The sequence below is a fragment of the Dasypus novemcinctus genome, chromosome 29, assembly GCF_030445035.2.
Source record: "Dasypus novemcinctus isolate mDasNov1 chromosome 29, mDasNov1.1.hap2, whole genome shotgun sequence".
Taxonomy (NCBI): domain Eukaryota; kingdom Metazoa; phylum Chordata; class Mammalia; order Cingulata; family Dasypodidae; genus Dasypus; species Dasypus novemcinctus.
In genome coordinates this window covers 38,434,986-38,579,164 of record NC_080701.1, presented here as the reverse complement: position 1 = coordinate 38,579,164, position 144,179 = coordinate 38,434,986, and the positions used below count along the sequence as shown (strand labels likewise).

General features: G+C 38.3%; 1 long non-coding RNA gene and 1 other non-coding gene across 2 annotated transcripts; both read right to left on the bottom strand.

Annotated features, from left to right (window-relative positions):
- Positions 1-40,337: 40,337 nt before the first annotated feature.
- Positions 40,338-139,624, bottom strand: LOC131276571 (uncharacterized). Its single transcript, XR_011647768.1, has 4 exons — positions 139,530-139,624; positions 102,650-102,853; positions 48,300-48,374; positions 40,338-43,597 (listed from the first exon to the last, which is right to left on the bottom strand). It is a non-coding gene; the product is annotated as an uncharacterized lncRNA (long non-coding RNA).
- On the bottom strand, positions 108,371-108,534 carry LOC111762449 (U1 spliceosomal RNA). The gene has a single exon (XR_002795557.1). It is a non-coding gene; the product is annotated as a U1 spliceosomal RNA (small nuclear RNA).
- Positions 139,625-144,179: the final 4,555 nt, after the last annotated feature.

Here is a 144,179-nt window from a genome sequence, read left to right as displayed (position 1 = left end):
ATATTTTATTTTTATTTCATTTTTATCCTTTTACTCTAACCAATCATCTTCCTTTCTATACTCTGCTCCAATCCTCTATCTCTTGTTTCTTCCTTTCAACCTGCAGAAGTGCCTATAGTAGTTCTTCTCCCTTCCCCCTGAAATGACTCTCTCATCTGTTTGCTCATTGTTTTTGCTTGTTGTTCTTGATCATTGTCTGCTCACTGTCTGTTTTTTCTTTCAGAGGCACTGGGAACTGAACCCAGAACCTCCCATGTGGGAGGTAGGAGCTCAACCTCTTGAGCCACATCTGCTCCCCAACTTAAGTATTTCTTGACGGGCATGAGTCTTGGCAAATTCTCTCAAAAAGAGCAGGAGGAAAGACACAATGTAGAACAACTAATCAAGGATGTTCAAAGAACTATCGTTAATCAACTCAATAAAATGAAGGAAGAGATAAAGGATAACAAGAAGAGGCTTGGGGAACATACAGAAGAAATTGTAAACATATGTAAAAAGAAAACAGATCTCACAGTGATGAAAGACATAATGCATGAAATTAAAAATATACTAGAAGCCCATAACAGCAGATTTGAACAGACAAAGGAAAGAATCAGTAACATCAAAAATAGGACATCTGGAATTGTGTAGACAGAAAAGACAAAAAAAAAAAAGGAAAAAATTCATCAGGAACTCAGAGAATTGAAAGATAAAATGAAGCCACAAACATCTATTATAGGCAATCAAGGGGAGAAGAGAAAGGAAAGTGGGGCAGTAGAAGTGTTTGAGGAAATAATCATTGAAAATTATTCAGTAATTATATACTAATAACCACTGAAAATTATTAGGGATATGGATATACATGTCCAGAAAACAAAATATACTCCAAGCCCAATAAATCCTAGCAGACCTACTCTGAGACACTTACTTCTCAGACTGTCAAAAGCTCAAGACAAACAGAATCCTGAAAGCACATGAGAAAAGAGATCTACCATATATAAGGGTAGTTCCATAAGATTAAATGTTGATTTCTCATCTAAAATCATGATCAGATGATTTCTCATCTGGACCCATGGAGACAAGAAGGTAGTGGTACACAACTGATTTTGTAAAATACTTTCAAGTCTATTCAATTGAGAAAAAAAAAATAGATTCTTCAACATATAGAACTAGGAGAATTGGATATCCATGTGAAAAGAATGAAAGAGGACCCCATCTCATACCAAATAAAAAAGTAATACATAAATCACTAAATGTAAAAACCAGAACCATAAATCTCCTAGAAAAAAAATATACTGGAGCATCTTTGGGATCTTGCAATGAACAATGGTTTCTTGGACTTTGAAACCAAAGCTCAAGGAAGAAAAGAAAATTTAAAACTTTTGTGCATCAAAAGACTTTGTCATGAAATTGAAAAAACAAACTCAATGGGAGAGACTATTTGGAGGACCACTTATCCATTAAGGTTTTAATATCCAGAATATATAAATAAATCCAACAACTCAACAATAAAAAGACAAAAAAAAATGGGCATAGACTTGAATAGACATTTCTCTGAAGAGGATATATATTTCACTAGACCCATACAATGAGAGTGAAGGTATACCCGCATCCTGGGGAGAACTGATGTTCTCAAACAGAAGGAATTGTCTCTCTCAAGAAAATTGGTGGCTCCCAATGGGTTAGGGCAGTCGAGTATGTCAAGCCCTCAACATTGTTGCAAATATCTCTGAATACGGTCATTCAAGTAATGAAGATTGATTGTCACAGTGGGCTCTGAGGGGAGGGGGAAAGAGGTATTGAATAGATGGAATCAGTGTAACTGTAGAGCAATGGAAGTGTTCCACAGGATCATGCAATGATGGATATAGGACATGTTAAATTATACCAAAAATATATAAAAGTCTATAGGCTAAAAGGGAAATCATAATATAAAACATAAGATAACTAAAAATTTGGAAATTGTATAGTCTAAAATATAAACCATAACATAAACCCAAATGCAACCATGTTTGAAAGCTATTGTTTCAATATCTGTACATCAGCTGCAGCAAATATAATATGAACATGTAAAAAGATCATTGTTTGGGAAGGGCTAAAGGGTTTGATGTTGGATATGTAGGAGTACTATATATTGTATATGTGAATTACTGTGATCTAAAACTTATGCGAAGAAAAACTTAATAATTAGGGGAAAAAATAAAGGATGTAGACACTGATGAAGAAATGAAAGAAATTTTCTTACCACTGTACATACAGGGCAACACCTATAGCAGTGATGAAAGGCAAAATTTCAAAAACAAAGCTTTTTCATTTTTTCATTTTTTGATACCCCAATTTATTTTTCCTTTATTTAAGTTTTCTAAAGTAGTATGTATTCTATATCTAATCTTTAAACCCATCACTATATTCCATTTTACTATTAATGGAACCTGGCAATATATTAGGCTTCATTTTTAAGGAAGTTTTGGACTACAGAGAGCTTCAACTACAGCAGGGGAGGAAAACTGGTGTGGGGTGTTATTGATAGGGGCACATGTTTGGGAGGGAGTTCTCCAGGGCATGTTATACAGGGTACATAAAAATGTTTGGATATTTTCATAGTGGTTTCAGTTAAAAACAACTGAGGGAGTGCTGAGCTCCTAGTCAGGGGAGCTCTATCACATTCCCCAAATGGAAGAGCAACAATCCCCCAAGTGCAAGGGCAAAGACCAATAAAGACAGATGGTCCAACAATGAGCCCTTGATTCTGATGGCTATGATTATGAGCCTGTGTGCCTGAAATATGAACTAGGCCTAGAGCTGCAACATGCCTAAGAGTTACCTCCTGAGACCCTCCATGTTGCTCAAATGTGGTGACTTTGTAAGCCAAACTCAGCATGTAAATGCATTACCTTCATTTCCCCCCACCCAGCCTGGGACATGACTCCTGGGGATAAGCCTCTTTGGTGCTGAGGCATTACTACCAAGCACCAGCTGATGATGTAACTAGAAAAAGACCTAGAATAAAAGGGTCAACTCAAACCAGCAGAATATCTCAGCCTATATGTAATATCAGGTGTTAAAAACTGCTTTTTGACTTTGGATAAAGGGGGGAAATGGAAAGGACAAATGAGTTTATATGGCTGAGTCTCCAAAAAAAGAGTTGGGAAGTCATCAAAGGGGTAACACTTACACACACCTCAGCAGGGTACCAGAGACAGCCAAAGTAGATAGAAACCCAGGTATTGGTTCTCAGGAGGGCTATAGAGACCCACAGGTTCTACAGTCATGGGAGATGGCTCTGGAGTTCAGTGTTATGTCAGTTGGCCTTACTTTGGAGTTTGTGTTCCTGAGTGTGACAGAGTTTTATTCAGATATGACCTTTCTACACATGCCTCTCCTGTTACTTTTACTGGACCTGTGGTTGGCATTGGGTTGGTGAATCTCTGGACTGTCCATGTGACAGCCAGGCCCTGAACCTCAGTGGACTTGCAACTCCTACCCTCTGGTTTATTGAATTTATCCTGGTCAGCTAACAGGGAGGTGAAGAAGATCAACCACCATACCAGGGAGCCAAGAATGCCTACAACTGCAAGCAGGAGAATTGCATCCATTATCTATATGGAGTCTAAGTCCCCTCTTGATGTAGAGAGAGACTGGACATAACCATCCCAGGGTTCACAGGATGAAGGAATAGAGTTTGGATTAGAGTGGACTTACTAGTGTTCTGTTGTGGAACTATTGTGATTAGTAATGGAAGAAATTGTAGTACTGAGTTGGAGAAAGTGGCCACGGTAGCTCCTGAGGGTAGGGAGAGGGAAGAAGAGATATGATGTGGGTACATTTTCAGGATGGAGTTGTCCTGGGTGGTGCTGCAGGGACAGATGCTGGACATTGTGTGTCCCACCATGGCCCACTGGGTGGACTGGGGGAGAGTGTAGACTACAATGTAGACCACTGTCCATGTGGTGCAACAGTGCTCCAAAATGTATTCACCAGTGCAGTGAATGTGCCACAATGATGGAATAGATTGTTGATGTGGGAGGAATGGGGTGAAGGGGGTGGGTGGTATATGGAGACCTCATATTTTTTTAATGTAACATTTAAAAGAAATAAAGAAGAAAAAAATACATGTAAAAATGCACAACATCACTAGCTACTAGGGAAATGAAATAAAAACCCCAATGAGATATTATTTCATACCTACTAGAATGGCTGTTACTAAAATAAAAAGGAAAACTACAAGTTTTGGAGAAGTTGTAGAGAAATAGGAATATTCATTCATTGCTGGTGGCTATGTAAAATGGTGTGGCTGTTGTGGAACAGGGTTTGATAATTCCTCAGGATGGTTAATAGAGAATTACCATATGACCTGATAATCACACTACTAGGAATATACTCAGAAGAACTGAAATCAGGAACTCACACAGATATTTGCATACTAATGTTCATAGAGGCATTATTCACAATTGCAGAACTGCCAAGACTTGGAAGCAAACTCAGTGTCCATCAACAGATGAATGGATAAACAACATATGGTATATGTTTACACAAGGGATTAATATTCAGCCAAATCAAGGAATGAAGTCCTAATGCATGCTAAACTTGGATGAACCTTGAAAACATTACGCTTACTGAAATAAGCCAGAAAGAAAAGGACCAATATTGTATTATTCTCGATATAAAGAAATTATAATAAGCAAACACAAAGAGTTAGAATGTATTATGTAGGTTATAAGGGGATAGATTGTTGTTACAGAATGGGAAGTTGAGGCTTAATCTGTAAAAAATTTCTATTTAAGTTTATTATAAAGGTTTGCAAATGGATGGTGGTAATGGTAGCCTATTATCTTGAGTGTAATTAACAACACCAAATTATATAGGTGAATGTAGTTAAAAGGGAAAACTTTAGGTCATATGTTACTAGAATCATAATTTCAAGGTAAAGCATAAGACTGTAACACAATGCATCCTTTTGTAGAGATGAATTATAGTAAATTGCACAAGTATAAGACTGTTTTTCATGAATTATAACAAAGATGTTATGCTGATACAATATGTTAATAATAAGTGGAATGTGGAAAAATATTAATTGAATATAAACTATGGACCATAGCTAATAGTGCTATTTTAATAAGTTTTTATCAATTGCAACAGAGGTAACTACTGTTATAAAAGAGTATAATTACTAAAGAGTATTACCACCAATTCTAACAAATGTTCCACACCAATGCATACTGTTGGTGGTGGGCTGGTGTATGGGAATCCTGTATTTTATGTATGATTGGTTGATAAACTTACAACTTTCCTATTAAAAAACTATGAACTTCTTCCCAAATAATATATTTATGTATTGCCACTCGTGTATTACTTTCCCAACTTCCAAGGCAGTAATGGAGTTAACAGACATGTAGTCATAATTATGAAATAAGTTTAGTGTAGTCTCTGCTAAAAAAATCTTCTGGAAACTAATTTGATTCTGACTAAAATTTGCAAAATAATCACATAAACATCAGATTAAAGCATTCTAACTTTTAGTTTTATAACTTTAGTTGCTTTGCAATTTTCAAAATAAATTTGAGTCTGGTTGTTGACAATGCATGGATATATTAATAGTAATTTAAACAATTCTGCAAACAAATCTGTTACTACAGGCAAGAATGTAAATATCCATGGAAATGTAATTAGGAGGGGACAAAGTGGAGGAAAGTTAATTTCCCTAAGGATTCATTGTGAAAAACTTTCTGCTCATGTAATGACATTATAGTCTTCCCAAGTGTAATCAGATCGTCACCTTCTCACACTAACTCATGAAGTTAAGATTTTTAGAGGTTTAAACATTAGACTTGGACTTTTTTTTTTAATGATTATAACAAGTACCTTTAATATGTATCAATAAATTTGATTTGTTAACAAAAAGGAAACAGGTAAATGGGAAATCATCAAAATTTAAAATTCCTTTTGCTCAAAAGACTATCATAAATGATAAATGACAGCCTATACAATGAGAGAAAATATTTAGAAAGCACACATCTGATGAAGGATTAATATCCAGTATATATAATGAAATCTTTCAATTTAATAAAATGACAATCAGTCAAAAATTGGGTAAAAGACATGAAGATATATCTCTCCAAAGAAGATAGAGAATAGTGAGCAAACAAATGAAAAGATACTCAACATAATCTGCAATCAGGGTCAGGCAAAACAAAACCCTTTCATATTAAATTGAATGGGTATTCTTAATCTTTAAAAAAATGAATAAGGGTTTTGTTGTTGTTGTTGTTCTTGTTTTGGTTTATCCCCCCCTTGCAGCTTGCTTGCTGTCTGCTTTCTGTGTCCATCTGCTGCGTGCTCTTCTGTGTTTTTGCTGGTCTCCCTTTCTGTTGGGTCACCTTGCTGAGTTGGCATTCTGCAGTGCTTGCAGGCTGGGTGGAACTCCACGGCGCTTGTGGGCTGGCGGCATTCTGCAGTGCATGGCTCGTGGCTCTCTGTGGCATGTGGACATGCCTGCCTTTTTACAAGGAGGCCTTGGGACATGAACCCAGGTCCTCCCATATGGTAGACAGGTACCCAACAAATTGAGCTACAGTTGCTTCCTGACAATAAGTTTTTGAGAGGCTGTACATAGAGAAGAAGACTCACTCCTTGCTGGTGGCAATATAAAGTGACACAGGTCTTGTGGAAAACAGTTTGGAAGTTCCCCAGAAAGCTCAGTATAGAACTACCATATGACTAGACTTGGACTTCAAACACAGTTTGAGTCTCTGAGATGACTTAACTGGTTAAATAAACTAAATAAATTATAGGCTCACTATGTTGTTGCTCTTCAACTTAAAAAGAGAGCAGGCTTGTGTGCTCTGTTTGTGACTTTGTGCATGTGTTTCTATGTATTACTGTTGTTTGTGTGCAATTATGATTGGAAGAGATACTGACTTGATCATGAACTCTTCATTGTGGGCTCCAATCAAGTATAAATTTCATATATTGTTGAAAAACTGGAATCAAAATGAACATTTATATCTTTCAACATTGCAGACCAAATTATGAAGTAAGACTCTGAGCCTCAGAAGTAATGAAAATTCCTCACAACTCAATATTAATTAATTAGTTCTTTTCTTCCTGAATGTATTCTAAATTCCTTCTGTTTAATTCAAAAATATCTTTGCTACACTATTTCCTTCTACCTTCTTTGAGGAAATATATTTTCTTGAATGTTGTCTCCTATTCAATATGTTTCTCATTTTAAATCTTAGTGAATAAAAATGAAATATGACCTAAATGTATCACCATGTCCATCCCTAATTTGGGATACATCTAAAATGTATAAGCACTGTATCAGCAATAATTTCCAACCTTCCCTTGTTAAAATTTCTGCATATCATCAAAATATAAGAAAAAATGTTATATATGGTTGAACTGCTATATAGTTACCCTTTAATGCTTTATATAAATGTTGTAAGGTTCACAGTGCTTAATATTATCTCATGGGTATCCGTTAAAAAGGAAATTATGCAAGAATGGATTTTGTATATCATACCATCTGTTGGTAAACAATTAAACCTTACCCAAGAGAATCCTGAGTTTTGCCCTTGCTTCTGTGAGGTATTATCTAGGTCCTAGAAATGTTGTGGTAGATAGAAGTGTCCTTGTTGACCTGTGGACCTTGGTCAGAGAGATGATAACAATTTGATTTAGGTAGTATCTTGGGTTATGTAGTATTAGTCAGCCTCCAGGGAGGTTGGCAGATGTAGACTGAGATCAGTTCTGCTTACATGATGGGACCCCTGCTTACATGATGGGACCCTAAGGCTCACATGAACTTCCATTTGTTTGCAATATCTATTAGTGTTGTCACACTTAAATGCATGCAAAATAACACTTTATTGACTCCTTGGGGAGAGGATAATAGGAAGCTCCATATTTTTTTTTCCCCTGAACTCTGCCCTATGTGTCTCTTTGCTTGACTGACTTTAATCTATGTCCTATCCCAGTTAATAGACTATAACTCTGAATATAACAGCTTTAAGTGAGTTCTTGGAGTCCTTCTAGCAAGTCATGAGACATTGATGGTGGTTCTGGGGACTCTCAAACTTGCAACTTACATTAAAAACAGAGATATCATTTGTACTATTCCCACTATGCAGTTGACTCACTTCGTCACAGTCCATCCCCCTTCATATATAAGTTACACCAATAGAAGATATGACAAGTTAGAATTCGATTTCTGACTTCTAAGAAAATATTTTCCTCTATTAACTTCTTTGTTGAATCAATATTGTGAAAGTTACACTATTGAATCTTGAACCTCAATTTGACTCTATATCTAGTGAGTGATGAAAAACCAGTAATGCAATTTAATAAGAGAAATTAAGTAAAATGTATAATTTACAATACAGGCTTTATGTTTCATACTAATCTTAATTAAAATTTTGCAAAAGAAAGGCTGAAAAGGGGTACTGATGCTTAATATATGTAGAAGCTTTAATTAACTTGACTGTAAAAGTGTGGAAATGGATAAAGTTGATGGTAACACATTATAGTGAGTAGAACTAATGAAGCTGATTCATAAATGGGATTGTGGCTGAAAAGGGTATGTTGGAGATTTGGACCCAAAGGGTATTGGGAATGAAAGAAAGAGAAAAAGGAGAGTGAAAGAAAGAGAAGAAAGAAAGAGAGAGCTGGGATCAGGGGGTCTGTGAGTAGAGACTCATCAGATAACTTTATTGTTTACAAGGGGCTCTCTATATACGCCAGTCTATGTGGCAACAAGCAGGAACATGTAGCCTACGTGACATTAAGCAGCAACATGCAGTTAACTATCAGCATTACCCATAGTCTGAGGAATTTTAAAAAATCTTATCTCAAGGTACAAAGTCTAAGTGTTCTAAGTGTTCTATTCACTACAAAAGGTATGTGCTCATCTTTTCTTTCAGCCTTTAACAGCTTCATCCTATCTGCTGGGAACTCTTAATTATCACGTTAGATTGCAAGCATAGCCATGGAGACAGCACGTCTCTCCTTGTGAGGCCACTGTGCCTCAGTTTCCAACATCTCCCCCTTTTTGTTTTTGTCAAGGTGACCATGCCTGTCTTAGGTTGCCCTCCTCTGAGAGTCTTACCCATCTTTGACTACCAGCCAAGCTCTTCGACTTCGGTAAATTATTGAAGTGCTTTTGCTAGCACCAGATTATTCGCATGTCCCATGGCTGTTATGCTTTGCAATTTTCTTCGAAAGCACTGTCCAGCACAGGCAAGGATCATGAGCAACAGAACAAACATGATGAGCCCTATTCCTAAAGCTGTCAGGAAATGCTGTGATTTCCACCAATTAACTGGGTTAAATTTTGTAATATGTGAAATCATATCTGAGAAAATATCCTTATCATTGGCTACATGAATTTGATTTTGAAACATTTCTAATATTTTCCTTTGTAATTCAATTATTTCCAGAGAGATATTACTTTTATGGCCTAGTAAATGATTCTTAATTTTTTCCATTCTATATTGGATGAATTATAGGCAAGAGGAGTAATACAAAAGTTGCTTTCATTCCAATCACATTTCAATCCCCTTAACAAGTTTAAATTATACAATTATTTCCAATATGCAAAACAGCAGATTCTAACTCATTAATCCAATTATTTAACTGCTCATCAATGTGCTCTTGGCTATGCCACAAATCACTAGCATTTTTATGCCAATCATGTACATATTGTGTTTGTACTTTCATGGAAAGCTACCACAGCAGTAGCAGCAGCTGTAATGATTCCAATTAGTCCTAAAATGCTTATAATAAGCAGTCCAATAAAGCATTTAGTCCATTTCAAGAATTCTTATGTAGCAATAATTGACGTTCAGAAGATGACTGCCAAATCCATGTCATTCTCACCGGGATCCAGATGCCTTTTCTTCTTCTGGCCATGGCTCATCGATGTTCACCTTTACAGTGGAGCCACTTTTGCCTTTTCTCAGGTTTCAGTGGTAGGGCCCTGGATCTTCACAAAGGCATTTGCATCAACAGTCCTAAAAGGGATGTTATTGGAGTGGGCAGGGACATGACAGTCACCTGTTACTACTAGCAGGTATCTCAGATGTTTTTTCATAATCTGAGGGTGATTTACAACAGTCCATCATTTCTGTCTTGTTTTTAGTATTTGCAATCTACCGCTGGATAGGGATGGCAGTCTTTTTTTTTTAGATTTATTTATTTCTCTCCCCTTCCCCCCATCCCAGTTATCTGTTCTCTGTGTCTATTTGCTGCATCTTCTTCTTTGTCCACTTCTGTTGTTGTCAGATAGCACAGGAATCTGTGTTTCTTTTTGTTGGGTCATCTTGTTGTGTCAGCTCTCCATGTGGGCAGCACCATTCTTAGGCAGGCTGCACTTTCTTTCATGCTGGGCGGCTCTCCTTATGGGGTGCACTCCTTGTGCGTGGGGCTCCCCTACGTGGGGGACACCCCTGTGTGGCAGGGCACTCCTTGTGCACATGAGCACTGCGCATGGGCCAGCTCCACACGGGTCAAGGAGGCCCGGGGCTTGAACCGCGGGCCTCCCATGTGGTAGACAGATGCCCTAACCACTGGGCCAAAGTCCATTTCCCAACAATTAATGTTATAAGTCATGTAAACCTTAGCCAGTTTTGTGGTGATAATGTCTCAATGGATTTGTTTGCATTTCTCTGATGCCTGGGTATGTACAGCACACTTTCCTTTGCTTATTAGCCTCATGTACATCCTTTTGTGAATTATGTGTTCAAGCATTTGGATAATTTTATTTTGGGCACCTATCATGTTCTCATTTTTTGGTAGGAGATTTTATACATTCTTCCACATTCTGGATTGCCACTTTCCACCTTACTGATGTCTTATGAAGCAAAGGAATTCTTAATTTTGAAATAGTACCATTTATTAATTTTTGAACTGCAAACTGCGCTTATTTTTTAAAAGAATGAAATATACAAAAAAAAAAAAAAAAAAGGGGGGTCGCTGGGTGTAAAGTCAGCCAATTATTACACATTCTCCCCAAACCCTAATGCTTCAGTGCTGAAAACCAAACAAAGCAATACAAAAGAAATCATCAAGAACTCAGAGGGCTGGGCTCTAAGGATTAAAAAGGACAAGGAGACTTCCTTAGCTCATGCCTATGTGTTCTTGTGATTTGGGAATTTATTTTCTAGTCAAAGCAAGCTCTGAGACCTGCATATCATGCTCATATAATGACCAGGTCTGGTAGATAAATTGAGTGGAAATAATTGGGGGGATGCTGGGGGGATAGTTTTTAAAGAAGAACTCCAAATCCTGACAGCCAAATCTTAAACACGCCCTGTTAAGACAAACCTTGTGTGGCAAATTCAGTTGCCAGACTTCTGGGCTGACTTCAGTGGCTAACTGCTCTCTCAAATTGAGATGCACAACTTTACCTGATGGGAAGTTGTTCCCTACCCCAAAAACTCAAGTCCAGTGTTTGGAATGTGTATGCCAGGCACTCTTGTTTTGCTTGAGTTTTATGTTGTGAGCATGCTAAAAAGCACCGCAAAACAAATGGAGCACACTGAATCACACTGGCCAAGGTGTGTAGGCAAATACTAGGAAATAAAACAACTTGCTTAAAAATAACTTCTGACAATTGCCTTAAGAATAACACTGTAGGAAAAATACATAGTTTTGAGAATTCCAAATCCTTTCACATTTCACCTTTTTCCATTTACTCTGTTACTCAGAACAACAGCTTTAATGGAAAGTTTAAAAATAAGCAGCACAAGAACACATGCTGTAAATGAACTTAACTGGAGAGATTAACTAGATTAATTTGCAGTGGGTAATTATATAAGGAAATTAAAATAGTACTTAATGTAGTTTCAATTTTAACAGTGTTTGAGTTTTTTTAAAAATGAATTAATATTAATGCTACAGGATCATTTGAATACAAACATACTTAATTTAAGGAATAAAGCACCTGAATAATTTAAGTGTAGTTTTGTGAAGTAAAACAGTCCACAAATGAAGTAGCTATTTAACTTTTAGGGAAAGTTTGATTATTGAAATTTTGTGTGCTTACTTTGTTACATCAACGACACTCCTCAGTCTATTTTTGCTTAAGTGCTTTGTTTCCTTGATATTATTGGTTTTGGATTTTAGATGGATTTCCTCCAAATGGATAGTTTTTGTGATAAAAAGCACCTTTAATTCTTATTAATGACCTAGGAATAGTGCATAGAAATCACTCTAAAGCAGGTTATTTTTCATTAAATATTTAAGAATTTATGAATTCTGTTATTTTAATCCATAATTGTAAACGTTTTTCCCATTTAGTCAGCTTTTTTTTTAGTGAACTATAATGCTCACACAAAAGAGAGTGAAAAGTACACTAGCCCATGACAGTTTGATTTCAAAATCCTTTCGGAAACTAAAGTGATTACATTGGAATAAAAAGACTGGCATATTTCTCACGTTTGGAATTGCAATTTTTTTCTTAGCCAGTTGGAAAACAGCTCTCTCCCCTGCACGCATTTAAAACGTATCTCCTGAAGTGCAAGATCGGAGTTGAATGGTGATAATTTAAAGGATTTTGATTCAAAGTCACTGTGCATGCTTGGCACGGAGGCCTGGCTCCCAGGCAATTGCTTGGGCCTGAGAGGTCACACACAGCCAGTTAAAAGGGCAGTTTTTTATTTTTTGTTTTTTGTTTTTTCCAGTGGGCCACAATGGGAAGAGGGCTAATCTTTCAGATAGGAAACTTTGTACCCGACCCTTTATCTTGAGAATGCTAATCCTGGGCCTGAAGATCTGCCCCCGTGGCCTTGGCACCAAGATTTAGGGGAAGATGCCTAGTTTTAAATGCCATCCACAGTTTCACTTCCCGCTCGACTTCTCCACACCATACAGTGTTGGTGTCTGTGCGGACGTGGAGGAAGGGAAAAGGGCTTTGCCAGGTCCGTTTGCCAGCTGCGCTACCTCGGGGAACCCGCAGCGCCGGGAGCCACACATCCCCTACCGTGAAGACTCTCCCAAGTGGAACGCATTTCCAGATTCGCCTTATCTCCACCCCTACAGGAGAGACCGCCTTCACTCACCCCTACCGAGAGTGGGTGTCCGCGTCCCCCCGCTTGCCGGGAAGGTTTCCAGCGAGCCGAGGAGCGGGCTGCGCCGCAAGGGTCGAAAGCCGGGCCGAGGGGAGTGCGGGGCTCCGGGGGTGCCGAGAGCCGAGAGCGCGGCTGCCCCGCGGACTGCGAATCCAGCCGTCCAGGGCGGCGTCTTCTGCTCCTCTCCGGCGTCCCGCCCGGTCTCCCCCTCTTTGTCCCCCGCTCCCACTTTCACTCTCTCTACCCTTAGCTCCGACTCAGGTTGCGGCGTGACGTGACGTCACAGAGAGTCCCCCAAACGCCACTGCACGTGGCGGGCTTCCGCGGCCCAGCCAGGCTGAGCTGCGCGGGGAGGGGGGTGCGGGGGCAGAGCGCGGGGCGCCCGGGGACGCAGAGGAGGGGCAGGAGGGAGGCCCAGGCCGGCGGGCGAGGAGTCGGACCCCGAGAAAGAGGTCGGGAGAGCAAAGGAGAGGGAGCTGGGCAGGGCGCTGAGACCCCAGCCTTCCGCGCAGGAGGCGCAGGCACCCCCTGTGGAGGGGAGGGCGGCATGGAGAAAAAAAGCCCATTTACTAATTTTTAACAGTAAAGTTTAATTTGGCTTGTTTACAAAACTCTTACAATTCTAAATCACAAATTACAGTTTATATCTTTTTTCTAAAATCTGTATTTTTAATTAATTCCTCTATTTTTACCTATAACTTTTATACCTTCAATGTATGTGGAATTGATGTTGGTTTATTGTGTGCAACTGGAATCCTAATTTTTTTTTTTCATTTTGGGCAACCTCTTCACAAATTACCATTTATTAAAAAGGCCACATCATTTGACCCACTGCACCACACTGTCTGCTTTTTTTCTTATGTAAGATGCTTGCATAATTATGGGTATGCTTTCAAACTCCTTAGCCTGTTAGGCTAATTACTTCATTTACCCTTGTGCCACTAACATGCTCTCTAATAAGTAGATCCCATAAGAGTTCTTCACACTTGGTGACTTAAGTCTTCCCACTTGGTTCTTCTAATTTAAGTTGACTTTCACCCTTGGCGCGTTGCTTATGACCGTAGAATGTGTGAATTACTCACATTAATAACCCTACAATCTTAAGAGGAATTATATTTAATCTAATATATGGAAAAATTGGGAGTTAGTGGAATTTTAACAATTGTATTCTGTTTGATATGTGCCACCATTTAATAAGGTTTCTTTAACTTTTTTCAATAATGCTTTGTAGTTGCCAATGTAAGGGTTTTAAACATTTTATGACTGTTATTGGATAGTTTCATTGGCGTTGTAAACGGTACCTTCTTTCAATTTTATCCTTTGTTTCCAGAATATGGTGATACAAATGATTTATTATTGACCTTCCAGCCAATTTGTAATGTGTTATTAAATCTAATTATAGAATATTTTGCAATTTCTAGATATAAGGTTATGTTATTTGGAAATGACCATTTTATGTCTTCCTTTTTATATGCCATTTATTACTTGTCTTAATTTCTTGTACAATTGAGTCACAACAGTATAAATTAAATAGCAATGATGGTAGCAGGCATTCCTATATAGAATATCAGATGGAAAGTTTTCAAAAGCCCAACATTGCTTATAATGTTGGAAACAAGTTTTATTATAGGTATTCTTTGTGAGATTAAGAATAGTCTATTTCTAGGTTTTTAAAATGGTTTTTCATTTTTGGGCTAGATTTTATCAAGTACTTTTCCACATCTACTGAGATAACAAGGTTTTCTCTTTTATTTCTCTTAATGTAGTGAACTACGTTGAATGCTTTTATAGAAGTTAAACATCATATACATGATTGATTCTCCTTTTTATGAAGTATAATCCACTTAATATTTCTCTAGGTTCCATTCACATTTTGTTGTGGATTTTGCTTCCGTGTCCATTACAAAGAATGTTCCCTTAGTTTCCTTTCAGGGAGTTAGCTTCCTAGTTTACTATTCTATAGAGAATTCTGTCCAACATTGATAGTGAGTACTCATGAAGCTAGAGTTCTAGGACTATAAACATGTTATAGACATGTAGATCATTCTCTTGGAGTTTATAGATACAATGGATTTTTGATTATATTGAAATTTGTAGGTGATTTCTTTAACCTGCAGCAAAAGTATACTTTCCATAAATCTTCCACATGATTTTGAAATAGTAACAATTATAACATTATTAGGTGCAGTGTTATATTTATGCCAATTAGATAAAATGTATTATGTATACCTTTCACATCTTCCAGATATTCATTTAATTTTTGTTTGTGTGTTCCAAAAGCTATGAATAAAAGTAGGTTTAAAGTTTCTTGTTAGTATTGTGTATTTCTTATGTCTCCTTTTAGTTTTGACTTGATTTATCTTTGTATATTTTGAAGCTATGATGCTGGCTAAGAATGTATATGCCAGTAAAAAATACATCCTGAAAGGGCCTAAAAGGATTGGCATTCCAATTGCAACAATACTCCTAAACCTAAATCTTGGTTTCTAAGGAAATTTCCCCACAAAAATGATATGGGATTCTTTAGAGAATCAGCTGATTCAGGGCTGGAGTAGGGAAAATAAAAGATAACCATGGAAATAAACTATACTTTATACTTTATTCCATGAACTTTACATTTTCAAATTCAGGAAGGTAGATTTTAAAAAAAAATCTATAAATTTTATTTCAAAAAAGATGCAATTTCATTTTTATATACAGCAGAGAAACTATAGCAGTGGACAGGTAATTAAAATTAAGAAAATACTGTTTACATTTTGAAAATATAAAGTTTTTAAAGTTGAGATTTTCATAAGCTGGACCCCACTGGGAGCCTGCAGCTGCCCAGTGTGCAGGGTCACCCATGGGCCGCTCCTGGAGTGGGGGCTACAGGGACGTAACCAGGGTGGCCTCACTCCTGCAGCCAGGCCTGTGGGCTGGTTGAGCCCCTGGGGTGGCAGCCTTGGGGCAGGATGAGGAGACTTCAGAACAGGAGAGAAGGAGCTGATTACCACCGAGGGTCCAGAAAAAAACAAAACAAACCAAGAAATCTACAAGACAATAGCTGAGGAATACTTTTTTAAAAACTGCAAAGGTACATCTTTACAGAAATATAATGCCACGTATACTTAGCTTGAAATGAATGTGTCTTAAATATATTTAAACGCTATCAGACAAATATCATAGGTACATAAATTAATGAGTTCCATACTTGTAAATTTGATTATTTATGAATATTCATATGCATAGGAAAATAGAAAAGACTGGGGAATTTTAATTTTGAGGTCTGGGTTTATATTTTCATGATGACCACAATGATATTGTCCAAATATACCCACAGCATTGATTTGATAAAACACTATAATCAATATTAATAAGCATCTTAAAATATAAAATTAATGAAAGCTAGATTTTCCTTACATTTAAACTGTTTTGGGATCAAAGGAAATATTTTTAAAAGGGCAAAATATAAAATCCAGGAATAAGATACATGAAAGATAATTAACAATGTGAAATAAAATCACATTTCTCTTATCAAATATTTTAATTCAAAATTTTATAGCAGTATTTAACATTTAAACTTGATAAAAATCTATTATAATGATTATGGTCACTGTTATATGATCAATAATTTAGTCATAATTTGATTTTTCCTCTGACCTTCTGTAGTTATACTTACCAACACATTTTGAAAAGCAAGAAGATTTTATTTAAAAACTCTAATTTCAGGAATATATCATAATGGTTGCTTCACATATCTTCAATGCATAACTAAGTTGGAATCCATGAGCACCAGAATTTGTCTACATGACATAAAAATATTTCAAAATAATGAGGCGGAATTTTGCAGTCATTAAAAGACAGCTCTGATATCAGCATATCTGTGTTCAAGAGTTACATTTACTCCACACTTGGTGATCTTAGACAGTTGTGAGAAAATTATAAGTGATAATAAATATAAAATCCTTAATTCAGTCCCAGTTTATACAAATTTATTAGTAATAATAACAATATGTGATAATTGTAAAATGTTTATATTATTACTCATTGTTCCTATTGTACAGTTAGTAAAATCATACATTATGTGAAAAGATATTAAAGAAATCTCCCAGAAAAAAGATGAGCTAATATTTCAGAAACAGTGTTGTTTAGGGTATAATGCTTATGAAAAAGGAAGGTGTGAGACCACATATGGTAGTGCTTGGTAAATGTACTCAAAATAGGGAAGAAGGCAAATTCTATCCCTGCCATCATGACCTATTTTTGCTTCATGATACCGCTGAGCAAGCACTGGGATATACCTAATCATACACAAAATAGTGAATCAGATTCTGAAGGATTACTGAGAGTGATCCTTGGAGCTAATGTCTTTTGTTGAGCATTTATGTGTAACATACATATTGCCTTAAGGAAGTGGATGTGATGTGGTCTATGGGTGGGAGGCTCTTTGTCTCTTCAGAGATAACCTAAGCTGTCTGACTTGTGGGTGTGAGACAGTAAGAGGCTGCAGTCCTGTCCTTGGTGACCATGGCAAGGACTCCAGTCCCAGGAAACAGTTTAACAATGCAAGGTCTATAAACTTTAAGTATTCAGGGGAAATGCAAACAAAATATGCTAAAAGCTTATCTAGAATGTATGAAGTCCATGCTAAAAGCTTACCTAAGATGTGGAAGATATATATGCTAATTCAAGCCTATTGAGAACTGAAACAAAGGGACCATTTAACCTTTCCTCTCTGTATAAAAGGAACTCAAAAGTCTTGTTTAGGGCTTGGGGTTGAAACAGAAAGCTGCTGAGTCTGGCTGGCCATCAATAAATCATTTTTCCTTCTCAAAATCATTCCTGAGTCCTGGCCTCTCTATATGCAAATAATTGAACCTCTCTCAAATTCTACAACAGATGAAGGTTTAATCATTTCATAAAGAGTTCCAAAATGATACTAAAAGTAAAGATGATTGTAATTGTAGGACTATGAATATTTTATTGTTAAAATCAAGATAAGAAAATGGTGGATATTATTGTTAAAAGAAAAAAAGATCATGCAATTTAAGATTTCATTGAAACTTGATCAAAACACTCCTATCACTACCAATGATTTCCTGTCAGGTGGTTGAGTAAGTTTAGTCAGTTGTTTTGTTCCACTTTTTCTTTTTGTGTTTTATGTTTGTTTCCTTTCTGGGTTGCAGTGAGGTTCATTGGCTGGAAGTTACATCACACTTAAGACCTTAGAATAGCTGAGTAGTTTATGGGTATGATCCTCTCTCGAAGTTAGATTGTTCATTATTTTTATTTTTTTATTTTTAGTCTTGGTCCACTGGAGGGAGTCCCACTTCCATCTCATTTTCATTTTTATAAACTATCTTAAGACATCTGTCTTAAGGATGACAAAGAAATTGAAAAAAATTAGGAAACAGTTTATACAATAAGAAATAAACTGAAGTAGAATAATAATCACAACTAAAAGCATAAATCCAAATCAAACTAGTTGTCTTCATAGTCCATCAAACCAAGAACCTAGTTCAGGAAGTTCTGGCCATTGAAATGATTGAGCCTGACTGACATCATAAAACAACTTAACTTGGTTCTTCAAAATATTTAGGATATTTACATATGTTGTCAGAATTATTAATGTAAATGCAACATTGTTCATGGACAGCCAGGGAATCTGGAGCCTGTCTGTGTAGCAGGGCCACTGGTGCTAGGCCGTTAATCTCAGCCTGAGGAGCCCAAAGCACTTTGACAATGGTGTTAAAGCTGTTTCATAATTTTAGGTATATTTATAACTGTTCACTCCAGGTCATGTGTTCTTAGGGAAGGTGTGATGGTGCACATGGAAGAGTGGGACTCTGTAGTAAAGTAGGTCAAAGGATTGGGGCTATTATGCTCCTTTGTCTGTTGGAGACCTGATACACAGAAGATCCTGTTAGCTTTTGACAGGCATTTAGGGCAGAACAAGATATGTAAGATCACAGGACCCAGGCCATTTTACCGGTAGGTAACAATGCATGCAGTTATCTGAAGTTTACAAAGGGGATATAAAAGAGCTCAGACAATAAACAGGAACAGAATCTGATAACCCATAGGAGTGTGCTATAATTTTCTATTGAAATCCAAAATTTTTCTATATAGTCTCCCTCCTTCTGATAAAAGATAACCACAAAAAGAATATTCTTCACCATAAAATAAATCTGGTTTCATTAGATTTGGCCTAAGTATTTCCATATGTGCAACAAGAATGGTGATTTACCATATATGCCTTTTTAAGTCTGATCTCCTGGAAGTTTTCACAAGAAACCTCCACTTGGACTTTGAAAAGTTACTTGAAACTAGGAAGCCAAGACAAAAGTTCAGCACCAGAGTGCACCTGCAGTTTGCCAATGCATTTGGGTGAATTCCTCTTTCTTAAAATCAGTGAAAATAAGGAAATGTTTGCCAGAAAGTAACCTTCTTTAATGACCTATAAGGTTGGGAACCCAAGAGCAAGGTACCAGACCAGATTTTCCAAGAGAGTTTTGTAAGCATTGGCTCAAAAAAATCAACCTTAGTTCCTTAAAAGTTTCTGGTCAAGTGTGATAAACTGAGCATCATTCTCAAACATGACATTCCTTTCAAAGCCTTGGTAACATAACAAATGTCTTCAATTATGTCCTGTTAATAAAGAGTACAGATTCTGTAAACCTATGCAAATAATTATAGTGCTGTAAAAATAAAATTATTTAATAAGAGTTTCCAAATTCTAGAGAAGTCAGGCAGTGAAAAAAGAGAAATGTTTTATGAATTAGATAGTTTAAGATAAGGAAATAAGAGATTCTTTGTATCTAGAAGAAAGAGCATTAACATCAGCAATAATCTAAACAAAACTATAATCATTCTTTATCATTTAATTCAGTCCCTAACAATCTTCCTTCTACTGAATTTTGTGTTACCATCTCATGAACACATCAATTCCTTCACTAGAGTTCTGGAAGCCTGCCCCAGTTCAGTGTTTTGTTCTCAAAGTTATTTATCAATATGATTAGTAACCTGTGCCCCAAAGCACTTGGCAAAGTCTTTTCCATGGGTTACTAAGACTGTTTTCTGTTGAATATGAAGTCTTCTAGCCTGTAGCTGACAGCAAATGAGTTCAGAGAAACATCAGAGTAAAAACTAATTGCATATGACAGAACATTAAAATGGTTAAATTGTTGTTACTTTACAGAAATAAATTTTATGCTGAGTGTTCATTAAACAATATTTTAAGAATAACAAATTATGTCAAGTAATTTTACTGCTGACATCAGACAGATCACTGCTAGGACAACTCATGGTATGTAAAGATTGATAAATATTTAAAACTTTATAAAATTTCTGAAGTGTTTATATTAATAGCATTTCACCTATACAGACTTAACCAAGAGAAGGTTAGAAAATCCTTTCAAATTTAGACAACACTTCCCATGCATTTCATAAAATATGAAGGAAACATAGCATTTTTATTACCTCTTTTTTGTAAAATGAAAGAAATCCTTTGTAATTTTCCAAAGGCCCCTTGAAATTCCCGAAACATTTTGAGATCAAGAAGATATTATGTAGGGTATGATATTGGAAAGGCAAAATTTCAAAATGGTCAGGTTTGAACAATTTGTTAAAGAGGATCATGGGTCACTGTGAAGTGCTATTTGGTTACTGTAGCAGTTTGATATTTATGAATTGAAAAAAAGATACTGGTCATGTTTATAAACTGGTCTGCTTCTCTGGGAATGATACCCTTTGATTGATTTAAATTCAAAGGCTTTACATTTACTTGATTAAATCAAGATTAGGGCTTTGATTCAAACATATCATTTGGGCATGCAGGGTTGAGTCCTGGCCCCTTGAGGGGCCAATAGAACAGACTGTCACACAGAAGTAGATACACAGGAGAAGACACACAGAGGAAGAGAGACACCTCCATAGACACTGCAGAGACCCCAGGAAGACAGATGAACCATTTGCCTGAGGGTTCATGGCTGACCTTGTGAAGCAAACAGAGCAGCTGAGACTGGAAAGAAATGAGCCCTGGGAAGAGAGATGATTCCTATGCCAGCCTACAGTTGAGATCAGAAGAAGTTGGGCCCACAGAGCCTTAAGAGGGAAGAGAAAGGCTAAACTGTCACAAGATGGCAAGCCTGCCATCTTGCTTCAACATGTGGCATCAGAGTTTGGTAAGGAAGGAACCTTCAGTTGGACTCTTTAGGGCCTTGTGACTGTAATTTTTACCCCAAATAAATACCCTTTATAAAAACCAGCAGATTTCTGATACTATCCATGAGCACCTTATTGACTGAATAATATAGTTCTCTATACAAACAAAGTGACAATCAGATTTCAGAATTAAATAGAGAAGTTAACATTATTATAAGAAAAATACTCCATTCTTAAAATATTTTTCATAAACTTTTAAAAATGTTATAATAAAAAAATAAAAATAAAAATGTTATAATAAACTTTATTTTTAGAGAAGTTTTAGATTACAGGAAAAATACATCAAATTATAAGGAATTTTCATATAACACCCATCAACCACATATATATTTTCTCCTATTATTAGCATTTTATATTAGTGTGAGACATCTGTTACAATTGATGAAGCGATATTGAAGCATTGCTACTAACCAAGGCCTGTAGATTACTTTATGGTTTACATTTTATACTGTACAGTTTTATAGGCATTCACAAATGTATTGTGTCATGTATTTGTCATTGCAGTATCATACAGAAAAATTCCAATGTCCTAGAAATGTCCTGTGTTCCAACTATCCATCCATTCCCCTTCCCTCATAAATCTGATAATCACTATTCATATCAAGTTAAAATTTCTTTCATTACCACATGATAGTAAAACAATAATAATAAATCTTCATTCTGTGGTTACACTCCCCCTTTGTGTTTTTTCATTCCTCAATATTGAAGAATTTGGGATTCTGACTGCTTCTGACTGAAAGGGTTTTAGTTATTATGGGGCAGATGGTAAGAATTGTTTCACTTGCAGTTGTAGATATTCTTTGTTTTTTGGAATGGGAGTTGACCATTATCATTCTCTTAGTTACTCTGGGCAAGTCCAGGGAACTGGAGAGTAGGTGTTGGCTAAAACTGCTTTAAAAACACATGAACAGACTGAAGATTTAATCCCTGAGACAGATCTTTAATAGGGATAGTGATAAATATAGGTTCAGATAAAAGGGGTAGAGGAATCATGAGTAAGGAAATTATAAATGATTCTAACTTTGTTACATTGTGAAAATAGATTATCATATATCCCAAAATAGGACCTATGAAAGGTTGTTGATTTCATGAGGCTGTATGCCTTGCCCATAGTACCTGGACTCACTACCATTCCCACAATGTGAGACAGGACTCCCAAGGATGAGCCTCCTTGGCACCAAGGGATTACCAGGAGCCATCAGTGATGTATTTGGAAAAAGACCTTGACCCAAATTAGAAAACATTAAATCCAGAGAGTTTTATAGCTTAGAGATTTCAAAGTGCATTTCAAATGTCATTGCAGAGGCTATGCTTATGCAGATCTCAGGCAGATCTCCCTAACTGCCACAGTAAACAAAGGTTCAAAGACTTAGTTTTTTTTAAAAGTGAGAAGGTATGTTGTGGGCAGCTGCGGACCTCCGGGAGGGTCGACGTGGATGGCCGGGTGAGCTCTCTGGACGGGGGCTGCCCCATGGTCAAAAGAGAGGAGGGGGGTCAGCACGAAGCCGTTGGGCCCTCGCTCTGCTCTCTCCGCTCAGGCACGGGGGACGCGCGGTGCAAGCAAAAACACCACGGAGATGAGGTCTGGGCACAAGTCTGCTTTATTGTAGAAGGGGACATGGTTTTATAGGGTCTAGGGATACGTAAAGGGACTTGATTGGTGCCGGCGGGTGCTGTTGCTTGCGTAGACGGTTACTGGACAGTAGGAGGTTACTGGACAGTAGGCGGTTACTGGACAGTAAGCTGGCTAAGGGGTTAGGAGTAAGGGAGGGGAAGGGGAAAGTGTGGGCTGTCTAGATAATGGCTAGGCGGAAGACGGAGAAGGAGAGAAGGAGGGGCAGCACTGGCTGCCAATACTGGGCGGGAAGGAGACGGGGACAGTATGTTTTGTAAAACAATTAACCATTATATGGACAATATAAAGCCCAGAGCATTATCTGTTTAGATTCACAATATTTGCCTTCTAGCTGGATTACTCAGAAGGTTAAAGTAACCATTTTAAACCTCTTAGCAGGCTAACAAGCCAAGAAAACTGTTATTTTAACAAAGATAAAAACAAATTCTAATTTTGTATTAGGGTATTGTCTGATAAGAACTCTTAAAAATCTCATTAACCAATCAAATTTTAATCAACCTTGACCATGACAAATTAAATTCCTTTTCCACAAACCTTCTACAGGTTTCTTTACCTATACAGATTTTGTCCTACACATTGCTCGTTCTCACTCTGCAACAACCAGTCATTTTACTTTAGGACAAAACTTTTCTTTTCCCTTAACAAAACACATCCTGCATACCTTATATATATATATATATATTTTTTAATTTTTTTATTTTTTATTGACTTTGTAATAATATTACATTAAAAATATATATGTGAGGTCCCATTCAACCCCATCCCCCCACCCCCCCCTCTCCCCCCCACACACAACACTCGTTCCCATCATCATGACACATCCATTGGATTTTGTAAGTATATCTTTGGGCACCTCTGCACCTCATATACATTGGTTCACATCATAGCCCATACTCTCCTCCATTCCATCCAGTGGGCCCTGTGAGGATTTACAATGTCCGGTGATTGCCTCTGAAGTACCATCCAGGGCAGCTCCATGTCCCAAAGACGCCTCCACCTCTCATCTCTTCCTGCCTTTCCCCATACCCTTCGTCCACTATGTCCACTTTTCCCATTCCAATGCCACCTCTTCTATGTGGACATTGGATTGGTTGTGTCCATTGCACCTCTATGTCAAGAGGAGGGTCAGATTCCACCTGGATGCTGGATGCATTCCTCCCATTTTCAGTTGTAATCACTCTAGGCTCCATGGTGTGGTGGTTGTCCTTCTTCAACTCCATCTTGGCTGAGTGTGGTAAGTCCAATAAATCAGATTGTAGGTGCTGGAGTCTGTTGAGGCTCAGGATCTGGCTATCACATTGTCAGTCTGGAGATTCAAATCCCCTAAATATATCTTAAACCCCAACATTAACTGCACCTCCAGCACATTGGCATGAAAGTCTTATGAAGGGAGATCCCATCTGAGTCCAGATTCATCACACATAAACACCATTTCCAAAGAGGGGCCATCTGCCCTGGTAGTTAACCCCATCGGCCATGACCATAACTCCCGTGGGTCTCTTTAGCCCTCAAAGGAACTAATATCTGGGGGTTGTATCTGCTTTATCTGTCTCTCTGACTCTGCTCAGTTGTGCATGAGGGCAAACCTTCTGCCAGCCTCCAGACTCTTTTTTAGAAACTCGTAGCCATATAAACTCATTTCTCCTTTCCATTTCCCTCTTACTTTAGGTCAAACAGCATTTTAAAGTCATGGTATTTTATGTAGACATGGATATTCTGCTGATCCGCATTGAACCTTCTGTATAAGGTCATTTTCCAGTTGCATCATCAGTTGGTAGTTGATAGTGGTCCCTCGTTGCCAGGGAGGCTCATCCCCGGGTGTCATGTCCCACGCTGGGGAGAAGGCATTGCATTTACATGCTGAGTTTGGCTTCGAGACTGGCCACATTTGAGTAACATGAAGGCTGACAGGAGGAAATTCCCAGGCACAAAGTTGCTCTAGGCCTTGTTCTTATTTTGGGTTTATCAGCTCACAAGCATAGTCATTAGCATCAGGGGCTCACTGTTGAACCCTCACTCCCTCCCGGTCCCCGCCACTGTACCTGGGAGACTGTCGCTGCTCCCCTAGGGACCACGACAGAGCACCACTGGCCAGGAACCCAGTACCCCCCCTACTGTGGTTTTTAATTGTTGCCACTATGATTATATATTTAAATTACTGAAAATATCTTGGAAACTGTCTTCAGACAATTACTCAAAGAAAAGTTTGTCGGCCTAATAACTCAATTTGTGTGAACATGGATTTACATTTTTCATCTTAAAGAGTTCATTGATATAATGTTAGCTTCTCTGATCAGTAAGCCTACATAAATTTAAGAACATGCCCAAGTTAGAAAAAAATTTATCCTTATATTGTACATACCATTACAGAAGACATAGCTAATTTTATTTACTGAGCTAATTAATCCCATTTGTGTAAGGTTTTTCTGAATTATGTTGATTTGATTTGTTTTTAAATTTTGGTATAGTTTTACACACTTTTTTCCTTTGGAAATATTAGAAGCTTAGGTTCCTTAATTTCTAAGACTATATGATTATTTTATATATCAGCATTTATTTGTCTTCTGGCAAATTAGAATAAAGGTCTTAAAGGGGTTTTATAAGTTAATTTGGGGAAACGGACTTTGGCCCAGTGGTTAGGGCGTCCGTCTACCATATGGGAGGTCCGCGGTTCAAACCCCGGGCCTCCTTGACCCGTGTGGAGCTGGCTATGAGCAGTGCTGATACACGCAAGGAGTGCCACGCCACGCAAGGGTGTCCCCCGCGTGGGGGAGCCCCACGCGCAAGGAGTGCGCCCATGAGGAAAGCCGCCCAGCGTGAAAAGAAAGAGCAGCCTGCCCAGGAATGGCACCGCCCACACTTCCCATGCCACTGACGACAACAGAAGTGGACAAGGAAACAAGACGCAGCAAATAGACACCAAGAACAGACAACCAGGGGAGGGGGGGAAATTAAATAAATAAATAAATCTTAAAAAAAAAAAAAGTTAATTTGATATTACCATCCAGAGGAACAAAAATGTCATTTCTCAAACATACAGACAGATGCAAATCGAGAGTTTAGAGCTTCAGTTTAAAATTTTCCAGCCATGAGCCAGAAATAAGAACACGGAAACATAGAAAACATAGAAATCTCTTGAGCTTTTAATTTCTCATTTACCATTTGTTAGGAATTTTTTATTTTAATATGCCAAGACTGCCAATACAAAGACACCAAAAGTCCATTGGCATTTATAATGGGGATTTACTAGAGTAAAAGCTTACAGTTCCAAAGCTGCTAAAATGTCCACATCAAGGCATCATCAGAAATGCTTTCTTGTCAATCGTCCTTCTGCTGGTCAGATCCTGGGTTCCTGCCACATGGCAAAGCAAGACTGTAGCTCCTCCTCACTTCAGGCCTGCTCCACTGATTCCAGCCTCTGGCATTTATCTCAGCCTCCAGGGATTTTGATTGGCCTCTCTTTCAGCTAAAGCTGGTCATGGAATTCTCTTTCACATGAGAGTGCAAAAATGGCATTCTCATATTTTTCTGTGTTTCTGTTTGCAGTTCTCTATTTTTGTAAGGCTGCAGCAAAAGGGTGGAGACCCAACCTGGGTCACACCTCACTGGGGTAGTTGAAGCAAAGGCCATTGCCATGCTCACACCCTTGAACCCCTGTCACACTGCATTACTGCAGGTTTCAACATGAACAGGACAGTCCAGACCAGGGATGGAACCAGACAGACTCTGAGTGCCAGGTGTGGGGACCAGGAGTGGAGACAGAATTTCCATCTCAGCCTCTGACAACAATGAATAGACAGACCCTTGGCCCAGCCTCCTTTTACTCATCTGCAAGAAGGCCATGGCACCCCCAACTTCCAGGGAGACTGTGCGGTTTCAGGATACCCTATGTGTCCACTGGTGAGAGCTCAGGGAGTGGCCTCTTCTCCCAAACCTCGGGGTCCCTTTCCCACCCTGCCCCTGCCCCCAGGCTCACTTACTTCCAGATACTCCTGCATGGCATAGACCATCATCAAAATCTGAGAAATGTCCCCAGGCATGAGACAATGCCCTGGATGACACCCTGTCTCACTGGTAGGGTAGGGATAAGCATAGGTTCTCAGGTGCCCCCATGACCATGCCATGAAAACTCCTCAGTCTCAGACTTCTAAGACCACACAGCCTTCCCTGGACTATGCTAGACACTTAGCTTTCACCCCCTAAGTTCTTCCAGACTCCAACGACCCCAAACTCCATTGTAGTCACCAAGTTTACCCCCCTCCCTCACTCAATCAACCCAGAGTCAACTATTCCAGACTCTTACTCTTACTGTTGCAACTAGCCCCCAGGATTCCCATAGTTCATGGTCCTAAAGGTTTCAGGGGATAAATGGATAGGAGGCTTTCCAGGCTTAGTGGTCCAGAGGGATGGGCCTGAGGAGGGCCCCATGCTGACTTTGAGGCCACCCCTCCCCAACCACCCAGGCTCATGCACACTCACCCTCTCCTGCTGCTGCTCCTTCTTCTGGGTTCTATTCAGGTTCATCTCCAGGGTGGCAAACTTGGAGTTCTCCTCCTGCCAGGGTTGAGGACTAGGTCAGTGAGGCCCTCCATCCCTCAACTACTGTCCCTGGGGTCTTGGACACCTGGTGGAGATCTGTTGCCATCTCATGCCTGAGGTTCCCTGCCTGACCTTGTGCAAGTGGACCAGCCTCCCTGAGCCTGTTTATCTCTGATGTGAGGACAGAGATCTGAACCCCCTCATTGGGAGTCCAGAGGCCTCAATGTTGCACACTAGCAGTGAGGATGCTCTGGTCATCGTGCTCTACTCCTCAGAGTCAAGAGAATGCTCAGCCATGTTGCTTTTCTCCCTTGAACCTTACCACTTCACTGTGATTGTGGCACCACTGGATGGTCCAGCTTCCATTCCACATGAGGACACAGAGCCCCAAGAGGCTGTTGACTAGGACTGAATCACTCAGGGCCTCAGAGAACAGGCTGCTCCCTTAAGACAGTGGCCACATCTGAACTGATGTCACACCACCACTGACCACCACTAACTGGTGTCTGTTTCTCCTGGCCTCTGGGTGTGGATTAGGGCCTCGTGTCATCCCAGGCATGGAGCTTGAGGATGGGGTGTTTCTGGAGGCCGAGTTGAGCAGCTCCTGCCTGTCCCAGCCAACAGGAGTGGAGGCCCCAAAGTCTGCCTGAAGCCATACCAAAGGCATCCCCTCTCCTGGAGTCCACTCAGGATATTCTTCCTACAGACAAGTCCTGGTATCCACTCAGAAATGGCTCTCCATGGTGCCAGCTCTGATTGTCCAGGTAGGTTATCAGCTGCCAGGAGTGCTGAGCATTGAAGTTTTGGCTTCCTCTTTTATGTGGAATCTTCTAGATTTGGTCAGGAAGGACTGCCATGGTTTCCTGTCTCCCAAATATTTCTCATAGCTCTCTGGCACACATGTCACTAGTTATGAGGCACAGTTATGAGACCCTCCCACTCAGATGGAGACTTCTCATCCTGCCAGTTCATCTTCTCCTCCTGGAACATCCCAGCCAACTCCACAAAACCCAAAAGCCACAGCCTACTGCCCTACAACTGTCCCCCACTGACCACAAACCAAACATTTCACTCTACATCTTCAACCAGAGTAAGCCAGACTGGATGTTTTCAAAGAAACTTTCAGTCAAAAACTAAAATCCCCATCACCTGAGCCCTGACTCTCCAGCCTCCTCTTTACCTTGATGATCAGCTCACTGTTCTGTAAGTAGTTGTTCTCATTTGAGACAATCTAAGAGAACATCTGAAAGAGGTGGAAGATATCTCTTGGGGAGGGCAAGAAAGAAGGAGAATGATGGGAGTGGGTAGAAAGGTATAAAGGCTAATCCATTTTATTTTAGTCTCTTGGGACTCAGTCTGCCTTGTTGCATGGTGCTGAAACTGTATAGTTCTGAGCATTGCAAGACATCATGGGACTTGGGAGCTGAGCTATGAGGTGGGCTTAATGGGGACCCTCCTTCCCATTTCATGAGCAGCTGGTTCTGACATATGTAGACTTCAATGGACAAAGTGTGTTGCTGAGAAGCAAACACTTAACATGCTCCCATTTGGTTCAACTCTGTAACTGAGAGTGGAGGAAAGTGGAGGGAACCAGTGCTGAGACAGAACAGCTGATCTCAGGTGCCCCCCAACACACACACACAGCCCTTGCCCAGGAGCCACTGCCTCCCAAGCTCCCTAAAGGACAATGTCCAGTCAAGGTCCATGGTTCAACCTGGTGTCCCTGGAGAAGTCTGCCCACTTGAAAACTTTCTTCCATGTCTTCTTCTTTTTTTTTAAAGATTTATTTATTTCTTTTTTTAATTCCCCCCCTCCCCAGTTGTCTGTTCTCTGTGTCTATTTGCTGCATCCCATTTCTTTTGTCCGCTTCTGTTGTCGTCAGCGGCACGGGAAGTGTGGGCGGCACCATTCCTGGGCAGGCTGCACTTTCTTTCGCACTGGGTGGCTCTCCTTATGGGTGCACTCCTTGTGCGTGGGGCTCCCCTATGTGGGGGACACCCCTGCATGGCACGGCACTCCTTGCGTGCATCAGCACCACGCATGGGCCAGCTCCACACGGGCCAAGGAGGCCTGGGGTTTGAACCGCGGACCTCCCGTGTGGTAGATGGATGCCCTAACCATTGGGCCAAGTCCGTTTCCCTCTTCCATGTCTTCTTGAGATGGTGAATAGAATGGCTTTCAAAGGCAGAGAGGATGACAGAGTGAGGGAAAGTTCTTGAGGATTTGGCACTCCTGGAAAGGGAGAATGTGCAGTGAGATGTGGTCTGAGTGCCCCCCTGCTCCAGCTTCAGCATCCTCTGCTGATTTCTCTCCTCTAGGATGAGACAGACACCCAGTGAGACCCTGAGGGCACGCCATTTACCCAGAGAGGGACACCCACACTCAATCTGAGGGAGTAGCCTGGGTGGGAAGTGAGGATAGTGTAGAGCTGTGCTACAGGCCAGGGAAGGCCTGGAGGCCTGAAAGCCAATAAGAGTACAAAGGGGCTCCAGGATTCCAGAGAGGGTCCCCTGAGCATACCTGGCCACCTTGATCCAGAGCGCCACCACCCTGGCCCTGTCCCTCTGAGCCTTCATGCTCTGGTCCCCAAGGCAGGCTGTGATGATGCAGTTGGTCATATGCTTGAACTGGGTGACAATGGCATGGATGGTGGGTGCAACATGCTCCTTGCCCTTATTTTTGTGCTGGGACCAGATGGCACCCAGACAGTGATAGAACACCACCTTCTTGAGCAGCTCCTTGGGAGGAGATGTCAGCGGGTTCCACACCCATGCAGCTCAGATCCTGCAGACCCTCAATACCCAGACCAGGGTCCAGTGGTCTCAGCTGGAGCTCAGCAGGCTGAGGACAGGGTGTGTACTCTGTCCTCTGAGGGGACCTAGCACAAATGACCCAATGCCCAAGTCTAGAGGAGAAAATGGAGCTTCACTTTCAAGTCCCTCTCACAAACTCCAGTATGGGAGGTGCCTCATGCCTCCACAGACCCAGATGGTACCATGGTCGCTCCTGATAATGCTTCCTGGGCCTGCTAGCAGTTAGGTACACAGTCCCTGGGGGGGCGGGGGAGCAGAGACTTTGGGTTCCTGCCAAAGGATCCAGTGCACATCAGGGTCTTATTAGTATAAATGCTGTAGAGACCCCAGCACAGAGCAGGCCACACACGGAGTTGGTTGCACCTCAGTGAGCTCCCTTCAACCCTCAATGGCCAAGCCCCTTGGGCTTTCTATTTCTTTGCTCTCATGTAATCTTCACAGTGTGTATGGCAGGTATGTTTAGTGTCTTATATCTGCTCTCTAGAGAGGAGAGGTACAGGATTAGGGGTTAATGAACTTGCTCAGGTTACAATTCTGGGAGTGGAACGAGACTTTGGAACAAGATAAGATTCTGGATCAGAGGCGGAGCAATTAAATGGGAAAAAAATCACATGATCCTATCTATGAGTGCAGAAAAAGCATCTGACAAAGGACAGCACCCTTTCTTAATAAAAACACTGCAAAAGATAGAAATAGAAGGAAATTTTCTGAACATTATAAAGGGTATATATGAAAAACTGACAGCTAACATCATTTACAATGGTCAAATCCTAATATCTTTCCCTCTAAGATCAAGAACATGACAAGGATGCCCATTACCATCCCTTCTATTTAACATTGTGTTAGAAGGACTTGCTAGAGCACTGAGGGAAGATCCGGATACAAAAGGGATCCAAATAGAAATAGGAAAGGAAGAAGCCAAAATTTCACTCTTTGCAGATGACATGATCCTATACATAGAAAGCCCTGAGAAGTCTACAACAAATCTTGTAGAACTTATAAATGAGTTCAGTAAAGTTGCAGTGTGTAAGATCAATGCACAAATATCAGTAGTCTTTCTGTACACTGATGATGAGAAATCTGAGGACGAAATCAAGAAATGAATACCATTTACAACAGTAAATTTAAAAAATGAAATACCTAGGAATAAATTTAACCAAAGACGTAAAAGACTTATACAGAGAAAACTACACAACACTGTTCAAGGAAATCAAAGAAGACCTAAATAAATGGAAGAATATTTCCTGTTCATGGATAGGAAGACTAAATATTATTAAGATGTCTATCCTACCAAAACTGATCTACATATTCAATGCAATCCCAATAAAAATCAACACAACATTCTTTAATGAACTAGAAAAACTATGAAAATTTATTTGGAAAGGAAAGAGACCCCAAATAGCCAAAGAGATATTGAAAAAGAAAAATGAAATTGGAGGAATCACACTATCTGACTTTGAATCGTATTACAAAGCTACAGTAGTGAACAGCATGGTATTCACACAAGGATAGACATACTGACCAATGGAACTGAATTGAGAGTTCTGATATAGATCCTCATATATATAGTCATCTGATATTTGACAATACCACCAAGCCCACTCAACTGGGAGAGAATGGCCTCTTCAACAAATGATGCCTAGAGAATTGGATATCAATATACAAAAGAAGGAAAGAGGATTACCATCTCACACCTTATACAGAAATCAACTCAAGATGGATCAAAGACCTAAATGAAAGAGCAAAGACCATAAAGACTTTGGAAACAGGGAAGCATCTACAGGACCTTGTAATAGGAAATGGCTTCATGAACTTCACACACAAAGTACGAGCAGCAAAAGAACAAATAGATAAGCAGGACTTCGTCAAAATTAAAGACTTTTCCTCCTCAAAGGAGTTTGTCATGAAAGTAAAAAGAGAGTCTACACAATGGGAGAAAATATTTGGTAACCATATATCTGATAGGAGACTTATATCCTGCATATATAAAGAACTCCTATATCTCAAAAACAAAAAGACAAACAACCCATTTTAAAAAATGGGAAAAATATTTGAACAGATGCTTCTCCAAAGAAGAAATACAAATAGCTAAAAAGTACATGAAAAAAATGCACTTAATCACTAGCTATGAGGGAAATGCAAATCAAAACTACAATGAGATACCATCTCACTCCCATGAGACTGGCAGCTATCAAAAAACAAAAGACTACAAGTGCTGGAGAGGATGTGGAGGAATGGGAACATTCATCCACTGCTGGTGGGAATGCAGAAGGATCCAGTCATTCTGAAGGACAGCTTGGTGGTTTCTCAAAAGTTAGCTATAGATTTGCCATTGACCCAGCAATTCCACTGCTGGGAATACACCCAGAAGAACTGAAGATAAGGACACAAACAGATATATGCACACCAGTGTTCATAGCAGCATTATTCACTATTGCCAAAAGTTGGAATCAACCCAAATGCCCATTAATACATGAATGAATAAATAAAATGTGATAAATATATACAATGGAATACTACTCAGCTATAAGAAGGAATACAGTACAAGCACATGAGATAACATGGATGAATCTCGAGGACCGTGTGTTAAGTGAAGCAAGCCAGGCATTGAAGGACAAATAACTTCATGACCTCTCTGATATGAAACAAGCAAACCAAGCTCTCTCAGAGAGCTAGAGACTGGAAGATAGGCTAAAAGGAATTTGGGCGGGGGAGAGGAATGTTGTGAGCTGATGCCTACATGCGTGAAGTCTATGATAAGCTGGAGGTAAGTATTTGTACAGGGAAGGGATAAGATGGGGGTATAGGAATACCTTTGGGTGGGGTTTTGTGGACTTAATGGGGGCTAGGGTTTGGAGGATGGGTCAGATATCCCAAGGAATTTGGGGGAGGGCTGGGGGAAACAGTTGAATATGGGAGAACGTCAGGTATATGTTTGAAGCTATAATGTTGAGAAAACTCTTTAGAAAATATAATAATGGAGGATTACTCATTTAAGGTGCTTAAGGGAGGGGCATCTGGTACAGGGGCAAGCTTCTAGGGAGTGTGTGAGTGATAATTTTGTCATAGTGTGTTATATCATTGGGTGGAGACCCATAAATGAGTGTGAAGGTGTACCCACATCCTGGGGAGACCCAATGTTCCCAAATAGAGGGAATTGTGCCTCTCCAGGAATTGTGGCTCCCAATTAGGGCAGTTAGTAAGTCAAACCCTCAGCATTGTTGCAGTATCTGTAAATCTGGTCCCTCAAGTAGTGAAGATTGACTGTCACTGTGGGCCCTGGGGGGAGGGTATAGAATAGATGTAAGCAGGGCAACTGGGGGGCAATGGAAGTGCTCCACAAGATCATGCAATGATGGATATAGGACATGTTAACTTACACCAAAAGCATGTAAAAGCCTATAAGCTAAAATATAAACCATAACATAAAACATAAGGAAGCTAAAAATTTAGAAATTTGTACAGTCTAAAATTACAAACCATAATGTAAACCAAAATGGAACCATGTTTGATAGCTATGTTTCAAAATCTGTACATCAGCTACAGCAAACCTAACATGAACATGTAAAAAGATCATTGCTGGGGAAGGGGGAAAGGGATTAATGTTGGATATATGGGAGTCCCCTATATTGTAAATGTGAATTACTGTGATCTAAAACTTTTTTGAAGACAAAATTAAAAATGAGAAAGAAAAAGGAAAGGATGTAGATACTGAGAAAGAAATGAAAGAAAGTGCCTTGCCACTGTACATACACGGCAACACTTACTACAATGATGAAAGGCAAAATGTTTGAAACAAAGCTTTATAATATGTTTCATTTTATTAATATACCAATTTATTTTAACTTATTTTAGTATTTCTAAATTATTATGTATTCTATTTCTAAACTTTATTTTTTATTTTATTTTTTTTAAAGATTTGTTTATGTATTTAATCCCCCCTCCCCCGTTTTTCTGTTCTCTGTGTCTATTTGCTGCGTCTTGTTTCTTTGTCCACTTCTGTTGTCATCAGCAGCACGGGAAGTGTGGGTGGCGTCATTCCTGGGCAGGCTGCACTTTCTTTGCACTGGGCAGCTAATCCTTACGGGGTACACTCCTTGCGCGTGGGGCTCCCCTACGCGGGGGACACCCCTGCGTGGCAGGGCACTCCTGTGTGGCACGGCACTCCTGCGTGGCAGGGCACTCCTTGCACGCATCAGCACTGCACATGGGCCAGCTCCACATGGGTCAAGGAGGCCCGGGGTTTGAACCGCGGACCTCCCATGTGGTAGACAGATGCCCTAACCACTGGACTAAGTCCATTTCCCTATTTCTAAACTTTAAATCCATCACTATATTTCAATTTCCTATTAATTGAATTTGACAACATATTAGGCTTCATTGTTCAAGTTTTAGACCACAGAGAGGTTCAACTATGGCAGGGGAGTACCACTGGTGTGGGGTACTACTGTTGGGGGCATATGAGTAGGTGAGAGTTCTCCAGGGCATGTATATAGGGAACATAAAAATGTTCTGATATATGTTGGGTATTTTTATAGTAGTTAGAGTAACAAATGTCAACTGAGGAAGTGCTGAGTTCCTATCCAGCGGAGCTCTGTCACATTCTCCAATGGAACAACAATAATCCCCCAAGTGCAACAGCAAAAACCTACAAGGAAGGATGATCCAATAATGAGCCCTTGATACTGATGACTAAGGTTATGAGCCTGTGTGCCTGAAATATGAACTAGGCTTAGAGCAGCAGGGTGCCTAATGTGGCCACTCTCTAAGCCAAACTCAGCATGTAAATGCATTACCTTCCCCCCCAGTGTGGGACATGACTCCTGGGGATGCACCTCCCTAGTGCCAAGGGATTACTAACAATCACTGACTGGTGATGCAACTAGAAAGAGACCTTGAAAAAAGGGTCAGCTCAGACCAGCAGAATATCTCAGCTTACATATTGGATCAGGTTTTAAAAACTGCTTTTTGACCTTGAATAAAAAGGGGAAAAGGCAAAGACAAATGAGTTTATATGGCTAAGAGTTTTCCAGAGTCGGGAGGTCATCAGAGGGGTCACGCTTATGCACACCTCAGCAGGACCCCAGAGAGAGTCAAAGGAGATACAGCCCTAGGTGCTGGTTCTCCTGAAGGCTATGGAGATTCATGGGGTATATGGTCATGGCAGGTGGATTTGGAGTTTTGTGCCATGTCAGAGGGCCCTACTTTGGAATTTGTGCTCCTGAGTGTGATGGAGCTGGACTAAGATGTGACATTCCTACACATGCCTCTCGTCACTTTTACTGAACATGTGATTGGTGCTAGGGATGGTGTGTACTCAGGGGACTTGAATCTCTGGACTGCCTATGTGCCAGCTGGGCCTTGAGCCTCAGCAGAGTTGTAATTCCCACTCTCTGGTTCATTGGACTTACCCAGGTGAGCTAACAGGGAGGTGAAGATGGTCAAACACCACACCAGGGGATCAAGAGTGCCAACAACTTGAAGCAGAGGAATTGAATCCATCACCCATGTGTAATCTAAGCCCCCTCTTGATCGAGAGGTGGAGTGGACATCATCATCCCAGGGTCCACAGAATGGAGGAATTAAATATGGATTAGAGTAGATTTACTGATATTCTACTATAAAACTATTGTGACTAGTAATTGAAGAAATTGTAGCATTGAGAAGAAAGTGACCACACTAGTTATTGAGGGCAGGGAGAGGGAAGAAGAGACATGATGTGGGGGCATTTTGGGGACTTTGAGTTCTCCTAAATTATATTGCAGGGTCAGATTATGGACTTTGTATATCCTGCCTTAACATAATGAATGTGCTGGGGGTGAGTGTGAACTACAGGGTAAATTATTATCTATGTGGTGCAGCAGTGCTCCAGAATGTGTTCACTGAAAGCGATGAGTGTGCCACAATGATGGGGGAGGTTGTTGGTGTGGGAGCATTGGGGTGGGAGGGTGGGGGTTATGCGGGAACCTCTTATATTTTTTAATGTAACATTTTTTAGTTTGATGTATATACAAAAAATACAATTTACAAAAGTGATGGAGTAGGGAGTGGGGAGCAGGGTATATGGAACTTCTTATGTTTTTTATGCTTTTTAAAAAAAATTTTTTTAATGTAACATTCTTTGTGATCTATTAAATTAAATTTAAAATAGTGTAAAAAGAAGATTCTGAATCAGGGGATGCTAAGGTTGGGGCAGCTGATCCTAGGTGGAAGATCCACCCAGATTCACCCTGCCATTTCCAGCTGCTCACCACATACAACTGCTCTGCCACCAACCAGCTCAGGAGGGAAAGCCGGGAGGTTAGCCTTCTCCTCACTCAACAGGTTCTCTGAGGTCTCAGGACAGGGCAGGAAGGCTCTGACGGTGTAGGCTGCCTTGCTACTGACTTTAGCTCTGCCAGTGGCTCTGGTGGTGTTGTCAGACAAGCCTTCCTCTCGAGAGCCAGTGTTGCTGAAGGTGAGTAACCAGGCTATAGCTCCAGAAAGGACACAGGCACAGATGTGTAGGTGGCACTGGTGGTAGTGGTGGGATTGCCTCTAGCTCAGGAACTTGTGATGCAGATGGTGATGTGCCTTCCTCCAGCCTGGCAGCAGGTGCTCCATCTGGGGATGAAGCTGGCTCTATCTGCAGAGTGGTCATTGGCACTACCACCATAAGTGGCTGTGGAGATGGCACCAAAACCTCTTCAAGCACTAAAGCTGGTGCTTCTGATATTGAAGGAGCAAACTACTTGCAGAGCGGGTAGTGCCAATCCATGTATAGGTGTCAAGTTAGGTGGAGCTGGATTTGCCTCTGGCTCTGGATCTGGTACATCTGATGTTGATATGAGTGTCCCAGACTCTGTAACTTGTTCAGCTGATTATGATGTAACTACCTCACCTCCTGAGCAGGTGCTCCAGCTGTTGAATGTGTAGGTGTTACAGCAGGTATCAGGTATCAGGATCTACTTCCAGAGCAAGCACTGGTGCAAAATCAGAAGCTGGCAGTAGAGGTGGCAATGGAGCTGAATCAGCCTATGGAACTGCCCCTGTGTCTGCTGCAGATGGCAAAATTGGTGCCACAGTTTGCACTAGAGTCATTTGCAGTTCTGGAGCTGACAAAGGAGCCGGAGAAGAGGAAGGTCCACACAATGAGTGGCTCCAAGTGTCTTTCAAATACAGAGAAGATCTCATAACCTCTAGGGGAATATCCAGCTCAAAAAAGTGTGCCCAGACTAGTCTGAGAGTCTTCTCTGCTGGCCCAAGGGCAATATCTGGTAGGTCCTGCCTATGTGGTCCAGTCCTGGTCCCCACTCCACAAGCTCACATGCTACCATCTCTAGCCTCCTCACTCTTTGGGTCTGCCTCAAAGGGTTCCAAATGGCTCATCTGTGAAAGCAGAATCATGGAATGATGCTCCAGGGCAGAGCCAGGTAAATGCACCTGGGCATAGACCACCAGCAGGTTGATGCTGGGACAGTCTGCTGGTTCTAGGAAATCTTCAGGCTACTGGTACAGCCAGGTGCTCAGGAGGGAGGAGAGGGTACTGATGTCAGGTAGGTGGACAGCAGAGTCAGAAAATGGCTTTTCTTCCTTGATGTCCCCCAGGGTCCCTCTCACTGGAACATAAAGTCCATAAGGACAGGGAATTGTTTTACTGGTCTGTTCATAGTCTGGCACCGACACAGTAGGAGTTTCATCAATATGTGAGTGAGGAGGGGACAAGGTCTGTCCTTCTGCTCCAGACCCTCCTGGCCCCCACCTTGTAATTCTGGCCTGAGGAGCTGCCTCATCTCCTGCCATGTGCCATGTGTCTCTTCACACTGACACTGACCTCCCAAATGACAGGGGCAAGCTAGCCCTGCCACCCCTGAAGGTGGCAGACAGGACTGAGGTCCATGGCAGATTTGGAACAGGCTGTGCACCTCCTCCTGTCATGGGTCTGCATGAAATGGTGTTTGGGGGCCTTGGGGCTGTGACGTGGCTGTGGTGGGGAAGGGCTTTCTCAGAGACTTACAATGAGTCCCCAGGTTCCTCTGCAGCCAGTGCCCTGGGACCCCACTCACAGTTTCCTTTGACCCTTTCCAACTGGAGGGGGAAGTGCTCTGGACTCAGCCCTCCAGGGGTGTCATAGGATGAGTGGGGTCCAGTGTTCTGCCTATCCCCTCCCTGCCACCCACCATTCAAATCCCCACACTGGTCTCAGGTGAGGAGAGCCCCAGACCTTCTCCCAAAGTGCACTCACTTTTTCATTTCAAGGCATATGTCAGGCCTGCCACTGTCATGGTGTTTAAGTCCATATCTAGGAAAGACCATGAGTGTGTCACAGCTAACTTACTAAGTGTACCCCCTGCTTAAGATGACTCATGTTACTGCCTGCAATCCCAACTCAAATGAAACCCAGAAGAACAGGGACACTTGTCTGCTTTGTTCACTGCATGATGCTGCATACTTCAGAAAATGTCTGCACCTAGAAGACACTTGATGAATACTTGGTGAAGAAATGAGTCCTAAGCAGCACCTTCTCAGACCTAGGGTGAGTCTTGATCCCTCTGGAAACCTACAGTGATCCCTACTCTGACCATACCAAGGTTGGAGGCACTGAAAAGGATCTCAAACCTCCCTTAAAAATGAGAAAACTGGGATCAGTAAGCAGGCGAGACTGAGAGCTTCTTCGCTGGGAAGCTGAAAGTCCTGCCTAGGAACAACCCTGCCCCTCCAGCCACCCTGTCCACTGAGTCAGGCTTGGGGAAGTAATTTCCATGGATTCTCCTAGTTAGTCCTTACAATCACCCTTGAAGATTTTTCCTTTAAATGCTCCCCTTCTCAAGGAGGAAACTGAGGCCAATGAGTGAAATGATATTTCTGAGACTTAAGAAAGTTGGGGGCAGATTAGTCAAGCCCAGGCATGGGGCTGGCTCTCACCTATGGAACAACCAGTCCAGTACCTGCTCAGTGGTGGTGAAGACCCAGTATGTTACAAAGAAGATGTTGATATACATGAGGTTGCTCTTCTGGACGGCAGGCACCAGGTACTCCACCAGATTCTTGCAATTGCCTGCCTTAACCATCCACACTGTGCAGCTCTCCTCCCTCTGAGGGTTGAGTTGTTCTTCCTCTAGAGTGGGACAGAGGAGGCACATGTGGTTGGAGGCAGAACTGTAGCCCCAGGTGAGGCTTGGGCTGTTGGCAGGCCTGCTGCACCCAAGTCCTCAGGTGACTTGGGCCAAGGGGAGTGTGTGTGCCTCTAGCAAAGAAAGGTCCCCAGCCTTAAAATTGAACTTGAGGTGAGGAAATAATTGAAAGATGAGATCCTAGACCCAGTAAAGTGCAGATACCTGGAGTGTCCCTGGGGGGGAAAAGATCCTTGCAGGCCCTAGGATTTAAATAGAATCCTCAAGGAACAGCAGACCTACCTGGTCCGTAAACAACTTTCAGGACTCCACTGCTCATGAGGTCAGAACCACAAGGCTATGCCATTTGCCACCCTGACTCCAGTTCAGGAAAATGAAGGAAAATGAAAAGCCAGGTTCAGGCAGGGTGCAGGGACACTCCCACCCAAACAGCCAGCTAGTGATAACTGAACTATTCCAGCCTTAGGTATCTGAACCATCTGAACGTTACTATTGAAAGTGATGTCTGTGTGACCTCTGTTCAGGCATCCCTTTCCTGGGAGCCTCTACCAAGGGCAGGAGGGATCAGTGCCTTGGGGTACAGGGAAGGTGTTCAGGGCAACAGTGCTGACAGGGCCACAGGGAAGAATCGTTCAAGGTCCAGCAGCACCAAAGACCAAAATCACTGCTTTAAGCTGACAAACACAAATCCAAAGAAAATATGGCTAATATAAGTAATTCCTTGAATGTAATAACACTGAACTTCAATGGATTAAACTCACCTGTTAAGAGACATAGATTGCAAGATTGGATAAGGAAATATAACCCATCTATATTCTGTCCATAAGAAACACATCTTAGACCCAGGGATTCAAGGAGATTGAAGTGAATGGCTGGAAAACAATCTTACAGGCAAACAATAACCAAAAAAGGGCAGGTGTAGCTCTATTACTATCAGACAAAATAGACTTTAAAAGCAAAACTGTTGTGAAAGACAAAGATGGACACTATATATTAGTGAAAGGTATAATTTTTCAAGAAGAAGGAACAATCATAAACATCTATGCCCCTAACAAGGGTGCCTCAAAATATATGAGACAAACACTGGAGAAATTAAGTGAAGGAATAGCTGCCTCTACAATTATAGTGGGGGAGTTTAACACACCACTATCATCATTTGACAGAACATTTCAAAAGAGAATCAATAAAGAAATGAAGACTTTGAACAATAGATTAGAGGATCTGGACCTAATAGACATATACAAAACATTACACCCATATGCAGCAGGATATACATTCTTCTTAAATGCACATGGATCATTCTCCAAATTAGACCACATGCTAGGCCACAAAGAAAGCCTCAGTGAATACAGAAAGATCAAAATCATACAAAATAATTTCTCCGACACAGTGGAGTGAAGCTGGAAATCTGCAAGGGGCAGAGGCCCAGATTTGGCAACAAGATATGCAAGTTAAACAGCACGCTCTTAGAAAAACAATGGGTCAAGGAGGAAATCCCAACAGAAATCAATAACTACTTTGAAACTAATGAAAATGATAACAAGGTATCAAAACTTATGGGATGCAGCAAAATCTGTACTGAGAGGGAAAATTCATAGCCATAAATGCATACATCAAAAAAGAAGAAAGAGCTAAAATTGAAGAACTAACTAAGCAATTGGAGGAATTAGTGAAAAAAAACAACTAAACCCAAAGAAAGAAGAAAGAAATAATAAAGATCAGAGCAGAACTAAATGAAATAGAAAATAGGAAAGCACTCAAAAATAAAACAAAGAGCTGGTTCTTTGAGCAGATCAATTAAATTGACAAACCTTTAGCTAGACTTACAAAGAAAAATAGAAGATGCAAATACTTAAAATAAGAAATGAGAAGGGTGATATCACCACTGACCCCCCTGAAATAAAGACTATCATTAGAGTATATTTGAAAAACTGTATTCCAACAAGAAAAACAATTTAAAGGAAATAGACAAATTCCTAGAAACACATAAGCAGCTTACATTGACAAAAGAAGAAATTGATGATTACAACAAACCAGTTACAACTAAAGATAGAATCAGTCATTACAAATCCCCCAACTAAGAAGAGTCCTGGGCCAGATGGCTCCACAGGTGAATTCTACCAAACATTCTGGAAAGAACTAACACCAGTCTTGCTTAAACTCTTCCAAAATATCAAAATAGAAGGAACATTGCCTAACTCATTCTACGATGCCAACATTACCCTAATACCAAAGCCAAACAAAGACGCCACAAAAAAGGAAAATTACAGACCAATCTCTCTAATGAACCTAGAGGTGAAAATCCTCAAAAAATACTTGTTAATAGTATTCAACAACACATTAAACAAATTATACACCATGACAAAATGGGCTTCATTCCTGGTATTCAAGTATGGTTCAACATAAGAAAATCAATTAATGTAATATACCACATAAACAGATTGAAGGGGAAAAAATCACATGATCATATCTATAGATGCAGAAAAAGCATTTGACAAAATACAGCACGCTTTCTTGCTAAAAACAATGCAAAAGATAGAAATATAATGAAACTTTCTGAATATAATAAGGGTACATATGAAAAACCCACAGCTAACATCATTTACAATGGTGAAATCCTAAAATCTTTCCCTCTAAGATCAGGAACAAGACAAGGATGCCCACTATTATCCGTTCTATTTAACATTGTGTTAGAAGAACTTGCTTGAGCACTGATGCAAGAACCAGATATAAAAGGAATCCAAATAGGAAAGGAAGAAGTCAAAATTTCACTATTTACAGATGACATGATCCTATACATGGAAAGCCCTGAGACATCTACAACAAAATCTAGAACTTATAAATGAGTTCAGTAAATTCACAGGTTATAAGATCAATGCACAAAAATCAGTAGCATTTCTGTACACTGATGATGAGGAATCTGAGGAGGAAATCAAGAAACATAATTTACAACAGTAAATAAAAAAATCAATTACACAGGAATAAATTTCACCAAAGATGTAAAAGACTTATACACAAAAAACTACACAAAACTGTTCAAGGAAATCAAAGAAGACCGAAACAAATGGAAGTATATTCCCTGTTCATGGATAGGAAGAATAAATATTATTAAGATATCTATCCTACCAAAACTGATCTACACATTCAATGCAATCCCAATAAAAATCAACACAGCATTCTTTAAGGAACTAGAGAAACTATCTATGAAATTTATTTGGAAAGGAAAGTGGCCCTGAATAGCCAAAGACATATTGAAAAAGAAAAATGAAACTGGAGGAATCACACTACCAGACTTCAAAACATACTACAAAGCTACAGTAGTGAAAACAGCATGGTATTGGCACAAGGAGAGACACACTGACCAATGGAACTGAATTGATAGTTCTGATATAGATCCTCATGTATACTGTCATATGATATTTGACAAGGCCACCAAGCCCACTCAACTGGGAGAGAATGGCCTCTTCAATAAATGGTGTCTAGAGAATTGGATATCCATAGGCAAAAGAAGGAAAGAGGATTACCATCTCACATCTTATACAAAAATCAACTCAAGGTAGATCAATGATCTAACTGTTAGAGCCAAGACCATAAAGACCATGGAAAACAATGCAGGGAAGCATCTACAGGACCTTGTAACAGGAAATGGTTTCACGAACTTCACACCCAAAGCACAAGCAGTAAAAGAACAAATAGATAAATGGGACTTCCTCAAAATTAAAGCCTTTCGCACCTCAAAGGAGTTTGTCATGAAAGTGAAAAGAGAGCCTACCCAATGGGAGAAAATATTTGGTAATCATATATCTGATAGGAGACTTATATTCTGGATATATAAAGAACTCCTATATCTTGGAAATAAAAAGACAACCCATTTAAAAAATGGAAAAAAAATTTGAACAGATGCTTCTCCAAAGAAGAAATACAAATGGCTAAAAAGCATATGAAAAATTGCTCAAAATCACTAGCTATTAGGGAAATGCAAATCAAAACTACATGAAATAACATCTCACTCCCATAAGACCGGCAGCTATCAAAAAAACAAAACAAAACAAAACAACAACAACAAAAAACCCAGAAAACTACAAACGCTGGAGAGGATGTGGAGGAATGGGAATCCTCATCCAGTGCTGGTGAGAATGCAGAAGGATCCAGCCATTCTGGAGGACTGTTTGGCAGTTTCTCAAAAAGTTAGCTATAGATTTGCCATATGATTCCACTGCAATTCCACTGCTGGGTATATATCCAGAAGATCTGAAAATAAGAACACAAACCGATATATGTATACCAATGTTCATAGCAGCATTATACACAATTGTCAATAGTTGGAATCCACCCAAATGCCCATCAATGGATGAATGAATAAATAAAATTTGGTATATACATACAATGGAATACTACTCAGCTATAAGAAGGAATACAGTACAAGCATATGTGATAACATGGATGAATCTTGAGGACTTATGTTGAGTGATACAAGCCAGGCATTGAAGGACAAATACTGCATGAACTCTCTAATATAAAGCAAGCAAACAGAGCTGTCTCAGAGAGCTAAAGACTGGAAGATAGACTTAAAGGGATCTGTGAGGGAGAGGAAGGTTGTGAGCTGAAGTCTATGGGTGAAATCTATGATAAGCTAGAGGTAAGTATTTGTACAGGGAAGAGATAAGATGGGGGCATAGGGATACCTTTGGGTGGGGCTTTGTGGGCTTGAGGGGTCTAGGGGTGGGAGGATGGGTCATTGACCCAAGCAACTGTGGGGAGGGCGGGGGGAACCATTGAATATAGGAGAATGTCATGTATATGGCTGAAACTACAGTGTTGGGAAAACTCTTTAGAAAATATAATAAGGAAGGATCACGTGTTTAAGGTGCTTAAGAGGGGGGGATCTGGTACAGGGGCAAGCTTCTAGGGAGTATGTGAGTGGGCTCATTTCATCATAATGGGTTATATCATTGGATGGAGACCCATACAATGAGTGTGAAGGTGTACCCACATCCTGGGGAGACCTGATGTTTTCAAAGAAAGGGAATTGTGTCTCTTGTGAGGATCGCTGTCTCCCAGTTAGTTAGGATCATCTAGTATGTCAAACTCTCAGCATTATTGCAGTATCTGTAAATTGCATTCCTCAAGGAGTGAAGTTTGAGTGTCACGGTGTGCCCTGAGGGAAGGGGGAGAGAGGTATAGCATGAATGGAAGCAGGGCAACTGGGGAGCAATGGAAGTGCTCCACAAGTTATGCAATGATGGACATGTCAACTTACATCTAAAGTGTATAAAAGTCTATAAACTAAAATGTAAACTATAATGTAAAACATAAGGGAAGTAAAAATTTAGAAATCTGTACAGTCTAAAATATAAACAATAATGTAGACCAAAATGAAACCATGTTTGATAGCTATGTTTCAAAATTTGTACATCAGCTGCAGCAAATATAATGTGAACATGTAAAGAGATCATTGCCAGGAAAGGTGTAAAGAGTTTGATGTTAGATATTTGGGAGTCCCCTGTATTGTGCAAGTGAATTACTGTGATCTAAAACTTTTTTGAAGACAAAATTAAAAATTAGAAATAAAAGAAAGGATGTAGACACTGAGGAAGAAATGAAAGTGCCTTGCCATTGTACATACAGGGCAACACCTATTACAGTGATGAAAGGCAAAATGTTAGAAACAAATCTTTATAATATTTTTCATTTTATTAATACACCAATTTATTTTTACTTTTAGTGTTTCTAATTACTATGTATTCTATTTCTTAACTTTAAACCCATCACTGTATTTCAATTTCCTATTAATTGAATTTGGCAATATAATATGATTCATTGTTGAAGAAGTTTTGGACTACAGAGAGGTTCAACTATGTCAGGGGAGGAACTCAGGTGTGGGGTCTTATTGATGGGGGGCACATGGGTGGTGGGTAGTTCTTCAGGGCATGTATGTAGGAAACATAAATATGGTAGGATATATGTTGAGTATTTTTATAGTAGTTACAATTACAAACATCAACTGAGGGAGTGCTGAGTTCCCACCCAGCGGAGCTCTGTCACATTCTCCAATGGAACAACAATAATCCCCCAAGTGCAATGGCAAAGATCAACAAGGAAGGATGGTCCAATAATGAGCCTTTGATACTGATGACTATGCTTAGGAGCCTGTGTGCCTGAAATATGAACTAGGTCTAAAGCTGTAGGGTGCCTAAGAGTTACCTCCTGAGAGCCTCAATGTTGCTCAAATGTGGCCAGTCTCTAAGCCAAACTCAGTGTGTAAATGCATTACCTTCCCTCAACACGGGACATGACCCCTGGGGATGAGCCTTCCTAGCCCCAAGGGATTACTATCAATCACTAACTGGAGAAGCAAGTAGAAAGAGACCTTGAATAAAAGGGTCAACTCAGACCAGCAGAATATCTCAGCCTACATGTTGGATCAAGTGTTAAAAACTGCTCTTTGACCTTGAATAAAAGGGGGAAATGACAAAGATAAATGAGTTGATATGGCTAAGAGTCTTCTAAAAAGAGTCGGGAGGTCATCCGAGGGGTCGCGTTTATGCACACCTCAGCAGGACCCAAGAAAAAGCCAAAGTGGATACAACCCTAGATATTGGTTCTCCTGAAGACTACGGAGATCCACAGGGTATACAGTCATGGCAGATGGATTTGGAGCTCTGTGCCATGTCAGAGGGCCCTACTTTGGAATTTGTGCTCCTGAGTGTGACGGAGCTGGACTGAGATGTGACTTTTCTACACGTTTCTTCTGTCACTTTTACTGAATCTGTGGGTGGCGCTAGGGTTAGTCCATACTCAGGAGACTTGAATCTCTGGACTGCCCATGTGCCAGCTGGACCCTGAGCCTCAGCAGAGTGGCGACTCCTACTCTCTGGTTCATTGGTCTTACCCAGGTCAGCTAACAGGGAGGTGAAGATAGTCAACCACCACACCAGGGTATCAAAAGTGCCTACATCTGTAAGCAGAGGAATTGCATCCATCATCCATGTGGAATCTAAGCCCCCTCTTAATCTAGAGGTGGAGAGGGCATCATCATCCCAGAGTCCACAGAATGGAGTAATAAAATGTGGACTAGAGTGGATGTACTGGTATTCTACTATAAAACTATTGTGACAAGTAATAGAAGAAATTGTAACATCGGGGTGGAGAAAGTGGCCACACTAGTTGCTGAAGGCAGGGAGAGGGTAGAAGAGATGTGATGTGGGGCATTTTTGGGATTTTGAGTTGTCCTTAATGATATTGCAGGGTCAGATGCTGGACTTTCTATATCTTGCCATAACCCACTGAATGTACTGGGGGAGAGTGCGAACTACAGGCTAAACTGTTATCTGTGTAGAGCAGCAGGACCCCAAAATGTGTTCACCGAATGTGATGAGTGTGCCACAATGATGAGGGAGGTTGTTGGTGTGGGAGGAGTTGGGGGGGGCTGGTATACAGGAACCTCATATTTTTTTGGGGATGTATATGTCTTCAAAAAACTACAATTTACAAAAATGATGTGATGAGGGTGGGGAGTGGGATATATGGGAACCTCTTAGGTTTTTTTGTTTTTTTAATGTAACATTCCTGTTATCTATTAACTTTCATTAAAAAAAAAAGAAGAAACCACCATTTGTTGAATTTTGGTTTAGAATCCCAAAAGAATAACATTGGTTACCTGAAAGTGTGATTCATGCGCTCCTTTCCTCTGGCAACCATTTTTTGTAAAGATTCCTTTTGTGTGAAGCCATATTTTGTCCATATACTTCAGCTAACAAATCGTGTTGCAAAAGTTTGAAAGAGGGAGACGGACTTGGCTCAGTGGTTAGGGCGTCCGTCTACCACATGGGAGGTCCGCGCTTTAAACCCCGGGCCTCCTTGACCGTGTGGAGCTGGCCCATGCGCAGTGCTGATGCACTCAAGGAGTGCCGCACCACGCAGGGTGTCCCCCACATAGGGGAGCCCCACGCGCAAGGAGTGCACCCATTAGGAGAGCTGCCCAGTGTGAAAGAAAGTGCAGCTGCAGGAATGGCGCAGCCCACACTTCCCGTGGGGCTGACGACAACAGAAGCAGACAAAGAAACAAGATGCAGCAAATAGACACCGAGAACAGACAACCGGGGGAGGGGGCGGAATTAAATAAATAAAAATAAATCTTTTAAAAAAAAAGTTTGAAAGACAAAAAATGATTTGAGAATTCAGATGTGTTCTATTAACCCAGACATTAAAGAGATTTTCAAAATGTAAAAGAGGAGTGGTTATCTCCACTCACCAAACTTCCCAGCTGAATTTTATAACTATGTTAAAATCCTGTAGAATCTTCTAATTTTGAGGCTTCATTTCCAGAATTTTCTTGGAGCTTCTTAGCCCTACCCAAATTATGCTTTTTTCCAGATGGGCAGTCATTAATGAAAATTTCAGAATAACTTTCAGTTGTCTTCTCTACTAAGAATTTCTTTTGAGGAGTAAAAATTGAGTCTAAATGCAACCAAACTTTATTGCTTACATTCCCTGTGTGAAAATCTATTCAGTCAGGTTTCTTTAAATAAGTCTCACTCTGTGCTAAAACTCTTTTTAAAAAAATTTCTTTACCTTTTAAAATCTATTCTTGAATGCTGGCTTTACTTATTCGTTTATTTTTAGCTTAGTAGCTGCTGGTCAATTATTAGTTTTTAATTTTTTAGTTAAATTTAAACTGCATATGAATTTCCTCAATGCCATAAGTTTAGTCCAAAATCTTCAGAAAACGTATTTTATTAGGGGTAACTCAATATTATGGATTTTCTATATGTAAATAAATTCCATTTACGATCTGTTACAAAACCAAGAATGTATTGAATCTCCTGTGAATTGGTAAGCATTAAGTGAATATTTCTTTGTTAAATTTAACAAGCAAAAATCCTACTTTTTTCTTTAAAGAAACACCACTACAAATTTAATTAATCTCAAGTGTATAGGGAAGGATTCTTACCAAGCAGCAGTTGCAGGAAAGCTGGCCTCTTGAGGTTGACCTTGACAGTTAACCAGGGCTCATGAGAGGTAAGACCTATATATGTCCATTCCAAAGGAAAAAAACATGTTTATAAAGAATCCAGAAGTAGACGGGTTATTAAGATTATATCTCACTGAGAAGAGACTCCATGAGTTTTACTGGTGAAGGAAGTGGCAGGATCATGAATTTTGTTAATCATTTAAATATTTCAAAAGGTATAGTCATGCTAGGGAATATCACTTATCTCACCTTTCAGGTATATTTGTACATTATATTTGATTTGTTTCTTTGATATTACCAATGAATAATTCTCTGAAACAGCACTGATATGCTTCAAGATCATTTGCATACTTAATTATAACTTCCCCATATGACATATTTTAGCTCATAAGGTAGGCTGGATTTTTTCTGATTTAAATGTTATTCATGATTTAAAATGGTACCTAAAGAGCTGTCTGTGAATCCACAGCTTAACTGAAAAGACTGGAAATCCAGTGATATCAAAATTCCTTGAAATTGGAGTGTTGGAAGAAAAAAGAAAATTTCTAGAGCTAGCTTCTAAATGAGACCTATGAAATTTACAGACAAATGAAAGTTATGATATAATTTCTTGGGAATCTATCAATGTAAATAAAATAGTCATTTAAGCATCTGATGAATATAAAGATTTCCAATGTACTGTTTACAATGAACAATTTCTGATATTTATTTGCTTGATTTTCCGATGCAGCATTGCTCTATGCTGATCATTTTAATGTGATATTGTTTATAGCTTTTTAACCATAGACGAAGAATTACCAACACCACTCTCTATGTTAGTGTCCACATTTTAAAATTGTAAAGTGAATACTTTCTAAATATCCAAGAGTTTGTAAAAAAAAATAGGGGAAAAACCCTGAGATTTCTCTTGTGGCCAAATGTATTCATTTAACCCTCATGACATATGTTGAAGAATATGCCATTTTAAATTTAGCATAGTGAAAGTTGTGAATTTCTGTAGACTGAAGAGGAAGATGGAATCTGAAGAGATGGAAGGATACTTTAATGATCCAGTGTTAATGCATGATTCTGGTAAAGCAAATATTAGAAAACAATAGTTTTCAGTGTTTGTCAATTCAGTAATATGCACCATTGGTGATGTTTATCAGATTAACCAGAGTAAAGTTTCAGTAGTTAATAAAATAATCTGCCTAATGTAATGAAAAAAATGTGGATATTACAAGAAAACATATATAATAGGAAGGATATTATAAACATCAATTTGGACAAAATATTTTTCAATACAATAGAAATTCATCTGGATATAGCCAACATAAACAAATCAACATTATTATTATTTATTAAAATTGTTGTTAAAATTTTAAAATATCTTTGTGAAGACAAAGGGATTATACATAAAATATTAACAAAATACAAATTCTATATTTTTATACTTACAGTCTTTAATTGTAGACTTCCCAGAAATGAAAATTAAATAGTACTAAAAATCCACTTTGACATAACTAATTTTATCATTAAAATAATAATATGAAATGAGATATCTTTAATCTCTGAAATGCTTCAAGAAAGCACGATTAAATAACGTTAGCACAATTATTTATGAATGAGGAGATTACTACAACGTAGAAAAGCGTCTGTGTGGGAGAAACAGGAGGTATGTTAACCCTTCATTAAATATTGGAATTTATGCCTGATGCTGAAAGGATGCTTTGTGAAGGAGAAATGACAGGTGGAATGCTTTTCTTAGATACTGTGTGTATGAGAGAAGGTTAACTAGAATGACAGCAAAGTAACTCTTTATTCACACGGCCATGAAGAAAATGAAATGATTAGATTCTTAAATGTAATTTTTTCGGCAATTGCTATAAAGGAGGAGAGAAAGGACTCATAAGCATTCTTATTAAGCACGTACAATTAAAGAAAGGTGAGGAATTATATGTGGTCTCATTTGGAATAAAACCATTCTCAGAAGATCCTGGAACTAGTCATTAACTTTAAAACACAAAAAATTTCTAGGTCTTTCTGCCACCAATGGGGAGATATTAGAAGTCGTCCTAGGTCCCTGGTACGTGAGGAGAATCATTACCTGCTGTGCAGTGTTCAAACGCATAAGCTGATACAGGAACTTTCTTAGAGAGCCTGTCCTATTTAGCTTTTGATGTTATAGAAAATGAGAAAATAATAACTGCATATATTCAGGCAGAGTTTTAAAATGTGTTTAATGTCTGGACCCCGGGACTAAGTGTTTCCGGCCATTCACACTCCCAGTCCAGCTGTCCTTGGTTGGTCAATTTTGTGCACAGTCGGAGCGGAAGGACCGCCAGGATTAAGCTAGTGAGATTTTCCATGAGATTGAGCCGTGAAGCCGTAACCACTGAGTTGAAGAATGGAACGCAGGTCCATGGAGCGATCCCGGGTGTGGACTTCAGCATGAATACACATCCTAAAGCTGCGGAAAGGACCCTGAAGAGCAGAACCTGCGCCGCTGGAAACGTAGTATTAGAGGAAATACTATTCGTTATTTCAGTCCGCCAGACAGCATGACCCTGGATACGCTACTTGTGGACGTTGAACCTAAAGGGAAATCCAGGAAAAGGGAAGCTGTTGCAGGAGGAGGAAGAGGCTGAGCGAGAGGAAGAGGACGTGGCCGTGGTAAAGAGGGCCTCCTAGATGATAATGTCTCTCGAGATTAGCTTTTCAGTGATAAGTGATTTGGGCAATTTTCTTGGTATAGGTTTTGTTTATTTATGTCAGTTTTTAATGAATATTAATGTGGGACTATGTTGTCTATTGACCAGCAAATTAAATTTTACTAGTTTCATGTATGTATGCATGATATTAACACAGTAAAGAGCCAAGTGTAACTATTAGGAAATATCAGAAAAATCCCATACTTAGATGGTCATGCTTTAAACTAAAAATTTATGATGAATCTGTATATACACCTTTTACGTCACCTGCACTGAAGATGCATTTTGTTATTTTCCATTCTTTGGAAATTCCCTATAGGTGAAATAAGTTCTTTTTGGTAGTTCAGAAATTGAAATACTGTGGAATGGGGTCTAAAATTGATTCTCATTCCCTGAGTTCTACTCCCTGGAGAGTTGGGTACTTGGTAAAAGGTGATAGTCATCTTCTAAACCAGTAGACAGTGATTTTGTTGTCATTGTTAATATTTTTGTTTGTTTTATAGTAGGTTCTCAATAGAATAGTTTCTCCTGAGTTGAAACTGCAAATATTATCCAGTAGTTTATCAGTTATGAACAGGGTTAAAGCCTCCTGTTAATTTGGAATGACCCTGTCAAGTACTTTTACAAGGAGTCCTTTAAGAAAAAAATGAAAAAAACCTACTTTATTTGACAGAAAAAAACTAGATTATTCCCAATAAGACATGAAAAATTTTAATTGTTTTATTTGGTTAAGCTGAGAGAGAAATACCTTTTTGGTGTATACAGTTTTTGTCACGTTTACTACCATTTCCGTACTGAGAAAGCAAGCTAACTTTGAGGATATGGGGAACTAAATCTTTCTTTTTGCTTAATTATGCATTGTTGGCTTTTTTTTTTTTAATGAGAAGGAAATTTTCTGCAAATAATGTTACCTAAAAATAAGGGGGGGCCCTATGAGAGTTACTTAATTTGAGTGATAGCAAGAGTATTGCTATCAACTTTACATGAATATTTTTTAGTAGTAAATATATTAAACTTGACTTCATGACAAGATACAATCAGTATGCAATCTTCCTCCATACCTTTTGTAAATTAAGATGCTGGGGGAATATACTCATTCTTTTCTATCCTCTGATCACTTGCTGGTGCTCCTATAGGTTGAACCCAAATATAAGCCAGAAGGCAATGTGGAAAGTAGATTTGAAGGGGGCAGACAGAAAAGACTGCACAGCTAGTAAACAAACATAATTAGTTCCTAGATGATAATACAAGCATAAATATATAATTGTAAATTGTGGTGATTACCCTATAGATAAGAGTACTTCACACTATCTTGTCCATTTTAAAAGTAGTATGTAGTGGCAGCTCATTTTGATATTCAAATACCATATAATATTTAAGATTTTAACTGTGTATTTTATTTTGAGGGTTTTAACACTTAAATTGTTGGCATTGTGAAACCAGTCTAATAAATAGTTTAAATGAAAGGATTAACTGAATACTAGGAAATGTGGCTGAATGACTGAAAGGTTGCTGGACCTTGATCTCATATTAAAAACATTTATTTGCCTAGATTCTTTTATCCTGTGAATGCTGAAGTATAGAGGCCCAAGATGAAAATGATATGTGCATTGATTGATTTTTACAGAATGCCATTTGTTGATTTCCTATATCCTAATTTCCAGGTTAGAAGCCTTTCCTTGATGTCAAAATTTGCATATTATTTGGCAAAATTGTGGATCTTCTTTATTTTTGTGTTACCTTAAAATTTTATGCTTTGTCTCCCAGGGACTGTAGCATGTAACAAGATATGAGCAACCTCACCATCATCACACAATTCATCCTCATGAATATCTCAAGCTCCCGGGAGCTGCAAGTTGTGCAAGGTCTACTGTTCTTAGTGATTTATCTGGGAGCATTGACTGGGAATCTTCTGATTATTACTGTCATAGTGACCAGCCCACGTCTACACTCTCCAATGTATTTCTTTATAGGCAATTTATCTCTGATAGATCTTTGCTACATTTCAGTTATGGTTCCCAAATTGGTTGTGAATTCTCTGTAAGGCTATAAATCAATTTCTCTCACAGCATGTGCTGCTCAAATTTTCCTGTTTATCCTCTTTGCATCCACAGAGCTTTCCTTCCTTGTGGTGATGTCCTATGATCGATATGTTGCCATTTGCCACCCTCTGCACTATGGACTCACCATCACCCCACATATGTGCACACAGGCAGCTGGTGGCTCCTGGGCAAGTGGGTTGGTCAATTCTACCATCCATACAGGAATCTTATTCAAGCTTCCCTCCACAGGGTCGAATGTAATCTCTCAGTATTTCTGTGATGTACCTCAAATTTTGAGGATCTCATCTTTAGATGTTCGTTTTTCTGAGTATGTTTTCCTAGCTATGAATGTATGCATGGGCTTCATATGTTCTGCTTTGTTGTTTCTATCATACATTCGTATATTTTCAGTGGTGCTTAGCATGCATTCCATGGAAGCCCAGAATAAAGCCTTATCCACCTGCACTCCACAGTTGGCAGTTCTACTTATATTTACGATTTCTGGAATTATTGCTGTCTTAGGTCCCATTGCAAATAAAGCATCTCTTAGCAACCTGCTCACAGGCATGTTCTACACCATGGTGCCCCCGTTCATAAACCCCCTCATCTAGTGTCTCCAGAACAGAGAGATTAACATTGCACTGGGCAGAGTGTTCAACAGGTGTTTTGAGTTCCCAACCAGGGTTATCTGTGATTTTAAAAATATGTAAAAGCAAAATTTGAAAGAGGTGTCATTTATATTTGATGTACATTCTTAGGTTTGAATCTTTCCTGGTAAAATATCTAGAGTTCTCCTGTCTAGTTATGTTTTGCCTTTTATACATGGCATTCAGCTATGCATCTCTGTGTCATAGTTTTCCATACTCTATTCTATATCTGTGTAACTCATGTATTCTTCCTTAAAAGGCTTTCTATATTGTCAAAATGTTTTGTAAAATTATTATGATGGTTTAAAAGTAAAAATAATGTATGGCATTATATAAGACCATGCCTTGTATATCAGTAGCTAAACTGACGATTTTATATAATTTCATGGTAAAAATACATCTACCCTGGAAGTAAATATTGAGTCTTTTGGGTTAGATCAGCATTCTTTTAAAATTCCTGTTCTTGCATTCACTCATGTACATGTGCCTGATCTAATAATAAAGTGATTAGAACTAAGACAACTATGAAATTGAGGATTCTATATGGCTATAGCACTTAAAATTCTACTAATGTTGGAACTCTTGAGGTGTTGTTCATAAGGGGGCTATAAAAAATCTTGACCTACACAGAATGTAGTTTGGAAGTTTTAGCTCTTTCCTCAGCTCTCTCTGAAAGATGTGTGCTGCCCTTGTTTCATACAAGCTTCTGCCTGATTAGGAACAAGATTCCTTAGTATAGAATGGAATGAAGCATTGGCCTGTAGAGCAACAGTCTTGCTAATTCTATGTGATTCACTGTTTTTTTGGGATTTATTTTTTATTTTATTTTTTCTCCTCCCCTCATTGTTTTGTGCTTGCTCTTTGCTCTCTGTGTCTGTTCATTGTGTGCTCATCTTTTTTTATTTTCAGGAGGCACCAGGAACTGAAACTGTGACCTCCTGTATGGTAGGCTGACACCCAGCTGCTTGAGTCTCACCTGCTTCCCGTGATTCACTTTTTCCAAAAGTGAGATAGAAAAGTTATCACCCACAGATTGGGCTTAATTTTTCTGATTCTTAAAGGATTAGTCAGTCTTCTTATAGCCTAAGGACATGTTAGACTTTTTATGTCTTAGAATTTAATTCTTTGAAGACTTCCTATTTAGCTCCAGTGTCCCATCTAGAAAATATTTTCTTCTTAGGCACTTATGCTCATTTATATTCAGCTATACTTTTTGCAATTTGAAAAGAGTCTTATTATGGATCAGTTTTATTATATTAGTGGAAAGGAGTTAATGATGAACACAACCGTCCTAAAATCAAAACTAATAATCTTAGTAAAAATCTGGTCTTTCTCATATTCATGCAATGCCTGAAAGATATACTTATATTATAATATTTATATTACAATGTTTTGGCAATTGAAAAATTCATCATATCTCTTTTTTAAGACTGACTTATTCCTATCTGTTTCTTCATAGTTGTTTCCTGGATAAAGGCACCACTAACTGACTTAATATTCAAGTAACAACCTTAAAAAATATTAGATTTTACCTTTCTGAATCATTGCATGTGTGAATATCATTATATTTTATATCTGTAATGCACACTTAAATAATATTCACATGTAGAATATCTGTCCAAATTATTTCCCTCTAGATATTGAATATTTGGATCAATTATCTTCTAATTATCAAGGGAAACTCATAAAAATTGAATACCTTCTAATTCTATTTCATTTTCTTCATATAATTTAATACTGTATTATGTTCATTTTTCAATATTTTTGAGTTATTTAATTTTTTTGTGCCCAGCAAGTAGTTCACCATATTAATCAGAATATTAAATTTTTAATTCCTTTCAGGAATTTTCCTTTGGATTTGATTTTCATTATATTTAATCACCAATTTAATTTTCATCTCAGGATTAGGATGATCATTTACTCTTTCCATATTTTCAACATATTTTAATTATAACTATATATAATGAGGAATAATCTTCAAGATTTCTTAAAACATACAAAATGAAATTTTAATATTAGAAATTTTTTGTATAGACATATTTAATAATACCTAGTACTCTAGCTCTATCTAGTCTGAAATATATATTTCTCATTGTATGATGAAATTCAAAATTATCCATTATGTCTGTTTTTTTTTCTCATCTTCATTATTTTTTGTTTGTTTTTAAGATACTCAGATTACATAATTATTTTAAAAATATAGGGGATTCCTATATGCCATGCTCCCTACCACTTCCATATTTTCCCACATTAATAACATCCTTCATTAGTGTGGTACATTTGTTAGAATTGATGAGCACATTTTGGAGCACTGCCACTAAGTGTAGATTATAGTTTACGCTGTAGGTTACATTTTCTTTCACCCAATTTTGAAAGTTATGACAAGATATAAAATGACCTATATTTGTCATTGCAATGTCATTCTGGATAATTCCCAAGTCCTGAAAATGCCCCCATATTATACTCGTATTTCCCTCTCTCTCCCCTCAGAACCTCCAGTGACCACTGCCTCCACATCAATGATAAAAGTTCTTCCATTGCTAGAATCACAATTATTCTATACTAGGATATCAGTAAGTCTAATCTAGTTCAACATTCATTCCACAATTTTGAAGATTCTGGAATGATGTTGCCAACCCTGCTTCTAATTGAGAGAGGGCTTAGATCCCATGGGTTAGATGGATAGACTATCTTGCTTGCAGATGAAGACTCTCTCTGGTCATTGGGATGGTCATTGTTGATCATCACCTTGTTGTTGTCCTGGGTGAGTCCAAAGAACTGGAGAGTAGGTGTTGCAACTCTGATGAAATTCAAAGCCCAGCTGGCACATGGACAGCACAAATATTGAAGACTTGGACATACACCTATCAACTCTAGCACCAAGTATATGTTGAAACATAAGGGGCAAAAGGGCCAGGTATGGGGAAACTACAACTGAGTCTAACTCTGTCACACTGGGGAGCATAAATTCCCAAGAAGGGCCCACTGGGAGGTCATCAAAGTCCTGAGCTGTTTGCTCTGACTGTAGTGTCTGATTGTCTCAACTATTTGATACAATATTTATTTTGGCCATCAATAAAATCCTGTTGAGATATGCATAAGCTAAACTCTGGAACGTCCTGATTAACTTTCAAGTATCTTAGCCATATAAACTCATTTGCTTTTATAATTTCTCCCCTTTTGGTCAATGTTGTTTTTCAGTCACATTGCTAGTTGGTGCTTAGTAGTAATCCCTTGGTGCTAAGGAGGCACATCCCCAGGACTCATGTCCAGCATTAGGGGGAAAGTAATGCATTTACATTCTAAGTTTGACTTAGAGAAAGGTCACAGTTGAGCAACTAGGAGGCTCTAAGGAGGTAACTTTTAGGCACCCTATAGTACTAGGCTTAGTTTCCATTTCAAAAGTAAAGGGTCACTGTGTTTGGTGCTGGGGTTGATGCATGCCTCAGGAGACTTAAATCTCTGGACTGTCCATGTGCCAGCTGGGCTCTGAGTCTCAGCAGCATTGCAGCACCTACTCTCCAGTTCTTTGGATTTACCCAGGTCAGCTGACAGGGAGGTGAGGATGGACAACCACCACAACAAGGAACTGAGAAAATCTTCAGCTGTGGGCATGAGAGTCCCATCCACCAGCCATGTGGGATTGAAGCCCTCTCTCAGTGGAGAGGTGGAGTGGGCATCGCCACCCTAGGGACCTCAGGATGGAGGAATAAAATATGGATTAGAGTGGACTTACTGGTATTCTACTATAGAATTATTGTGACTCTAGCATGGAAGAAATTATATCATTGATATGGAGATAGTGGCCACAGGAGTTGCTGAAGGCATTGAAAAGGAAAAGGAGATGTGATATGGGGGCAGGGGCATTTTTTGGGACTTGGAGTTGTCCTCAATGATATTGCAGGGATAGATGCTGGCATATATATATATATACTGCCATAATCCACTGAATGGAATGGGAGAGAGTGTAAACTACAAGGTAAACTATAATCCATGCTGTGTAGCAGTACTCCAAAATGTATTCATCAATTACAATAAATAGGAAACACTAATGAAAGAAGTTGTTGAGGTGCGAATAGGGTAGGGGTGTGTGGAGTGGGGCATATGGGAACCTCCTATATTTTTTAATGTAACATTTTGTGTGATCTATGTATCTTTTAAAAATAAATTTTAGAAAAGTAAAGATTCATAGGTACATTCATCAATATTAAGGACCTGTCAATAGTCTATCCTTCACTAGTCACTACCCCTGTACATGGGGGATTCTTGCTGTCCAATTAGAGAATGTGATAGAGCTACCTGGGGTGGGAATTCAATACCCTTTCAGTTATTGTGTGAATCTCTACTCACCGTGACTATGCCCCATGAACACTTGAACACATTTATATGCCTTGCACATATGCCCAGGTGAACCTCCTCCCATACATCACCCATCACTGAAATCTGCACCATTGATCCTCCCCTGCCACAGCTGTAACGCTTCTGTGATCCAAAACTTCTTCAAAAATGAAGCTAAGAAAATTACGAACAGTATTAATAAGAAAATGAAATAATAATGATAGTTTTAAAAATAAATAAAATACCAAAAATTAAAAATACTTGTAATAGTAAAAAATAATTAAAAGTATAAATTAAAATTTTTTGATATTATGTCTTTCATCACTGTAAGACTTGTTATCTTGTGTGTACAGTGTAATTTTCTTTTGTTTATTACCCTAATGTCTTATTTTTTTTCATTTTGTCTTCAAAGAAGCTTTAGGTTACAAAAACATCATATGTAGACTATAGGGGAGTCTCATAAACCAAATATCCTCCCCCTTTTCCCTTACCCCTAGTAATAACTTTTTTTCATGTAAATGACACACTTACTACAGTAGATGTATAAATATTGAAACATCTACTAACCATGTTCAATGAGTTACATTATGGTTTCCATTTTGGACCATAAACTTTTATAAGTTTTGATGAAATTTAACATGGCCTGTACCACCATTGCAAGATCATGTAGAAAACTTGCATCACCCGCAAAATACCCTATGTTCCATCTATTCTATAACTCCCTCCCATTCCCTCAGGACCCATGTCAACCACCAAGCTTTACCCCTTGAGAACAAATTCATAGTTACTTAAAAAAAACATTGAGGGCTTGTCATACTGGTCTATCCTCCTCTATTAGGCAGTGCCCATGCTCTTGAGAGACTCCTGCCCCTCTATTTTAAGACCATAGCAGGACTCCCCAGGATGGGAGTCCAACACCTTCCCACTCATTATGTGGGTCTCCATGCACTGATAACATCTTATATGAAAAGATGAATACATACACTCCCTACAAACCTGCCCCAATGCACCCTGTCCCAAATGATCCCATATCCAATGCCCTAAACCAGTAACCTTCCCCTGCCATTTTGCCAAAAGACCATTCCCAACATTGTAGTTTCCAACCACATACCCATAAATCCTGAGTGTTCAACTGGTCCCTCCCCCAACCCTAACCCCAGGTTGATGGACAGTCCAACCCAACTGCCCCAGGCTACCCACCTCAAAAACCAACACTGCCCAACCCAATATTATCACTGCACCACTTTCATGCCCAATCATTGCACAAGTACACACTTCAACATTATCCTAGATTTTGCCCTTATGGGCATTGGGGCACAACCTTCTCCCTTTCTGTCTCCTGTAAACTTATCTTCCAGACTCTAGCTCTGTGAGTCTGCTAAATTTGCCAAATTCATATCAGAGAGATAATGTAATATATGTCCTTCAGTGTCTGACTTACTTCACTCAACATAAGGTCTTCAAGATTCATCCATGTTATCCTGTGTGTTAATACTGCATTCCTTCTTACAGCTGAGTACTATTCCATTGTTTGTATATACCACAGTTAGTTTATCCATTCATCTGTTGATAGACATTTGAGTTGTTTCCAACTTTTGGCAACAGAGAATAATGCTGCTATGAACATTGGTGTGCATATGTTCTTGTCCTTGCTTTCAATTCTTCTTGGTATTTACCCAGCAGTAGGATTGCTGGATCATATGGCAGTTCATAGTTAGCTTCCTGAGGAATTGCCAAACTGTCCTCCACAATGGCTGCAATATTCTACATTTCCACCAGCAGTGGGTAAGTCTTCCCATTCCTCCACATCCTCCCCAACATTTGTAGTCCTCTTTTTTTAAATAGCTGTCATACTAAGGGGTGCAAGAAGATATGTCATTGTAGTTTTGATTTACATTTACCTAATAGCTAGTGATGTTGATCTACTTTTCATGAGCTTTTTTAGTCATTTGTATTTATTTTTTGGAGAAGTGTCTATTCAAATCATTTGTACATTTTAAAATTTAGTTCTTTGTCTTTTTATTTTTAAGGTGTAGGATTTCTGTATATATGCTGGATATTAGGCCCCTATCAGATAAATGTTTATCAAATATTTTCTTCCATTGAGTAAGCTGCCCTTTCACTTTCTTGATGAACTCCTTTCAAGTGCAAAAGCTTTTCATTTTGAGGAAGTCCCATTTATCTATTTTAACTTTTGTAGCTTGTGCTTTGGGTGTAAATTTCAAGAAAACATTTCCTAATACAAGATTCCGTAGATGCTTTCCTTTATTCTCTTCCAAGACAATGGTTTTGGCTCTTATATTTAGATCTTCAATCCATCTTGAGTTAATTTTTTTAGAAGATGTGAGATGATATTTTTCTCTCATTCTTTTGTATATGTGTATCCAGTTCTCCAAGCACCATTTGTTGAAGAGACCATTCTCTCTCAGTTGAATGGGCTTAGTGACCTTGTAAAATATCAGTTGACTGTATATGTGATGATCTATTTCAGAACACTCAATTCAGTTCTATTGGTCAATACATCTGTCCTTGTGCCATTACCATGCAGTTTTGACCACTGTAGCTTTGTAGTATGTTTTAAAGTCACATAATGTCATGTCTTCCATTTCATTTTTCTTTTTCAATATGTTTATGGCTATTTGGTCCTTTTGCCCTTCCAAGAAATTTCATAGTTAGTTTTTCCAATCTGTAAAAAAACACTGGGGTAATTTTTACTGGGATTGCATTAAATCTATGTCAATTTGAGTAGGATAGACATTTTAATGATGTTTAGTTTTCCTATCCATGAACAAGGAATGTTATTCCATTTATTTAGGTCTTCTTTGATTTCCTTTAACAGTGTTGTGTAATTTCCTGTTTATAAGTCTTTTACATCTTTAGTTAAATTTATTCCTATGTATTTGATTTTTTAGTTGCTATCGTAAGTATGATTTTTTCTTTATTTCCTACTCAGATTGCTTATTATTGGTGTACAGAAATGCTACTGATTTTTGCACAATAATCTTATAACCTGCCACTTTATTGGATTTGTTTATAAGCTCTAGAAGCTTTGTTGTAGATTTCTCAGGGCTTTCAAGGTATAGGATTGTGTCATCTTCAAATAGTGAAATTTTGACTTCTCCCTTTCCAATTTGAATGCCTTTTATATCTTTTTCCTGCCTAAGTGCTCAAGCAAGTACTTCTAACACAATGTTAAATAAGAATGATAACAGTGGACATCCTTGTCTTGTTCCAGATCTTAAAGGGAAAGCTTTTAGCATTTCACCATTGAATATTATGTTAGTCGTGTGTTTTTCATGTATATCCTTTATCATATTGAGACAGTTTCCTTCTATTCCTAACTTTTGAAGTGTTTTTATCAGGAAATTTTGTCAAATGCTTTTTCAGTAACCATAGAGATTATGTGATTTTTTTTTCTTTTCTTATGTTTATATGATGTATTACATTGATTGATTTTCTTATGTTGAACCATCCTTACATAGGAGGGATGAAGCATACTTGGTCATGGTGTTATGTCATTTGATGTGTTGTTGAATACAATTTGCAAGTATTTTGATGAGGATTTTAGCATCTAGGTTTATTAGAGAGATTGTTTTATAGTTTTCCTTTCTTGTAGCATCTTTATTTGCCTTTGCTGTTAGGGAGATGTTGGCATCATAGAATGTGTTAGGCAATGTCACCTCCATTTCTATTTTTTTGGAAGAGTTTAAGCAGGATTGGTGTTAGTTCCTTCTGGAATGTTTGGTAGAATTCATCTGTGCAGCCATCTGGTCTTGGGCCCTTCTTAGATGGAAGATTTTTGATGACTAATTCAGTCTCATTACTTGTGATTGGTCTGTTTAATTCATCAAATTCTTCTTTTGTCAACATAGATTGCTTGCACGTTTCTAGGAATTTGTCCATATCTAAATTATCCATCTTGTTGGCATACAGTTTTTCAAAATATCCTCTTATGATGCTCTTATTTCAGTTGGGCCAGGGTTGATAGCCCCTTCCTCAGTTTTTACTTTATGTATTTGCACCTTCTCTCTTTTTTCCTTTGTTAGTCCAGCTAATGGCTTCTCACTCTTATTAATCTTCTCAAAGATCCAGCTTTTGGTTTTGTTTATTTTTTCTAGCACTTTCTGAATTTCAATTTCATTTAGCTCTGCTCTAACCTTTGTCATTTCTCTCTTTCTACTTCCTTGGGGGTTAATTTGCTGTCATTTTCCAGTTTCTCCAGGTGTGCAGTTAGGTCTTTGATTTTAGCTTTCTTCTTTTTTAATAAAGGCATTTATGGCTATAAATTTCCCTGTTAGTGTAGTAGCAGAGAAGTCAGGTGTACGTGGTGTTGAAGGCCAGGACACGAGAACTCTGAGAAGGAAGATGATTTATTTCAACCAGCCAGGCTCCGCCAACTCCTGTTGTGATAAAAACCAAGACTGGAATAGAGTTTTGGATCTTTTTTGTACAGACAATATAAAGGTGGGGAGTCAAATGGTGCTTTTATGAAAGAAAACGACTTTTCTTTGTTAGTCAAGTGATTGTCTGAGTACCAGATAGGTCTTGAATTAACATATCCCCCACATTCCAGGTAAGTTTGAATTAACATCTTGCCCACATTCTGTTTGGATGAAACTTTGAATACACCTTCAGTCTTAATCCTTTCTGAACATTCAAAGCCTATAGGCCTATATCACTTAACTGGATTTCTAGAGACTAGGCACACTTGGATACAGAATTAGATAATTTTGAATTCATGCACAGGCTATATTATTAGTACAGCTTTTGCTGCATCCCATAGGGTTTTTTTTTGTGCAGGTTTTAAAAAAAATTTATTGAAATATATCACTTATACATAAACAATAAGTGTATAGTAATAGCTGTGAACTTACAAAACAATCATATTTAACATCATATGGGACTCTCATAAGTTTCCCTACCATCTATACCTTGCATTGTTTTTAAACATTTTTAACTAATGATTAAAAAGCATTGTCCAATGCAAGGTGTTGGTGGAGGGTTGATGTATGGGACCCCTGTATGATGCTATGCATGTTTGCTTTGTAAGTTCACAATTTTACTAGACACTAATTTTTTATATTCATATGTACATGATATAAAGATAATAACAATAGGGTGGGCTAGGGGGAAATACTTTGTTTAGTAGTAATATTTTGACATCCTATTAGATTTGATACATTGTGTTGTCATTTTCATTTGTTTCAAGGCAGTTATTGATTTCTTTTGTGATTTCCTCCTTGGCCTACTGATTGTTTAAATGTGTGTTGTTTAACTTCCATATCTTTGTTGCTCATCTTCTTTGCTGCCCCTTACTACTTTTCAGCTTTATTCAATTGTGGCCAGCGAAATTACTTTGTATAATTTCAATATTTCTAAATTCATTAAGAGTTGTTCTATGGCCTAGTATGTGGTCTATCCTAGAGAGTGATCCATGTGCCCTTGAGAAAAAATATATATACCACTGTATTAGGATATAATGTTCTGTATATATCTATTAGGTCCAGGTCCTCTAATGTGTTATTTAAGGTCTTTGCTTCTTCATTTATTCTCTGTTGATATATTCTGTCTCATGGTGATAATGTTGTTAATTTCCCATTATTATTGTAGAGACATCTATTTCTCCACTTAGTTTTTGCAGTGTTGCCTTATGTATTGTTGAGTTGCCCTGTTTAGGTGCATAAATGTTTATGATTTTTCTTTCTTCTTAATGTATTTCCCCTTTTATTAATACATAGTGACCTTATCTGTCTCTTATAAAAGTTTTGCATTTAAAGTCTATTTTTTCTGATATTAGCATAGCTACTCATTCCCTTTTTTGTTTTTTGTTGTTTTCAACAATTCACTAGCCTCCTTGCATCCCTGGATCTAAGGTGAGCTTCTTGTAGAACACATATAGATGGGTCATATTTCCTTACCCATTCTTCCAATCTTTGTCTCTTGATTGGAGTGTTTAATCCATTAACATTCCTGTTGAGGAATTAGTTATACTAGCCATATTTTCTTTAAGCTTATGTAAGTCATATTTTTTTTTATTTCTCAAATGAAATTTAAGCTCAAATGAAATATAAGCACAAATGAAATTGATGTTAAGTTGAAGTATATAAGAAACTGGTGATTTTATAAATGTGAAACTGTTGCTTTTACATAATATTTAAATGCAATTATTGTTTTCCTCAACATTTTTGGTAGTCTTTTTTGCTCTTAATAGTTCCTCAATATCTTCACTCATATTGTGTATCTTTAAGTTATGTCTGTCTTTTTTTGTCATTATTTTTTTTAATATTACATTAAAAAATATGAGGTCCCCATATACCCCCCCACCCCCCTCACCCCACTCCTCCCCCCATAACCACAATATCCTCCATCACCATGAGACATTCACTGCATTTGGTGAACACATCTCTGAGCACCGCTGCACCTCATGGTCAATGATCCACAATGTGGGGCGTTTTCGGGACTTGGAGTATGTCTATCTTATTTTATGTATTTTCCAATGTTTATTGCCACACTAAACAAGGAAAAGTCAATGTATGGAACTTAAAGTATATATCTGTTTATTTTTCATCTAGCCATGATGTATAATTATATCAGTTCAAGTTTATGTAGGTAGTTGATTATGCTTTTCATTTGGCAAATTCAGAAATAAGTTCATGCCTCTCAAATTTGTAACCTTTCACATTGCTTTAATAGAGCTTTCATACTTATAAGAATTCTTCCACAAAGAGAATATGTATAGTACAATTGAAGTATTAATTAAGATTGCCATTTTCTCGGTCTGAGTGCCATACTTCTGAACCAAAATAAAGTTTTAACTTATGCTGTTTTTGATTGCTTCCAAATTTTAAGTGAAAATATTAGTATTGGTGGTGCATGAAGTCGGGTATATGTATATCTTAGGGAGATCTTCTGAAGTACCTCCCATTATCCTCATGTAGCACAAAATATGAAATAATTAATAGAAAGCTGTAAAAACCCTACACAGAAAACACTATTAAAGTTTAAGACACCTTCATAATGATGGCTTGTGTTTTTCTACTAATAAAGTTTCCCCTAATAAGTGATGCCTGTTTGTGTGAGAACAAAAGGAAGAGTTGAAGAAAGTGTTATAAAGAACATGGACAAATGGCCATTTGCAGAAAAGAGAATTGCAGCCATTTCAAATATTCTTCCTTATTTTATTCTGTATATGTTTTCTATATCCTTTAATTTTTTCCTCTGCTTTTACCCTACCAATTTCTTATCATATTTGTTAAGATATAATTCCCATATAATATAATTCATCAATTTAAAATGTACTGCTTGACAATGTTTATTTATTCAGTTTTCTGCAACCATTGTCAGTATCTAAGTTTAGAACTTCCTCCTCACTCCAAAAGGAAACTCCATGTTTGTTAGCAGTCACTCCCTACCTCCTCCAACTGAAACCCCACTACCTGAGTCCTGAACCTCCAGTACTCTAATTTCTATCATTTGCCTATTCTGGGTATTTCAAGAAAATTGAGTGTTGCAATATTTTTAGACTGGTTTCTTTCACTTAGCATAATGTTTTCAGTGTTCAATGTGTTATAGTATGTACTATGATTTTATTTTTATTGCCAAATAATATTCCATTGTATAGATATTTCAAATTGTATTCACTATTCATAAGTCAATGGATATAGGAGTTTTACCCATTTTTTTATTAAGAAAATTACTTTGAATATTAATTTATCCTTTACTGGTTGGACTTATGTCTTTATCATTTTTGGCATTTACCCAGAAATGAATTGCTGGATCATACTGTAACTCTATGTTTAACATACTGAGTTAATGCAAAACTATTTTAAAAAGTTGTTGATCATGTTACATCCCTCTCATCTGTGAATGAGGATCTAATTTCTCCATATTCTCACTGACACTTGATTTTTTTAAATTAAAGCCATTATAGCAGGTGTGATGTGATACTTTCTTGTGCATTTGATTTGTATTTCCATAATGAATAATGATGTTGAGAATTTTTTTATGTTCTTGTTGGTTATTCTTTTGATATTCAATTGTTGGCCCAATTTAATTTTGGTAATTAAAATTTTACCAGGAATTGTGGGAAGATATCAGCAGATTAGATATGCAGTGCTCAACTCTCACAAAAAGAACAGAGATAGAGCGAAAAGCTGGCAGTGGGACCTGGTTTGGGGGTCAGCAGACCAAGATAGTGTTTCACAACTCCCAGAAGAGTGAGGGACTGAGAGTCAAAAAACCCAAAAGAACAAACATGAGTTATGAAGCCTCCTTGGCAGCCAGGAAGGGATCCCCTCCTCCACTCCTAAGATATTAAGCTTGGGTAAAACCCCTGGCTCACTGCAGCTGACTGGGAGAGGAACAGATCTCTTACTCCTGTTATCTATTACCAGGGAAAGGGGTGGGGGAGTTGACAAGTTTTAATTCTGTGAATATGGCCACAATAGCCCACTTTGCATCACAGTTCTGGTCATACCAAAAGAAAGGAAAAGAGAGAGAGATATACTGTTGTGTAAATGTTCACCAACAAGTATCATCTACTGGCCATTACAGAAATAGCATGGACAAAAATGGCTGTTGGTACTGTATAGTCTAACCTTTGGGAGAAAATCTGCACCCCATTAGTGAGTCCCTGGTATGGTTTTGATAACATAAGCTGGGTAATTTTAAAAAGTTAGAATAAGTCAAACTAAATATCAAAGAAGAGCTGTAAAAAAAAAAGTTGGCAAGAGGGAAGAATTAGTGGAAAGTCACCAACATACTCAAATAGGACACAGGAAGAGATAGGCCATCCAAACAAAGAAAAAAGAAATTTCCTGAAGACAATCAGAATTGAAGACAATTAATCAAGTTAATAACACAGATCTCCTAAATCAGTTCAAAGAATTAAAAGAAATTATCTTTAAAGAGATGAAGGGTATTAACAAGACACAGGTGGGCATAAAGAACAATTTGAAAGCCTGAGAAGAAAAGTAACAGATGTTAAGGGAATGAAAGTCAAGTTGGATGAGATTAATAACATATTAGAGGCACATAAGTGCAGATTGGAAACGTGCAAAGACAGAAATAGTGATTTTGAAGGCAGAACATCTGAACTGGAAAATACAGGAGAAGAGAAAAAGAAGAGAAAGGAAACAATGGAAGAGATTTGAATGACAAAGCAAAATGCACAACCGTATGCATTATTGATGTTCCAGAAGGGGTAGAAAGACTATTTTTGGAAATAATGACTGAGAACTTCCAAGTCCCTATGAAGAACATAAATATCAAATCCAAGAAGGGCATCTCACCTCAAACAAAATAAATCCAAGCAGAACTACCCCAAGACACCTTCTATTAAGTATTACAAATATCATAGATAAAGATAGGATGCTGAATGGAGCAAGAGAAAAGCAAAGAATCACATAAAGGGAAAACTCAACAAGATTAAGTGCCAACCTCTCATCAGAAACCATGGAGAAGAGAAGAAAATTGTATGATGTATGTAAAGTAATGAAAGAGAAAAACTGCCAGCCAAGAATTCTGTATCCAGTAAATCTGTACTTCAAAAATGAGGTGAGTACAACAAACAAAAATTGAGGGTAGGTTGTCAAAATACAGATTTACAAGAAATATAAAAGGGAGTGCTACAGTCTGAAAGGAAAAACAAGGTGAGGGAGTTGGAGAAGTGTGTAGAAATGAGGATTATTAAGAAGGGTAAATTAAATGATAAAAAAAAAACAGACAATAGTGTGATATGTAAACAGAAAGCCAAAGGACAAAATGGATGAAGTATGTAATGCCTTTATAGTATTAGATTGGTGTAAAAGGAACTACAGTTTCAGGCAATGAATTTTAAATCATTTTAAATAGGGTCAAACACATCTTTATTAACCAAAATAAGAACCATTACAATCAACACATATTTGCCAACAAGAGATAAGTTTTTTAATTCCTATAGGTCAAAATCCATGCTTTGGGATTTGACAAACACTTGAAAAGCATTTTCTGCATCCTGTTGGTTGTGGAAGCTGAGAGAAGGAATATATATAGTACAAACATATAGGATAACATGGATGAATCTTGAGAACGTTACACTGAGTGAAGCAAACCAGGCATTGAAGGAAAAATACGCCATGACTTCTTTGATATGAAATAAGCAAACCAAGCAGTTTCAGAGAGCTAGAGACTGGATCTAGGCTTACAGGAAATTGGGGAGGGGAAGAAGGTTGTGAGCTGATGCCTAAAAGGGTGAAATCTATGATAAAGTGGAGATAAGCAGTTGTACAGGGAAGGGTAAGATATTGGCATAGGGATACTATTGGGTGGGGCTTTGCTTGTTGGGAGCTAGGGTTGGGAGGATGGGTCAGATTGGCCAAGGAATTGGGGGAAGGGTGAGGGGAGCAGATGAACATGGGAGAATGTCAGTATGTGATTGAAACTATAATATAGAGAAAATGCTTTAGAAAATATAATAAGGAAGAGCGACTTTTTTAAGGTGCTTAATGTGGGGCATCTGGCACAGGGGCAGGCTTCCAGGGAGTGTGTGAGTGCTCCTTTTGTCATAGTGTGTTATATCATTGGGTGGAGACCCATACAATGAGTGGGAAAGTGTTCCCCCTTCCTGGAGAGGCCTGATATTCTCAAACATAGGGAAGGGTGTCTCGAGAGAGAATTGGGGTGGCTCTCAATGGGGGAGGACAGTCTAGTATGTCAAGCCCTCAGCATTGTTGCAAGTATCTGTGAATCTGGTCTTTCAAGTAGTAAAGCTTGGTTTTCACTGTGGGCCCAGAGGGGAGGGGGAGGGAGGAATAGAACAGATGGAAGCAGGAGTAACTGGGGGGCAATGTAAGTGTTGCACAAGATCATGCAATGATAGATATAGAACACATTAAATTTCACCAAAAATTTATAAAAGTTTATAGTCTAAAATGTAAATGATAATGTAAACCATAATGCAACTAAAACTTAGAAACGTGAACTGTCTAAAATATACACCATAAAGCAAACCAAAATGAAACCATTATTAGTAGCTATGTTTCAATATCTGTTCATCAGCTGCAGCAAACATAACATGAACATGCAAAGATCATTACTGGAGAAGGGGGAAAAGTGTTTGATGTTGAATATATGGGAGTCTCTATTGCATAGGTGACTTTAATGTGATCTAAAAACTTTTTTGAAGGCAAAATTAAAAATTTTAAAAAAAGGATGTAGACACTGAGGAAGAAATGAAAGAAATTGGCTTGCCACTGTACATACAAGGCAACACCTATTAGTAATTAAAAGGCAAAACATCAAAATCAAAGTTTTGTGATATTTTTTCATTTTTAATACCCCAATTTATTTTTTATTTATTTTAGTTTTTCTAAATTAGTATGCATTCTATTTCTAATCTTTAAAGCTATCATTATTTCATTTTCCTAATAATTGAATTTAGCAATATATTAGGCTTCATTTTTGAAGAAGTTTTGGACCACATAGGGGTTCATCTATGGTAGGGGAGGAATGCTTGTGTGGGGTGTTATTGATGGGGACACATGGTTGGGAGGGAGTTCTCCAGGGTATGCTTATAGGGCATATAAAAATGTTTGGATATATGTTGGGTATTTTCATAGCAGTTAGAGTTACAAATGACAACTCAGGTGCTGAGTTCCTAGCCAGGGGAGCTCTGTCATGCTCCCCAAAGGACAGCAACAATCCCCCAAGTGCAAGGGCAAAGACCAATGAAGAAGGATGGTCCAATGATGTGCCCTTGATACTGATGACTATGCTTATGAGCCTGTGTGCCTGAAATTTCAACTAGGCCTAGAGCTGCAGGGTGCCTAAGAGTTACCTCCTGAGAGACTCCATGTTGGTCAAATGTAGCCAATCTCTAAGCCAAACTCAGCATGTAAATGCATTACCTTCCCCCCAGCATGGGACATGATTCCTGGGATGAGTTTTCCTGGAGCTGAGGGATTACTACCAATCATCAGCTGATGATCAACTTAGAAAAACACCTTGAATAAAAGGGGGAAATGGTAACTACAAATGAGTATATATGACTAAGAGACTTCAAAATTAGTCAGGAGGTCACTGGAGGGTACTGGTATTCCTGAGGGCTAAGGAGACACAGGTTCTATGGTCATGGCAGTTGGCTCTGGAGTTCACTGCCTTGTCAGTGGGCCCTACTTTGGAATTTGTGCTCCTGAGTGTGATTGGGTTGGACTCAGAAGTAACCTTTCTGAACATGCCTCCTCTGTCACTTTTATTGAAACTGTGATTGGTGCTGGGGTTGGTATATACTCAGGAGACTTGAATCTCTGGACTAGCCATGTGCCAGTTAGGTTCTGAGCCTCAGTAGAATTCCAGCTCCTAGTCTCTAGTTCATTAGACTTACCCAAGTCAGGTAATACGGAGGGGAAGATGGCCAACTACCACACCAGATTACCAAGATTGCCTACAACTTCAAGCAGGAAAATCGCATCCATCAGCCATGTGGGATCTAAGCCCCCTCTGATTTAGGGGTGCAGTGAACATAACCATCCCAGGGTCCACAAAATGGAGGAATAAAATATGAATTAGAGTGAACTTACTGGTGTTCTACTGTAGAAATATAGTGACTCTAGCAATGGAAGAAATTGTATCATTGATGTGGAGACTGGCCACAGTAGTTGCTGAGGGAAGGGAGAGGGAAGAAAAGATGTGATGTGGGGGCATTTTTGAGACTTGGAGTAGTCCTAAATGATATTGCAGGGACAGGTCTTGGATATTATATATCCTGCCATAACCCACTGAATGGACCGGGGTAGAGTGTAAACCTCAATGTAAACTATAATCTATATGGTGCAGCAATGCTCCAAAATGTATTCACCAAATGCAATTAATATGCCACAATGATGAAAGAAGTTGTTGATGTGGGAGGAGTGGGGTAGTGGGGTGTGGGGTATATGGGAACATCTTGTATTTTTTAATGTAACATTTTTTGTAATCTATGTATCTTTAAACAAAAAAGACAATAAAAAATGAATAGTCAAAACAGAAAAAATAGTTGTTGAGATGCTTGAAGAAGTGGTAGTCAGTTGACAAGCGGTCAGGTGAATATGGTGGGTCAGGTAAAACTTTTAAGCCCAATTCATTCAACTTTTGAAGCATTGGATGTGTGAGGTGCAGTCAGGCATTGTCATGGAGAAGAATTGGGCCCTTTCTTTTGACCAATGCTGGCTGCTGGTGTTGCAGTTTTCGGTGTATCTCATTGGTTTGCTGAGCATAATTCTCAGATGTAATGGTTACACCAGGATTCAGAAAGTTATAGTAGATCAGAATGGCAGCAGAACACCAGACAGTGTCCATGAACTTTTTGTGTGTGCAAGTTTGGCTTTGGAAAGTGCTTTAGAGCTTCCACTCTGTCCAACCACTGAGCTGGTTGTCACCAGTTGTACAAAACCCACTTTTCATGGCCCATCACAATCTGATCAAGAAATGGTTCATTGTTGCTGTGTAGAAGGGAAGACAACACTTCCAAATGATGATTTTTTAGAACTTTTCAGTCAGCATATAAGACACCCATTTCTTGAGCTTTTTCCCCTTTCCAATTTGCTTCAAATGTGGAACGACCATAGAATGGTCAATGTTGACCTTTTCAGCAACTTCTCATATATTTACAGGAGTATCAGCTTCAATGATTGCTTTCAATTAGTTGTTGTCAGCTTCCAATGGCGAGCCTCTATGTTCCTCATCTTCAAGGCTCTCGTCTCCTTTGGAAAACTTACTGAACAACCCCTGCACTGTACATTCATTAGCAGTTCCTGGGCCAAATAATGTTATGAGTTGTCTCTGCTGCTTTATGACCCATTTTGAACTAAAATAAGAAAATCACTTAAATTTGCTTTTTGTCTATCATCATTTCCATAGTATAAAAAAAATGTAAAATAAACAGCAAGTAATAAATCATTAACAAAAAACATAAAGCAAGAAATGCACATTAAAATTATGTTTAACATAACCACATTTATCTAAAAATATTTTCCAAAATCAAATGGCAAATTTCAACATGCAAAACCACAATTCCTTTTGTGCCAACCTAAATAAAAACTTTGAATGTTAATGGCTTAAACTCCCCAATCAAGAGACTTAGACTAATAGAATGGATGAGAAAATATGAACCATCTCTATGTTGTCTATAAGAGACTCACCTCAGATGTACAGACATAACCAGATTAAAAGCGAAAGACTAGAAAAAGATATTCCATGAAATAATAACCAAAAAAGAGCTGGAGTAATGATACTACTATCAAACAAAATAGTTTTTAAATACAAAACTGTTATAAGGGATGAAGAAGGCCATTATATATTAATAAAAGAGGCAATTTACCAAGAAGGAATAATTATACTAAATATTTATGCACCCAACCTATGTGCCTCAAAACATGTGAAGCACAAACTGGTAAAGCTGAAGGGAGAAATAGATGTCTGTACAATAATAGTTGGAGTCTTCAATACACCATGCCTTCTATTGGATGGAGCATCTGGACAGAGATAAATAAAGACACTGAAAACTTAAATAATATAAGTGAACTAGACCTAAATGTTATCTATAGCGAATTGCTTCCCAAAACAGCAGGATATATATTCTTTTCAAGTTCTTATGGATACTTCTCTGAGATATAGCATATTTGGAGCACAAGGCAAATTTCAATAAATATAAAGAGATTAAAATTATACAAAAATCTTTCCTTGATCAATAATGAATGGAAAAAGAGAAAACTGATAAATTGATCATTATAAACCACACACTCTTAAGCAGTAGGTCAAAGAAGAAATTCCAAGTGAATTCAGGAAATATTTTGGGATGAATGAACATGACAACATGACATATCAAATCCTATGGGACACCACAAAGGCATTGCTAAGATGGAAAATTATAGACCTCTATTTTTACAATATAAAAGGAGAAAGAGCTAACTTTGAAGATCTAATTGCACACCTGGAGGTACTAGAAAAAGAACAGCAAACTACTTACAAATGAAGATGAAGGAAAGAAATAGTAAAGATCAGAATAGAAATAAATGTAATGTAGGACAAACAAGAAATAGAGTGAATCAACAAACCAAAAGCTGGCTCTTTGAGAACATCATCAAATTCTACAAGCACTTAGCTATACTGACAAAGAAAAAAAGAGAGAAGATATAAATAAATAAAATCAGAAATGATAGGGGGACATTACCACAGACCCAGCAGAAATAAGAAAGACACTACGAATAACTCCAAGCCAAAAGAACAGGCTATGTAGATGAGATAGACAAAATCCTGGAAACACAAGAACCACTGACCCTAGAAGTCCTCAACAAAACAATCACAAATGAAGAGATTGAAATAGTTGTCAAAAACCTCCTACAGTTAAAAAATCTGGGACCAGACGGCTTCACAAGTGAATTCTACTCATCATTCAGAGATCATTGCTCAAGCTCTTCCAAAACAATGAACAGGAAACTATGGTACCAAACTCATTCTATGTAGCCAACATCACCCCAATATCAAAACCAGATATAGATGCTACAAAAGAAGAAAATTACGGACAATATCCCTAATGACTATAAATGCAAAAATCCTCAATGAAACACTTGCAAACTGAATCCAAAAGAACATTAAAAGAATTAAACGCCATGGTCAAGTGGATTTTACCTGGGTATGCAAGGATAGGTCAACACAAGGAAATCAATTAGTGTAATAAACCACAATGATAAATTGAAGAAGAAATATCACATTATCAGGAAACGGACTTGGCCCAGTGGTTAGGGCATCCGTCTACCACATGGGAGGTCCGCGGTTCAAACCCCGGGCCTCCTTGACCCGTGTGGAGCTGGCCCATGCTCAGTGCTGATGCACATAAGGAGTGCCCTGCCACACAGGGGTGTCCCCCGCGTAGGGGGCCCCAGGCGCAAGGAGTGCACCCATAAGGAGAGCCACCCAGCGCGAAAGACAGTGCAGCCTGCCCAGGAATAGCACCGCCCACACTGCCCGTGTGGCTGACGACAACAGAAGCGGACAAAGAAACAAGACGCAGCAAAAAGACACAGAGAACAGACAACCAGGGGAGGGGAGGGGAACTAACTAACTAAATAAATCTTTAAAAAAAAAAAGAAATATCACATTATCCTCTTGACTGATGCAGAAAAAGCATTTGACAAAATACAGCACCCTGCCTTAAATTTAAAAAATTCAAAAGATAGGTACAGAAGGAGGTTTTCTCAACATGGTAAAGTACATATATGAAAAAAACTACAGCTAGCATTGTACTCAATGGTGAAAGAATGAAAACTTTCCTGCTGAGATCAGGAACAAGACCAGAGAACAAGACCAGAATGCCCACTGTCCACACTGTTAATTAATATTGTGCTAGAAACTGTAGCAAGAGCAATTAGACCAGATGAAAATTTTAAAAAAACCCAAGTAGGAAAGGAAGAAAAAAACTTGCACTATTTGCTGATGATATGATCGTATATCTAGGAAATCCTGAAAAAGCCACAAAAAGACCACTGGAACTAATAGATGAATTCAGCAATGTGGCAGGACACAAGATTAATACCCAAAATTTGACAACATTTGGTAGCACTGATGTGCTTTCTGAGAATGGATAAGAAAAATAGTTCCATTTATAATAGCAACTAAAAAAATTAAATATTTAGGAATAAACTTACCCAAGGCATAAAGGCCTTGTATTAGAAAACTACAAACTATGGCTAAAAGAAACAAAAGAAAACATAAATAAAGGAAGGGATATTCCGTGTTCATGGATTGGAAAATTAAATATATTTAAGACATTAATTCTATCCAAACTGATTTACAGATTCAACACAATCCCAATAAAAATCCTAACGGCATTTTTGCAGAAATAGAAAAACCAATTATCAAACTTATTTTGAAGGGTAAGTGCCCTGAATAGCCAAAAAGCCCTTAAAAAAGAACAAAGGTGGAAGATTCTCATTTCCAGACTTTAAAGCATATTACTTACCTACAGAGTTAAAAGCAGCTTGGTATTGGCATAAAGACAGACACATTGACCAATGGAACCAAATTGAGAACTCAGAAAAAGACTCTAACATCAAAGTCAAGGGACTTTTGACAAAGCTGTCAAGCCCTCCCAAGAGGGCCAGAAGAGTCTATTCAACATATGGTGCTGGGAGTAATGGGTAGCCATATCTACAAGAAAGAGGACCAATATCTCACACATTATTTAAAAAATAACTTAAAACACATAAAGGACCTAAATATACAAGTGACAGCCATAAAACTCCTGGAAGAAAATGTTGGAAAACATCTTCAAGGTTTCTAAAACCTTGTACTAAAAGCATGAAAAACGAAGTAAAAAAAAAAAAGGTAAATTGGACCTTCTGAAAATTAAACTCTTTTGTACCTCAAAGGACTTTGTCAAAAGGATTAAAAGGCTGCTGACTCAATTGTAGAAAATATTTGGGAATCACATATCCCATATGGGATTAGTATTGATGACATATAAGGAGATCATACAATTCAACAATAAAAAGACAAACTACCTAATTAAAAAATGGGCCAAAGACTTGAAAAGATGGTTGCCCAAGGAAGAAGAACAAATGGCAAAGAAACACATGAAAAAAATGTGCAACATCCTAGCAATTAGGGAAATGCAACTCAAAACTACAAGATATCATTTCACACCTATTAGGCTGGCCACTATTAAAAAGTTGGAAAAGTGTAAATGCTGGAGAGGATAGGAAAGATGGAAATGTTTATTCATTGCTGTTGAGAATGTAAAATGGTACAACCACTGTGGAAAACTGACAGTTCCTAAAGAAGTTAAATATAGACTTGTCATATGACCCAGAAATACCATAACTAGGTATATATTCAGAGAACTGAGAGCAGTGACATGAATAGACACCTGCACAACAATGTTCATAGTGGTGTTATTTACAATAGCCAAAAGTTGGAAACAACCCAGATTATCCATCAACTGATGAATGGGTAAATAAATTGTGGTGTATACACACAATGGAATATTATTTAGTTGTCAGAAGAAATGGCATCATGAAGCATTTCACAACATGGAGTAACCTGAAGGTCAATATGTTGAATGAAGCAAGCCAGACACGAAAGGGCAGATACCATATGATTGCACTATTGTGGAATAAATATATTATGCAAACTCATGGAGTTAATAATTAGAATATAGGTTACCAGCAAATTGAATGAAGTTAGAGAATGGAAGCTAATGGTTAATCTGTGCAGAACTGGTTAAAAGGTAGTTTGCAAATCTTTGAAAATGTATGGAAATGGTGAGAGCATATCATACTGTTTGTGACTAGCAGAGATATTGTATGGTTATTAGAGTGATTGAAAGGGAAAGCTTAAGTACATATGTATTACTAGACGGAAAGCTAAAAAATGTAACTTGGGATTGTATAACACTGTGAAAACTCATGTAAAATATGAATGTGGGTGATATTGCATATATAAGACTTTTTACAATTATGTGTATAAACTAGAGAGAAGAAAACAATATCAGCTATGTTAAAAGATGATCATTAGTTGTAAGAGAATTTTATATATTATATCACTAAGTCAATGCCAGAGTATTTGTGTGTTTTAGATTGAACTGTATTCTAGATATGACCTGCAGTGTATTCTACCTTTTGATAAAGTGCTTTGTCACATTCTTGGTAATGTCATTTGACCTTGAAAGTTTTATTTTGGTTTGATTCTAAAAGTTCTATTTTTGTTTTTGTTTCTTCTGCTTATGGTGTTATATCTAAGAATCCCATGGTTAATATGTGGTCATTAGATATCACTCTTACAACATTTCTAGTATTTCTAGTTGTATCCCATATACAGAGTGTTATGATCCATTTTCAGTTAATTTTTGTGTTGGATGTGATAACAGAGACCAAATTATTTTGCTTGCCTTTAGATATCCAGTTTTTCCAGCACCATTTGTTGAAAAGACTATTATTTTACCAATTGATTTGTCTTGGGCCCATTGTGGAGAATAATTATGTTAATTTATGGATCTATTTCTGCACTATCAATTATTTTTAATGCTATTATAAAGGGAACTCATTATTTTAACTTATTTTTTATTTGTCATTTATACATTTTTTGCATTATGATTAAGGACATTACATCATAATTGTGTGCTCCCATCACCAGCATATATTAACAAAATATTTTCATCATTTTAAATAGATACCTGTCCCATTTAAGCAAAAATATCCACTGTCCCCCTCCTGCCATGCCCAGGTTATCTCAAATCCACTTTCTGTCTCTATGAATGATTTTACTCTATATATTTAATATAAATAGAATACTACAATAATTGTGCTTTTTGTCTGCATTATTTTGCTTAGTGAACAGTTTTCAAGATCCATTCATGCTGACCATTTATCAAATTTCACTCTTTTTACTGAGGAATAATATTCCATTGTTTATCCATTTATTTGTTGATGGATATGAGTTATTTTTAACTTTTGGTTATTGCAAGTAATGCTTCTATAAACTTTGATACCCAAATATATGATTTTTTTTCAAATTTGGGATATATATCTAGGAGTGGAAGTGCCAGGTCATGTGGTAATTCTTTGTTTAGCTTGTTGAGAAAATGCTGAACCATTTTCCTCAGTTGTTATATCATTTCACCTTTCAATCAACAATGTAATGTATTTCAGCTTCTCAGCAGCAGCATCAAAACTTGTCATTTTGCATTTCGAAAGCAGTAGCCATCTGAGTCATTGGAAAGGGGTATCTCACTGTGATTTTGATTTGCGGTTCTTAAATGGCTAATTATATTGAGCATATTTTCATGTCTTTACTGACCATTTGTATAAGTTCTCTGGAGAAATGTCTGTTAAAGTCCTTTGCCCACATTTTAATTTGGTACTTTGTTCTATTGTGTGGAATTGTAGGGATTTAAAAATTTTTTTATTAAAGAAGTTGTGAGCTCACAAAACAATCATGCATATTGTGCAGCACTCCCATACATCACCCCTTCACCTTCACCTTGCAATGTTCTGGAAAATTTGTTGCAGATTTTGAAAGAACATCATCAAAATATTGCTTCTAACTATGGTCCACAGGTTACATTTGGTGTATTTTTTCCATAAACTTCCTTATTATTAACACCATGTTATTAGTATTATACATTTGTTGTATTTCAGGAAAGAACTCTCTCATATTTGTACTGTAACCATAGTCTGTCACTGACCACATGGTTCACTCTGTGATACAGTTCCATGCCTTGTACAATTCATCAAAAATCATCCAGCTTTGCCCAGGATGCCAGATCCATCTTCCTCCAAATGAGATAGAATAGCAAGAGGATTTTACACCTTGTCAGGTAGGGCCTACTGCCCCTTACCAGGAGGAAGCAGCTACAGAAAAATGATCATCTCCCTTCAGCACCCCTTTAAGATTAAAGGAGTAAACTCTCTGACAGGGGAATGAAGCCAGTTAGTATGAGAGGGAATCAATAGATGCATCTGGAGCATGGCAGAGTCCATGTGGACACCAATAACCCCCAAGCTGGCTGCTGGAAGGCCCCCACCCCCAAGATTCTGCTATTCAGAACAAAAACTTCTTCTGGAAGCCAGGAGAAGCCCTGAATATTCCCCAGGGACTTGATCATTGGGCCCTCATGAGGATTGATGGGTGGAGTAATAAATCAAAACAGCAAACAGCTGGAACCCCTCCCCTTCCATTAGCAAAGGGGTGGAATAATTAACAGTTCATAAAGGCAGGCACAAAGCCTAAGCGCACTCTCTCTCTCATGGACTCTCTCACCTCTGCCCTAGAATTTGGAATTGTGCACCCCATAGTCATGTGAGACAATTTTTATAAGATTCTCATAATAATTGCAGATATCTCCTGTTGGTTCTCTTTCCTTTGAGAGCACTGGCTAATATATGTGGATGCATGGAATAAACAGAAGTTATAAGGTCTTTGAGTGGGTCTTAAAGAAAGTGATGAAATATGAGTACTAGAGAAATCAATCAATGGGTTAATTTCAGAAAGTGAAATTATATGTTATTAAATCACTAATATATTATCCTTATTAGTTTTTTAAAAATTTAAATGCTTTCATTGTCTCTTCTTTAATGTGTACCCATTTGTGCTTGTGAACTGTGAATAAAACTGAAATCTGCATGTGCTTTCAGTTCCTTCCCTAGATCCAAGCATCTTCAGAGATGAGGACCTGGGAGAGTGAGGGAAGGTCTCCATGATACAAAGGAAGCTTGGAAGGGGGCTATGGAAGCTCCATCTGTGTATGTCCAACCATCATAGAAAAAACAGTCTGCACCTAAATATGATCCTCTTTATCCTCTACAGTGTCAACACACCTCTCCTGAATCCCTTCTTTTCAGACTATAGAATAAAACCATGATAGATGCACTGAGGGACACCCTAGCTAAGGGCTGTGACTTCCTTAAAGGGATGAAGTCCAAGTGAGGGAGTCTTTGAGAATCATTCCAGACTTGGAATTCACAGCCTGTTAGAGAATGAGTCCATGTGCCTTGCCATGTGCTTTTCCATATCAGTAAAGAAGGTCTTCAGAGAGAAAAACATCTCCTGATGAAATCTTAATTTGGACATTTTCACAGCCTCAAAACTATAAACGTGTAAGTTAAAAAATGTCCATTTTAAAAGCCAACCATTTCTGCTATATTGCTTTCAGCAGCTTTTAGAAAACTGAAACAGTGTTTTTGATAGTGACACTTGTAGGCATAGATATTGTAATTGATGTGGTGATGGTGCTGTTGATTAAGCGATCAAAATAATAGTAGGGGAGTAATGGAGACTTATATGTATGCATATTATTGGTTGAATACATGCATACAAATTCAGAAAGAAGAAACAGTTCTGCTTAGTGTTCCTGGGGAAAGGACAATGACAAGTGTATACACATACACACAGCTCTCACATATACGAATGATGGAATGTAATCAAGGTATACATTCTGATGTATTTAAATTTAACTGTAACTATCAATTAATATTAAAGTCATTGCCTTTTCATTATTAATTTTAGTTATATTTATGAATCACACTTTTCCATTCATTTTTCCCTTTAAAATTTTCTTTCCATTTTATGTAAATTCAATCTTCAATTACACAAATTTCTTATTCTCTTCCAGTTTTACTGAGAAAGACTTCCTTCCCAAAGGAACTTGATGTATATTACATATATATATATACTATAACTTTCACCATTTTAATGATGTAAGGAATAACCAAGTCTAATAACCTTCCTTCTTCAACCCGTATATCATCATCCTTATCAATGAATAAAACAGATGTATGCTAAGAAGGAACAACTCAGTTGTCCACTCTGTCCTTTCTCACATATAGTTAAATCTACCACTACATTATATAATGGTATTATCACATATACAGTCATGCATTTAATCAAATCTTTTCACATCAGATAATGTATATGTGTAATATTGCCAAACTTGGGTTCCTTTTGAGAATAAAATGTGTTTCTGTGTGTTCCTTTGTTGGAAAAATGTTGCAAAACAGAGCTTTCCCATGGGATAACTGATCTTATGGTCAACTTACAGGTGAGAAAATGCAAAAGCATCCCACATGGCATTATGCTTTAAACAAGGACCATTGGGTGATGTCCTTTCTTCCTGGGGAACCCAGGGTACATCATTAGGGTCCTGCCATTCTTGGACCAAGGGATTGATGTAAAAACTTTGAAAACACACATTGTATGATATAGGGAGAAATATTGACCTCCCATTGAGTTGATTGGGAAGGTGAAAGCACTAAAAGGTGTTAATTCACCCATGGTATACTCATCCACTGCAATTAGGACAAATAAGGTCAATCACAGAAGAGAAATTGTCACAGCCATTTGGTGATCATTTTCCTTCAGGAAAAGTATTTTCTCAATTAACCTATCTGCCACTGACTGATTCCTTTCTAAGTATTTCTCTCCTGTTATTTAAGTCAATTTTTGAGAAAGTAATTTGTAAAGAAAGCTCTAGAGAAGGCACAGTACCCTGCAAAGTGTGCTTCCTGTTGTGTTGTCAGCTAAAACTAATGTCTTGGCACTCCAGGACCTGTATCCAAATCATACAGTTCATTGAGCATTAGTTGGAAATAGGTCCAGTTTATTTTCTTGTTGCAGGATTGAGGTTGCATTGGGAATTCAGATTGCTAAAGAGCAATATCAGAGAAGCTGTTGATATGTTTTCCTTTGTACATCGACCCTGTACTTAGGTTTCCTATCACTATGCCCAGGGTTAGACATAACCCCTTAATCTCAGCTTCTTTAATTGGGTCATGGTCTCTGCCTGGACTATAAGTCTTGGTAACAATTGGTTGTTATATTGAGACAGGGAAGAGAGCAATAAACTCTCCTGGTATATTTCACCATGAATGGTAAACTAACTATGAGTGAAAAAGACTTTCCTTAACCATGCTGCATGCTAGTTCTCCTTCTCTTCCCTTTCTTTCAGGAATGTTTGTTTGAATAATTGTTCTTTCAACACATTCCATCCCCTCTCAAGTGGATAAGATTTATTCAAAACACTGTGATGTACTAAAATTTTCTTAAAGCTCCATAATCACTAAACAATGGAAAAAACTTAGTGAACCTTTGAATATTTGCATAATGAGCATGGCTAGCTGCCCAGCCTGAAAATCCTCATTGTCTTAAAGCATAAAATAATATTGCTAGAGGCATAGTTTTGGTCATATCACTTACAGTGCATTGACTTTTTCTTTATTACAGAAGTTGTGGGTTTACAGAACAATCATGCATAAAATAGAGGATCCCATGTACTACCTCATGACCAACACCTTGCATTGGTGTGGATCATATGTTACATTTGATGACACTACATTTTTGTAATTGCACTATTAATTAAAATCCATGGTTTGTCTTAGGGTTCACTATTTTTGTAGTACTGTGGATTTTCCAAAAATTTGTACAATCTAACAGTTCCCCTTTTAGTCATATTGAGATGTATATTTCAGTGCTGTTAATTTCATGGACAATGTTTTGTTACCATCACCGCCATCCATTACCAAAACATTTTCATCATTCCAAATAGGAATCCTGTATATTGTAAACATTAACTTTGCACTCCCTATCTCCATCACATCCCTTGGTAACCTAGAGTCTAGATTTGAATCAATGGGTTTGTTTTTCTAATTATTTGAAATCAGTGAGATCATACATTATTTGTCCTTTTGTGTCCAGCTAATTTCACTCGGTTGAAATCAATTGAAATCACTCAGCTGTATCTTTTCAAGTGACAAAAACCTTATTCTGTCAATCAGGGGAAAGTAAAGATTTTGCTGGATTAGAAAAACCTGTTAGTTTCAACACGCAAAACACAGGCTTCTGTGTTGAACAGCACTCAGGTCAGATCGCTACTGTCAGTTGTGACTAACAAATCAAGCTGCATGTTCTATCTTGCTATTTCCAGGCAAACATTTTTAAAGTAAAAGAAAATTAGACAAGTTGTGTGTGACTGATAGATATTTGGGGTACTTTAATTGTCTTTCAGGTTAAGTATTAACTGAGTTCTTTATTTTGTGGTCTGTTTTATGGTATCCAGATATCCTTGGGGTTCTGAGGAACATTTTTGCTTGAAGTTTTGGGTTCTTTAGCAGTTTGCGATATATTGTTGATATTTACTTAATAGCAAACTCTATGATGAACCTCTGTCTCTACTGTAAATCTCTTAACCAGAGAAACTCTATTTTCTTTTATTTCCTAAATACAGTCCCCTGCATTTCTATGCTTGTTATTTCATGTATCTCTGTTTAAAATGCTTTCCATACAAAGGGAGGAATGAGGTAGTGATGGATTTCATTAACTGCTTATCATTACTTTCAACAAAGATAAACTAACTTTGCTTCTTTGTTTTCCTAAGGAACAGTACAAGGAAGAAATCTAAGAGGTCTGGCTTTGGTAATTTGAACATCCATGAATAAAATGCCTACAACCAGCAAAGGTGTCCATATAGAATTGTTTCAGTAGACAGTTTTAGAGCTAAGGTGAACACGGGCTTTTAATGAACTGGAACATTTTGTAAAATAAAAGGTGCACTATTAAAGTTTGTCCTGGAATAATAGTATAAAGAGTCAACTATGCTGACTGTGCTGGGTGATGGGTCTAAGACCTTAGGACAAAATGGGGCATTCCAGTTCTTGTCTTTAACCTTTATTCCATAATAGAAACAAACACTAAACCCCCATTTCTCAGTTATTAAGGAATTCCTCTTTTACCAAGTATCAATTTCTTCTAGTTAAATTGAATCCAGTAAGATTGCTTTTGTCTTTGAATGCTAATGAATGAAATTCTAGTGCCTAATTTTAAAAATTCAAATCAACTCAATTAACAGATGGAGTAACTTCCTATGTTAACCATTACTATTCCTCCATCTGTTAGTAGTTTTGTTTTTTAACCCCTCCATATATTGTCCATGTCTTCTCTGACATGATTTATTCCTGGAAAATGAGCTATTTGTATTGCATAGTTTGGGGTCCCTTTACTCTGACTTCTTGTTTGGTTTGGATTAGCAGGCACTGGTTGAGAAAATTAGGTGAGAAGGGAGGGAAACTAGAGCTTTAAAAAAATCCATTCCATTCTTGCCTGGGTGAGCTATGGCATTTCTCTGTAAACTCTTAACTAGCAGGTAGACAAAATGACCAAACCAGTGGATGTTATTCAACTTCTCTGCACAGAAGCACTAGTGGTTTTTCAATGAGCCCACTGAATTGCAGCATGGGACAGTGATAAAAGCCATGCATGTAATTAACAATAGCTTATCTCCCTAATACCAGTTGAATACTTAATTTTATGGGACAATTAACCTCTATAATCTTTTGAAAATAAACAGGAAGTCATGACACACATTACCTTTGAAAAAGGAATTCATTTCATGGTAATGAGAATGTGGCAATGGCTTCACATCCATAGAATTCACAAGTATTGTCATTATCTGCGTCTTCCATAGCTATTGTCTTTTATACAATCTTGGAATTTGTAATATTTTATTCTTTCTCCCTGTCACTGATTTTGAGTGTATGTATGCTATATGTTGTTGGTGAAATATTCAAAAGACAATCTGAGATGTAGCCTTTTATTTGGGAGGATAAAATTTTGCTTATTTTTTTTTAAGGCAGATAAGGTATTCTGAATAACCTAATTGGATTGAGAATACTCAAAACTGTGCTAGGTCTTGGAAGGAGAGTTACATTTCTGTTTTATGCTTAAGCCTAGGGTAGAGGTCTTTGGTCTCAATTTAGCTGAGATGTGTTGTGGGGGCAATTTTTGGGACTTGGAGTTGTCCTAAATGTTATGGCAGGAACAGATGCTGGACATTATATAGCCTGCCATAACTCACTTAATGTACTGGGGGAGAGTGTAAACTATAATCCATGTGGTGTAGCAGTGCTCCAAAAGTATTCACCAAATGTAATGAATGTGCCACCATGATGAAAGAGGTTGTTGATGTGGAAGGAGTGAGAGGGTGTGGGGAGTGGGGTATATGAGAACCTCATATTTTTTAATGTAATATTTTTGTGATCTATATCTTTTTTTAAAAAAAAGGGCAGTTAAATTTTAAAATTTAGCATTATGTATTTTAATGCCATCTTTGGTCCCTATGCTTTTCATGTCAGGTGAAATACCACAATGGTTTCTTGTCAACTCTATTCCTTCTTCCAGATAGGTGGATTGGGCAAAGATCCCAATTCCACATTCAATTTCCTGGGTTTCCTTTTGACCCCAGATTTGATCACATTTCTTTCCAATAATATTTTCCTTCTCTGAAGACATCTAAAGAATGTTTCTGATATGTTGCCAAAACTTTGTTTCTGTTGGGAACATTTGACTGAATCATCTAAATCACCATTATTGGAGAATATATTTCCCCACCATCATATTTTATTTCTACTACCTTGGCTACTCCCTCGCAGAATCATTTTGATGAGTCCTCCTCTTTCCCAGCTCTAAATATGGGAATGCCCTATGCTTCATTGTCTTTTGACATTGTCTTTTTCTAGTTTCTTTTCCAATGACTGTTTCAATAAATTGGATTGGAGGATTATATCTACTATGCTTACTATACTCACTATCTGTCCTTAAGTATAATTCATTCAATTATTGAAACCATTTAAATTACTTCTCAACAACTTGGAAAATGATCTGAAAACCTAAATCTACAAGAGTATGTTTGATTCAGCTACCCTGTTTATTCCTAACCTGACCTATTTCTAATTTCCACTTTTTCATCTCACTTTCATTGTTAATTTCTTATTCAAGGACTATGTGCATGCTGATCTTTCTGCTTAAAGAGTTTCCCTTACATATTTATATCCTAATTTTCTCTAGGTCTCCACTGAACCATGTCCAATTCAAAAATACTTTGACAGTTTTTATCAAAATTGTATTTTTTGTTATTATTTATTTAAATCTGCCTTGTTTCACTTCATAGCACATATCACTATACTAATATAAGTATGATAAACTTATACATTTATGAGGGTTATTTCCCTTTAGAATATAAAAATCAGGGTTTTTTTGGTAGAGTATCATTTATTTATTTCCATTTCCTATAACTGTAGCTGGAGCAAATTAGATGCTTAAAAATACTGTTTTAAAAGAGACTCATATTTTGCAGTTCATTGGACAAGACAAATAACAAGGAGATGATGGACAAAACCCATCCCAAGAAACAAAGTGTCTGCAACTGTGAACAAGGTAAGTCCATCCATCTGCCCCATGGGATCTAAGCCCCTTCTAAACTAAAAAGAGAGTGATCCTCACCATCTGAAAATTCTCAAGATTGGGGGAGTGAAAAATGGGCTAAAGTTGGCTTATCATTATTCTATTATAGACTTATTATTATTCTAGTAAAGGAAGAACTTTAATCATTGATATAAAGACAGTAGCCACCAAAATTTCTAAGGGGAGGAAGAGGAAAAAAGTGATATGGGGGCTTTCTCAAGACATAGGAATTGTTCTGCATGACTGTGCAATGATGGATACAGGCCATTATATATTTTGTCATAACCTGAAAATTGTGTGGGACAGAGTATAAAGTATGATGTATACTATAGTCCACAGGTAAAAGCAATACCTCAAAATGAGTTCATCAATTGTAACAAAGGTACCACACTAATGAAACATGTTGTTAATGGGAAAGTGTGTAGGGGTGGGAAATAGGGGAATGCCCTGTATTTTCTTTGTAACTTTTATATAATCCAAAGCTTTTTAAAAAATTCAAAAGGGAAGGATAAAAAAGAAAACACATTTAGTGTCTTAATTTATAAATTGGAATACAGTTCTTCCAATAGACCATTCAAATTTGTATAAAGAGTTTAACAATTTTTAATAGAAGCACAGCCTTAATCTCCTTGCCTAACAAATTATACAAGATCTGTGAAGGCCATTGTAGTCTTTGGGATATATTATATTGCAGACATATTAGAATGAAGATAGAAATATTTATTGAAATATTAATCATTTTAATTTTGGCATTCCCTGTCAATGAACTTGAGTTTCAATATGGTATATATTTGATAACAAAAGACTTATCTACACTTAGTCATGTATACTGTCTTATTTCATAGAAAACAGGCTACTAAATGAGAGGAAATCACAAAACAAGCCAGAGCCTGATCTATAATTTTGACTGGAAAATCCATGAATGCCATCATCTGAAGTGTAGAACTATGCTGTAGTACTATTCCAAGACGGGAAATGTGTGAAAAAGACAGACTGAAAATAATTTTACAAGTGTGGCTTTTTTTCTTTCTAAATACTCATAATTTTTATGAACATTGGCACATTTTGTTAAAATTTACTTTTATATTATCAAAATAAAGAATGAATATTTTCTCTTCTAATCAAGTGAAATGAAAGCAGGCAACTGTGAATTAAAAAGTTAACTTCACCTTTTTAGTTAACAAAATTTAAGTGAAGAAATGTTATTATTAAATTATTAAAAAATATGTTCCCACAAGTTCATTATCTTTAGAACTTCCATTTTGAGATGTTACTCCCACAGAAGTAATGGAGTTAACAGATGCCACCATAAATAGTAAATTACAGATTACATTAATGAGCTGGTTGCCATTAGCTGTACATGGAACTTAAATTAGTTTTGTTTTTCTTTGTTAAATGAAGTTAACTAGCTCCCCCTGGATTCCAACTCAAGACTTTGCCTCTCTTCTTAGATCTTGCTCAATTCACTAAAGTCTCCAATTTGGATTTATAAGTCCTGGTAAGCAATATTTATATATTCATGTTATCCTTCATTTCAGCCCCTACCAGTAATATACAGTTGAGATAATTAAGAAAAGGAATAAGGAGGATGTGGATAATTTATAAATCTATAGTTAATAATGTAAAATCAGGTAAACAAGTTTTATATATCTTAGGCCATAATACTGTTATTCTTTACAACCTAAATTTCTTGTAATTCAAGAGCACATTTCCAAGAAAGTAATGTTAAATATGATGAAATCAAGTGATTGACAAATGGGTGTGGTTTTCATGCTAGCTATTTCCAGCTAGAGATTTGACAGTTTGATCCTTTGTATGAAAATCCATTTATTGTACCCAGTACAGAACAGAATATGGGTGAAGATATTTCCTAATATCAGTAGACTTGGTAAGTACGTGAACTGTTCTCAGGTATAGCTAAGCTCACTTACATCCTTCCCCAATCATGGAGTTGATTTTTGTGCTTGCTCTCTTATTCCCCACCCTCCCATGTTGCCTTGTGAATCATGCAGCACGCTCAAATGGTATTTTGAATGCACAAGCAGAAAAGCAAGTAACATGGAAAGTTAGTGGTTCATATGTTGGTTGAGCAGGATGTAAAAAAATCCTTTGCATGTAAGTCAGTGAGGAGATGTCAGAAATGATGCTTCAGGAAGGATGAAGAGAAAGGAGTGGAAAAGGAAAAAGGAGACATATTAAGGTACAAGGACTTTTTTCTGTGCAAACATAAAGCTTAACTTGTGTTCCTCAAATTTCCTCTGAGTTTAGATAATCTCATAAATAGTAAATATCTCTTTGGTTTATATTAATCATATTTAGTGTCTTGCTTTTTGTTAATAGCAACAGACTTTAGACTGTATGGTATATAAATTATTCTGCAAATTATATAACCCACCATTCTTCCCAACTGAACTCAGACTGGTGAATTTACTGCAATTAAAGAACACAAAGTAGATCACTGTAGATATTTGTCCATATGTGAGCCATAATCTCATAAAGACTTTTCATAATGTATTTAAAATGACCAAAGTGCCTGACTTGAAACTATTGGATTATCTTCTGGAAAAGCATTGCTAGAAGTTTAAAAGTTTGATGGTTTGGTGGACTACTCATATTATTCTAATTAATATTCATGTGGTGAGAATAGTAAAAATAATTAACTTGTGTGTATTATTCTATTTTTATAATATGATGAATTTTGTTTCTTTGGGACCAGAAATGGGTCTTGTTTACATGTTAACTATGATTTTTTTAAAATTCAAAGTAGTGGAATGGAAATGAAATTATTTTCAACCATCACTTTCTTCTCCTAATGTAAGTAAATTAATTTATCTTAACCAATAATAATAACATGTGGGAAATAAAATATAGAGGAGTATTGTATAATATGTTGAAATAATGGGTAGAGGTGTATTGTGGGAAACTGGCTTACCTATTTGTTGCTTCCTGTTACTGTAGTTGATGTTGCAATTGCTTCCTGTTATTGTAAATGTTGCAGTTGCTTCCTGCTATTGTAAAAGATGTTACAAGTTGCTTCCTGCTATTTTAGAAGATGTTGCAAGTTGCTTCCTGTAGCAAACAGCTGCTCATTAGCTTTCAAATAAATACGATTTGGAAACTAGGGTTGAGGCTCTCGGTTTCAAAAGCTATGAAGTCCCCTGGTCTCATCTTTGTTTCCTTTCTTGTGTCTTTCTTTCTGTCCTTTTATTTCATCAGTTCTGTGTTGCCTTCCCTTCATGCAGACCTATTGCTGAGCTGGTCTCAGCAGAGGTGGGTGTAATTTTCTGCTTTGAATTCAAAGTATCTTGTGTAATTTTTCTAAATCAAGTAATTAAATCATTCATTTGGAGAAGTGTTACATATTCCACCAGTGTGTTCTTATTTGGAAACAAATATATGTTCAATGAAATTTCAAAAATAATTATTCAAATGCAAAATAAACTTGTCCTCAGTGTTGCTATTCATGTGAAAGTGAATTGATGTAACATCATAATTTTCATGTAAAACCATTTTTATTTTCTCCTTCCTTTAATTTAAATAGGCAATATTCAGTGGCCAAAATGGGAGGTGAGAATTCCAGCATTATCAATGAGCTGGTCCTGGTGGGATTTTCCAGTCTCCCTCAGACTGAGATCCCCCTCTTCTTCCTCTTCTCACTGGTCTACCTGGTAAATCTCCTGGGCAACACAGCCATCACCTCTCTGGTGGTTCTTGATCCCTATCTCCAGACACCCATGTATTACTTCCTCTGCCATCTGGCTTTTCTCAACATATTTTTTAGTACAATTGTGGCCCCCAAGATGCTCTTTAATTTCCTTGCAACCAGAAAAGTTATATCATACAACTCCTGCCTTGCCCAAACCTACATCACTTTATTCCTTGAGTCAATTGAGTGCTTTCTGCTTGCAGTGATGGCTGTGGATTGCTATGTGGCCATCTGTTACCCACTATGATACCTGCTTATCTTGAGCTCATCTGTGTGCTTGGCCCTGGATTTCGCAGCCTGGACCATTGGCTTCTTTGCCTCAGTGGTGCCTCTTTATTTTGCAATCCTTCCATTCTGTGGTCCTTATGTTATTGACTACATTTTCTGTAAATTGCCAGTCATTCTTCACATGTTCTGGGATGATACTTCCCTGCAGGAGGCTTTGATGATGGCAGGAGGTGCTGGAACAGTCTTACTCCCCTTCTTCCTAATTATCCTCTCCTACGTTTGCATTCTGGTGACTGTAATGAGAATAGACTCTATGGAGGGCAGGAAAAAAGCTTTTTCCACCTGCACATCCCACTTGATTGTTGTGACCATATATTATGGGACAGGACAGGTCAGGTACATGAGACCCAAGTCACTCTACTCAGCAGAGGGAGACAAACTTATCTCCTTATCCTATGCAGTCATTTTCCCAATGCTGAATCCATTTATCTACAGCCTGAGGAACAAGGAAGTAAAAGGAGCTGTGGGAAGAGTCATGGGGAAAATTTTTAAAAGCCAAAAAATTCCATAGTAAAAACTTTAGAAATTAAAGACAATGTTTCTTACCTTGTGACTAGAATTGTGGATTCAGTAACTTGTGGATTCAGTAGCAAAATAAGATGGTCATAGCATTTTTACTAATGTCCCCAAGTGTTTCCCATTCAGGTTTCTCCTCTACAGATGAAAATTTATGGATATCAGTTGACAAAGTGTTAACTTATTGCCATGTCAGCTCATTGAAATACTTTGATAACTTGATCATGCTAACATTATTATATTCTGCAGGCATTCTCTTTCCAATACTTCAATATTTATTTTTAATTCTTTTTAAAGCCCTCAAATTTTGATAAGATCCCCACCCCCAGTCCTCTATTCAGCTCTAACTTATAGGGGATGTCAACCTGAAGATGTTAGTCTCAGCATTTTTAGGACTAAAAGGGAAGATGGGTACTGGGAATTTTTAAATACATACATCTTACAGAAAGGAAACAGAGAAGTTACTAATGAGAATTTAGTAAGGGTGTGGAATTCAGGTCTCTTTTTTGTCATTTAATATAATTTATTTTATTTCCTCTTTTATGGTAAGTGGTTTTTAGAAAGGGATTTTTTTATTTAAAGAAAATCTTAATTATTTCATCTTCACCTATGACCACATAGAAGGTAGGTTACATAATTGAATATTAACAATTATTTCATACCATTAACTCTTCACTTATTTATCTATACTGGTTACAACATATTGGTAGCTGAAGCTTATTAAGGTACTCATGTAGCAATGAGTTTAATATTGATGAATTTGAAGACTGACACAGTTAATTCCTGGTTAAACCAATTAGTAAGTATATTGAGCAAATAACTTCACTTTACTTCATTTTGTATCTGAAAACAATCAGAAATTTTAATACATAGTTGTTGAAAGGTGAAACACATGTAATGGACCTGGAACATAGCAAAGGCTTAATAAGTGCTAGATTCTCTCATATTCTAAATACTGTTTAAGTGAGAATATTGAATTTTGTGGTAGGTTTTACATTTTTATAGAAAAAAAGTATGTAGCAATTCCACTACTTGAACAACTTTTAGAAACTGTCTTTGCTACTTTCTCTTGATATTTATTTGCCCATATTAATTCCTCCTTCCATGCTAATGTGGTATACTCTTAGAATAATTTAGAGGAAGTCATATTTCCTAAATATGGGGTAAACCCTCTAAATAACTCTCACTTAATATCTCCATTCTACCCATTGTCTACCTGTGCCTGGAGGTTATTTCTACATGGGAAACCTGTGATATCATTAAAAAGAAAGTAATGTCAAAATATTGAAGGATCTCAATGTGTTCCTCTGTCTTATAATTTTATTATAGTCTGATATGTGATTTCATATTAGAAAAACATGAAGAATGTAACATACTTTTAGAGGGAATGATGCAATATATGTCTAATATGTAATATATCTGTAAAATTGAGGTCTCCATTGCAACCTAGTGCAAACATGCAGGAATACCCTTCTATACCTCAATTTTTGTATTAATTTTTCCATGATTCTATCTTGTGGCTTTTCTTAAAGGTACACTAACATTTTAATCCAAAGTTATAACATCTTACAAATACAATTTTATCAAAGATACCACAGTTTGCTTTTATAATCACTGCTTCAGCCATCTAAATATCCTGAAGCAAGATCAGAATTACAGAGTAAAGTTCCTTACATTTTGGCTCTAATTGAGAGTGAGGCTTATTTTCTCACCAAGCTTTGATCAGAAACTGGTTTCCAAGTCTGGATGAGGAAAGGTTGCCCAGGGGACATCTCAAAGAGGCTAAGCTGAAGTGGGTTCTAACCATGTCATTTGCTATGTCCCTTCTGGTGGGAAAATGGTTTTAGCCCTGGCAGGATGGCATGTGGGTCTGCCAGTCCTTCCCAGGATATGAGTGGGAGAGGTTCTAGGACAAGGGGTAAGAGAGATACCTGGGTTTGTAGGGGAAACAGCATTGAGTGGGAAATCAGATCTAAATCAAATTGGAAATTAACTCCCAATTTGTAAACATTTGTCACTCATTTTATTTAGCATGAAACTAGGATTAGCCTTCCTTAGGCATGGCAAATTAATTTTCTGTTACAATAATTAATCTTTCTTTTTTTGCCTAACAGTCAAATCAGCAATTTAATAATACTATGGAGATTGCAGTAGCAATAAGTGAATCTAGAAGCAACATACATGCCATAAAACCAATATTTTTCAGTTATTGTTTAAAATTAATGAGATATTCACATCAAAGATCTTTAAATAATATCAGGAAAGTACTTATGAATCAGTATCTATGGTTTAATGCAAATTGAAAAGCACTACTGAACAGCATTATTCCAGGGTGTCACCCTCTTCCATTATATCCTAGTTTCAATGTTTAGCCACCTCTAAATGAAAACTCCCTAGAGCAAAAGCTTTGTCTATTTTCTAGCAATCCCCACTGTTTGTTACATTTCCAGACTCATATAGATAAGATAAAATATATTGGCTTAATTCACTTTATTATATTATCTGTAAAATACCTTTGGGAAATAAACATGACTTTAAGAGTCTCACTCAAATGAGTAAATATCTGATTAATTCAACCTCACTTTTAGTTGAACAACTTTTCCCCCATACTAAAAATAACTGTTGACCAGTTGTTGACAATATATAGATGTAGATTATTTAACTAATTTTGCAAACAAGTCTGGAAACCATAAGAAAGAATACAAATGGTCATGAAAGTACAATTAGGGGAAGAAAAAGTATAAAGGAGCCAATTTCTCTAAGGATTAATTATGGGAAAGTTTCTGCGCATATAATGACAGTATAGTCCTCCCAAGAGTTTAATGAGATCATAATAGCAAAGATGTTTCTTCATTTTGACTCAACACATTCTCATATATACAAATGAAGGCAACATTTTTAGAGGTTTAAACTTGAGTCCTGGACCTCAAATGCAATTTGACTCTTCAGATGAGTTAACTGGTTAAATAAGTGAGCTGATTAAAAGTCCAGTAAGTTGTTTCCCTCTAACATGGAAAAAGGACAAGCTTGGATGTGCATGTATGGGTCTACTTGTGTGTGTTTATGTGTCTATTTTGTGTGTGCATGATTATGTGTGTGAACACATATCTATATGCAAGAGATCAACTTAATTATTAACACTTTTTGGTAGACTATAATCGAGTACATATTTAATTCCTTACTGAATACTTAGAAGCAACATGAATTTTGGTGTCTTTCAAATCTGTGGTCCAAATTAGAAATCAGTTTAGTTTCAGGAAGCAGCAATTAGTACTCACTAAAACATATAGATTTTATTTCTACCGTACTTCATTCAGTACCTACTCTGACTTTGCATCCTTTTCATTTGGAAGTACCATTGCTAGCATTATTTCCCTCTACCAGTATATATATTCTCTTGAATGTTATTCTCTTATTGAATTTGTTTCTCTTATTAAATTACAAAATTTACCTAAAATCTCATCTAGAATCATTACCATGCCCTTGACTAGGATGGCCTACAAAAGGCATACATGGGGGCTCTCGCCATACAAGATGGTTGTGTATGTGTAAGATGCTCCAAAATGCTGTTACCCCACAGAACATTTGGTGAAACTACAAAATTCAATATAACCACCTTTCTCAGAATTCCAAAAAAATTGTTCAACTGTTGCAGTAACTGAATGAGTGCCAAATCAAGAAAATGCAGCATTTAAATATAATAGAAGCTTGTAGTGGTCTTACTGGAACCTCCCCCAACCCATCCCTTGCCATGCTCTCCTCCCATTATAATTCCTTGGCCCTGTTCCAGAGGGAGCAGAGTGATACCTATGCACTGTATGTCAGGGCCAATCTGATACAGATAGGGGTGTTACCCTAAAAATCTGAAGTAGGAAAATTTTCTCTGGTTCACTGTAATGCAGGAGGTCAAATTTCAGAAGGGTAACAGAATACTTTGACATTAAAAAAAAAAAAAAAAACAACACACATGGGAGGCCAGCAGCAGTCATGCCATTTATTACCACAGATCCTGATGAAGTTTGGTTGGGCAGTTACCATACTGCTTAGCAGGGAAACAAAAATTATATAGGGCTCAACAGCAGTACTGGTGGGCCCAACTGATACACAGAACAGTGAAGCAATGCACATAGCTCAGTAAACGATTAACAACTCATACAATGTAATGAGCTTTACCGGGGGAACCAGGGTGCTCCCTGGAACACCATGTACATAGTTTTAAGCAATTAATACATTTACAATATACAGGCTCTGATATTTATCTGGTATCAGCTTTTCCTCTCAAGTAGCGGGGTGGGCCACTGGCCAGTTTGGCCATCCCCTCCTGCTTCTATACTTCGGGGTCATGGAAAGCACATCCTATCTTATCCAGGCCCTACACTCACCATCCCAGAACTTGTCCTGCAAGCAGAAGCATCTTATGAAAAACAAGTCAAAGCAGCCTGGAGCAAAGAATTAAGCTGTTTTAAGTCATAAAATTGGGTGCTCAGGAAGGTGAGAAAGTCCATTTCATAAGGATTAGAGGGGTTTTTGAATTCCTGTAAATGTGGGGATTTCTTAGGTCACTGGAAAGTACAATATCAGGACAAGAGGCAAGCTCAGAAAACACAAAGTGGACTCTGCAATTCACAGTTTTATCATGATGATTTCTTTGATAGGAGGTCTAAACTACAAAGGAAGGCAGTTGCCAAAAGAAAAGTAATTCGTAAAACTTTGAAAGTTTTTTTTTTTCATTTTTAAAGAATTTTAGTTACCACCTGCCCTCAAGGAAATCTCTGTCATATCACAACCTGGATACAAACTTAAGGAGTAGATATCTCAGGGACTAAATCCCAGTGATAATACATTAAAATAGTAAAATGTGCATTTGTGGCACAAAAGATTACAAGACAAACAAACAGCAAATGATGCCTGATCAAAAAGAAGGGGATAAAAATCCATTTAAAGATTATTTTTTAAAAAAGAATTTCAACATACTGAAGGAGATAAATGAAAAATGAAACTAAAGAATATCAGGAAAAAAATGAACAATATGAGAATCTTAATACAAGATAGAAATATTAAAAAAGAAAGTAAACAGAAACATAAATACTGGAGTTGTAAACCACAATAACTGAAATGAAAATCCCCTAGTTGGTTTCACAATACTCTTGAAACTGGGAGAATAAAGATTAGTAAACTCAAATACAAGATAAATGAAAAGTTTCAGAATGAGGAGCAGAAAGATAAATAAAAAGTGATCAGAAACACTGAGACCTGTGGGAAAACATCAAGCATGCCAATATACAGATTTTGTTAGCCAACAAAGATGAGTAAAGAATGAAATGGGCAGAAGGAATAATCAAATAAATAATGGCAAAATCCCCCAAATTTAGTGAAAGATATGAATACATACATTTTAGGATCCCAAAGAAATAAAGACAGGATAAACTAAAAAAGAACCATACCCAGGCATATACGTAGCCAAACTGTTGCATGTCTGTGAAAAGGGGATTGTGATGAAAGCTGCAAGAAAGAAGCACATGTTATTTACAAGGGAATTTCAATTTGATTTCTCATCAGAAATCATGGCAGCAAGAAGGCAATGGAATGAAATATTTTAAGTTATGAAAGAAAATAATTTCCAACCCATTACTTTATAAAACCTGCAGCTGCCTTTCTAGCAGGGAGATATTAAGACATTACCACATAAACAAAAGCTGAGGTACTTCATTACCAATAAACCTTCCCTAAACACAATACTGAAGGGAGCTCTTCAAACTGAAAAGAAAGACACTAGCCAGTGGATCAAAGGCATAAAGAAATAAAGACCTCTGGTGAAAGTAACAATATAGGTAATTATAAATAGCAGTACTATTGTATTGGATATTTTTGCAAAGTCCACTTTTTAACTTTTTTCAAGTTCTACAAATTAAATGCATAAAAAATGATAAATTTATGGGTTTGAGCATACAGTCTATAAAGGAAATGTGAATGCAATTAATACAAGTATACATGTAAAAATGGTTAAAATGGGAAATGTTGCATTATAAATGCAACCACAATAAAAAATTCCCATCACAAAAATTCCTCTGCTTACTCACTCAGCCCACAATGACTCCTGATAGAATCACATAGTAAGTGGACTTTGGGAATTGCCTTCTTCCACTAATATGGTTTTGATATTAGTCCCATGTTGTTTCATATGATAGTTTATTTGTTCATTTTTTATTGTGAATAGAATTCCATTATATGGATACTCTGCAAATTGTTAATCCTTTCACCAATGAATAGTCATTTGAGTTGTTTCCACATAGTGACTATTTTCAATACAGTTGCTAGGAACTCCTGGGTCAGGTATTTATGTAGATGTGTGTTTTAATTTCCCAATACTCTAATTTGCTGAGTTGCATGATAAGTGTGCATTCAGTATTTTGCATTTCATCCAACGTGTGAGATTTCCAATGGCTCTGCAGGTACTCAAATCCTTAGAGTTAATACTTTCTTTTAATTAAACGTTCTGTTAAGCATGTAGTGGTATCTCCATGTGCTTTACTTTGTTTAGATTTTATTCTCTTTATTTTTAAAGAAGTTTTAGGTTACATAAATGTGACATCAAGAATACAGGGGATTCTCATATACCCCAATGCCTCCACCTCCCACACTTTTCCCTATTAACAACATCTTTCTCCAGTGTGGCACATTTGTCACAATTGATGAACACATACTGAAACATTGCTACTAACCATGGTCTCTAGTTTACATTATGGTTTACACTTCGCACTGACAATTGTATAATGACTTGTATCCATCATTGTAATATCATGCAGAACAATGCCAATGTCCCCCAAATGCCCCATGTTCCACTTACTCTTCCCAACTTGGTTGGTTTGACTGAGGCAGTTCAAGTTTTAGCAAAGAATGCCAAATGTCTTCTCTGTGATAAAAACAAAACAAAACAAAAACATTTTTCAATATTGCCTGTGTAATGGTGGCAGAAAAGTATTAGACCAATATGGTGATCCATAACACAGGGGCTGACATTCTTAGTAATGCCAAACTCAAACTACCACAAACATATAGTTTTTGTCACTATAATTGATTTTCCCTATTCAACTTATATTGATAATTATGATTAGTAGTTCATAATAATGGATCACGTATTGTGCCATCATGGAATTATTTGATCTAACTCTGAAAATTAAATGCATTATAAATGTGAATATTGCTTGTCCATCTTCAACTTTGCTTGTAAATTAACTGTTGTGTTAATCAGGCTATTAACACAACTTCCTCCAACCCACACTCAGAGGCCAGGAGAACCAGACACCAGTTAGTGGTAGTGGGTGGTGGGGTGATGTCAACTCACATGAGACCTCTGTCTGAAGTGAGCAGCCTGTCTTTTATGCCCTGAGTGAATCAGTCCAAGTCTATAATCACTTGGGCCTCTGTGTCCGTGTGGAATGGAAGCATGACCATCTAGTTCTGCCATACTCACAGTGATATTGTGAGATTCAAGGGAGAAAAGGAATGTGGCTAAGCATGCCTGTGACTTCAAAAGGGAAATCTCTGGACTGACAATATGATAGCCAAGCCCTGAGCCCCAACAGAGTTCAGCTCCTACAATCTGATTTATTGGACTCACCTCACTCAGCTAAGATGGAGTTGAAGAAGGACAACCACCACACCATGGAGTCTAGAGGGCCTACAACTGAAAGCAAGAGGATTGCATCCAATATCCATGTGGAATCTGAGCCTCCTCTTGACATAGAGGTGCAACGGACACAACCAATCCAAGGTCCACAGAGAAAAGGTGGCATTGGAGTGGGAAAAGTGGACATGGTGGCTGACGGGTATGGGGAATGACAGGAAGAGATGAGAGGTGGAGGCGCCTTTGGGACTTAGAGTTGCCCTGGATGGTGCTTCAGGGGCAATCACCGGACATTGTAAATCCTCCCAGGGCCCACTGGATGGAATGTGGGAGAGTATGGGCCATGATGTGGACCACTGACCATGGGGTGCAGAGATGCCCAGAGATGCACTTACCAGGTGCAATGGATGTGTCATGATGATGGGAGTGAGGGTTGCTGGAGGGGGAATTGGGGGGGTGGGGGTGGTAGGGTTGAATGGGACCTCATATTTTTTTAATGTAATATTTTTACAAAATCAATAAAAATAAAAATAAAAAAAGAATAATAAAAAATTATTTACTTTGTATTCAAAGGTTACTTCTGACAGACAAAAAAAAAAAAAAAAGGGAAAGCCCAATAGCCACATCATCTGTGCTGCTAGTGTGCAACACTAAGGCCTCTGGACTCCCAATGAGAATGGTCAGGTCTTTGTCCTCAAGTCACAAATGAACAAACAGGCTCAGGGAGGCCAGTTCACTTGCACAAGTTCAGGCAGGAGGCAGCAGGCATGTAATGGCAGCAGATTTCCACCTGCGCACTTGGTCCAGGTGTCCAAGACCCCAGGGCCAATAGCTGAAGGACAGAGAGTCTTATCACACCATTAATCCCAGCAGGAGGGAATCTCCAATTTTGCTACCCTGGAGATGAACCTCAAAAGAGCCCAGAAGAAGCAGCAGCAACAACAGAGGGTGAGTGTGCCTGAGGCCAGGAGTGTCAGGGCATGGTGGCCCCCAAACCAGCATGGGGGCCCTCCTCAAACCCATCCTTCTTGTACCACTAAGCCTGGAAAGCCTCTTTTCATTGTCCCCTCCCCTGGAACCTTTAGGGCAGTGAGCTGTGGGAATCGTGGGGGACTAGTTGCAGCCAGTCAGAGCAAGAGCCTAGAAGAGCTGAATTAGGTGGATTGAATGGCAGAGGGGGATAAACTTGGTGATTTTAGAAAAGACAGTGCCAGGAGGTAACTGCAAGGGAGTTTGGCATCCTTAGAAACTGGGAGGGTAACAGGGGTGACAGCTAAGTGTCCATGGTCCTAGAAGCCTGAGACTGAGGAGAATTCAGGGAGGCATCTTGAGAACACCTGAGAGCCTATGCTCATTTCCACCCTACCCAATGCCACAGGGTGATGTACCCTGCCTGGGGATATTTCTCACCCAATTTTTTGTGGTGGTCTATGCCATGCATGAGTATCTGGAAGTAAGTGAGACTAGGGACAGGGGCAGGATGGGAAAGGGTCCCTGTGGCTTGGGAGGTGAGACCACTCCCTGAGCCCTGAGCTCTCACCAGTGGGCATACCACACCTCCTGAGAACCTCACAGCCTCCCTGGGAGAGGGGGTGCCATACCTTCTTACGGATGAGTAAAAGGAGGCTGGTCCAAGAGGCCATTTCTCAATTGTGAACAGAGGCTGGGACTGGAAAGTTTCTCTGTCTCCATCCCATTCCCCATTCCTGGTGCCCAGAAGTCTGCCGAGGTCCATCCCTGGTCTGGACTGCCCTGTGCATGTTGAAACCCACAGTCGTTCAGTGTGACAGGGGCTCAGGGGTGGCGATGGGCATGGCAATGGATGGAGGCCCCTTTATGATGGATGTGAACTTTGCCTTGCAGGGGAGGATGGTCAATTTTGACAAAAAGGAGGAACGTGAGCAGCTGTGGCCATCACTGTGGGGGTAGGGCTGGGGTAGGGTGGGAGATGGAAAACAGAGACCCTCCTGGGCAGGACACCCCTGGGCTGCATGCAACTTCCTCTTAGATTGATGCTGAGAGTTTGGGGAGAAAACAGAGGGCTGACTTCCCTCTGGAGGGAAGGGGTTATACTTGGGATGAAGAACATATTCCTGGAGGATGAGCTGTGTGAACTCAGCCCTGAGGGCAGGTAAAGCCTGGAAGGGTGTGGAGGGGTAGGGAAACCCACAGGAGGAAACCCAGACACTGGAACTTGTCTCACCCAGCAAGCCTATCAAGGCCTCCATAGTGACTCTTCCTTCCCTCTGGCCCCAGGAATACTAGATGGTTGTTGAACTCCAGCAGCTCCAGACAGGCTGCTGCTTTGACTCCCTCATGTCCAATGAGCAATTTTGGGCCTGGTTTGGGGCCATGGAGCAGCTCAGTGAGAATGACAAGTGGGGTCAGAACTGGATATGGCTACTGTAGGGGTGGGATCGCCCTGTTGTTAGGGCACCCAAATGCCAACTCCTGTGTGGACATTGGGAGGAAGACCTGAATTGTGGCTCCTGGAGACCTCACAGCTGCCACATTGTCCTGTAGCTACCACCTGTCCCATGAGCTGGAGTCTCCATCCCAGTCGGCCAGTAAAAGCTTCAAGGACAAACACCACCTGTAAGGCATCAAGCCTTGGAGTGAAGAGTGAATTCCCATCCAGGACGGGTAAGTGTGGCCCGGCTGAGGACTCAGGAAAGCCTCAGGCTAAGCATGGGTTTAGGGAACCTAACAGTTTAGCCCTCCACTCCCAATCAAGCTTGTGACTGGGGCAAGTCAAATCTCTGGGCCTGTTTCCTCTTCTTTGAAATGGGATGATGCTGCATGATCTCTAAGACAGTTGGAGCTCACTGGCTCCTTTTGATGAACTGAGCACTTAGCATGGTGTGGTAGTAGCAAAGGATTTGTTGCATCCTGGGGGAGGCCCCCAAGGTAAGCCGACCATCCTTCCAGCAGCCTGGCTCCAGACACTGAGTCTGGTGATAGTAACACCTCCCACTCCAGTGTCCAGCTCCAGTGTGATCCTGACTTCAGCAGCGGGGATGCAGCTGACTCACCTCACAAATATGTGGCCTGCTCATCAAGCTCCAGGTCCAGGAAATCCACCTGGACCATGTCCAGAGTCCCAAGATGGCCAGGAAATGAAAGTGCCTACCCACCTCTTCTCAGGTTCCCCCTCACCTTCATGTTCCATCTCCTGTGCCAGCTTGACCCTCTCCAATTCCACAAAGGGATCAAGGATCGCTGATACCTACAGTACTTTAAGAACTTCCTGGAGCTTCTCACATAGCCCTGAGTTGCCCTATGGCTCAAGCCTTCTGCTGATCTAGCTGTCACCCAGTTGGAGCAGTTGACCTCTGCATCACATCAGCATCTGGAGGAACATCCTCTTCCTCCTCCTCCATCAAACCCAAGGCAACCTGGACCAGCCACAAGTGCCATGACACACAGCCATGCTATAAACAGCATATGGGCAACTGCTGCATCATCTGTGTCAGCCAGCTTGAGAACAATTACAAGTACAAGAACATCCTGGTGTGCCAGGCATGCTGCTGTCCCTTGGGCCCCTCAGTGGTTCAGGCTGTAGACACATAAGGAATGACATGTTTCCTCTTTTCCATCCTGGATCAGTCTTTCTAGTGGGCCAGGAAGGACAGATGGACACCTCCAGAGGCAGGAAAAGCATGTGTTCAATGGTGGTGAGGGCTCAGGAGGGTAGATATTGGGGCAGAGGCTTGCATACTGAATGAGAAAGGTCTGGGAAGGCAGTCCCAAAGAGGAGGAGGGAAGGGACACCCAGGACTGAAGAAGAGCCTGGAGGTGAGGCTGAGGGAGCAGGGGTCAAGAGGAAGAGTTGAGGACAGAGAGGTGTTGGGAGCTGGGTCACATCAGGCCCTGTGAGCTGCTGGATGAAGCTTGACTTTCTTATGGGGAGAGACGAAAGTCACTGGAGGGTCACAGAAGAATAGGGACAGCAGGTGAGCTTTGGCCTCAAAGTGGAGGTTGGGCCAGTGTGTGGAGACACCAACCAATGAGGGGCTGATTCCATGACACAGAAGGGAGGACAGGGTCAGCCCCAGGATGGTGGCCATCAAGGTATGAACAGGAACCAGATCCTGGATGGGATGTGCAGATGGAGCCACTGAAGCTCCCACTGCAAAGAGGCTGCCCCAGCTGCCATGTTATACAACCCCCCTGGGCTACACTTCTCTTGTGGCAAGGAACAGGTATGGTTTTACTAAACTCTCACTTGTTTGACCCTTGACCTGAGCCCTGCCTATAGCTGGGCCCTTGTGGTCAAGGCAACTATGGTGTGGACCTTGCTGACCATAGCTGCATCCTGGATTTCAGGGCAGTCCTGTTGTACTGTAGGTTGTTGTCCAGTCCCTCCTCCTCTCTTACAACTGAGCTTGGGACAGATGTTGTGTGCTCTGCCCTGGGGTTTCACTGCTACCTGGAGGTGTACTGGAGGAGCAGGGTTAGGGCAGGGGCACTCCTTGAGGGCAATCCTTCTCCCATGATTGGGAGGCTGGAGGTGACAGAGAGGCCCAGATTTCACTCCTCAGTCCCCACCCTCTGCTGCATGGTCACCCTTTGTACCCAGGGCCCTGGGAGTCCATAGCAGTCATGCAGGCTGAGGACCCAGGGGCAGGGTTCAGTCTACAGGGCAGGGGTTTGAACCCACACTGGGAAACAATGTCAAGGCAGAGGTATAGGTTCTTGTAGGAAATGGTGTGAGGAATGTTTGAAAAAACCTACCTCACTCTGTGGCAGTGTCCCTGGGGAAGCAAGAGAAGACAGTGAGGCCCCTTTAGACCCAGCCCTGACCAGGGTTTGTTCCATAGGGTCTCTGGCAGCAGCATTCTGGGGGAGTACCCTGAGGGCCTGTTCCTTGATCCACCACAGATGACTGACCAAGAAAGGGCTCCAGCCATGATCCACAAGGCCATGGAAGAACACAACCTGGATGAGGACAAGGGAACCTTTGGTTAGATCACTTAATTAGATCACTTTAGGACCTTTGCTTCAACTACCTCAGTGAGATGTGACCCAGGTTTGGTCTCCACCCTCTTGCTGGGGTCTTACATAAACAAAGAACTGGAAACTGAAGCACAGAAAAATATGGGCATGATTTTTACACTGCCATGTTAAAGAGGACTCCATGACAAGCTATAGCTGAAAGAGAGGCCAAGAGAAACCCCTGGAGGCTGAGTGAAATGTCAGAGGCTGGAATCAGTGGAGCAGGCCGAACCTGAGGAAAAGCTACAACCTTGCTTTGCCATGTGGCGGGAGCCCAGGCAGATGACCCTTGATGCAAAAGCATCTCTGATGATATCTTGATTTGCACATTTTAACAGCTTTGGAACTGTAAGCTTTTATCCTAGTAAATACACATTATAAATGCACAGACTTTTGGTGTTTCTTATTGGCAGCCTTGGCATACTAAAATAAAAGTATTCCTAACAAACTGTAAATGAGAAATAAAACTCATGAGATTTCTGTTTTCTATGTTTCTGTGTTTTTATTTCTGACTCATGCCTGGAAAATTTTAAACTGAGGCACTAAAGTCTTTGCATTTGTCTGTATATTTGAGATATGAGATTTTCCTTCCTCTGGATGGTAATACCAAATTATTTTTTGTCTTTATTTTTTGACATTACATTCAAATAATATGAGGCCCCACCATAACCCCCCAACCCCACTCACCCCACTCCTCCCCCCATAACAACAATCTCCTCCATCATCATGAGACATTCATTGCATTTGGTGAATACATCGCTGAAGACCACTGCACCTCATGGTCAATGGTCCACATCATAGCCCACACTCTCTCACATTCCACCCAGTGGGCCATGGGAGGACATACAATGTCCAGTAACTGTCTCCGCAGCACCACCCAGGACAATTCCAAGTCCCAAACACGCCCCCACATCTCATCTCTTCCTCCCACTCCCTACCCCCAGCAGCCACCATGCCCACTTTCTCCACACCAATGTCACATTTTCTTCGATTACTAATCACAATAGTTCATGAATAGAATATCAGTAAGTCCACTCTAATCCATATTCTATTCCTCCATCCTGTGGACCTTGGATTGGTTGTGTCCATTCCACATCTATATCAAGAGGGGGACTAGACTCCACATGGATGCTGGATGTGATCCTCCTGCTTTCAGTTGTAGGCACTCTTGGCTCCCTGGTATGGTGGTTGACCTTCTTCAACTCCATGTTAGCTGAGTTGGGTAAGCCCAATAAACCAGAGTGTAGGAGCTGAAGTCTGTTGAGGCTCAGAGCCTGGCTATCATATGGTCAGTCCAGAGATTCAGATCCTCTGGGTATGTATTAAACGCCAGCACCAACTACATTTCCGGTAAAAGTAACAGGAAAGGCTTGTGCACAAAGATCACATCTGAGTCCAGCTCCATCACACAGAAACACGAACTCCAATGAGGGGCCAACTGACATGGCACTGAACTCCCTCCGCCATGACCATAGAACCTGTGGGTCCCTGTAGCCCTCAGGAGAACCAATACCTGGGGTTGTATCTACTTTATTCATCTCTGGGACTCTGCTGAGGTGTGCATAAGGGCAACCCATCTGATAACCTCCCAGCTCTTTTTGGAGACTCATAGCCATATAAACTCATTTGTCCTTTCCATTTTCCCCTTTGATTCAGGTAAAAAAGCATTTTTAACTCCTGGTATTATATGTAGATTGAGATATTCTGCTGATCTGAGTTGACCCTTTTATTCAAGGTCATTTTCTAGTTGCATCATCAGCTGGTACTTGGTAGTAATCCCTCAGTGCTAGGGAGGCTCATCCCCAGGAGTCATGCCCCACGCTGGGGGGGAAGGCAACGCATTTACATGCTGAGTTTGGCTTTGAGACTGGCCACATTTGAGCAACATGGAGGCTCTCAGGAGGTAACTCTTAGGCACCCTGCAGCTCTAGGCCTTGTTCTTATTTCAGGTGCACAGGCTCACAAGCACAGTCATCAATATCAAGGGCTCATTGTTGGACCTTCCTTCTTTTTTGGTCTTTGCCATTGCACTTGGGGGATTGTTGCTGTTCCTTTAGGGACTGTGATAGAGCTCCCCTGGCTAAGAACTCAGCATGCCCTCAGTTGTTTTTAATTGTATCCACTATGAAAATATCCACACATTTTTATGTACCCTTGATATATGCCCTGTAGAACTCCCTGCCAATCATGTGTCCCCTGTCAATAACATCCCACACCAGTATACCACACCTGCCATTGTTGAACCTCTGTGATCCAAAACTTCCTGAAAAGTGAAGCCCAATATATTGCCAGGTTCCATGAATAGTAAAATGGAATACAGCGAGGAGATTAAAGGTTAGATATAGAATATATATTAATTTGGAAAAAATTAAAGTAAAAATAAATTGAGGTATCAAAAAATTTAAACATGCAAAAGCTTTCTTTTTGATATTTTGCCTTCCATCACTGCAATAAGTGTTGCCCTGTATGCAAATTGGCAAGGCAACTACTTCCGTCTTTTACTCAGTGTCTACGTCCTATCTTTTTCTTTTCTTTTTTCTGATTATTAAGCTTATCTTCACAAGAGTTTTAGATCACAGTAATTTATATATACAAGATATAGTACTCCCACATATCGAACATAAAACCTTTTCTCTTCCACAGCAATAATCTTTTAACATATTCATACTATATTTACTGAAACTGATGTACAGATATTGAGACAATAGCTTTCAAACAAGGTAACATTTGTGTTTACATTGTGGTTTAAATTTTAGACTATACGATTTTCTAAATTTTTAGTTATCTTATGTTTTACATTATGATTTACATTTTAGCCTATCAACCCCTCTATATTTTTTTGCTATAATTTTACATGTTTTATATCCATCCTTGCGTTCTCTTGTGGAACACTTCTATTGCCCACACAGTTACATTGGTTCCATCTATTCAATACCTCTTTCTCCCTCCCCTAAGGGCCCACAGTGACAGTCAATCTTCACTGCTTGAAGGGCCAAGTTCAGAGATACTTGCAACAGTGTTGAGGGCTTGACATGCTGAACTGCCCTAATGCACTGGGAGCCACCATTTCTCTCGAGAGATACAATTCCCTCTATTTGAGAGCATCAGTCCTCCCCAGGATGTGGGTATACCTTCACTCTCATTATATGGGTCTCTATCCAATGATATAACCCACTATGGCAAAATGAGCATTCACATATTCCCTAGGAGCCTGTCCTGCATCAGATTATTCCCTTTAAGCATCTTAAACAAGTAACCTTCCTTATTATATTTTGAAAAAGTTTTCTCAGCATTATACTCTTAACCAAATACCTGACAATCTCCTATATTCATATGTTCCCCCACCCTCCCCCCAATTTCTTGGGCAATATTACCCATTCTCCCATCCCTAGCCCCCCTCAAGCCCGCAAAGCCCCACCCAAATGTAACCATATGCCCTCATTTTATCCCTTCCTTGTATAAATACTAACCTCCAGCTTATCATAGATTTCACCCATGTAGGTGTCACCTTACATCCTTTCTCTACCCCCAATTTCCTTTAAGCCTATCATCCAGTCTAGCTCTCTGAGGCAGCTTGGTTTACTTATTTCATGTTATTGGTGTCATGTAGTACTTGTCCTTCAATGCCTGGGTTGCTTCACTCAACAAAAGGTTCTCAAGATTCATCCATGTTATCATGTGTGTTTGTAGTGTATTCATTCTTAAAGCTGAGTAGTATTCCATTGTATGTATATACCACATTTTATTTATCCATTCATCTGTTGATGGGCATTTGGGTCGATTCCAACTTTTGGCAATAGTGAACAATGCTGCTATGAACATTGGTGTGCATATATCAGTTTGTGTCCTTGTTTTCAGTTCTACTGGGTATATACCCAGCAGTGGAATTGCTGGGTCATATGACAAATCTATGGTTAGATTTTTGAGAAACTGCCAAACTGTCCTCCAGAATGACTGGATCCTTCTGCATTCCCACCAGCAGTGGATGAGTGTTCCCATTCCTCCACATCCTCTCCAGCATTTGTAGTCTTGTTTTTTTCATAGCTGCCAATCTTATGGGAGTAAGATGGCATCTCATTGTAGTTTTGATTTGCATTTCCCTGATAGCTAGAGATTTGGAGCACTTTTTCATGTGCTTTTTACCCATTTGTATTTCTCCTTTGGAGAAGTGTCTGTTTAAATCTTTTTCCCATTTTTTAAATGGGTTGTTAGTATTTTTATTTTCAAGATATAGGAGTTCTATATATATGCAGGTTATAAGTCTACTATCAAATATATGGTTACCAAATATTTTCTCCCATTGTGTAGGCTCTCTTTTCACTTTCTTGACAAACTCCTTTGAGGTGCAGAAGGCTTTAATTTTGAGGAAGTCCCATTTATCTATTTGTTTTTTTGCTGCACGTGCTTTTGGTGTGAAGTTCATGAAGCCACTTCCTATTACAGGGTCTTGAAAATGCTTCCCTACACTGCTTTCCAAAGTCTTTATGGTCTTGTGTAGGGTGGCACCGTGTGGGAGCGCGGCGACAGCAAGGGTCAGCTTGTCTCCAGGCGCCGGTGCGAGTCGGACCCGGGTGGCAGGAACGGGCGTTAAGGCCCTCTGCTTGGGGTTCGGGCGTACTGCCCGCCCCTCTGCCCAGCTGCACCCGCTTCCCCCTCGGTGGCCTAACCCCGCCTCTCCCCCGAGGGCCACCGCCGCGCCATGACAGCCCCGCCTCGCTACCGCCGAGAACCCTGGCTACCCCGTCTTCTGCCCGCAACCAGTGATGCACCCCTGCATGAACCTATCAGCCGTCTGCCACCCCCCCGGCCACGCCCCCTGCCCCTCCCCCATCTTCACCCTATATTAACTGCTGTACTTCCTGAATACATCAGACTTGCGCACGGATCCTGGCCTCCTCGGTAGTCTTCTTCCTACCGCACGTCATCCGCACCTTGCCGGCCCTGGAGCGCCTTCTCGGAAGGCCCCTCCGTGTGTTGCAGCCCTCCGCCCGAGCCCACACCACCCCTGCAGCGGCCCTCCGGGTGAGCCCACACTGCGACAGTCTTGGCTCTTATATTTAGGTCTTTGATCCATCTTGAGTTGATTTTTTATAAGGTGTGAGATGGTAATCCTCTTTCATTCACATATTCACATATTCATTCACATATGGATATCCAGTTCTCCAGGCACCATTTGTTGAATAGGACATTCTCTCCCGGTTGAGAGGGTGTGGTGGCTTTATCAAATATTATATGACTATATATATATGAGCATCTATATCAGAACTCTCAATTGGGTTCCATTGGTCTGTGTGTCTCTCCTTGTGCCAATACCATGTTGTTTTCACTACTGTAGCTTTGTATTATATTTTGAAGTCAGATAGTGTGCTTCCTCCAATTTCGTTTTTCTTTTTCAATATGTCTTTGGATATTCAGGGCCTCTTTCCTTTCTAAATAATTTTTTTTCTTCTTTTCTTTTTTCAGGGGAGAGCACCAACATAGTCCCCCACTACCACAAATTATGCAGTCGAGTTTCCCACATTTGGGGAAATTGAAGGGGTCAGCACATCCAGAGTGCAATGGATAAGCCTTGCCCTGGGAAAACCACCTTCATGATCATGGTATCTCCCCTGCCAGGTAAGTATCCAAATAAATTTCATAGCTAGTTTTTCTAGTTCCTTAAAGAAAGCTGTGTTGATTTTTATTGGGATTGCACTGAATGTGTAGATCAGTTTGGTAGGATAGACATCTTACTAATATTTACTCTTCCTACCCATGAACAGGGAATATTCTTCCATTATTTTGGGTCTTCTTTGACTAGCTTGAACAGTCTTGTGTAGTTCTCTGTGTATAAGTTTTTTACATTTTTAGTTAAATTTATTCCTAGGTATTTGATTTTTTTATTTACTATTTTAAATGGTATTTGTTTCTTGATTTCCTCCTGAGCTTGTTCATTACTGGTGTACAGAAATGCTACTGATTTTTGTGCATTTACCTTATAACCAACGACTTTACTAAACTCATTTATGAGTTCTAGAAACTTTGTTGTAGACCTCTTAGGGTTTTCTGTATATAGGATCATGTCATCTGCAAATAATGAAATTTTGACTTCTTCCTTTCCAGTTTGAATGCCTTTTATATCTGGTTCTTGCCTCAGTGCTCGAGCAAGTACTTCTAAGACAATGTTAAATAGAAGAGGTGAGAGTGGGCATCCTTGTCTTTTTCCTGATTTTAGAGGGAAGGATTTTAGGATTTCCCCATTGTAAATAATGTTGGCTGTGGGTTTTTCATATATAGTCTTTATCATGTTCAGAAAATTTCCTTGTATTCCAATCTTTTGCAGTGTTTTTATCAAGAAAGGGTGCTGTATTTTGTCAAATGCTTTTTCTGCATCTATAGATATAATCATGTGATTTTTTTTCCTTCAATCTGTTTATATGGTGTATTATATTGATTGATTTTCTTATGTTGAACCATCCTTGCATACCCGGAATGAATCCCACTTGGTCATGCTGTATAATTCGTTTAATGTGTTGTTGAATATGGTTAGCAAATATTTTGTTGAGGATTTTTGCATCTAGGTTCATTAGAGAAATTGGTCTGTAATTTTCCTTTCTTGTGTCTTTGTTTGGCTTTGGTACTAGGCTAATGGTGGCATCATAGAATGAGTTAGGTAATGTTCCTTCAGTTTTGATTTTTTGGAAGAGTTTCAGCAGGACTGGTGTTAGTTCTTTCTGGAATTTTTTGTAGAATTCACCTGTGAAACCATCAGGCCCTGGGCTCTTCTTAGTTGGGAGGTTTTTAATGACTGATTCTATCTATTTACTTGTGATTGGTTTGTTGAGATTATCAATTTCATCTTTCCTCAATATAGGCTGCATATGTGTTTCTAGGAATTTGTCCATTTCCTCTGAATTGTCATTTTGTTGGACTATAGTTTTTCAAAGTATCCTCTTATTATAGTCTTAATTTCTGTGGGGTCAGTGGTGATATCTCCTTTCTCATTTCTTATTTTGTGTATTTGCATCTTCTCTCTTTTTTTCTTTGTTAGTCTAAGGGTTTTTCAATTGTATTCATCTTCTCAAAGAACCAGCTCTTGGTTTTGTTTATCTTTTCAAGTGCTTTCTTATTTTCTATTTCATTTAGTTCTGCTCTTATCTTTGTTATTTCTTTCTTTCTTCTTCCTGTGGGGTTAGTTTGCTGCCTTTTTAGTAATTCCTCCAAATGTGCAATTTTTGCTCTTTCTTCTTTTTTGATGTATGAATTTATGGCCATAAATTTCACTCTCAGTACTGCTTTTCCTGCATCCCATAAGTTTTGGTATGTTATGTTATCATTTTCATTAGTTTCAAGGTAGTTATTAATTTCTTTTGAGATTTCCTCTTTGACTCACTGTTTTTCTAAGAATGTGCTGTTTAATATCCATATCTTGGTGTGAAATCTGGCCCTCTGGCCCTTGCAGATTTCCAGTTTCACTCCACTCTGGTCAGAGATATTATTTCGTATGATTTCAATCTTTCTGAATTCATTGAGCCTTTCTTTGTGGCCTAGCATATGGTCTATCTTGGAGAATGATCCATGTGCACTTGAGAAAAATGTATATCCTGCTGTATTCAGGTGTAATGATCTGTATATGTCTATTAGATCCAGCTCCTCTAATATACTGTTCAAAATTTTTGTTTCTTTATTGATTCTCTTTCGAGATGTTCTGTCCAAAGTTGATAGTGGTGTATTAAAGTCTCCCACTATAATTGTAGAGGTATCTATTCTTTCACTTAGTTTTTCCAGTGTTTGCGTCACGTATCTGGAGATGCCCTTGTTAGAAGCATAAATATTTATGATTGTTCATTCTTCTTGAAAGATTGTCCCTTTCATTAATATGTAGTATCCTTTTTGCCTCTCATAAATGTTTTGCATTTAAAATCTATTTTGTCTGATATTAATATAGCCACTCCTGCCTTTTTTTTTTTTTTTTTTGGTTATTGTTTGGTTGTAAGATTGTTTTCCAGCCATTCACTTTCAACCTCCATGAATCTCTGGGTCTAAGATATGTTTCTTGTAGACAGCATATAGATGGGTCATATTTCCTTATCCAATGTCCCAGTCTGAATCTTTTGATAGGTGAGTTTAATCCATTGACATTCAGTGTTATTACTTTCAAGGAATTATTTATGTTAGCCACATTTTGTTTGGACTTGTGTTTGTCATATTTTGTGTTTTTTTCCTTTTCTTTTTGTCTTTTTTGTTTCTCCTACACTCTTCTCCAACTCTGCCTCTCCTGTTTTTTTTTACTTTCTTCCTGCAGAACCCCTTTAGTATTTCTTGAAGGGCATGGTTCTTTTTGGCGTACTCTTTTAATTTCCGTTTATCTGTGAATATTTTGAACTCTCCATCATTTTTGAATGCTAGTTTAGCTGGGTAGAGTATTCTTGGTTGAAAATTCTTTTCTTTTAGTACCTTGACCATATCATACCACTGCCTTCTTGCCTCCATGGTTTCAGATGAGAAATTAGCAATTAATCTTATGGAGCCTCGCATGCATGTGATGGTTCTCTTTTCTCTTGCTGCTTTTAGAATTTTCTCTTTGTCTTGAGCATTGGGTAATTTGACATGTATATGTCTTGGGGTGGGTTTCTTGGGATTTATGGTGTTTGCAGTGCATTGTCCTTTCTGGACATGTACATCCATCTCTCTCAGTAGATTTGGGAATTTTTCAGCCATTATTTCCTCCAACACCCCTTCTGTCCCCTTTCCCTTCTCTTCTCCTTCTGGGATGCCTATAATATGTTTGTTTGTGCATTTTGCATTGTCATTCAGATCCCTAAGTCCTAGCTGGATTTTTTTCTATCTTTTCATCGATCAGTTCTACTATGTGTTTGATTTCAGATGTACTGTCTTCCACATTGCTAATTCTCTCCTCTGCCTCTTTTAATCTGCTGCTATTTACTGAGAGTGTATTTTTGATTTCTTGAACTGTGGTGTTCATCACCATCATATGTTATCTTTTTGCGTATGTATGCAATTACCTCTCCAAGTGTTTTCTTCATATTGTTAATCTCTGCCTTTACTTCATTAAGTTGGTCTCTAATATATGTTTTGAGACCTTTAATTACTTGTCCAATGTTCTGCTCCCCTTCCTGGTTTTTAGCCATGTTTTTAGCCATGTTTTCCTGGTTATTGGTTTGTTTTGTAGTTATTTGTTGCTGTCTGGTCATTTTTTCTTGATGGGTTTAATCAGTTATTTAGGTTCTTTGTCTAGTCCTGGGGATTAATTAGTTGTTGTTCATGCATAAGTGTTATGTCTTCTCTTTGTCACTTTGTTCATCTTACTCTATTTTCTTGTTGCTAGCTAAGTTGACTTTGAAGGAAAATATTAGGGCCAGGAAAAGCAAAATGAGTAAGAAAAGAAAATGTATAAAGTAGTATTGGTAATAAATGTTAAAAGAGCAACAATGTGAGATCTGGGAGAATGGATATTAGACTCATGTAAGTTGTGTAGAGTTATATCAGTAAGTAGAGTACCTATAATGAGACATTCAACTGAATATGGGGAGGAATATAGTATGAATTAAAAAGCCAGTGTTTTCATGACAGAGGGAAAGAGAAAATAAAGACAATAATATCAAGAGTGGATAAAAGACAGAAAACAGAACAATGGTATTAGAAATAAAAAGTCAGACAATTTGGGGGCCAAAGAAAGGGAGGTGTGATGTAAGAGAAACAGTAGATGATGGAGGATAGAAAGATGTGGGGGAAAGGGGATAGTGTAGGTGACCATAATCAATACACGCAGAAAAGAGGAAATGGAGGATGAAGATACACAGCAAGTGTGAAGCACTCCCTGCCGCTCCTCTCACAAGAATCTCCTCTGTCACTGTCCCACTAAATCGATGTCCAGACACCTCCTGCCCTGCAAGCACCCGAAACAGCCCAGTCCAGCAGGACTCCAACCCTACTCAGCCACTTCCTTGCAGGAGAGATTATGAGGTGCACTCACTCAGATGTCATCTTGCCCCGCCTCTCTGATAATACCAAATTAACTTCTAAAACCCCTAACTTCTAATATTTCCATATTTTAAAAAAGTGTGTAAAACTATACCAAATCTAAAAACAAATCAAATTAACATAATTCAGATAATCATTTCACAAATTGGATTATTAGCTTAGTAAAAAAAAATCAGCTGTCTTCTGTAATTTTACGTATAATATAAGCATAAATTTTTGGTGGAGTTGTTCTTAAATTTATGTAGGTTCACTGATCAAATAAGCTAACATTATATATATGAGTTCTTTAATATGATAAAAAATGTAAATCTATTTTTACACAAATTGAGTTATTATTCTGGCAAACTTTTTTTTTTTTTGAGTGATTGTGTTTTGTAAGCTATTGGTCTGAAGACATTTTCCAAGATATTTTCAGTAATTTAAATATGTAATGTATCCAGGATGTGTTTTGTTAAGGGAAAAGAGAAGTTTTGTCCTAAAGTAAAATGACTGGTTGTTGCAGATTGAGAGCAAAGTGTAAGACAAAATCTGTATAGTATACAAACTTGTAGAAGATTTGTTCAAAAGGAATTTTATTTGTCATGGTCATTGTTGATTAAGATTTGATAGGCTTATGAGATTTTTAAGAGTTCTTATCAGAAAGTGTCCCAATACAATATTAGAATTTGTTTTTATCTTTGTTAAAATAATGGTTTTCTTGGTTTGTTAGCCTGCTAAGAGGTTCAAAATGGTTACCTTAACCTCCTGAGTAATCTGTCTAGAAGGCAAATATTCTGAATCTAAACAGAATAATTCTCTGTGTTTTATATTGGCTATATAAAAATTAACTGGTTTAGAAACCATACCTTCTCACTTTTAAGAGAACTCGGTCTTTGAACCTTTGTTCACTGTGGCAGTTAGTGAGACCTGCCTGGGACCTGCATAAGCATAACCTCTGCAATGACATTGGAAATGCACTTTGAAATCTCTTAGCAATAAAACTCTTTTGTATTTAATGTTTTCCATTTTTGGTCAAGGTCTTTTTCCAAATACCTGACTGTTGACTCCTGGTAATCCATTGGTGCCTAGGAGGCTCATCCCTGGAGTCATGTCTCACATTGTGGGAATGGTAGTGGGTCCAGGCACTATAGGCAAGGCATATAACCTCATGAAATCAACAACCCTTAGCAAGTCCTATTTTGGGATATATGATAATCTGTTTCCACAATATAACAAAGTTAGAATCATTTATATTTCCTTACTCATGATCCCTCTATCTCTTTTACTGAATCTATATTTATCACTATCCCCATTAAAGGTCTGTGTCAGGGACTTAAATCTTCAGTCTGCTCATGTGTTGTTTAAGCAGAGTTGTGGCCAACACCTACTCTTCAGTTCCCTGGACTTGCCCAGAGCAACTAAGAAAATGATGGACAAGTCCCATTCCAAAAAACAAAGAATATCTACAAGTGCAAGGAAAAAACAATTCCTTCCATCTGCCCCATAATAACTAAACCACTCTTAATCTGAAATAGTCAGAATCCCAAATTCTTCAAGATTGAGGAATGAAAATACATAAGGAGAGATTGTAACCCACAGAACAAATATTTATTACTAATGTTTTATTATCATGTGGCAATGGAAGAAATTTTAACTTGATATAAACTGATTATCAGATGTTCTGAGGGGAGGGGAATGGATAAATACTTGGAACACAGGACATTTGTACGACTTTGGAATTTTCCTGTGCAATACTGCAAAGATAAATACATGATACAATACATTTGTCAAAGCCTATAAAACTATACAACATAAAGTGTAAACCATAATGTAATCTACAGACCTTGATTAGTAGCAATGCTTCAATATTACTTCATCAATTGTAACAAATGTCTGACACTAATGTAAGATGCTAATAGGGGAAAATATGTGTGTGGGTATGGGAGGTTATATGAGAATTCCTTATTATTTTATGTAAACTTTCTGTAATCTAAAACTTCTCTAAAAATAAAGTTTATTACAATTTTTTAAAAAGTTATGAAAAATATTTTAAGAAAGAAAAAAATTTTTATGATGTTATAACTTCTATATTTAATTCTGAAGTCCTTTACTGTCACTTTGTTTATATAGAGAACTGTATTGTTCAGCCAAAGAGACGCTGGTGCAAAGTACCAGAAATCTGTTGGCTTTCACAAAGAGCATTTATTTGGAGAAAAACTTACAGTCACAAGACCCTAAAGAATCCAGCTGAAGGTTACTTCCTTACCAAACTCTGTTGCCACATGTTGAAGCAAGATGGCAGGTTTGCCATATTGTGAGGGTTTAGCCTTTCTCTTCCCTCTTAAGGCTCTGTGGGTCCAGCTTCTTCTGATCTCAGGTGTAGGGCTAGCACAGGGATTGTCTCTCTTCCCAGGGCTCATTCCTTTCCAGGCCCAGTTGCTCTGTTCTCTTCACAAGGTTATCTGTCAACTCTCAGGTGAATGGTTCATCTATCTTCCCGGGGTCTCTGCAGTGTCTATGGAGGTGTCTCTCTTCCTCTGTGTGTCTTCTCTTGTGTATATACTTCTGTGTGAGAGTCTGTTCTATCGGCCCACCAAGGGGCCAGGACTCAACACTGCACATCCTAATAATATGTTTGAATCAAAGCCCTAATCTTTGCTACTAATTTAATCAAGTAAATGTAAAGCCTTTGAATTTAAATCAAAGAATATCATTCTCAGAGAAACAGACCAGTTTAAAAACATGATCAGCATCTCTTTTTAAATTCATAAATATCAAATTGCTACAGTAACCAAATATCATTTCACAGTGACCCATGATCCTCTTTAACAAATTGTTCAAGTCTGACCATTTTGAAATTTTGTCTTTCCAATATCATACCCTAGATGATATCTTCTTGATCTCAACATGTTTTTGGTAACTTTAAGAGAGGCTCTGGAAAAATCTCAAAGGATGCATTCTTTCATCTTATAAAGAAGTGATGGTAAAAAAAAAAAAAAGTCATGTTTCCTTGATATTTTATGAAATGCACGGGAAGTGTTGTCAAAATTTAACAGGATTTTCTAACTTCCTCTTGGTTAAGTCTATAGAGGTAAAATGCTATTACTATAAAGACTTCAGAAATTATATAAAGTTTTAGGTATTTGTCAATATTCTCACATTCTATGAGTTGTCCTAGTACTGATCTGGCTGATGTTAGACAGCTGTAAAATTATTTGACATAATTTCAGTTATTATTAAAATATTGTTAAATGAACTCTCAACATAAAATTTATTTTTGCAGAAGAGCAACAATTTAACCATTTTAATGTTTGTCATCTGCAATTAGTTTTTATTCTGATGTTTCTCTGAACACATTTGCCATCACCTACAGGCTAGAAGCCTTCATGCTCAATAGAAACACTGTCTTCATGACCAATATAAAAGAATTTGCCAAGTGCTTTTGCACACAGGCTACTGATAATATTAATAAATAACTTTGAGACCAAACACTGGACTGAGTCAAGATTCCAGAATTCTAGGGGAGGAATCAATGTGTTCATGACATTGCTAACACAAAATTCAGTAGAAGGATTATTAGGGACCAAATTAAATGATAAAGAATGATTATAGTTTTGTTTAGATTACTGATGATTTTTTTTTAAGGTTTATTTGTTATTTTTCTCTCTTCCCCCTCCCCACCCCAGTTGTCCGTTCTCTGTGTCCATATGCTGTGTGTTCTTTTTGTCCACTTCTGTTGTTGTCAGCGGCACAGGAATCTGTGTTTCTTTTTGTTGCATCATCTTGCTGCATCAACTCTCCATGTGTGTGGCACCATTCCTAGGCAGGCTGCACTTATTTTCACACTTTCACACTGGGCAACTCTCCTTATGGGGTACACTCCTTGTGCATGGGGCTCCCCTACGCGGGGGACACCCCTAGCGTGGCACGGCACTCCTTGTGCACATCAGCACTGCGCATGGGCCAGCTCCACACAGGTTAAGGAGGCCCAGGGTTTGAACCGCAGACCTCCCATGTGGTAGATGGACACCCTATCCACTGGGCTAAGTCGGCTTCCCACTGCTATTTTACTGTTCTGTTTTCTAGACAGAAGGAAACCCTTCACTCTTACCTTAGGATATCCAATTCATAAAACATTTCTCTTTACTCTCTGCCTGACTTCTCTAGAATTTGGAAGCTCTTATTAAATAATTTTTTATGGCACTATAATTATTTTCATAGGCTTAATCAAAATCTGTACTCCTTATTAACAGGACATAATTGAAGGCATTGGTTATATTACCAAGGCTTTGACTGGAATGTCATGTTTGAGAATGATGCTCAATTACTAACTCGGTTGACTTTTTGGAGCCAATACTTACAAAATTCTCTTGGAAAATCTGGTCTGGTACCTTGCTCTTGGGTTCCCAACCTTATAGGTCTGTAAAAAAAGGTTAATTTCTGGCAAGTATTTGCTTATTTCTCTGACTTTAAGAAAGCAAAATTCACCCAAATGCATTGGTGAACTGTGGGGTGAACTCTGGTGTTGAATTTTTGTCTTGGCTTCCTAGCCTCAAGAAGCTTTTCAAAGTCCTATTGAAGGTTCCTTATGAAATTTCCAGGAGACCAGACTTAAAAAGGCCTATACGGTAAATCACCATTCTTGTTGCATATATGTAAACACTTAGGCCAAATCCCATGAAACCAGCCTCATTTTATGATCAAGAATAATCTTTTCATGGTTATCTTGTATCAAAAGGAGGGAGACTGTATTAGTCAGCCAAAGTGGTGCTGATGCAAAATACTGAAATTGGTTGGTTTTTATGAAGGGTATTTATTTGGGATAGGTGCTTACAGATACCCGGCCTCACCAAAGTCTATTTTTACATGTTGGAGCAAGATGGCTGCCAATGCCTATTAGGGTTCAGGCTTCCAGGGTTCTTCTCTTCAAGGGTCTTGCTTATCTCTGGGTTCAGGGTTCCTCTGTTCCCAGGGCTTCCTTTTTCCTGGACTCAAGGTTTCTCTCTTCTTGGGGTTTGCTTCTGTTTCCTCTGTAAGCTTAATTCTTGGGGCTCCAGCTTAAGGCTTCAGCATCAAACCCAACATCAAAAATCTAACATCAAAAATCCTTCAACTCTGTCCTTTGCCATGCCTTTTATCTGTGAGTACCCATCCACTCAACTCCCTATTGACACAAGTAAACCTCTGAATCCAATATAATCTCATATGCTCAGAGGAAAAGACCTGTTTACAAACACAATCCAATATTTCTTTTTGGAATTCATTAATAATATCTAACTGCTACAGAGATTATATAGAAAAACTTTGGATTTCAATAGAAAACTATAGCACACTCCTAAGGAGTATCAGATTCTGCTCCTGTTTATTGTCTGAATTCTTTTATAGCCCCTTTGTAAATTGCAGATAACTGCATGCTTTCATTACCTACCTGTAAATCGGACTGGGTCCTGTGATCTTAAATATCTTGTTGTACCCCAAATGCCTGTTAAAAATCTAACAGGATCTTTTGTATATCAGGTCTCCAACAGAAAAAAGAGGGACAACAGCCCCAATCCTTTGACATACCGCATTATAGAGTCCCACTCTTTCATGTGTACTGTGATACCTTCCCTAAGAACATATGACCTGGAGTGAATGGTTATAAATATACCTAAAGTTATGAAACAGCTTCAACACCATTGTCAATGTACTTTGGGCTCCTCAGGCTGAGGTTAACAGCCAAGCACCAATGGCCTTGCTACACAGAAACGCTCCAGATTCCCTAGCTATCCATGGACAATATTGCATTTATGTTAATACTTCTGACAACATATGTAAATAACCTAAACATTTTGAAGAACCAAGTTAAGGGGTTTTATGATCAGTCGGACTTAAACATTTCAAAGGCCAGACCTTCCTGAACTAGATTCTTGGTTTAATGGAATATGAAGACAACTAGTTTGATTTGGATTTATGAGTTTAGTTGTGATTATTATTCTATATCAATTTATTTCTTGTTGTATAAATGGTCTCATAATATTGTTCGATTTTCTTGTCATCCTCTAGACAGAAGTCTTCTCTTAAGATAGTTAATAAAAATGAAAGCGAGATGGAAGTGGGACTCTCTCCTGTGGACCAAGACTAAAAATAAGAAATAAAAATAATGGGCACTCTGACTTGGAGAAAGGGTCATACCCATATGCTACTCAGCCGTGTAACCCTCTCTAAGGGTATTAAGTGTAATGTAACTGCCAGCCAATGAGCCTCACTGCAATCAAGAAAGGAAACAAATGTGAAACATGAAAAGAAAAACTGAAGAAAATAATTGACTAAACTGAACCACATGACAAGAAATCATTGGTAGTGATCAGAGTGGTTTGATCAAGTTTCAATGATATCCTAAATTGTATGGTCTTTTTATCTTTTAATAATAATATTTACCATTTTCTTTTCCAGATTTTAACAATAAAATACTCAGTGTCCGACAATAACAATCATCTTTACTCAGTATCATTTTGGAAATCTTTATGAAATTATTAAACCTACTTCCACTTCCTCAAGGCAATATTTATGTCACATGTATAATGCTCAAAAAAAGACATTAGCTCCAGGTATCACCCTCAGTAATCCTTCAGAATCTGATTCACTATTTTGTGTATGATGGTCACATCTCAGTGCTAGCTCAGTGGTATCATGAAGCAAAAATAGATCATGATAGCAGAGATATAATTTGCCTTCTTCCCTAATTTGAATACATCTACCAGCACTACTATCTGTGGTCTCACACATTTATTTTTCATAAGCAGTATATCCTAAACAACACTGTTTCTGAAATATCAACTCCTTTTCTGGGGGATTTCTTTAATATCTTTCCACATAACATTTTATTAACCATATAACAGTAATGATGAGCAATAATATCAGTAACATTTTACAATTATTACATATTGTTATTAACTGAGTATTACTAATAAATTTGAATAAGCTGGGACTGAATTAAGGACTTTATTATCTCCTTTAATTTTGTCACAACTCTTGTCTAAGATCACCAAGTGTGGAGTAAATGTGACACCTGAACACAGGCTGAGATTAGAGTTGTCTTTTAATGATTGCAAAATGCTGCCTCCTTATTAATTTGAATATTTTTATGTCATGTAGATGAATGGTGGTGTTCATGTATTCCAAATTAGTTATGCATTGAAGATATGTGAAGCAATCATTATGATATTTTCCAGAAATTAGAACTGTTTAATAAAATCTTCTTGTTTTTTAAAATGTGTTGGTAACTACTCTATTTGTTAATATATCTCTAGCCTCTCTACTAGTCCTAATCGCATTCTGATTGCCCCAATTAAATATTTATACAGAAAAATCAAGCCCATACGAATGTGGATTTGACCCAATAGGATCAGCCCGACTACCTTTCTCCATAAAATTCATCCTAGTAGCTATTACATTTTTATTATTTGACCTAGAAATCTCAGTACTACTACCTTTACCATGAGCCACACAAGCAAGCACCATCACACCTATACTAACAACAGCCCTAGTACTAATTCTACTCCTAGCTCTAGGCCTAGCCTATGAATGATTACAAAAAGGATTAGAATGAAACAAATATGATAGCTAGTTTAACACAAAATAATTGATTTCGACTCAATAGACTATGATTAACCTCATAGCTACCACATGCCATCAATCTACCTAAATATTATTATAGCACTTACTATCTCCATAATAGGAGTATATTAGTGTACCGCTTACATATAATATCATCCCTACTATGTCTCGAAGGCATAATACTATCCCTATTTATCCTCAGCACTCTTATAATTTTAAGTATGCACTTTACAATAGCTATAATGATACCAATTATCCTAATAGTGTTTGCCGCATGTGAAGCAGCAGTAGCACTAGTCCTACTAGTTATATATCTAATACATATGGCCTAGGCCACGTACAAAACCTTAACCTCTTACAATGCTAAAACTAATTATACCCACTATCATGCTCATCCCTTGACATGACTATCCAAAAAAATATAATTTGAATTAATTCAACCACACACAGCACTTTAATTAGCTTAATTAGCTTTTCCATGCTCTTCCAAACAACAGACTCCAACATCAGTTTCTCATTAATATTTTTCACCAATCCTCTATCAACACCACTTATTATCCTAACAACATGACTTTTACCTCTAATAATTATTGCCAGCCAATCTCACCTCACTAAAGAAACAACAGCCCGTAAAAAATTATACATCTCAATACTCATCCTACTACAAGCACTCCTAAACATAACATTTTCTGCCACAGAATTAATTCTATTTTACATTCTATTTGAAGCCACATTAATCCCAACTCTCATTATTATTACCCGATGAGGCAACCAAACAGAACGTCTAAATGCAGGATTTTATTTCCTATTCTATACACTAGTAGGGTCCCTTCCCCTCCTAGTAGTCCTACTCTATATACAAAACATAATAAGTTCACTAAACCTACTAATCATTCAATATTTCTCCCAAACACTTACACACTCCTGAACAACCAAACTTATATGACTAGCATGCATAATAGCATTTACAGTAAAAATACCATTATATGGTCTCCACCTCTGACTGCCAAAAGCACACGTAGAAGCACCAATCGCAGGGTCAAAAGTCTTAGCTGCCATCCTACTAAAATTAGGTGGCTATGACATGATATGAGTTACAATAATTCTAGAACCACAACAACCTATACATCATACCCATCATAATACTTTCTCTATGAGGCATAGTATTAACAAGCGCAATTTGCCTATGACAAACAGACCTAAAATAATTAATCGCATACTCATCTGTTAGTCACATAGCCATAGTAATTATAGCCATCTTAATTCAAACACCATGAAGTTATATAGGTGCAACAGCCCTAATAATCGCCCATGGCCTTACATCATCAATATTATTCTGCCGAGCAAACACCAATTATAAACAAACCCATAGCTGTACTATAATCCTAGCCCGAGGACTACAAACACTACTACCCCTAATAGCCTCATGATGACTATTAGCTAGCCTAACCAACCTAGCATTACCACCCACAGTTAACTTAATTGGAGAACTACTAGTAACTATAACAACATTCAAATGATCCAACTTTACTATTTTAGCTGTAGGCCTAAATATACTAATTACAGCCCTATATTCCATATATATACTAATTACTACACAACGAGGTAAATTCACCTATCACACCTACTCAATCAAACCAACATTTACCAGAGAAAACACCCTAATATTAACACATCTATTACCGATTATCCTACTGTCAATCAACCCCAAAATCATCTTAGGGTCCCTATACTGGGAACATAGTTTAATCAAAACTCTAGATTGTGAATCTAGCAACAGAATCTCAAAAATTCTTGTTCACCAAGAAAGCATTGCAAGAACTGCTAATTCTTGTCCCTATACATAAAAATATGGCTTTCTTACTTTTATAGGATAATAGTAATCCAGTGGTCTTAGGAACCAGAAACTTGGTGCAAATCCAAATAAAAGTAATCAACCTAATCATACCCTTTACCATCATTACTCTCTTCATTCTCACTATTCCAATCATAATATCCTATTTAAATAAATACAAAACCAACTCATACCCCTACTACATTACAACAACTGTCTCATACGCATTCATAACAAGCACAATCCCAACTATAACATTCCTATCAAATCAAGACTCCTGTATCTCAAACTGACATTGAATAACCATACAAACCATAAAATTATCACTTAGCTTTAAACTAGACTTCTTCTCAATTATCTTTGTACCCATAGCATTATTCGTAACTTTATCTATTATAGAATTCTCACTATGATATATACACTCAGACCCATTCATCAACCGATTCTTTAAATATCTACTCCTATTTTTAATCACAATAATAATCCTGGTAACAGCAAACGACATATTTCAACTTTTCATTGGATGAGGAGTAGGAATTATATCATTTTTCCTCATTGGCTGATGATATGGATGAACAGATGCTAATACAGCAGCCCTCCAGGCAATTTTATATAACCGAATTGGGGACATCGGCTTTATCGTAATCATAGCATGATTCCTACTTCACCTAAACTCATGAGACCTACAACAAATCTTTATACTCGAACCCAACAACTTCCTACCACTATTAGGATTATTACTAGCAGCAGCAGGAAAACCCACCCAATTTGGCTTACATCCATGACTCCCATCAGCCATAGAAGGTCCCACACCCGTCTCAGCACTACTCCACTCAAGCACTATAGTAGTAGCAGGTGTTTTCCTACTTGTACGTTTCTACCCATTGATACAAAACAACCCAACCATTCTAACAATAACCCTATGCTTGGGTGCTATCACCACTCTATTTATTGCCATCTGCACCCTAATACAAAATGACATAAAAAAATCATTTTCTCAACCTCCAGTCAACTAGGACTCATAATAGTCACTATTGGTATTAATCAACGCCATCTAGCTTTCCTCCACATCTGCACACACGCATTCTTCAAAGCAATACTATTCATATGTTCCGGATCTATCGTTCACAGCCTAAATAATGAACAAGACATTTGAAAAATAGGTGGATTACTAAAATCCATACCATTTACCTCATCATGCCTAATAATTGGAAGCCTTGCACTAACAGGCATACCATTCCTCACAGGATTCTAATCAAAAGACTTAATTATTAAAGCCGCCAACACATCCTACTCAAACGCCTGAGCCCTTTTAGTTACTCTACTTGCCACCTCATTCACAGCCATATATAGCACTCGACTAATTTACTTTTCTTCACTAGGACCACCACGATATCCACCCCTAATTACTATTAATGAAAACAACCCAAACCTTCTAAAACCAATTAAATGACTAGCCCTAGGCAGCATTTTTGCAGGATTCTTAATTTCCAACTATATTCCATCCAATCACACCACAAACAACCATACCTAACTACATAAAACTATCAGCACTTATTGCAACAATGATAGGATTCATGCTGGCCATAGAACTAAGTCATATCACACTAAATCTCAAACCAGAATACCCAAACCCCTTCCACTCATTTTCTTCTCTACTAGGGTTTTACCCAAACATTATACATCAAATAACCCCATATTATGCTCTAATAATAAGCCAAAACCTAGCATCCCTAACAGACATTATTTGACTGGAAAAAGTAGCCCCAAAAAGCCTATCACAACTGCAACTTTTAGCCTCCATACTCACATCCAACCAAAAAGGGTTAATTAAATTGTATTTCCTATCATTCATTATGTCAATAACAGTAGTCACCATACTAGTCATTTAACGACCACGAGTGACCGCAATTACAATAAAAATACTAACAAATAAAGATCACCCCGCTAAAACCATCCCCCATAATTATATAAAGGTGACCCACCACCATAATCTTCACGAATAACATCAACCCTACATCCACCCAAAACAACCCAATCCTCCATATCCTTTAAACCACAAGAAACTAATCCTACCCCACCATTACTAATTATTCAAATAATCACAACAACCTCAACTAACAAACCAACAAACAAAGAACCTAAAATAACCACATTAGAGCCTCAAGCCTCAGGATACTCCTCAGTAGCTATAGCAGTAGTATAACCAAATACTACCAACATACTACCTAAATAAACCAAAAAAACTATTAACCCCAAAAAAGATGCCCCTAAACCCATCACAATACCACAACCCACCCCTCCACCAACAATTAACCCTAATCCCCCATAAATAGGAGACAGCTTTGAAGAAAAACCAATAAAACTAATTATAAAAACTACACTCAATAAAAAAAATTGTATATATCATTAATTTCCAGCATAGGACTAACCACGACCAATGATATGAAAAACCGCCGCTGTAAATTCAACTACAAGAACTAATGACCAACATCCGCAAAAACTACCCGCTCTTAAAAATTATCAACCAATCATTCATTGACCTACCTGCACCAACAAGCATCTCAGCATGATGAAATTTTGTTTCATTATTAGGCATCTGCCTAGCAATACAAATCCTCACAGGCCTTTTCCTAGATATACACTATACATCAGACACTGTAACAGCCTTCTCATCTGCAACCCACATCTGTCGAGACGTAAAACATGCTTGATTAATTCGATATCTACATGCTAACGGAGCATCATTATTCTTCATATGCTTATATCTCCACATCGGCCGAGGCCTGTATTACGGCTCATATACCTTCCTAGAAACCTGAAACATTGGAATTATTTTACTATTCACAGTTATAGCTACAGCATTCATAGGTTATGTCCTGCCATGAGGACAAATATCATTCTGAGGAGCCACAGTAATTACTAACTTACTATCCACCATCCCCTATATTGGAACCGACCTGGTAGAATGAATCTGAGGCGGTTTCTCAGTAGGTAAAGCAACCCTAACACGCTTCTTCGCCTTCCACTTTATCCTTCCACTCATTACTACAGCACTTGTAGCAATTCACCTATTATTTTTACACAAAGTGGGATCTAACAACCCCACAGGAATTTCATCAAACATAGATACAATCCCATTTCACCTTTATTATACAATCAAAGATATCCTAGGACTGATCCTTATAATCCTACTTTTAATAACACTAGTCCTATTCTACCCAGACTTACTAGGAGACCCAGATAATTATACTCCAGCAAACCCACTTAATACTCCACCACACATTAAACCAGAATGATATTTCTTATTTGCCTACATAATCCTATGATCTATCCCAAATAAACTAGGAGGAATACTCGCCCTAATTCGCTCCATCCTAGTCCTAGCCATTATCCCACTACTCCACACAACAAAACAATGAAGCCCTATATTCTGACCAATCAGCCAGTGCCTATTTTGACTTCTAGCAGCAAATCTTTTGGTCCTTACATGAATTGGAGGCCAACCAGTCGAACACCCATTTATTATCATCGGACAGCTAGCATCCATCCTGTACTTCACAATTATCCTAATCCTAATACCAATTGCAGGCCTTATCAAGAACAAACTCATGAAATGAAGATGCCCTAGTAGTATAAACATTACCATGGTCTTGTAAACCATAAATGAAGAACTACCACTTCCTAGGACAATTCAAGGAGGAAGCATTAAACAACTCCACCATCAACCCCCAAAGCTGACATTCTAATTAAACTACTCCTTGAATGCAAATACCACATGCCAAACATAGCGCTGGCACAGCACTATGTAATTTGTGCATACATCTATCTACCCCATACATATCATTATATACTATTATTAATCTTACATAGCACACACTATGTGTAATCACACATACATCTATCTACCCCATACATATCATTATATACTAACCATTATTAATCTTACATAGCACATACTATATATAATCACACAAACATCTACCCCATACATATCATTATATACTATTATTAATCTTACACAGCACATACTATGTATAATCACACATCCATCTATCTACCCCATGCAGATCACAACCACACTACACCTACAGAACAGACATAACGAATACCAAGTGTAATCGTACACTGATCATCTCCAACCAAAATTCTAACTCAACAACTCCTGAGAAACCAGCAACCCGCCAGGCAGGTATCCCTCTGCTCCCTCTGGGCCCATCAACTGTGGGGGTTTCTACAATGAAGCTATATCTGGCATCTGGTACTTTCTTCAGGGCCATCTCACCTAAAACCGTCCACTCGTTCCCCTCAAATAAGACATCTCGATGGACTTATGCCATATTTAACCGTCACCTTGCATCCCCTTAAATATCATACATTTGGTATTTTTACTTGGGGGTGGGGGGTGGGGAATTGCACCGACTCAGCTATGGCCTACGCTGGCCTCGACGCAGTCAATTAAATTGTAGCTGGACTTTAATTGCATGTTATTTACCCGCAGAGTAATTATATGGTGTTATTCAGTCAATGGTTACGGGGCATAAAAATGTTTATGCCTTTCGCGCACACGCATACGCATATACAATTTTATTATATACTATTTTCTCTTGCCAAACCCCCCCTACCCCCCCTTGCAAAAAGCCAGAATTCAAGTGTCACTTTTAGCCTTGTCAAACCCCAAAAGCAAAACAATAACACCAAAAACTATACGGCTTAGCAAGTAATCCTTCAAATATATATATATATATATATATTTCACCCAAATACATAATTTTTTTCAAAAATTTCACTGAAAAATTAGAATTAAATTTATACAATTAAATTTTATCGTAATTTTTTTTCAAAATTTTCACTGAAAAATTAGAATTAAATTTATACAATTAAATTTTACTGTAATTTTTTTCAAAATTTTCACTGAAAAATTAGAATTAAATTTATACAATTAAATTTTACTGTAATTTTTTTTCAAAATTTTCACTGAAAAATTAGAATTAAATTTAACAGTCAACGTAGCTTAAAATTAAAGCGAGGCACTGAAAATGCCTAAACAAGTCTTAATGACTCCTCAGACAAATAGGTCTGGTCCTAGCCTTGCTATTAATTTGTAACAAAATTACACATGCAAGTATCAGCACACCAGTGAGAATGCCCTCTAACTCTCATAGATCAAAAGGAGCAAGCATCAAGTGCACATCAATCCCTATAGTAGCTCACAATGCTTTGCTCATCCACACCCCCACGGGATACAGCAGTGATAAAAATTAAGCAATAAGCAAAGGCTTGACTAAATTGTGTTATTATCAAGGGTTGGTAAATTTCGTGCCAGCAACCGCGGTCATACGATTAACCCAAATTAATAGTTACTCGGCGTAAAGCGTGTTTAAGATACCCAAACAATAAAATTAAATCTTTACTACACTGTAAAAAGCCTCAGTAAAAAATAAACACCCCAAGGAAAGTGACTTTAATTAATCTGACTACACGATAGCTAGTACCCAAACTGGGATTAGATACCCCACTATGCCTAGCCCTAAACCAAAACAATTTACAAACAAAATTGTTTGCCAGAGCACTACTAGCAACAGCTTAAAGCTCAAAGGACTTGGCAGTGCTTTACATCCTTCTAGAGCCTGTTCTGTAATCGATAAACCCTGGTACACCTGACCATCCCTTGCTAATACAGCCCATATACCACCTTCAGCAGACCCTAATAAGGCACTACAGTGAGCACAATAATGTACATAAAAACGTTAGGTCAAGGTGTAGCTCATGGGATGGGAGGTAATGGGCTACATTTTCTAAGAAAGAACACCCACGAAAAACTTAATGAAACAATTTAAGACTAAGGTGGATTTAGTAGTAAGCTAAAAATAGAGAGCTTAGCTGAACTAGGCCATAAAGCACGCACACACCACCCGTCACCCTCTTCAATTAGAAACGCCCCAAAACCAAAACATATTAGCTAAGCAGCAACCATATGAGAAGAGACAAGTCGTAACAAGGTGAACATACTGGAAAGTGTGTTTGGATAACCAAAGTGTAGCTTACAACCAAAGCATCCGGCTTACACCCAGAAGACTTCAGACAGACTGACCACTTTGAACTAGACCTAGCCCTAAACCTACTACAACACTACTACCACACAATAATTAATTAAAACATTCACCGATAAGTACTAAAAGTATAGGAGATAGAAATTTTACTTAGGCGCTATAGAAAAAGTACTGTAAGGGAAAGATGAAAGATCACCTAATAGTAAAAACAGCAAAGACTAATACTTTTACCTTTTGCATAATGAACTAACTAGAACAATTTTGGCAAAGAAAACTTTAGTCAAATATCCCGAAACCAGACAAGCTACTTATAGACAGTAATTAATACTAACTTGTCTATGTCACAAGATAGTGAGAAGATCTGTAAGTAGAGGTGAAAGACCTACCGAGCCTGGTGATAGCTGGTTGTCCAGAACAGAATCTTACTTCAACTTAAAACTTATCTCAAGAGCCACACTTCAATCTCAATATAAGTTTTAAATATACTCAATAGAGGTACAGCTCTATTGAAACAGGCATTAAACCTGCACAGGAGAGTAAGCCATTATAATATTTCCATAGTTGGCCTAAAAGCAGCCACCAATAAAGAAAGCGTTAAAGCTCAACAATAAAACAACTACAAATACCAAAAACCATTGCCATCTCCCAACTTAACACTGGACCAATCTATAACAATAGAAGACATAATGTTAATATAAGTAACGAGACTATTTTCTCCATGCATTAGAGTATATCAGACCCGATAGCCCACTGATAGTCAACAAACAGGCACTAAAACACCACTAAATAATAATATGCCACACACCGTGTTAATCCAACACGGCATGCATAATAACGGAAAGATTTAAAGTAATAGAAGAAACTCAGCAAACACGAATCCTGCCTGTTTACCAAAAACATCACCTCTAGCACTACAATTATTAGAGGCACTGCCTGCCCAGTGACACACGTTTAATGGCCACAGTACCCTGACCGTGCAAAGGTAGCTTAATCACTTGTTCTCTAATTAAGGACCTGTATGAATGGCTAAACAAGGATCCTACTGTCTCCTATTCCCTATCAGTAAAATCGACCTTCCCATGAAGAGGCAGGAATAACCCTATAAGACAAGAAGACCCTGTGGAACTTAAATTAACTAGATCAACAACACTAACATATTAGCCAATAGGTACAAAACAAAATGATATGAACTACTAATTTTGGTTGGGGTGACCTCGGAGCACAACAAAACCTCCAAACGACAGTGCCAAGACCTACCAGTCGAGGCCCACAATGAAACTAAGTGATCCAAAAATTGACCAACGAAACCAGTTACCCCAGGGATAACAGCGCAATCCTATTTCAGAGCCCATATCAACAATAGGGTTTACAACCTCGATGTTGGATCAGGACATCCAAATGGTGCAGCCGCTATTAAGGGTTCGTTTGTTCAACGATTAAAGTCCTACGTGATCTGAGTTCAGACTGGAGCAATCCAGGTCTGTTTCTATCTATAATCAATTTCTCCCAGTACGAAAGGACAAGAGAAATAAGGCCAACTTTACAAAACGCACCTTAAACCAAAATAGATGAAATAATCTTAATCTAAAATATTACACAAACATAGTCCTAAACCAGGACCCAGTTAAGATGGCAGAGACAGGTAATTGCATAAGACTTAAACCTTTATACCCAGAGGTTAAAATCCTCTTCTTAACATCATGTATATAATTAACATCCTATGTTTAATTATTCCAATTCTCCTAGCAGTAGCTTTTCTAACACTACTAGAATGAAAAATCCTAGGCTATATGTAATTACGCAAAGGCCCAAACATCGTAAGACCATATGGACAACTACAACCAATAGCAGACGCCATTAAACTTCATTAAAGAACCATTAAGACCATCCACATCATCAAAACTTTTATTTACTTTAGCCCTCAGACTAGCACTAACCCTCGCACTATCACTTTGAATTCCTATCCCCATACCACACCCACTAGTTAATTTAAATTTAGGAGTACTAGCTATATCATCCTAGCACTATACTATACTATACTATAGTACTAGCTATATCAAGCCTAGCAGTCTATTCGATCCTATGATCAGGATGAGCATCAAACTCTAAATATGCCCTAACTGGAGCCCTGCGAGCAGTAGCACAAACAATCTCATATGAAGTAACCCTTGCCATCATCCTACTATCAATCATAATAACAAACGGCTCATTCACTTTATCTGCCTTAAAACAACACAGGAAGACATATGATTAATCTTCCCCCTCTGACCACTAGCAACAATATGATTTATCTCAACACTAGCAGAAACCAACCAAGCCCCCTTTGACCTTACAGAAGGAGAATCAGAACTAGTATCTGGGTTCAACACTGAATACGCAGCAGGATCATTTGCCCTATTCTTCCTAGCTGAATAAGCCAACATTATTATGATAAACGCACTAACAACTATCCTATTTTTTTTGGTGCCCTACATAATCCACTATTTCCAGAACTACATACCCTAATTTTAATTACAAAAACCCTTATCCTCACCATAACATTCTTAGTAGTACGAGCATCCTACCCACACTTCCGCTATGATCAATACACTTACTATGAAAAAGCTTCCTCCCACTAACACTAGCACTATGTATATTTCACGTATCAGCTCGAGCAACATTTGCAGGAGTACCACCACACATACAGGAATATGTCTGACAAAAGAATTACTTTGACAGAGTAAAACATAGAGGTTCAAACCCTCTTATTCCTAGAGTCGCAGGAATTGAACCTTCACCTGAGAATTCAAAAATCTCCGTGCTACCATATTATACCACACTCTAAGTAAGGTCAGCTAATAAAGCTATCAGGCCCATACCCCGAAAATGTAGGATCATAACCTTCCCATACTAATAAATCCTATAATTTTCATTATTATTATATCCACCCTAAATTCAGGAACAATCATCACCATAATCAGCTCCCATTGATTATTAATTTGAATAGGCTTAGAAATAATTATATTCTCAATAATTCCTATTATCATAATCAAATCATACCCACGGTCAACAGAAGCTGCTACCAAATATTTTATAACATAAGCAACAGCATCTATACTCCTAATAATAGCCGTAATTATCAACTTATATTACTCCGGACAATGAACAATCATAAAATCACTTAACCCTACCACATCATATATAATAACCATTGCACTAGCCATAAAACTAGGACTAGCTCCACTTCATTTCTGAGTGCCAGAAGTAGCACAAGGCACCCAACTAATATCAGGGATAATTCTCCTCACATGACAAAAACTAGCCCCAATAGTAATCCTCTATCAAATCCATTCATCCTTAAACCTAAACCTAATATTAACCCTAGCCATTCTCTCTATAATGATTGGAGGATGAGGAGGACTAAACCAAACACAACTATGAAAAATCATAGCCTACTCATCCATCGCACATATAGGATGAATAACAGCTATCATCATATACAACACCTCACTAATAGTATTAAATCTAGTAATTTACCTAATAATAACAATCACAATATTTATTCTCTTTATAAACACAGCATCAACAACCACACTACCTTTATCACTCATGTGAAACAACACACCAATCTTAACAACAATACTCCTAACAACCGTACTATCACTTGGGGCCTACGCCCATTACCAGGCTTTACACCAAAATGAATAATTATTCAAGAAATAACAAAAAACAATATACTCCTATTACCAACAATAATAGCTATTCTAGCATTACTAAACCTCTACTTCTATATACGACTAATTTACTCAACATCACTCACCCTATTTCCAACCACTAACAATACCAAAATACCACTAACAATACCAAAATAAAATGAAAACACAAATCACAAAAATTCATCTCCCTATCACCAACATTAATCACACTTTCCACAATACTAATTCCCCTAACACCAATAATATTAATTTTAAATTAGGGATTTAGGTTAAGCAAGGCCAAGAGCCTTCAAAGCCCTCAGCAAGTATAAACTACTTAATCCTGACCTAAAGATTGCAAGATTTAATCCCACATCTCCTGAACGCAAGTCAGACACTTTAATTAAGCTAAATCCTCCCTAGATTGGTGGGCTGCAACCTCACGAAATTTTAGTTAACAGCGAAATACCATAATCCCCTGGCTTCGATCTACTTCTCCCGCCCTTAAAAAGGAGAAAAAAGGCGGGAGAATAAAGCCCGGGCAGAGTTTGAAGCTGCTTCTCTGAACTTGCAATTCAAATATTTTTCAAGGCTTATTTACTGGCAAAAAAAGGACTTCACCTTTGTCTTTAGATTTACAGTCTAATGCTTACTCAGCCATTTTACCTATGTTCATCACCCGTTGACTATTTTCAACCAACCACAAAGATATCGGAACCCTTTACTTACTATTTGGTGCTTGAGCCGGAATAGTTGGTACCACCTTAAGCCTATTAATTCGTGCCGAACTAGGACAACCAGGCACATTACTAGGAGATGACCAAATCTACAATGTAATCGTTACTGCTCATGCGTTTGTCATAATCTTCTTTATAGTTATACCAATTATGATTGGAGGCTTCGGAAACTGATTAGTCCCACTAATAATCGGTGCAGCCGACATAGCCTTCCCACGAATAAATAATATAAGCTTCTGACTACTACCTCCTTCATTTCTACTTCTATTAGCCTCCTCCATAGTAGAAGCTGGAGCGGGAACAGGCTGAACAGTCCACCCTCCATTAGCAGGAAACTTAGCCCACGCAGGTGCATCCGTAGACCTTACAATTTTCTCCCTTCATCTTGCAGGAGTATCATCTATCCTAGGGGCTATTAATTTCATTACCACTATTATTAATATAAAACCTCCTGCCATAACACAATATCAAACACCATTATTTGTCTGACCAGTACTAGTGACAGCAGTTCTCCTTTTACTATCTCTCCCAGTCCTAGCTGCTGGCATTACTATACTCTTAACAGACCGAAACCTTAATACTACATTCTTTGACCCAGCAGGCGGAGGAGACCCAATCTTATATCAAAACCTATTTTGATTTTTCGGACACCCAGAAGTATACATTCTAATCTTACCAGGGTTTGGTATAATCTCCCATATTGTCACTTATTACTCAGGAAAAAAAGAACCATTCGGTTATATGGGCATAGTATGAGCCATAATATCAATTGGTTTTCTAGGATTCATCGTATAAGCTCACCACATGTTTACAGTAGTAATAGATGTTGATACACGAGCCCATTTTACATCAGCCACAATAATCATTGCTATCCCAACAGGAGTAAAAGTATTTAGCTGACTAGCTACCCTACATGGTGATAATATCAAATGATCACCAGCAATACTTTGAGCACTAGGATTCATTTTCCTATTCACAGTAGGGGGTCTCACAGGACTTGTACTAGCCAGTTCATCTCTAGACATTGTACTACATGACATATACTAAGTAGTAGCTCATTTCCACTACGTCCTATCTATAAGAGCTGTATTCGCCATTTTAGGAGGATTTGTTCACTGATTTTCACTATTCTCAGGATACACTTTTAACCTAACATGAGCAAAAATTCACTTTATCATCATATTTGTTGGCGTTAACCTAACATTCTTCCCCCAACATTTCCTAGGCTTATCTGGAATACCCCGACGCTATTCAGATTATCCTGATGCATACACAATATGAAACACTGTATCATCAATAGGATCATTCATTTCACGAACAGCAGTAATACTTATAATCTTCACAATCTGAGAAGCATTTGCATCAAAATGAGAAGAAGACAGAGTAGAATTAACACCCACTAACATCGAATGACTTCACGGATGTCCACCACCATATCACACATTCGAAGAACCTGCCTTTGTAGAAGTGTAATCAAGAAAGGAAGGAATCGAACCCCCAAAAACTAGTTTCAAGCCAGTCCCATAGCCTCTATGACTCTCTCAATAAGGTATTAATAAAACAATTATATAACTTTGTCAAAGTTAAATTATAGGTTAAAATCCTTTATACCTTTATGCCCTACCCATTACAATTAGGATTCCAAGACGCAACATCACCAATTATAGAGGAACTACTACATTTCCACGACCACACACATAATTGTTTTCCTAATTAGCTCCCTAGTTCTATACATTATTACACTAGTATTAACAACGAAACTAACCCACACAAGCACGATAGACACACAGGAGGTAGAAACAGTATGAACCATCCTACCTGCTATTATTCTAATCCTAATCATGCTACCTTCATTATGAATCTTATATATAATAGATGAAATTAATAACCCACTATTAACAATTAAAGTCATAGGACACCAATGATACTAAAGCTATGAATATACAGACTATGAAGACTTAAACTTTGACTCCTATATAATTCCAACATCTGACCTTAAACCAGGAGAACTACGGCTACTAGAAGTTGATAATCGACTTGTCTTACCAATAGAACTATCAATCCGTATATTAATTTCATCTGAAGACGTACTCCACTCATTAGCCATACCATCCCTAGGATTAAAAACAGACGCAAGCCAGGACGTCTAAACCAAAGCCACATTAATAGCTACACAACCAGGACTATATTATGGTCAATGTTCAGAAATCTGCGTATCAAACCATAGCTTCATGCGTATTGTACTTGAACTAGTTCCCCTAAAACACTATGAAAACTGATCAACATCAATACTTTAAATTCCTTGAGATGATATAATAGCATTAAACTTTTAAGTTAAAGACTGAGAGTGTAATTAAATCTCTCCTCAATGAATGCCTCAACTAGACACATCCACATGATTTATCACAATTACATCAATACTACTATCACTATTCATTCTAATACAATTAAAATTTATTAAATATAGCTCGTTTACACCCTCACACCCAACAACAATAGATAAAACTAAAACACCTAGCCCCTTGAGAAACAAAATGAACGAAAACCTATTTACCTCATTCGCTGCCCCTACCATAATAGGCCTGCCAATCTTAATACTAATTATTATATTCCCAAGTATTCTATTTTCTTCTCTGCAGAAGGTCAAACAGAGGAAATAGCAAATTAGGACTAAATTATTGATCATATCAGTAGTATGATTATAATCATTTTAATAGATTTTTATCAAATTTAAATGTTCCATACTGCTATAAATTTTTGAATTAAAATATTTGATAACAAGAGAAATGTGATTATTTTATTTCACATTGTTAATTATCTTTCATGTATCTTACTTCTGGATTTTATACTTTGCCCTTTTTAAATTTTTCCTTTAATGTCAAAACAGTTTAATTGTAAGGAAAATCTAGCTTTCCTTAATTTAATTACATATTTTAATATGCTTATTAATATTGGTTATACTGTTTTATCAAATCATCCCTGTAGATATATCTGGACAATATCATTGTGGTCATCATGAAAATATAAACCCAATCCTCAAAATTACAATTCCCTAGTCTTTTCTATTTTCCTGTGCATATATTCATACATAAATTTATAATTATGGAAGTAATTAATATATATATCTATGATATTTGTCTCACAGCGTTTAAATATATTTATGGCACACCATCATATCAAGTTAAGTATACGTGGCATTATATTTCTGTAAAGATGTACCTTTGCAGTTTTTAAAAAAAGTATTTCGAAGCTGTGGTCAACCAGATATGTTGATTTATTTTTTCAAGACCCTTGGCGCTAATCAGCTCCTGGTTTTCTATTCTGAAGGCTCTTTGTCCTGCCCCAGGGCTGTCACCCCAGGGGCACAGCCAGCGCACAGACTTGGCTGCAGGGGTGAGGCCACCCTGGATTAGTCCCTGCAGTCCCCACCCCAGGCCCAGCCCGAGGGTGAGGCCTCAAGTGCGTGCTCTGGGCAGCTGCAGGCCTGCAGCGGGGCTAAGGGCCAGGGCGCGGGGGCATGGGCGCAGGCCGCTCCCACGGGCGCCAGAAACCCGGGCATCTGGACCGCCTACAATGCCACGCGGGTGCACCCCGCCCCGCTTCCTGCCAGGAGGGGCACCCAAGCTCGTCTTGGAGAGGAAACGGGGCCGGAGGGTAAGAGGAAGAATGTCACCTCCGTCCCCGCCCTCCCGGCAAAATAAAACCCCAGGAAATAAGAGAATCGGGGAGTCAAGGGGACTAGTTCCAACAGAGCCCAGCAAAGCTGAGCAGTCCCTTTGGGGGGCGGAGGGCAGCCCCGCCCTGGTGGCTGGAGAGGCGCGGGCTGGGCCGGAGGTGGGGGCGGGGGAAGCCCCAAACCCAGAGCCGCGATCCGCCCTCAGCTGCGACCGCGGTGGGATCGGGACAGAGGGCGGGTTCCAGCCCAGCCCCTCACTCCTGAGGCTCCCCCAGTCTGCGGGGGGCGCCAAATCCTTGCGCCCTCGCCTGCCTCGCACCCTCAACCCGGCCCGGGCGGAGCGGCCGCCGAGCGAGGTGCAGGAGCTCCGCTGGGGGCAAGACTGGCGGTCGCCGCAGCCGCGCGTCCTACCCCACCACGCGCCTACCGGTTCACCGCCTCCTGCGAGGCGCCCGCCGCGCACGCGAAGGGTTGCGGGCGCCCTCCCCACGCTGCATGCCCCGCCGCGCGGCCCTTCCCCACCGACGGTTCGAGCTAACCTGCCTGGGAATAAAGCCGGAGGCGGCGCTGCAGCCCCGGGCGGCTTGGAGAAGGGGCGGCGGGCGGGCGCGCGCTCACCCCTCAGCCGCCGCCGGGAGCAAATGAGGATATAGATCTGTTGATTTTTTAAAAAGCGTTTATAATTTATTCCATCTTATCGAAACCTCAAAGTTAAAAAGTTTATATTTTTAAAATTGTAAACAATATTTTTTATTTTTAATTACCTGTGCACCACTATAGTTTCTCTATTGTATATAAAAATGAAATTACATGTTTTTTGAAAAAAATTTACAGATTTTTTTAATCTACCTTACTGAGTTTGAAAAGATAAAGTTCATGGAATAAAATATCAGTGCTAGTTTATTTCCAAGTTTGTCTTTTATTTTTTCTACTCCAGGCCTGAATCAGCTGATTCTCCAGAGAATCCCATATCATTTTTGTGGGTAAAGTTCCTTAGAAACCAAGATTTAGGCTCTAAGAATATTATTGCAGCTGGAAGGCCAATCCTTTTAGGCCCTTTCAGGATGTACTTTATATAGGCATTTACAATCATAGCCAGCATCATAAGCTTCAAAATATACAAAGCATAAAGTAAGTCAAAGCTAAAAGGAGACAAAAGAAATATACAACATTAACAAGAAACCCTAAACCTACTTTTAGTCTTAGCTTTTGGAACACACAAAAACTACATGAGTATATGGAAGATGTGAAAGGTATACATAATACATTTTATCTAATTGGCATAAATATAACACTGCACCTAATGTTCTAATTGTCACTTTTTCAAAATCACAGGGAAGATTTATGAAAAGTATACATTTGCTGGAGGTTAAAGAAATCACAAATTTCAAAATCCAAAGTATATATAAATTACAAATGAATGAAGCTAGATGTCTATAACATGATTATAGTTATAAAACTCTAGCTTCATGAGTATTCACTATCAATGTTGGACAGAATTCTGTATAGAAATAGGAAGCTAACTCCCTGAATGGAAACTAAGAAAATAATCTTTGTAATGGACATGGAAGCAAAATCTACAACAAAATATGAATGGAAACAAGAGAAATATTAAATGGATAATACTTCATAAAAGGAGAATCAATCCATGTATATCATGTATATGATGTGCTTTCACTTTTGTAAAAGCATTTAATGTAGTTCACTACATTAACAGAAATAAAAGAGAAAAAACCTGTTATCTCAATAGATGTGGAAAAGCACTTGACAAAATTCAGTCCAGTCGATGAAAAACCATTTTAAAAACCTAGAAATAGACCATCCTTAATCTCACAAAGAATACCTATAATAAAACTTGTTTCCAACATTATAAGCAATGTTGGGATTTTGAAAACTTTCCCCCTGATATTCTATATAGGAATGACTGCTACCATCACTGCTATTTAATTTGTACTGTTGTGAATTATACAAGAAATTAAGTACTAAATGGCATATAAAAAGGAAGACAAAAATAGTCATTATTTCCAAATAACTGCATTTTTAGAAATTTCAAAATAATCTATAATCTATTAGATTTAATAACTCATTACTAATTGGCTGGAAGGTCAAAAACAAATCATTTGTATCTCCATATTCTAGAAACAAAAGATAAAATTTAAACAAGGTACAGTTTACAACACCAATTAAACTATCAAATAACACTCATAAAATGTGCTTAAAACCCTTATATTGGCAACTACACAGCATTATTGAAAGAAGTAAAGAAACCTTAATAAATGGTGGCACACATCATATGGAACATAATTGTTAAAATTCCATTAACTCCAAATTTTCCTATATATTAAATTAAATACAATTCCTCTTAAGATTGTAGGGTTTATTAATGTGAGTAATTCACAACAAATTCGACATTCCTAAACAATGGATCAAAATGGGTGAAAGTCAACCTAAATTAGAAGAACCGATGGGAGGACTTAAGTCACCAAGCGTGAAGAACTCTCATGGGATCTATTTACTAAAGAGTATGTTAGTGGCACAAGGGTAAAGGAAATAATTAGCATAACAGGCTAAGGAGTTTGAAAGCATACCCACAATTATGCAACCATCTGATTTATTAAAAAAGCAGACAGTGTGGTGCAGTGGGTCAAATGATGGCCTTTTTAATAAATGGTAATTTGTAATGAAAAAAATTCAGGATTCCAATCTCACACAACAAAACAACATAAATTCCAAATAGATTAAGGTATAAAAGTTATGGATAAAAATAATAGCGGAATTAATTTAAAATACAGATTTTAGAAAAAGTATATAAAATGTAATTTGTGGTATAGAATGGTAAGAATTTTGTAAACAAGCCAAATTAAGCTTTATTATTAAAAATTAATAAGTGGGCTTTTGTCTTCTCCATCCCATCCTTTCTCTTGCCCTCCTTCCCACAGTGGGGGGGCCTGCGCCTCCTGCGCAAACCGCTCCAGTGTAAGCGCCCTGCCCAGCTCCCTCTCCTCCTTTCGCTCTCCCAGGCTCTTTCTCTAGTTCCGACTCTTTGCCCCCGGCCTTTACTTCGCTCCTGATCCCCTGCTCACCGTCCCCGGCACTCCCCGCTCGCTCCCGGCGCAGCTCAGTCCAATCGGCTTCCAACGAGTCCGCCACGAGCAGTGGAGTTCAGGCGCATCTCTGTGACGTCGCGTCACTCCCCACCCTAGGTCGGAGCTAAGGGAAGAGAGAGTAGAGGGAGGGAGGGGACAGAGAGGGGAGACCGAGCGAGACGCTGGAGAGGAGCAGGAAGAACCCCCAGCGACGGCTGGATTCGCAGTCCTCGGGGCACCCGCTCACTCTGGGCATTTGGCATCCCGGGAGCCCCGCACTCCTATCGGGCCGGTTTTCGGCGCTTGCGGCCCAGCCCGCTCCTCGGCTCGCTGGAAACCTTCCCGGGAAGCGGGGGACGCGGACACCCCTTTCGGTAGGGGTAAGTGAAGGCCGTCTCTCCTGCGGGGACGTGAGATAAGGCGAGTCTGGAAATGTCTTCCACTTTGGAGAAGCTTCACCGGAGGGGATTTGTGACTCCCGGGGCTGCGGTTTCCCCGAGGTAACGCAGCTGGCAAAGAGACCTCTCAAGGCCCTTTTCCCTTCGCTCACGTCCACAAAGACACTAACACTCTATGGTGTGTTTAAGTCGAGTGGGAAGTAAAACTTTCCGCGGCATATAAAACTAGGCATCTTCCCTTAAATCTCGATGTCAACTCAGCAGGGACAAATCTTCAGGCCCAGAATAGCATTCTCAAGAAAAAGGGCCGGTACCAAGTTTCCTATCAGAAAGATTAGACCCCTTCCCATTGTTGCTCACTGGAGGAAAACAAAAACAAACCCTCCCATTTTAATTGGCAGTTTGTGACCTCTCAGGCCCAAGCAATTACCTGAGAGCCAGACCTCCAACCAAGCATGCACAATGATTTTGGATTATAAATCCTTTAAATTGATCACCAGTCAACTCCAGTCTTGCACTTCAGGAGATAACATTTTAAATGGGTGCAGGGGAGAAAGCTATTTTCCAACTGGCTAAGAAAAAAATTGCAATTCTAAACCTGAGAAATATGCCCTTCTTTTTATTCCAATTTAATCACTTGAGTTTCCAAAAGATTTTGAAATCAAACTGTCATGGGGTAGTGTAATTTCCACTCTCTTTTGTGTGAGCATTATAGTTTACTAAAAAACTAAATGGAAAAAATGTTTGCAATTATGGATTAAAATAACATAGAATTCATAAATTCTAAAATATTTTAATGAAAAAAAAACCTGCTTTAGAGAGATTTCTATTCACTATTCCTAGGACATTAATAAGAATTAAAAGTGCATTTTATCCCAAAAACTATCCGTTTGGAGGAAATCCATCTAAAATCCAATACCAATAATATCAAGGAAAGAAAGCACTTAAGCAAAAATAGACTGAGGAGTTGTTTTGATATAATGGAAAGTAAGCACACAAAATTTCAATAATCAAAGTTTCCCTAAAAATTAAATAGCTACTTCATTTTTGGACTGTTTTACTTCACAAAACTACATTTAAACTATTCAGATGCTTCATTCCTTAAATTAAGTATGTTTATCTTCAGATATTCCTACAGCATCAATATTAATTGGTTTTTAAAAAGGCTTAGAAATGGTAAAAATCAAAACTGCATTAAGTACTATTTTAATTTCCTTATATAATTACCCACTGCAAATTAATTTTATTTGTTAATCTCACCAGTTTAGTTCATTTACAGCTTGTGTTCTTGTGCTGCTTATGTATCAACTTTCCATTAAAGATGTTGTTCTGAGTAACAAAGTAAATGGAAAATGGAGAAATGTGAAAGGATTTGGAATTCTCAAAACTATATATTTTTCCTGCAGTGTGTTATTCTTATGGCAATTGTGAGAAATAATTTTTAAACAAGTTGTTTTATTTCTTAATATTTGCCTACCGGCCTTGGCCAGTGTGATCCAGTGTGCTCCATTTGCTGTGCAATGATTTTTAGCATGCTTACAGCTTTTATAAAACTCAAGTTGGTCAAAACAAGAATGCCTGGCATATACATTCCAGACACAGGACTTGAGGTTTTGGGGTAGGGAACAACTTTCTATCAGGTGCAGTTGTGCATCTCAATTTGAGAGCTCGATTAGCCATTGAAGCCTGCCCAGAAGACTGACAACCTAATTTGTCCAGCAGGATTTGCCTTGACAGGGCAAGTTTAAGGATGGACAGGCAGGATTTGGAGGTCTTCTTTTAAAAACTATCCCCCCAGTTATTTCCACTCAATTCATCTACTAGGCCTGGTCATTATATGAGCTTGATATGCAGGTCTCAGGGCTTATTTTGACTGCAAAATAAATTCCCAAATCACAAGGACACCTAGGCCTGAGCTAAGGAAGACTTCTTGCCCTTCTTTTCAGTCCTTAGAGCCCAGCCCTCTGAGTTCTTGAAGAATTGCTTTGTATTGCTTTGTTTGGCCTTCAGCACTGAAGCACTGGAGTGTGGGGAGAATGTGTAATAATTGACCGACTTTACACCCAGCAACCCCATCTTTTTCTTTTGTATATTTCATTCTTTTAAAAAATAAACACAATTTGCTGTTAAAAAATTAATAAATGGGACTACATCAAAATTAAGAATTCCTTTTCTTCATAAGACATCAGTAAGGTGGAAAGTCATAATCCATAATGTGGAAGAATGAATAAAGTCTCCTACCGAGAAAATGAGAACAGGATAGGTGACCAAAATAAAAATTATCCAAAAGCTTGAACTCGTAATTCACAAAAGAGGATGTGCATGAGGCCAATAAACATACAAAAGGGTGCTGTATATATCCAAGCATCAGAGAAATGCAAACAAGTCCATTATGAGACATTACCACTTACAAAACTGGCTAATCTTTACATGACCTATAACATCAATTGTTGGTTAAGCTGTAAAGAAACAACCAATGAATACCTTGCAAAGCATAGTGTTTAGATACATTTTTGAAAGCTCCTTGGAAGTTTGGGGGCAGTTCCAACAAAGACTGAACTTATTCTCAGTTTATAACCCAGCAATCCCCCCACACCAACAATTTATATTCCACAAATTTAGATATGCATTACCAAAAGATACATACTCATTTATATGTACACAATTTAAAACAAACAAAAGAAACTACCCAAGCATCACCAAAACTAACATTGAGAAATGCATTTTGGAACATTCACACAGTGAAATAAAACACAGGAAGTAGCATAAATTAAATACAGTTATGATAAACAAAAGAGATAAATAGCATTAACATAACATTCTGTAAGAGGAGAGACAAAAAGAAGTAATGTAAGGTAAGGCCACATTAGGAAAATAAGAATAGAACTGCATTAGGAAATAGGAATTGCAAGTGCCTTCAGATAAATAAATACCTTAGGGCGGCCTCCAAGGAGAGTGCCAATAATTAACTTAGGGCTGCCCACAAGAAAATGCATTTTGGAACGTTCACACAGTGAACAGTAAAATAACAATAAAATAACACAGAACTGCTCACAAGAAGAGGCTTTTCAAAAAGAAAAAAATAGATACGCTATCTTCAGCTAACCACATTGTTCTGCTTCTGTGCCTGCTTGCTTGCTAAACACCCCCCTTCCTAAAGGACTATAAAAACACCTCTTCCATGAGACTCGGGGCTGTTCTCTCCTCTGCGTAGGATGAGGCAGTTAGGCAGTTGCCGCGTGGCTAATAAAGCTCTCAATTGGAACTCTATTCAAAGTCTGAGTATCGCTGGTCTATAATATTAACACAGATAATTTCCTTTATATGAATTACAAAAATGTGAAAATAGAATGTTCTGATGGACCTCAGGAAAGTGGTTTTCATTTGATATGGTGTTGACTAGAGTGGGGCATGAGGGCACCTCTGGGCTTCTAGCACATTTCTTAATCTGGGTGCCAGTTACACAAGTGTTCTTGATTTGCAAAAATTCATGAAGTTATCATTTTACTGAGAACATATTTTAGAATTTTAATAAACTCAATGCAAATTGCATGAAGAATTTTACTGCTATGTCAGTAATTTCCAAAAGAGAAGCCCAGTTATAAGGGTGAGAGGATTAACTATGAACTATTTGATCTCTCCCCTGCCCTTTTAGCAGGAAATTGTTGACAGCATCTGAGAAGATCTCCCAAAATACAGAAGTGGGATGGGTGTGTGGAGGTCGGCAAAACACGGGCCCAAACAAGAGCCTTACTGTCTTTCCTTAATCCCAGCTTTTCCATTACTTCTCACCACTCTCTTACAGGACAGGATGCTGGGAAATGGCTTTTAAAAGAGAAAATTAGCTTGAAATCAGAAACATTAATTTAGACTTGGTCAGTTTGGGGGCACTTATGAAAAGAAACAGCTTATGAGCAGGAGAAAGAGGTATATAAATGGACCTTAAGTCAGTCCCCAAATAGTTTCAGTGTACAATTTTTCAGGAAGTCTCTCATATTATCCTTTCAGTGGAAGCTAGTCTCACCACCTGAGTCAACAAAAGTCGCTGAATGTCATCTTTTCCTTGCAGAATGTGCACAAAAAACAGGCCCTTCCTGGTTGGATACTGGATACAGTCTTTCCAGAATTATAGAAAAGAATAAACAAAGTTTCCCAGCTTAAATATGGCAGAACCAGGGCACAAAAATGATTTCTAATTGTGAAGGTCTGATAACAAATAAATTGTTTCTTAATATAACCATTCATGACA